Raw genomic sequence first — 104,908 nt, forward strand, 5'->3', positions numbered from 1 at the left:
AAATAAATAATTTTAATACGTATATAAACAATAAAATTTTGTTTAGTAATTTTGAAAATGCAAAGATTATAAGAAAATTAGAAAATTAACAATTTAAAAATAAAAAGATCATTTTAATATGTAAATTAAAAAAAAATAAAGAAGTTTTAAGAATGTGAAAAGATAACTATATGAAAATTATAAAATTTTAAAAAAATTTAAAATGTAAAAAAATAGTTCTAAGATGTATATAAACAAAAAAAATTGTCTTTATATGTTTTAAAAGTGTAAAGAATAATTTTAATAAGTATATTCAAGAAAATTAGAAATTGTAAAATTGGTTACTAATTATAATATGAAGTTACTAATTCTACATGAATACAATAATTTTTTCCTAAAAACATAAAAAGGATAGGAAATGATACAATTCATTCATATAAATATTAACTTAGAAAATTACACGACAAAATAGTAATCCTAAAAGGAAAGTTATAATAAGATATAATTCTCTCATATTTTCTCACCAAATAGTATATTGTCTTACAAAACTTCACAATTGCTTCAACTTGGTTATATTGGTAAAAAAATATTTTTAAGAAATTCTTGTCTTATTCTTATGAGAATGTTTTATGTTATAAAGTAAAACTACACGACAACTGTACAAGCAGTCTCTATTTTCAAAAAATTTATGAGACCAAGCTTTTCTAAAAAAATCACGTATAACTCAGAAGATATGAAAATGTATTATGCATATATCAACCTCATTTATTTTTAACATGAAATAAAATTATTACTTATGAGATAATGATATATATAAAATATATTAGCCAATGTTAGTTTTCCAAAAAACAAAAAAAAAACTTAGTGCTTTTTCATTTTGTTCGTCAATTTTTAATTCTAAATTAAAAAATAGTTTTGATATAAAGCATAGATTGTGTTTGATATCATTTTAACTATAACCCATATAAGATAAGTATGTAAAAATTAAACTATGGAAATGTATTATGCATATATAAACCTCATTTATTTTTAACATGAAATAAAATTATTACTTATGAGATAGTGATATATATAAAATATATTAGCCAATGTTAGTTTTCCAAAAAAAAAAAAACTTAGTGCTTTTTCATTTTGTTCGTCAATTTTTAATTCTAAATTAAAAAAATAGTTTTGATATGAAGCATAGATTGTGTTTGATATCATTTTAACTATAACCCATATAAGATAAGTATGTAAAAATTAAACTATGGTTTATAATGATGGTACAAATAGTTAAAATTTTATTTGAATGATACAATGAAAATAAAAACAAAAATAAACGACACATAATTAAATATTTGTTCATATATGCATTATAGGATAAAATTTGGTGATATATGTTTTATATTAATTAAAATTCTTTTATACCCTTAATCAAACTCCACCATATATGCATTTAAATATATGTATATATATTGGTGTAGTGGTTAATTTAGCATTTTTACCTACCGGCCTAGAAAGCCTGCCACTGCTAAACATGTCAAGCAAATTCATATATCAAATATAATTGATCCATTCAACTTGAGTTTTTGGGTTCTAGTGAGTAATCTACAAATATTTAGTAATATTATATAACATTTTTTATGTACAAAATTTTTTATATAACTTTAAATTATTTTTAATAGTAAAAATTTAATAAAAATAAAATTTATAATTTTGAAAGGAAACATAGAAAAAAATCATAGTTAATAAATTTTGATAGAAAATGTCTTATTTTAATTATAATTACTAAAATTTATAACTTATTTGAAAACAATTAGTCCGAATTTGCTTTCAATTAGTTCGTGAAGAATTTTCCAAAGAGACGGTGTGACGAAGACTTATCGGACGACGACATGTTAACTAACTTTCTCACAGTCGTATGATCAATGTTCTGTCACGTTGCTTGATATAAAACATGGTTTTCAAAATTAGTAATTTTCCAAAACTTGATCCCAACAATGTTAATTTTATCGATTAAATATATTTCCAAGAATAAAACAAGAAATTTACTCCTCACCAAAAAAAAAACAAGAAATTTACTTTTACTAGTTTTTTTTAAAAGTAAAAAGACAATTATAAGAAAATTATATTTCTCAACGATCTTTAAAAAATGTAAATAAATAATTTTAATACGTATATAAACAATAAAATTTTGTTTAGTAATTTTGAAAATGCAAAGATTATAAGCAAACTAGAAAATTAACAATTTTAAAAATAAAAAGATCATTTTAATATGTAAATTAAAAAAAAATAAAGAAGTTTTAAGAATGTGAAAAGATAACTATATGAAAATTATAAATTTTAAAAAAATTTAAAATGTAAAAAAATAGTTCTAAGATGTATATAAACAAAAAAAATTGTCTTTATATGTTTTAAAAGTGTAAAGAATAATTTTAATAAGTATATTCAAGAAAATTAGAAATTGTAAAATTGGTTACTAATTATAATATGAAGTCACTAATTCTACATGAATACAATACTTTTTTCCTAAAAACATAAAAAGGATAGGAAATGATACAATTCATTCATATAAATATTAACTTAGAAAATTACACGACAAAATAGTAATCCTAAAAGGAAAGTTATAATAAGATATAATTCTCTCATATTTTCTCACCAAATAGTACATTGTCTTACAAAACTTCACAATTACTTCAACTTGGTTATATTGGTAAAAAAATATTTTTAAGAAATTCTGGTCTTATTCTTATGAGAATGTTTTCTATTATAAAGTAAAACTACACGACAACTGTACAAGCAGTCTCATATTTTCAAAAAATTTATGAGACCGAGCTTTTCTAAAAAAATCACGTATAACTCAGAAGATATGAAAATGTATTATCATATATCAACCTCATTTATTTTTAACATGAAATAAAATTATTACTTATGAGATAGTGATATATATAAAATATATTAGCCAATGTTAGTTTTCCAAAAAAAAAAAAAACTTAGTGCTTTTTCATTTTGTTCGTCAATTTTTAATTCTAAATTAAAAAATAGTTTTGATATGAAGCATAGATTGTGTTTGATATCATTTTAACTATAACCCATATAAGATAAGTATGTAAAAATTAAACTATGGAGATGTATTATGCATATATAAACCTCATTTATTTTTAACATGAAATAAAATTATTACTTATGAGATAGTGATATATATATAAAATATATTAGCCAATGTTAGTTTTCCAAAAAAAAAAAAACTTAGTGCTTTTTCATTTTGTTCGTCAATTTTTAATTCTAAATTAAAAAAATAGTTTTGATATGAAGCATAGATTGTGTTTGATATCATTTTAACTATAACCCATATAAGATAAGTATGTAAAAATTAAACTATGGTTTATAATGATGGTACAAATAGTTAAAATTTTATTTGAATGATACAATGAAAATAAAAACAAAAATAAACGACACATAATTAAATATTTGTTCATATATGCATTATAGGATAAAATTTGGTGATATATGTTTTATATTAATTAAAATTCTTTTATACCCTTAATCAAACTCCACCATATATGCATTTAAATATATGTATATATATTGGTGTAGTGGTTAATTTAGCATTTTTACCTACCGGCCTAGAAAGCCTGCCACTGCTAAACATGTCAAGCAAATTCATATATCAAATATAATTGATCCATTCAACTTGAGTTTTTGGGTTCTAGTGAGTAATCTACAAATATTTAGTAATATTATATAACATTTTTTATGTACAAAATTTTTTATATAACTTTAAATTATTTTTAATAGTAAAAATTTAATAAAAATAAAATTTATAATTTTGAAAGGAAACATAGAAAAAAATCATAGTTAATAAATTTTGATAGAAAATGTCTTATTTTAATTATAATTACTAAAATTTATAACTTATTTGAAAACAATTAGTCCGAATTTGCTTTCAATTAGTTCGTGAAGAATTTTCCAAAGAGACGGTGTGACGAAGACTTATCGGACGACGACATGTTAACTAACTTTCTCACAGTCGTATGATCAATGTTCTGTCACGTTGCTTGATATAAAACATGGTTTTCAAAATTAGTAATTTTCCAAAACTTGATCCCAACAATGTTAATTTTATCGATTAAATATATTTCCAAGAATAAAACAAGAAATTTACTCCTCACCAAAAAAAAAAACAAGAAATTTACTTTTACTAGTTTTTTTTAAAAGTAAAAAGACAATTATAAGAAAATTATATTTCTCAACGATCTTTAAAAAATGTAAATAAATAATTTTAATACGTATATAAACAATAAAATTTTGTTTAGTAATTTTGAAAATGCAAAGATTATAAGCAAACTAGAAAATTAACAATTTTAAAAATAAAAAGATCATTTTAATATGTAAATTAAAAAAAAATAAAGAAGTTTTAAGAATGTGAAAAGATAACTATATGAAAATTATAAATTTTAAAAAATTTTAAAATGTAAAAAAATAGTTCTAAGATGTATATAAACAAAAAAAATTGTCTTTATATGTTTTAAAAGTGTAAAGAATAATTTTAATAAGTATATTCAAGAAAATTAGAAATTGTAAAATTGGTTACTAATTATAATATGAAGTCACTAATTCTACATGAATACAATACTTTTTTCCTAAAAACATAAAAAGGATAGGAAATGATACAATTCATTCATATAAATATTAACTTAGAAAATTACACGACAAAATAGTAATCCTAAAAGGAAAGTTATAATAAGATATAATTCTCTCATATTTTCTCACCAAATAGTATATTGTCTTACAAAACTTCACAACTGCTTCAACTTGGTTATATTGGTAAAAAAATATTTTTAAGAAATTCTTGTCTTATTCTTATGAGAATGTTTTCTATTATAAAGTAAAACTACACGACAACTGTACAAGCAGTCTCATATTTTCAAAAAATTTATGAGACCGAGCTTTTCTAAAAAAATCACGTATAACTCAGAAGATATGAAAATGTATTATCATATATCAACCTCATTTATTTTTAACATGAAATAAAATTATTACTTATGAGATAGTGATATATATAAAATATATTAGCCAATGTTAGTTTTCCAAAAAAAAAAAAAAAACTTAGTGCTTTTTCATTTTGTTCGTCAATTTTTAATTCTAAATTAAAAAATAGTTTTGATATGAAGCATAGATTGTGTTTGATATCATTTTAACTATAACCCATATAAGATAAGTATGTAAAAATTAAACTATGGAAATGTATTATGCATATATCAACCTCATTTATTTTTAACATGAAATAAAATTATTACTTATGAGATAGTGATATATATAAAATATATTAGCCAATGTTAGTTTTCCAAAAAAAAAAAAAAACTTAGTGCTTTTTCATTTTGTTCGTCAATTTTTAATTCTAAATTAAAAAATAGTTTTGATATGAAGCATAGATTGTGTTTGATATCATTTTAACTATAACCCATATAAGATAAGTATGTAAAAATTAAACTATGGTTTATAATGATGATACAAATAGTTAAAATTTTATTTGAATGATACAATGAAAATAAAAACAAAAATAAACGACACATAATTAAATATTTGTTCATATATGCATTATAGGATAAAATTTGGTGATATATGTTTTATATTAATTAAAATTCTTTTATACCCTTAATCAAGCTCCACCATATATGCATTTAAATATATGTATATATATTGGTGTAGTGGTTAATTTAGCATTTTTACCTACCGGCCTAGAAAGCCTGCCAGTGCTAAACATGTCAAGCAAATTCATATATCAAATATAATTGATCCATTCAACTTGAGTTTTTGGGTTCTAGTGAGTAACCTACAAATATTTAGTAATATTATATATCATTTTTTTATGTACAAAATTTTTTATATAATTTTAAATTATTTTTAATAGTAAAATTTTAATAAAAATAAAATTTATAATTTTGAAAGGAAACATAGAAAAAAATCATAGTTAATAAATTTTGATAGAAAATGTCTTATTTTTAATTTTAATTACTAAAATTTATAAATTATTAAAATTTATAACTTATTTGAAAACAATTAGTCCGATTTTGCTTTCAATTACAAAATTTATTAAAAATCATATAAATTATCGATATATTTAATGTTTTAAGTTGTGTATTTACGTGGATCTTATCTAGTTGTGCACTAAAATATAAACCCATAAAATTAATTATAAAGTTATATATACATATAACAAAAAATAAAAATCTAACCATTAAAAATTTGCATTTTTTACAATTTTTTTGTTTTTTAAATGTCAGTACGACGAAATTGACTTTTTTAAAATTTAATGAGAAATAAATAACACAAGACACCAACCAAAGAAGAAGATACTTAACCAGAATCCACTCATTTCCTCTCTCTCTCTCTCTCTCCCCTAGTGGCTAGTGTGATGACCAGTCAGCAAGAAATGTCTCTCGTCACGGCGGCTTCTCCTGTCAACGTCAATCAAATCTTCCCCGAGGTTGACATGTCCACCGCCGCCGACTCCTCCTCCCTCTTCGTACGAGCAACCGTCGTCCAAGCCTCCACCGTCTTCTACGATACTCCCGCCACACTAGGTTCTTCTTCTCTCCTTTTTTTTCTCATCGGAACCTTGAGAGTTTATTTTTTTTCTGGAGTTTTTGATTCGCTTTTGGTTAATTGATGCGATGAAATCATTATATCTTCCGTATTTTTTTTGCAGATAAGGCGGAGAGATTGCTTGCTGAGGCGGCGGACAATGGTTCTCAGCTCGTGGTGTTCCCGGAGGCTTTTATCGGCGGTTATCCTCGTGGCTCTAGCTTCGAATTGGCGATTGGTGCTCGAACTGCTAAAGGACGAGATGATTTTCGTAAATACCATGCTTCCGCCATTGATGTTCCTGGTATAGTCCTCCATCTCTACGATTAGCTTAATCGATTCGTCAATTAGTTCGATAATTTAACCTAGCTGCTGTGGTTTATGATATTGTATCGTCTTCTAGTGTTCCAGAACTCTGAATCATCAAGTGTGTGTAAACTGTTAAGATGCAATTAGTTATGCATCTGTGAATCTGTTTCTAGGTCCTGAAGTGGAACGATTGGGGGAAATGGCTAAGAAGTATAAAGTATTCTTGGTTATGGGTGTGATTGAGAGGGAAGGCTATACGCTTTACTGCACTGTTCTTTTCTTTGATTCACAAGGTGAGTTCTTGGGTAAGCATCGGAAACTCATGCCTACAGCTCTGGAGCGTTGCATCTGGGGGTTTGGAGATGGATCAACCATTCCTGTTTTCGATACTCCCATTGGGAAGATCGGTGCTGCTATTTGTTGGGAAAATAGGATGCCTTCTTTAAGAACTGCAATGTATGCCAAAGGTTAGAGCTTCCACTGAGGGACAATGTATTGTATTTTACAGACTAGTTTGTAAAGTATTCATGTGTGGGGTTTGTGATTTGATTTTTGTAGGTATTGAGATTTATTGTGCACCTACTGCTGATGCTAGAGAAACTTGGCAAGCATCGATGACTCACATTGCTCTTGAAGGTGGATGTTTTGTTTTGTCGGCTAATCAGTTTTGTCTCCGGAAAGATTATCCTCCTCCACCGGATTACTTGTTTTCCGGTTCTGAAGATAGCCTAACACCGGACTCTGTTGTCTGCGCTGGTGGAAGCTCCATCATTTCACCTTTGGGAATTGTTTTAGCTGGACCAAACTACGAAGGAGAGGCTCTTATCACAGCTGATCTAGGTGAATTACTAACACTTGTTTATCATTTACCTTTCTCATTCTTACTACATAAGAAAAAGAAGAAAAACCAATCATATCCTTAAAATCTCTGAACAGATCTTGGGGACATAGCAAGAGCCAAGTTTGATTTCGATGTGGTTGGGCATTACTCGAGGCCTGAAGTGTTTAGCTTGAACATAAGGGAGCATCCGAGAAAAGCTGTCAGCTTCTTGACGACGACTAAAAAGGTAACCAAAGATGAATCCGTCAATAAATAAACAGACATTTTGTAAGACCCAAGCTCTCTCTATAATTTGATGCAGTTTATGTGGTGTATAATAAATAAACATTTGTAAGACCCAAACAAACGTACATCAGACTTTTGATTGAAATCATTATCAAATCCAAAACGTGTTATATTGAGTTTTTTCTTCTTATCCTCGTTCAAATTGTGGTTCTGTTCGTTTCCATGTTCTTTACATGTGTACATACAAAACTAGTGATTCTTGTGTTAAGGATGAGTTCTTTTTAGAGAAGTGATATCAAATCAAATACCAACAAACCAAACCAAAACTGCATCAAGCCAAATTGAAACTAAACCAAAGAATGTTCTATTTGGTTTCAAACCAAATCTCTGAAAACTGAATGTCTGCCCATGTTTGAAAGTTGAAAATGATCTGTCCACTGACAGTTGCTAGTTGAAATGTCTACAAAACAGTGATTTGAAGGTTCAATGAATGTATCAAAGTTTTTATGCAAGAGACAAAGGAGACAAAGAGATAAACCACACACGAACTTGATAAGATCATGCTGACAAAATTATCTTACCTATAACCTATTAATCGAATGTTTTTAGCATTTGACCTTTCTCATAAAATAAATGGTTTCATGGGGAGAAATTATTTAGCCTTGTGGCACCAAATAATGCTCTCACTCGACTATTTTTTGCTAGGTTTCAATTTTGTTATACGAGTGAATAAATTCATCCCCCAAACTTCAACTATGTAAAAAAAAAGCTTAGTGAAGATAAACTTTTGGCACCCAAAAACCCTTGATTCGATTTGATTTGATAATGGTTCTAAGCTCAAATGTTATATTAAGTGAAGGAATTGTTATATATGCATTTATCTTCCACACGAATTGGCCTATTACAAGAGAGAAGAGCCATATTTTGGATTAACAAAAGGTCAAAAAGAGAGCCATTTTTTTTGTTTTTTTTTCGTCATCTTATTAATTTTGGTTTTGTAACTTTTTGGTTGAATTTTTTACGGAAAAAACGAATAGGATGAAACGTTAACGGATAGTTGTGAGACAAAATCACATGGGAAGATGGAACGATGCTGTCCGATGTCCACACAATAATTAATCGATAAAAATGTCGTGTTTCATTTTTTGATTAAACTCCTCTAAAATAAACTAATCCCTCATTGAGACGATTATATCACATTATTGTCTGTTGATTCGTCTACTAATTGTTGTAATTATTAACACTATGATTTAATTTACACCAAACCGACGTTTCCATGTGTATATCATCAATGCCAAAAAACAAAAACGAAATAAATTCTTTAATAAATTTCCTCCAATTCAAAGAAGTTGTATATACAATGTACCCAACTCAATCCGAGCATGATTTGATTGATATTCTCATGTTCCCCACATCTGAATTACGGTCTAAAATTGTAACCAGCATAAGAGCCTAGGAAGTACCGATCCGCACGTACGTGCGTGATTGATTTCAAAAACTATTTTTACTATAAGGTTTGTAACATATTATGTACAAATAGAATTACATTTATAGATATAATTATTTGTTATATCATTTACACTTCAAACTTATATTAGTTTGATTTCATTCAGTTTGTGATTTTTGAAACAATAAAGGTTTCAGCATAAAATTAAGATTCACAAAACAGCATATCCGAAAATCTAACGTTTACCGAATTAGTGATTAATCAGAATTGTATAAAACTTGTAAATTATGAAACGGATAAAACCATCAAAAAGATTAAAACTTCTCGAAACGAATGACCTAAATTCTTAAGCGGGTCAAACCCGTCCCGGTATCCATACTCCATAAGGGGTATAATATTTTTTATCTATAAAAACCGTCCTTCGAAATCTTTAAGAAATAATATTAAAATATACATCAGATTTTATATTTTTAATATGTTAATTTTGAAATTAAGGAATCTTTAATATATGTTAGTCTTATATATCAGAAATTTTCTATATGAAAAAAACTGAAAATTAGGATTTACATGAGTTTAAATATTTTATAGTTTAAAATAAATTTAAGATGCCGTCAAATTGTTTTTAAAGATTTTTCAATATCTATATTCAAAATTAATTTCAATTTTTTAAACAATAATAAGTAATATTATTTATATTTTTGAAAAATATGATTTAAATAAATATTTTTAACATCTCCTGTTATAATTTTTTATTATATTTTAATACATATATAGGTTTGAAAATAATTTTAAAAACATGTAGGGGATAATATTTATTAACATTTGAATAATATTTACCAATTTTAGCATTTATAGGAGTAAAATATTGTGTATATAAATAAATTGAATAACAATGGCAGTTTTATGTAATATTATAGAATATTAAGGGCAAATAATAAATTGAGCATAGAGCTCTCTAGCGCGCTAGACACATCAGCTTTTCTTCAAGAATGCTTCTTTTTTAATATATAGGGGATTCTTTAGTGAGATGTCCTCTTAAACAGGCACGTAATTAAGTTCCCTAATTGAATTTAACACCTCAACTAATAGAATTATAGAAATACAATAATTAAAAAATTAATTACACAAATAAAAATGTTATATTTCGATAAATTGATTTTGTTTTCCGAACTAAATCCAAAAATTAATATGACTGTATAAATTATAAACGGCAAAAAAAAAACGTGAATTGATTTTGTTTTTGAAATTAAATCCAAAAATTAAATCGAATATATTACAAATAAATCATTTTTGTATATATATAATTTTTTTTTTACTCGCCGGCAGTGTGATTACACAAACTCAGAGCTTGGTAGATTCCGATGACTCCACTGTTCCGACGATGAAGGACCGATACATCTTACATTCGAAACAATGTAATCTCTCAGAGTCTTCAATGATTCATCTCTCTCTCCATTCTCAACGATCAATGATCTCTTCTCCACAGGATCATCATCATCATAATCATCATCATCGCCGGAGCCACTTCCTCTCCGGCGATCAACGTAACCCCACTTACTTCCACTCTCCATATTCAACTCTATCGACTTAAGATCACTCTCCTCATCATCATCATCATCAGAACAGGAACCATCAGCTATCTCCAAAACCCGACGTATCTCCGACGACGACACTTTCCCTTCTTCACCATCAAAAACCCGCCGGAGCTCCTTCTTCATCCGCTCCACGGCGGCGTGTTTCTCCTCGAACTCATACCTCGCCTCCGTAAGCTTCATTTGAACTCTCTCTTCCCTTAAAACATCAGCTATATGCATCATCTCTCTCTCTTTCTCCATCTCCTTCTTATCATCTCCGATACCTTTCGCAAGCTCATCACAAACTTCTTCAAGAACGTCTTTAGCTCTCTTCTCTCTCTCCATCTCCTCTTTCATCTTCCTCTCTCTTTCTTTAGCCTCCGCGAGCTCTCTACCTAGTCTCCTGTTCAACTTCTCCGTTTGTCGCCGGAGCTTTCTCTCAACCGTCGCTTCTTCTTGTAGCCTCTCTATCAATCGACGCTTCTCCTCTTCCTCCGCGTCGAATTCACTCATCAGATGCTTTAGTGAAGATCTTGCTCTGTCTAGTTCGCATAACAGAGCAGAGTTTATGCGTTTGTTTGCTGTCTTGTGATCATCTCCGAGCTCACTGATCTGTTTTAAAACCTTTACGAGTTCTCTAGACGTTATTAAACCGTCGCTGACATTCTTGAAACGAGTTTTCACCTGTAATTTAAACTAATCAGAGCTTTCTTCTTTCACAAGAAATGTTTTTTTTGTTTTTTTTGGGTTAAAAAAGCAAATCATACCGTGTTTGTGCCGATGGTTTTGTATTCGATTAGTTCTAGCTTCTGAGGATTTGTTGATCTTTTAGGGACTATATCTTCTTCGCGGAGATCGATTCCCTGTGAGATTTTTGAATATCAGGAGATGGAATTTGAGAGAAAAGAAAAAAAAAAAAGAAAACAGAGGAAACTTGAGACTGAAGCAAACTCTAACCTCTGAGCTCAGTCGAGAAATCGGATCGGATGATTTTAGTGGGAAATCAATGGAAGAGAACTCTGTTGGTCTCTTCGCTCTGTTTCTTGACGGTTTCTTGCTTCCCAAGCAGTCTATATTGGAGTTTACAAGAGGAGCAGGGTCTGTGCCGTCGTTGATCTCCCACAGAGTCGCGGCTAGCTTTCTCGCGGAGACGCTGCTTTTCAGAAACTGATGTTCTGTAGGGAGTTCTTCCGGGGAGAAAGATAAGAGCACAGGAGTTTTAGCGGTGGTGATAGACTTGACAGGAGTTCCTGAGCCGCCATCGCCGCCACCGTCATCTTGAGCTGTTCTTTTCCCGGAGAAAATTGAGCGTTTCAAACGGTTTTGACGAGCAAGAGAAGAAGAAGAAGAGGAAGAACCACCTCTCTTCCTGATCTTACAACCTCTCTTCCGTTCCATAGTTGTTATAATATAAAACAAACAAAACTGTACCAAATCTTGCCCTAAATTATATATAAGAAGAAAAAGAATGAGAAAGAGGGTTAAAAATAAGAATTGATTGGTGCTTTTTAGGAGATATGGGTCTTGATGAGTAGGTTGATCATCTTTTTAAGATCAGAAGCAGTTTCTTGAAGATTTTGCTTTTTTTTTTGAATCTTTATAAAGTGAGTGAAAGAGAGAGAGAGAGATAATACAAAAAGAGAAAGTTAAGAGGATGATGTTTTCTTGCTTCTTTTGCTTTTTCTGTGTTAACAAATGAAAAAAAAGGGAAGAAGATCATAAGTAAGACTCAGATTCTTAATTCCGACGTTGAAAAAGAAGTTTGAATCTGGGAAATTGTGTTTTATTTCTTGGGACAAGAGCGAGAGAGATATGTGGAAGATGAGGAAAGAGAGATGGAGAGACAAGTGAGGTGTGTTTTTGTTTGTGTGCGTTGTCTAATTGGGGCATTGTAAAAAAAAAAATTGTTTTGGAGGGGTTCATGAACCGAAGTTTTCCAATTTCGTCAATTTTTTTTAAAATTAATCTATCACAAATAATATTTCCATAATCAAACAAGTACAAATCTTGTTGCCGCTAACTAATAAACGCAACAATGACTTGCAAAAAAAGGTATCATGGGATCCATCTTTTTCAAATTAGTCCTTTCTAAGAGTTAGACATCTTTTAGATCACAATATCGGATTAGACGGGATCCAATCCTACTCTTGATAGGCTTTTCTTTTGCGGGGGCAAATATATGAGTATCAAATAAAGACAACGTACTACATTATCAAAACTAGCATCAACCTCTATGCTATTAGGTCAATAAATTTAGAAGTTCATATTTTGTATATACCATTTAAGATGCTACTCAATTTTCAATGTTGGATATTGTATCTTTAATATGATAGCAGAGCTGTATTTAAAAAGTAAAATTTCCTCGAACTGAAGAAAAACTTCAAACTCCATAAAATATTTCCTCAGAGAAATTTTGCAAAAATTGTGCTCCAAAGCTGTCAGATGGTAGAGTTAGAAAACATGATGAAGCTGATTCTCTCCTACTACAAGAGATGATGTTTTATGGGTTTGATATACAGCCCCAAGCAATATGCTACCTATCACGGGGACCGTAATTTTGCCAGCACGATCGAAGGGTTGAAAGAGAGATAGTTTACTATGATGGTTGCTCATCCCAAAAAAATTCACTTAAGATCTTACTCAATTTTCAATGTGGGATATTGTATCCCTAATATATGCTACGTTAAAATCTAACAGTCTCTTCAACAAAACATGTATATAGTGGTTTATGCATAGACAAGATACATGTGCAAAAAATGTATATTGGCTAGAGATTGTAAAGTTCCAAATAAATGAAAATCCGTAATAGAAAATTATATTTATCAAAAATTCCAAATTTAGATAACATATTGTTAAATTTATCAGTAGTTCTAGCAAAACAAGTTAAATACATAATTATATAATTATTTTGATACAATGAAATGAATGATGAATAAATGAGGAGTTGAGATATAGCTATTTATGAGATATATTAGTTATACTTATAGGTATAAAAAATATGAAAAAGATTTTGATTAGTAAATCCTCAAATTTGAGATTATATTATTCACCCTAAAATAATAAAGATTTTAGGATTTGTTAAGAGTTAAAAGAAACCTCAAAATTAAAGGGCTATGTTAGAGATGTCCTTAGATTAGTTTTTCATTAAAAAATTGAAGCAAAAAAATATTAGTATTTTTAGATTGTTAATCAAAATTATTATTGTACTCAGCATGCTGAGTACATACACTTAAATAATTATAACCATCCAATCAAAAATTCACAACTCCAAGCTAATGCAAAGAAATGAAATTATTAGAAATGTGAGAATAGAAAATTCGTAGTTTTGTATACAGTATTTGGCATATGAAAGACAGGCACATGCTGAGTACAAATAATAATAAATACTTATGGAACATCCCAAGAGATGCCTTCTCTGTCAGTCAAATCAAATCCTTTTAGCTCTATACTATTTTATATATTATTGAATATAACGATTTAAGAATAGAATTATACGAGTAAATAATTCATATATATGTGAGGCTAAGAGGGCCCCTACGATGATACAAGAAAATAATACATAAGATGAACGGCTCTAATTAAAATAGGCCCTACTCTGTTTAGCTCTCTTTATCTTTTTTTGAGTCTTTGAATACTACTCGCAAATCACATGGAGAAATTGACAAAATGTCATACTACAACACTTTTGCAATTATTCGAAGTATTAACCACTCTTTATAGCAAACAATTCACAATATAAATTCATCCCTCTTACCGTATGGTCATTCATCAAAAATCTACATGTACCCTAGTTGTTTACCTATAACGTCGGATGGTTATGTACTTACGTTAGCATGATTTTTGCAAATCAAGCTGACCTTTGCTCTTTCCAATCTGTTGTTGTCCGGATTAAATAAAAGGAAAAAAGAGACTTCTTCTCTCATCATATATATAATAAATAAAGAAAAAGGTCAAAGTGGTCCCATGGTCTAGTGGTCAGGACATTGGACTCTGAATCCAGTAACCCGAGTTCAAGTCTCGGTGGGACCTCTTTCTCTTAATCTCTCTTTTTTTAAAAAGTTTTACAGTATTTTCTTTCAGCGAATGGGGCCATTTTGGATTCGGCAATTTCGTTTAGTCTCTTCTTTTGGTAACACTCTTCTTTTGGTAACAAATGGTTATCATTAACAGTTGTATCCAACAAATTTGATGGCTTAACCTCAATGACAAAGAGGTCCCATGGGAAGATCAATCAAGTGTAAATAGTTAAAACCAAGTGTATTTCACAAAACTGCAAAACCATTTTATAAAGGGGATCGAAATCACTAAACATTTGTTTCTTAACCATCAGATATATCATATCAGTGTACTTCAATCACCCTAGTCGTTGGATGTTTTAAGACATAACTTTCCCTGGTCTCTAAAGTGTTGCACGACCAGAGCTTCCGTTTATCCGGTATTATTCCCACTTTGACTCACCTCCCAACCCGATCTCAACTTCCATGGGAAGATCAATCACTACACTCTTCTTGCTTTGGTTCTTTTCTGTTTTCTTCTTATTCCTATTGTTGTTCTCTATCACTTTCACTAGACCTGTCTCTTGTCCGGTGCTTCTCTTCTTCTTCTCAATATTGTCTCCAGAAGAACCCTTTGACACATTGTCCCGGGAAAAGATTTCTGCGAAAGATGTTTCTGCATCATCGATAGCATCGAGTTCCTCCTTTGGAATAGCCTTTTTCTGTTTCTTCTCAGTAGCATCATCGTCTTTGTCACTTTGTGTATTCTTCTTTTTAGGTTCTTCTCTTCTCTCTGTTTCAACTTGATCTACATGTGGGTTGCTCTTAGACTTCTTCTTCTTGCTCTTGTGATCATCATTATTGGCTTCTTCTTCGTCTTCTGACTTGTTTCTCTTGGAGCTCTTCTTGCTTTTTCTATCTTCTTTGGATTGTTCTTCTTCTGTCGATTTGTTGTGATGAGCATCAAAGGTTTCATCATCGGTATCAAGCCGGATATGCTTTCCCTTGCTTGAGATTTTATCTAGTGGTTGAGCGTTGAATACATTCACTGAAGAGGGGAGCAACTTTATCACCTGTGTGACATTACAACATTTTCCCTCATTCTTATTCGAAAGCCCCATTCAGTAACACTAATCACAACCGAAAAAAAGAAGTGAAAAAAATGGTTTTACCTGCTTAACTGACTTATCGTTATCAGAGATCAGGTTTCCTCGAATATTCAAGTTTCGTAAGCAAGATAGTGTCCCCAAAACCTGACAATTTTGACAGTTTATTATTAGATCAATGCAAGAACTTGCCACAAGCTAGGGGATGTGCTTGAATTCCATTATACCTCTAAACCAGAGAGTTTTGTGATCATGTTGTTTCCGACATCCAAATTCAGTAGTCTTTTGTTGACAGCTAGTTCAGCCGGAAGAGCCTGAAGTGTTTAAGCGTATATGAAATAAGTACCATTCGCAACATAAACAAAAGATTGTGGGAAAAGGCTGGTGTTGTGTCCTGTAGATTGTATCAATGGAAGAAAAGATCACCTTAATCTCATTGTGGGCGAGTCGTAGCTCTTTCAAATCAGAGCATGACTTGAGAGAAGAGCCTATAGCTTTTATCCTGCAGTTAGACAAAGAAATCTGACACCAGGGATTGATTAGACCAAGGACCCGCTTAGTTATGATTTCGAAATAGGTGAAAACTCGAGCTTACTTTAGTGAGTTTTTTCGACTTTGAAAGCGAGTCACCAATTTCACTGATTGGATTCCTAGAAAGAACTGCATCCATAAACGAAACAACAAAACTTTAACTAGATGAAACATTGGGTAACATGTAAAGAAAAAAACATGTTGATCTGAATGTAAGAACATATACCGAGACTGTTTAAGTCTTTCAGTAGATCTAGCTTACAAATGGAGGAGATTTCATTGTCTGAAACAAGAAAAGAGTAATCTCATCAGTACTCAGTAGTAGTATAAATCGTGGATGCAAAATACAAAACCGTTTGTAGAACTCACCGTTTAAAATCAAGGCTCCCAAATTGACAAGAGAAGATACCTCATTCATGGATTTGAGCTTATTCTTTCCAGCATTTAGCACCTTATACAAAAGAGACACCACGCAAATCACTTCAGTTTAGATAGAGATAAAGGGAAGAGCATTGAGAACCAAAAAAAAGAATTGATTTTAGTGGAGCTTACTGTAAGCTTAGTTAGTGTTTCGATTCCACTTAAGCTTTGCAATTTATTTTCCACAACTGAAAGCCACTTCAAATTCACACACGACTTGAGTCCCTAAAACCAATGAAACATGAACACCATAAGCTACTAGCAAGTTGGTAAAAAAAAAAAAAAAAAACACAACTTTGCGTATCAATCAACCTGAAGATCCTTAAGGTTGTTGAAACGAAGGTCAAGCTTCTCCAAGTTTTTGAATTTGCTCAAACAAGACACCTAATTATATATACAATTACACCAATTAGGGTTTTCGTATCACATTTTCTCAGGAGAACAGAGTTTCGGAAAAAACAATACTAACATCGGTGAGAGCTTTGTGGCCAAGGTTAAGTTCCTTTACGGAATCTGGGTCATGGGTCTTCTTCTCTTTCAGGACTTGTTCAACTGTTAACGAATTCATCGCTGTCTTCGTCTTTCTTCCTTTCTCACAGACAAAACCCTAGTCTTTCTTGGTTCGAGCTGGTGGTGGTACCTTAGTGAAAAGATTGTCTCTGTTCCCGACGGTGCTAGGTGTTATTACAGAAAAGCCTAACAGTTTTATATTGTTTATAAATTTGGCCTTAATATTATTGTAGGAACTAGGGACACCCTCTTGATTCTTAGAGCAAGATTATCGGTAGGTTCATATTAGGAGGCTTTTAAACAGTGTTTGTTTTTTTATGAATTAATTATATATTGTTTAAATTCTAAGAACTCTTGATCTTTTAACTAAAATTGTATCCTCCAATGGTAGTATATAATTATGAGTCTCTTATTTTGAAAATATAGTTTTTTGAAATTTTAAAAGTTTAAATAGATTAGAAGTAGTATAAATAATTAAACTGTAATTACAAAAAGCTTGCATCCTGAAGAAAAAAGACACAAAAATCTGAGTAAATCTACAATTACAGAACTAAACTGGTAAGACAAGTGTTTGAAACTGTAACCTGAACTATAATGTCAAACAAAGCAGCAGATACAATCTCCTTGTATGGTTCTAGCTTCATATGCAAACCATTCACTTTCACAATGTTTCTTTCTTCTCTTCTAACCCTCACACACATTAATCTCGATGGTCTGCATCAAAGAAACAGAGATATGTAATGTCACTTATACAGAAAGAAAAAAACAAAATCGATTAAGAGAAAGCATAATTGTAAGCTCAAACGCTAGAAATATGTGCAGCATCCAATGCTAGCAGCTTGGGAAATGCTCATCAGAATCCAATGTTGCTGCTAGCAAGAGAGATGGATAAGCCGGCTCCACCTTACTCACAACATCAGACTCCCCTACACACTTCCCCCAAGGGTGACAAAAGCTCATTAACTCCTCCACACTTCGCCAAAGTCGCAACCTGAACAAAAAAACTACAAACAACAAACAGCTACACACAAGGCAACATAAACTGAGCCACCAACAGAGCCACATCAAAGCCTCAAACGGATCCGCTCTGAAACCTCCACAACACCACCGCTCTGAAACCTCCACAACACCACATCAAACCACAACTTTCTCAACAGCTTCACAGATTTTTTCAATTTGAGGCAGATACTGTTCTGCAAATGGTTTATTGAATTATAATGAATTGAAAGCTAAACTCACCAGACATGGTAAAGTACAAGAATAGAGGAATAAAGAAGATGTCCCACCGCATTGTTCAACCTCAGATCATTTGAGAAGCTACCATGTCCACTGCAATATGATCAACAACAAAAATTAATAATTTCGTTGACAATTCAAAAGGAGATTACACAGAGTTGCAATTACTAGCTGCACGATTACACAAACTTAATAAGTGTGTTCACTGCGATTACTCTCATTAGTAAAAGCAAGCCTGAGAGATAGAATCACATAGAAGATGTTTGATACTCAGGTTAAAGATATCGACTTGACCCATTAGTTTCCACAAAAGTATTCCACACATAAGGTATTTTACATTTGTAATAACAAGAAACCGATTACAAAAAACACAACTGCAATAATACTGAAACCGATTACAAAAACAAAAGAAAGCATTCATATCATAATTGAAACCGATTACAAAAACACAAGAAAGCATCCATATCATACAATCGAGTTAAACAGCAACATCATATCTGAAGACATTGCAATAATCCTAATTTTCTAACATAAATCAAAGAACCCTAATTTTAATTTTTAACATAAATCAAATTCGAGTCTACTATATAAGAGAACCCTTCGAATCCATACCCTTCCTCTGATTCCAGGTCCTTCGATTCAAAACCTTCAAGCTTCTGATTCCAAATTCATCAATCGTTTCGTCGATTCAATCGCAACCGAGAGAGAGAGAAAAAAAGAAAAAAATCGAGCAGGAAATGTTTTTTTTCCCTTTTGTATTATTCTTTCGACCAACAGAATGGCGACACGTATCGCCCCTTAAACCAAGTTTCGGTCTCTTATATAAAGGGAGATCTTACAATTTTTCTTCATTTCTGATTAATTCTTTTTCATCAAAAGACTAAGAGCTCTCTTATAAACCCCCGATAAAGAAGGTCTTAAACCCTATTCCCATAGTTTTATAATCTATGGCAGTAGTAGTAGGCTAGTTACTAGCCGCTAGTAGCCTTTACGAGTACAATTTGTTCGTTTTGAAGAAACCAATGTGATCGTTACATAAACCAAGAATTTAATCTCAAGACCGCCCCAAGAATTGTTGTCTCAGTATTCATTAGTTAGCAGCACAAACAAAAAAATTTATAAACTAAGAAACTTCATACTAGAAATAATGCACAAAAACATTACGAATTCAGAAAACCAGTTGTATCCCATTGGATTAGCTAGAGTTCTTCATGTCATAGCATTACAAAAAAAAGTTAAAACGAAGAACCCGCAGAAAATTTAGACAATGTTTTAATAAAATGTTCGATGATTAGTGTTTGTTCTCTCATGAGATGTATTTTTCTTGTTGCTCATGCAATAGCTTTGCTGAAGATTTGGCATCCAGGTAGAGTGATGTTACTTCCTCTATATCAGCCTGCCACAAATTAATAACAAGGGTATTAACAATATAATACTCTTATATTTTGTATTTGCTTTATTGTTCTAAGATTCACAAGTACCTTGCAAATATTGTCACGTCCATTCATTTTCGCTACGATGCTGGCAGGAGAGAGAAGCTGCACCGCGTGCCTGAAAGTGAAAGGTTTTTAGACTAAAGACAGAAAAAACTCTTGCATCAAAGAAGCAATGATGATTGTTTAGTCTCAAACCTTAGTGATGTTCTTTGCCCAATGTCGCCAAGTACAACCAAGCATTCTTCATCCACGGTTAATTCTTCCACTTGCGCACGAATAGCTATGATCTGGCCACATCAAAAATCTATTAGAATATTGTTTAATCAATTGAAATCCAAAGACTAAATGACAATTGATTAACCTGTATCATTTCAGAGGGATTATAGATTTGAGTCCGGATTATGACCAACCGATCCAACAGGTCAATAGGGACTCCATGGGGACTGGGCATATCAGTTCCTCTGTAAATAAAGTAAATTACAGTACTAAGTTAACTGAAACTCACAAGACTTCCAAAAAATGAATTTTTTTAACGAGGTTTAGCGCTTCTCCTCACCTTACGTTGCAGACACCTCTATTTGTTGCAAATATCACTATCGGAGATAATGAGCTCTCCAGAGCACGGTTTAAGTACGAAAAGCACTCCATATCAAGCATATGAACCTGAAGTTTTGAAATTTACGAATGTTATGCTTACTGCTCTTTGAGTCCCAAGCAAGATCAATATGGTGGAATGAGAAAAAACTTATTAAGGAAAATACCTCATCGATAAATAGCACACCCGGAACAAGCTCAGCCACGCCTTCATCTATATAACGGTTCACAACCTGCAATTAGCATAAAGATACCATATAATATTGTTAGACCTTACAAGGGAAAAGTAAGATTCAGACAAAAAGCAACCACCATGTTCTAGTGAAAAATTACCTTGTTAATTTCTTGCCGAAGCTTATCAGTGATCTCAGTCTTCCGGGGTTTCATCATTTGGCCCATCAAAGAAAGTATATCCTGACCACCTTGAGGTCGAGCATTTGCTGCATCCAGATCTTGGAGCGTGACATCCTATCCACAGTGAAGGAAAATTTAGAGTATACACTAAAAGAAATGTACAAGTTACAAGTTTACAGCCTAGTAGAGTAACAAGAAGTCATAATAAGCATAGGAACTAAGACTAAACCACACATACACATTAATCAAAGAAAGGTGGATATCAACAAAGAATGATAACTACTGCTACACAAAGAAAGGAGAATTCTTGAGATAAGCAGAAGTCATAGATGCTAAACCTGCACTATCTCTTTCTTTTTGTGAACCTCTCCTTTGGGAAGTGGAACATATTCTTCTGCTTCCAGATCAAATTCAGTGGCAAAAGCATCACTTCTACCTACCCGTTTGACAGCTCCACTGTTTGCTTCAACATATATAACATCACCAACAGCTACCTACAAGTCAAAATAATAACACGAAACCAATCAGTATGACAAGGTAATCAGCAACTTCACTAAACCACAATTGTCCAGACAGAATGACATAGTTAGAAAACCAAGCAGAATAAGAGAATACTAGGTTTTGAAACATGATTTTACAGAACTGACCTTTTCCTTAATCAAGGCATCATATATAGTGGGATCCAACTTCAGTTGTTTGGTTCCTTTGACTGTCTTGAGTGCAATGATAACATGGCTGATGCTTTTACCATAGCCTCCAGTGAGGCTTTCAGTTTCTTCTGGAGTTAGCTCTGTGACCTAGAACACAAAGAAAACATGTCAAAAATCTAACAGCTAGACATACTATTGGATAAAAACACAGCAAAAGAAAATCACAAATAGCAACACACCTCTCCTTCGTAGACTTCTTTGGTTTCCTTGATACGTAGACCAATGGCACGTCTAAAATTCTCCATGAGAACCTCTGTTTTCTTAACCTCTGATGAGTAAACCTCAGATCCAACCATTGGACAGAATGGAACCTGCAAGCAAGAAACAATCCAGATAACATAAGCTGAAAGTAAAAAATGAAAATGCTTCATATAGTGTAAACCGTATCTGATGAAGCCATGTGGAAACATAGAATAAAGCAGATGCAAAATAAATTCATCCAAGATTACCTTACTTCCCAGCTCTTGGGAAATCCCAAGAGCCAATGCTGTTTTGCCGGTTCCAGGAGGTCCAGCAAGCAAAAGAGCCTTGCCCGCCATTTTCTTCTGCTTAATCATGTCCACTACAAGACCAGCTGCCTCTCTAGCCTCAAGTTGACCAACAAATCCAGCCGCCAATGTTATAGGGATACCGGTTGGCTAGAAAAGGAGACACAATGTTAGCAACGAAAAAATGATGCTACTAGCTATAGAAAGAGATCACATTAATGCTTGAGAAAATACAGTCAATCAAGGAACCACAGATAGTCAATAAAATCACAATGCAGTGCCAAAGTAAAAGAGCAGCATCAAAGTAAGGTACGGGGCACAGAGCATCCTTCAGTACAATATTTCATAATAGATGAATTAAAATTGAATTGCTTGAACCGAAAAGAGTCTAGGAACAGACCAAACGAATCAATTAGCTTCAAAATCCTAAAAGGTTTAATACAACTTTGAACCCAAAACCCTGAACGACTTTGAACAATACAAGCATACCGCAATCTACAACAACACATCTAGATGCAAAAGTCGAGACTTTGCAAAAGTCGAGACTTTGCAAAAGTTGTGCTTGAACCGAAAAGAGTCACAGAGTACCAAACGAAAGCAACTAGCTTTAAAACCCTAAAAATGCATAGAACTTTAAAAACCCTAAAACCCTAACTAAGCCCTAAAACCAAGCAAACTTCGAGCAATACGAGCGCATACTACAAGAGCCAAAGAGAGAGAGAGAGAGAGAGAGAGAGAGAGGGAGAAGAGAAACCTCGAGGCCAAGGCCTTTGATATGGGTGTGAGTAGCAATACGCTGCTTCTTAGCGGTGGACTGAATCTCTTCAATCTTTACTTTATCCATCTCCGTCAACTGGTTAAACTCTGTGATCTTTTTAGGTCTTTTGCTGTATTCTCCGATGACGACGACGACGACGACGGCGGAGAAAGAGTTGAGCTTTCTCTTGAGTTTGCAATCGCCTCCTCCTCTACTCTTTTCTCTTTCTAACAAGTTTATAATGTTAAAAGCTTTGTTGCAATAATGGGCCTTATATCCTCTTCTATTTACGAAATCACCCCCATAAAAAAATGGAAAGAAAACAATTGGAGAAAAAGAAAATTTCTTTAACAGGTGTGAAACAAAACAAAAAGTTAAGGGGCGAAATAGAGAGGACTCAATATCGTAAATGTAAATTTAAGGGGTGAAACTAGAACATATGAATAATAAAAGGGTCTTCGTTTTGGTAACTTTTTTTTTTGTTTCTCCTCCATCATCAGTAAAAGGGGATAAGCTTTCTTCTTGTGGGAAAAAAAAAAACAGAGGCCGTCGCACTCTCGCCACATGGAGACTCTCTTGATTCCCGCTGCTTCTCGGTTTTCCGGCGGCACCTTTCCTCCGCCGTATCTTCTTCGGAAACCACCGAACAGAAATTTCGCACGTTTGTCCGCCATTAACGCCGCTTCTCGCTCAGGTGACAATCTCTTTCTCTCTTCCTCTACGTTTTATATCTAAAATGAAGCTTTTTTCTCAGATGTTCCTTCGCTTTTGTGGGAAATTTCATGTCTTTTTGGTGTTTTTTTTGTATCTTTAGTGAGTGAGCTAGTAGTGGAGGAGGATGTGTTGCAAATGTTCTTGAAAGACAGAGAAGAGAATGGAGATTTCATTTCTAAGGTTTCTGATAGGCTCTGGTTAAGGGAAATTCTCGAATCTATTGATCTTAGTTCTAATAGAGCTTCCTCTTCAACTCTTGGACTTGATACTCAGGTAAAATCAGATATGTGTTTCTTTCAAATGTTCATTAGTAATTCTAGCTAGCTTTTAAAATTAAATTGCCTTAACATGTATAGTTCGAGTGTTATATGATCCTGTTGCAGTTATGTACAATTTTGTGAGTCACTCTACACATTTATGAAATCTAGTGTTGGTTTGTGCTTTCATGGCGACAATCCTCTACTTGGAACTGTTACTTTTTATCAATGTCTACATATTCTATATGCAGGAGAGCTTGATTGATGGCGTAGATGAGGATGATGAAAGTGGTTTCTTGAAACTTAAACCAACCCAAGAATGGATTGGTTGGGAAAGTGATTACGCCCCTATAAACAAGAAAGCTCTAGCTAAGGTGGGTCATCTGTTTTTGAATGTTCTAGGTCTCATTTTAGTAATATTCTACTGCGTATAACCCTTTGGGTTTGATTGCAGGCACTACAGGATGACAGCGAGAGGAGGAAAAAATTTAACTTGCTGAAATATGAAGCTGTATGATTATTCCTTTCAGTATGTTTCTTAATTAGTCTGCCAGTCAAATCTTTATGATTCAACAAAACACTCTATTATGGAAAATGGTTGTTCAGTATGTGATGGCCGTAGTTGATTTGTATGGTTTAGTTATCGAACTTACTTTGGAATTTCGGGTGTTGCGTCTTTAATTTTGTAGCTGAAGCATGAGCTTATGTACTTGTCAATTGTAATTGGAACCGGGGGCAGCGGATACTGCTTACTAGCTTTATCAGCCCAGGTAAGCTCTCTAGTGGGTGTTCTTTTCTTTCTTTGCAAGGTCTATTATATGAATCAGTATACCTAAAAAGCATAGTATTTAACGGGGATATGGAGATGCAAAAGTGTTTGAGAGGCTCATTTTTGGCTTAACTCATAGTAAACCATAACAACTATCTTTGTCACTGTCACTCAGACCACATTTTCTGTCTCATTTTTATCACTTTGTTGCAATACAATACACTTTTTTCTGCTGCGTCTCTTTAAATGGACCATATAATCATATCTGTTTGTGTCATCTCTGTCAGGCTGCGGTCAGTTATGCAGTTGGAGTTCTTTTCAGGTTTGTTGTCTATTTTAGTTGGTAGACTCACATTGTATTATATAAGTTAAGCAACATGTTATCTCATGTATTCCTAACCAAATTTTATTCCAGTGCAGTTGTTTGTACCTTCAGCTTTTGTATGGATACGCTGATGGTGTTTCACGTGAAGCAGTTCCTGATATCTTCCGGAAGAGAAAGCCTAAAAAGTACAGACCTTGAGAACTCTGTAGTCTGGTCATGTTCTCCGTGGAGTAGTTCCTGTTACTCACATTGCTCTTGCTTTTGTATTGTCCGAACTCAGGATTGGAATTAGAAGTGAAGATCTTGAGGACTTTGTAGAGAGGACCATCAGGGGCAGCGGCATGGCTCTCTCTTCTCCACGCCTGGTGATTCCAGCTGCAATTTACGGTTTGTGGGTACTCTCACACAAGTATTTCCAGAATGACTTGTTCGACTTCCAGGTAGCTATTCTAAGCTAATTGCTTATCTACCTCAAATTCAGAAAATTAAAGATCTATAGTATGTCTTCTTACAAATTTCACCGTCCTTATCCACATAACATTAGAGATGAGGATCTTTTGTATATTCTTGTCGGTGTTTACCCAAACATTAGCGTCGGAGAGCTTAAGTCGAATTCTTTATCCAGCTTCTATATCTATATCCTTCAGGATCTCCAAGTTCTGTTTGCTAGGTTTTTCAACTTTCAGCTTTGTTTATTTGTTCCGATTTCTCTGCTAAACGCTTGCTTTTGACATGGTCTTTTGACAAGTTTGAACTTTTTTAATCTCCACAATGGTTGTGACTTGCAGATAGTTCCAGCCATGGTTGGTTTGTTTGTATACAAAGCCGCAGCTCTAGTTCAAGTGTACAGAGACAACCAAGATCTTCAGTTCATCTTCCCAGATGACTACTAACTACAAAGTTCACAAGCACAAACAGACTTCGGAGATAGACCGCAGGTTTGTGAATTGTTCAGTACATATTGTCAGAAGAGAACAGAAGCTGAACTCATCTATAAGACTGAGGATGTTTTGAGTTATATAAATCAAAACGGCGTTGTTTGGCTTTTCTTGAAAAACAACCTTGTATTTTTGTTTTCTCCTTAGTAAAAGATGTCTTATTTCTTTAATCTTTGTGGAAATTAGTTCCCTGATGTTCATTTTACTCATATATCAAATTAGTGGCGATTTGAGACAAAGGAGGTCATATGCCTGAAAGATTTTGCTTATTTTACACACTCAAACGGTCAAATCTCATCGACAAACGCAAACTAAAATGAAATGACCCTTTTAAATGGGCATCGACACCTTTTCTTTCTTTCTTTCTGCACAACATCTGATTCTCTTAGGCTTCTGTTTCTCCAGCTTTGGACAAAATGTGATTCCGCAAATAAATGTTACAGCAAAGAGAGTATAAAATTCAAGACCGTAAACTCCATCCGCGTGCAGCCAATTCACGCCGTACTCTTGTAGCTGCCTCTGCTGTGTCATTCAATGGCGGATAACTCCAACTTACCGACATCTATAAAATACCATTAAAACCAAATCAACTAAGACATAGAGAATATAACAAAACTCTTACCAGAGATCTCTCTAATATTAAACAGAATCCATTAGATGGAGAAAAAAGGGAGAAAAGATAGCTCTACAATGTAAAGATACTTACATCTTCGAAACCTGTAAATGGGCGGACAACTCCTCGATCCCTCAAAGAATTTTGGAAATCTGCAATCTTCCATTTACAGTGATCGGTTCCAACAACATACACTGGTTTTCTGCAGAAGAGAATGCATACTCAGATTGTAGTTTTAAGTTGTTGGAAAAAAGAAAGGATATATCTCAGCATATTACATACCCGGTGCTACAGGCTTCGCTGATCAGACTGACAGAATCTGCGGTCACCACAAACGCATCACCCCAAGCTAGATGTCCCATGTACGGATTTGGTTCTGAAATAGAATTTTAACAACCATAAGAAACTTTTGTCATTGCGTTGTACTTATGTACAAAGCTGAAGCAGTAGCTTGCTATGAATTGTCTGTACCTTGGCCATTCCATATGTAAACTTTTGGGTTATCTCCAAGTTCTTTGAAGATTACTCTTGAAACCTGCTTGCATAGTAAAGTACCAGGTGAGACTCAAGAAGAATATCAGCTATGACCGTGGGTAGAAAAAGAAAAAAAGTGTCAAGAGACCTTTGCAGGGGTTTTGTATGAAAGAGAAATTCTGACACTTCCACAGGTAGCAAGGACATCAAGAATGGAGTCTGTTAGCTGCTTTGCGATGTCTGCTCCATACCGACAGTTACCTGTTCAGAAAGACAAAACAAAACCATGGCAAAAAGGTTAAAGTTTCAGTATTCAAGAGATTTAAACGCTCGTGTGTTATAAGTTATATACTGGAAATATAAGAAATCCTTCTAGTAACTTAAAAGAGTAAACAGAACCTACTTCTAGGCCAGCCGATGTTGACCACAACTAACGGCTTTGGAAGAGCAGCAAATTCATCATGCCAGGCACTAGCTGCTTTACGGAGTAAGGCATAATCGATCTGGTGTAGAGCTCCTGTAGTCAAGACCTGAAAATAGGCGAGTTCATTCAAGGTAATTACAAATGAAATCTCCACAGAAAGATTAATCTACTGTATTTCTTCAACATTATGGAGAAAAGAATTGAGCATAAAGCATGGTATCTACTATTTAGTACTTACTACATGATCCTGAGGAGGTTCACGTGGAGTGATCCACCTCCGCATAAATTTAGGAACCTGCTCTTGTGCTTCAGGCGTTAGAGGGTAGTAGTCATGACGAGGCGTGATCACCATGTCAAACCTATTTAAATGTGATCTAGGATGTTGTATCTACAAAATGAAGACCAAACAGCACTATTTTAGAATTCACAGGACCAGGACACAAATCTCATTCTCTAGATTATCAGAGGATATAGGAACAAAATTCTTCCTATAGATACCATTAAATAAAAATATTATCTCGAATTGTATTTCTAAGTCCACTATGCCTTCATTAGTAACATAACAAACAGGTTAAAGCTTGTAATATACCTGAACAACGAAGACGTTTTCAGAAGCCAAACGCCTTATCGAGCTAGCAATAGAAATTGTATCTCTTCCACATGCAATCACTACCAACGGGCCTTCCCTGTGACAAGAAAATAAAATCACTTAGCCACATGTGCAATACGATTCCCAATCCATGGACAAACAGAAATTCGAGATAGAGGAAGGCAAGGCATACACTCAGGCTTGAATTCGCTTAAGTACTACTTGTAACTCATAAAAAGGCAATAGTGTCCAAATGAACAAGCACCACAAAGAAATTTCGGAAAGATTACATACTTTTCATAGGTTTGACGAGCCATATTTACAATGCTCTTCACATCAGCCTCAAGAATAGAGGCCAAACCTACACCACCACCATTCTCCGAGGGAACAGATGTGATGTATTTACTTTGTTTGGATCCAAGCATCAATCTGGAGTAGAGGTAAATATGCCTGAGGATAAAGTCCAACTTCTTGTGAAAACCAACTGGGAGCCAATGCAACCACTCATTTAGCCCTCCTTTAGGCCTAGTCACTCGCTTGAATCAAGAAAAAACAGATAATCTCATCGAATCAAAAATCATGTTTAAAAGTAAAATTACGTGAATGTCAACACTATTGATGATCAAAGAAACTAGAGACGCCAAAGACACATAAAAAACAGTCTTATATGCATGCATCAAAAAGTAAACTAAAGACTCCTACCACTACCAGTGTTCCTTCTAAACGAAATTCAGTAGTTGTACACGCCAACATCACGCTCCACCTAGGACTAATGCTACTGTGCATCAATTCCTAGTTTCCATAAAAATTTACATACAGTACATGCTAACGAAGTACTAAAAATTAAGAAATTCTCACTCCTATTGAAGACCTAACAAGCTAAGAACGTAGAATATAAAGAAGTCCTAAATCCGAAAACAATCATCAATCTCCCAACCAAAGCATACGAAGCCCTACTGATCAGTACATACATCGAATTATTTAGTTGGGAAGAGTTGAAGAAATGAAAGTAAGATGCTAAATTTCGAAACTCACGTAGAGTAGGTGATTTTCAGCCAAGCCGAGGGCACGAACGAGACCGATACACTGATTCTCGGAGCCAGGGAAACCGTTACCGATGACGACGGCGCGTCTGACGACGTTCTGGGGTCCGCCATGTTCGAAAATATCAAGTACGCCGGTTGATAGACTGGGTGGATCCGGCAATAGGATTGGCCTCATGCCGGTTCGATTTCGATTCCGATCAGGATCCAAAAACCCCTAAAGGTACCACATCGTCACGATTAGGTATTGATCTGTACGCGAAGAAGATGAGGGAGAGAGAGAGAGAGAGGTCGTGCTTTGCGAATTGCGTAAAGGTCGCAGAAAGAGATTTTTATTTAACTTCAAAAGCGTAAAATTAATTAAACTAATTTAAACTAATTCGTTAAAATTAATTAAACCAAATTTTTTAACTTAACAAAACATACAAGGGGTGGACTCAGGATCCGCTTTTTCAATTAGAGGGTTTCACCTTGCGTGACAAAAAAGATTAGTTTACCGGGAAAGTCTAATCTTATTTGGTTTTAGAATATAGAGACTTTCTCAGGTTTAGAAGATTGGCTTGCAGTTTTTTTACCTACCTAGTTCATTTTCTGCTGCTTGAGTGATAGAGTTAAGAACTATAAACTCTATCGATAACTCTCTATATTTTTTTATTGATTAACAATGGTGAATACAAGAACCCTAACTGATAAGAAGAGCGAGTTACAGTTCTCAAACTCTTATCCTCTCCAACAGAGCACGCATGCTCTGTTCCCTTTTCTCACGCAGGAGAAATTCACAATCTGATCACGCAGGATGAATCTTTACAAAAGACTCTACTAGCTATTTATACTACTATTTATTTCTTCTACTAACTTCTTCTTCTCTTCCTTTCTGCTGCCAGCTCATCATCAAGCTCCTTTCTCTCAATACTTATCATTGAGTCGCCTCCATCCAAAGTGGTTAACGTTTTGTGTAGTGGTGAAGATCTAGAGTTGAAGGTTACGTGTTTGAGGAGCTTTGTGATAGGTCCCTCTTCAAAGCTAAGAGTATTGCTCAAAGAACAACAAGATCGATATTTGTTTGGGTAGTTAAGACTACCTCTTTTTGGCTTTTCTCATTAGTTTAAATAGAGGAAATACAAATGCAAGTGTCGTGTGATCATCACGATCCTACAACTTAGGGAAACTGGGAAAGATGGTTGAGTGGCTCCTTATACAACGGAAGACCAACTCAACTTATTTGCAAAACAGAGAAAAACGAAATAACAAAATAACAGAGTCTCCACCAACGACTCAATCCTCGTACCGTTGGTTTGGTTTCCTCACACGAACCAGCCGGTTAGCTGTCCGCACACTTCTAGTCTCATCATTACTCCCCCCGTGAAAATGAACCTTGTCCGCAAGGTTCAAGGTAGGAAAGCTCAGTCCCAGCTGTTCAGTGTCTTCCCAAGTCGCTTCCTCAACAGGTAACCCCCGACACTGAACCAAAGACTCAGAAATCGTGGACTGACCTTGTTTTGTCGAGCGTCGGGCAAGAACAACTTCAGGTTGCAGGCGAAGTTCACCGTTGGAGCGCATAGGCGGCAAGAACCCCGTTGACGGTGTGTTCAGACCCAAACGCAGCTTCAACTTGGAGACATGGAACAGGGGATGGACCCGACTTCCCTCCGGCAACCGAAGGCGATAGGCCCTTGGTCCTACGCGCGCAGTGAAAGCTTCTGGGATGTGAAAGCTTCTGGGATGTGCGTTTTGAAAGCTTCTGGGATGTGCGTTTGAAGACCGACTGTTGACGGTAAGGCTGCAGGCGCAAATAAACCCAATCCCCCACGTCAAAATGCACATCACGACGCTTGGCATCTGTTGTCTGTTTCATGCGATTGTTAGCATTCTCCAAATGGTCTTTCAGCTCATGGAGAACCTCATCACGGGATTGCAGCTGCTCATCCAACTCATGTACAATTGTAGAACCTATCTCATATGCTGGCAAGGGTGGTGGCGGACGGCTGTACAGAGCCTGGAATGGTGACATTCCTGTAGATGCGTGATAAGTCATGTTGTACCAATACTCCGCCCATGGTACGAACCCGTTCCACTGTTTCGGGCGATGATGCACAAAACAACGGAGAAACTGTTCGATACAGCGGTTAACCACCTCGGTTTGACCGTCAGACTGTGGGTGATAAACCGATGTCATGCGCAGCTGAGTATCAGATTGTTTCCACAACTCCCTCCAAAATGAACTCACAAAAACAGGATCGCGGTCACTAAGAATGGAACGCGGTATACTGTGCAGTTTCACCACGTTGGCAATGAACTTGGCTGCTACTGTACTCGCGGAATATGGATGGGAAAGTGCGATGAGATGGGCTGCTTTACTGAGACGATCAACAACCACCATTATCGTAGTGAAGCTATCCGATTTAGGCAGACCATCGACAAAATCGAGGGAGACATCCTCCCAGAGATGCTCTGGAACCGGTAAGGGTTGCAATAGACCGGCGGGTGCCATAGTCTCCGACTTAGCTTTTTGGCATATGTCACAAGCTGCGATATACTCTTTTATAATTTTGTGCATAGAGGGCCAATAAAAATGTGGAGCTAACCGCTTGAAGGTGCACAAAACCCCAGAGTGACCGACCACCGGTGTATCGTGAAACTCGTGGAGCAGCTTGTTAATCCATGGCGAGTGTGGGGGAATAACGACACGGTTCTTGTAGTAGAGAAGACCGTCCTTGTGATGGTATGGTAGCCCTGGTGATTTATCCGCTTGCTGGCTTATTCTGAGCAGATATGGAACGAACGATGCCAGGTTCCTCAAGTCATCCCAAAGCTCAGACTGTTGCACAAAAATCGCATTCAAAACCGGACTATCCAACCGGCGAGAAAGAGAATCAGCAGCGGCATTCGCGGACCCCGGTTTGTAGACGATTACGTAATCATAACCGGCCAGCTTACTCATCCATTTATGTTGCTCTGGAGTAAGGATTCGCTGCCTAAGGACGAAACGCAAGCTTTGCTGGTCAGACTGTATCGTAAAACGACGGCCCAACAAGTACGGGCGCCACGTGCGAATAGCGATGACGATGGCCAACATCTGACGGGCATAGGTTAACCAATTGCGTTTTGCCACCCCAAGTGTTTGGCTCATGAACGCTATGGGTTGACCTTGCTGGGACAAAACGACAAGAATTCCCGTCACCAGATGCATCCGTCTAGATGACAAAGGTGTTCACAAAACCCGATAAGGCCAGCATTGGTGTCGTGGTCATGGCCGTTTTTAGAGTTGCGAAGGCTTGTTCTGCTTCGTTGGTCCATTCAAAATTCCCCTTCTTCAACAAATTTGTCAATGGACGGGCAATGAGACCGTAATCCTTCACGAACTTTCAGTAGTACTCGGTGAGACCCAGAAAACCCCGCAGCTCCGTTATGGTGGTAGGAGACGGCCAAGCTATCATAGCAGAAATCTTACTCTGGTCGACTTTAACCCCAGCACCAGAGATGATGTGCCCAAGATACTCCAACTCTGCACAACCGAATTCGCATTTCTTTCGCTTAACAAAAAGCTGTTGAGCTTGAAGTAAGTCGAAAACAATGCGGACATGAACCAAATGCTCTTCCCACGTCTTACTGTACACCAAACTGTCGTCAAAAAAGACTCGAAGAAATTTATGGAGGTGTTCACGAAATATCGAGTTCATCAACGATTGAAACGTCGACGGTGCATTGCAAAGGCCAAACGGCATGACGAGATATTCGTAATGGCCGTTGTGGGTGCGAAACGCCGTTTTGTGGATGTCCGAGGAGTGTACGCGCACCTGATGATAGCCGGTAGTGAGGTCGAGCTTGGTGAATACCTCCGCACCGTGGAGCTCATCAAGCATGTCATCAACGGTTGGTATCGGAAACCGGTCCTTCCGTCGCAGCATTGAGAGCTCTGTAGTTAGTGCAAAATCTCCACGACCCATCTTTCTTTTTCACCAGCAAGACCGACGACGAGAATGGAATAGAACTCGGTCGTATCAACCCAGCACGTAGCATCTCCGTAACTGTTGATGTCCAGATCGGTCCAATTAGAGTATTTTAGTTTGGTGTTTAGAGGGTCGAAGTTCTCTTTTATATATGAAAAAGTCAGCTACAATTGATAACGACGAGCTATAAAATGATGAAAAGGAAACAATTGACGAACTGTGAGCTCGTCAAATCGATACTTCGAGACCCGGTTCTCTTGTACAAATTTCCTCTCCCCTTTTCTCTTCTGGCATCGTACGCCGTACAATCATTATTTATAGATTACTGTATCGGTTTGTCATCCAAAAAGACCAAAATAACCTTTCTTGGCCTATTAATTCTTTTCGGCCTTCTCTGGGCTGGGCCTATTGTTGGGGTGAAATCCACCCCTAACAGTATTCCCCCCATCTTCAGTTCGTAGTTATGCGGAGAACTCTATGTCCTCTAGTGATCCCCTGGCTGCTGTATAAGCGTCGAGCCTTTGATTTTAACGACGAGCTGGATCCGAGGCGGGCAAACGACGGGCACTTGAAGGGTATGCGGACAAATATTAGGAAATTAGAAAGTCGCACGTGAGCTTTTCCCTTTTCCCGAAAAATGCGGTCACATCGTCACGTGTTTACCTTGATGCGCGTGACATCCGAAAGTTGTAACGTCGCTTCGATCCTTGAGTTGTAATGATGATTTCTTCGGGAATCTTCCTTTCAACCCTATAAATACTCATCCCTTCTTCATCTTGGCTTCATTTCTCTCCATCGATTGTTTCCTCAGCTCGTCGTCCCCGGTACTTTCTTCCCTCGTCTCCTAGCACGTCTATATATTTGTTTTCTGGAGATTTTCTATGGCCTCCCCCCGGTCCACTTCGTCTGATTCTTCGGCGGCGAATCATCTTCGTCAGAACACTTTGCCTGATTCCAGTGGTTCGACTAGATCGGATCGTCATATGGCAAGGTATCCGACGGGTAGTGATATTTCTTCGGGATCGTCGTCTAGTTCTGACGACACCAATTTGACAGAACTCCAGCGTCACATCTTCTCTGATGTGGCGGTTCCGAGTTCGGCAGCCCTTCCATGCCAGATCCCTTCTCTTATCGACGAGGACTTTGACGACATAATCGTTCCGGCGGATCGCATCATCAGGCATGGATCTCTCCCGTCGGTTGTCGGCCCTTCAAGAACCAGGGAGCATGCCCTTTCTTTCGTTCCCCGGTCTTCCTCTAAACGCGAATCAGCTCTCGTGGCGGTTCAGATCGGCGAGTTCCCGGCCGATCCCGTCATTATTATCCCCGAGCGCGATCAACGCCCTTTGGATGTTCCCGAAGGGTTCATTTGTCTCTCAGAGAAAATTTTCTCCGAATGTGGGGTTACTTTTCCCCTTCCCTCTTTTCTGATGTCGTATTTTGCTAAGCGAAAAATGGCGATTTCTCAGTTCGCTCCGGCTACGTTCCGGAACGCGGTTGGCATCTCGATTTTGGCGAAGAGAGCGGGGATTCGACTTTCGGTTGATCATTTCGAAGAGCTTACCCGTCTAACAGCGTCTGGCAGAAATAAGAAGCCCGGAGTTTACTATGTCAGTTTGCGACCCCGTCTGCTCGTCAAAGGGGCAAAAGGGAAGACCCACAATTTGGAAGGGTCCTATTTTTTCTTAAAAGTGGTTCCGGAGGTCGTCGAGGATCCTGCGATCCCTTTATTTTCTGGGTGGAACTTTTCACCTGGTAGTTCATCTTTCTTTGTAATTTGTTCACGTCCTTCATATATTTTTCGTTACTTACCCCATTCGCTTCTTTGCAGTTGTCATACCGCGGTGCCTTCTCCCTTATCCTCCTTCGTTTGGTGCTGATATTGACGCGATACGAGCAGTGGGTCCGTATGAGTAGCAAACTCAGTTTTTTTATGTAGGTGCGACACGTGATGGTCTGCTTACCAATGAATTTGCGAGTAGCGACCCGGCTTGAATTATACAGATGTGACACGCTGTGGTCGGCTTGTTTTCTTATTACGAGTAGCGAACTCGGTTTTTTATGTAGGTGCAACACGCGATGGTCGGCTTACTCATGAATTTGCGAAAAGCGACCCGGCTTGAATTATACAAATGCGACACGCTGTGGTCGACTTGTTTTCTTATTACGAGTAGCAAACTCGGTTTTATTATATAGGTGCGACACGCGATGGTCGGCTTACCCATGAATTTGCGAAAAGCGACCCGGCTTGAATTATACAGATGCGACACGCTGTGGTCGACTTGTTTTCTTATTATGAGTAGCAAACTCGGTTTTATTATATAGGTGCGACACGCGATGGTCGGCTTACCCATGAATTTGCGATGGTCGTTTTTTGTTTGAAATGCACTGGTCGTTTAATGGGTGCGTTTTCCGAGGCTTGATTTATTTCTCTCCTCGGTAACACGCACTTTGCAATCTATAAAATGCCCATCCTTCTTTCACTTTCCTCTGTTTGTTTCGAGAAAACACGTTGCGATGCCTGTAACAATGAGGTCGGCGTGGTTGAGGAGGGCGCGAGAACGGCTTGCTGTACGACCTGATGATGCGATGCCTGTAACAACGAGGTCGACGTGGTTGAGGAGTGTCGTTTCTGGCAGACGACCATCGGTGGCCTGGAATTTGACGAACCCTCGAACGCCGACCTGGGGATTGAGTAGCGGAGCCTTGTGCGGAATGCTTGATAGTAGCGATTCCAATCTCTTTTTACTCCTCCCTCGTACCTCTCGCAGTAACTTGCTTCTCGATCTCCTCCTTTTGGAAATAAGCATATCGGTAAGGTCTAACATTCACCGGATCCGACCCCTCTTTAAGAACGATGTGGTGCTCGATTGTACGGCTTGGCGGTAGCTCCACCAGTGTTTGGAAGATTCCGGCGAACTCCAGGACCAAGCGACGCATGTCGTCATTCATGGTGGAGGCGTCGCTGTCGCTATTCTTCTCTTCGTGAATCGATAAGGCAAATAGGGTTTGGCCCATTCTAACCTCCTTGGCCACTTCCTCTGTTTGGGCTTGTTGGATCCGTCCATTCGAAAGCCCATTAACGCTCCTTTGTTCGCCATCCCAATTAAACACAAGGGACTGAGCTCGCCAATCACATAATGTTGGGCCTAACATTTCAAGCCATTGCATACCCAACACAATGTCGAGGCCCGTTAATGGCAGTGAGAAGAGATCAACGGTGAACATAGCCCCACCAACCTCCATGGCTACTGTTCGATAAATCCCTTTACAGCTCAACGGATATCCATCTGCTACACGCACATTGAATGGTTTGGCCGCAGTGATCGTGAGGTTCAATTTGTTCACCGCCCTCTCGCTTACAAAGTTATGCGTTGAACCGCTGTCAATGAGAGCCACCACACGTTGTCGATTGATGATTGTCATGACTTGCATCGTCTTGGAAGCTGTTAAGGTCGAACCCTTAACCTGATTTGAAAAGAAGAAATAAGAGGGAGATAGAGATAATGCGCCTTGATGGCAGAGAGTAAGGTAAGAAGAGGATAGAAATTTTATGATTATTAATGTTATTCTCCACAAACCATAGACTTGTTCTTTAAATACAACTTCCCTTCTTAGGGCTCTTTTATGAAACGAGAACGCATTGGTACATACACACAATGCTTCTTTTATTCAACTCTCTAACCTTCTACTGGATTCCATGGTTTAGACCTCTTAGCCACTTTTGATCTTTCCCCACTGTCTTGCTCTTCTTCCTTTAGTTCTTAGCTTCCTCTTGACAAAAGCTATTGGCACTCTTAGCCTATCAATACTCCCCCGCAGAAGACTGATCTTGTCCTCAAGATCAAAGTGTGGAAACTGCTCCATCAAACTGGTGAGTGATTCCCAAGTCGATTCCGTAGAGGGCAATCCTTTCCACTGCACTAACACCTCCGTTGCTGTTCCCTGAACTGACCTGCGGATGTCAAGCAGAGTCTCCGGTGCTGTAGCCCACTCGAGGTCAGGGGTGAGTATCGGAGGTAATGCCTGAGCTTTATACGGAGCCGGTACTGCTAACTTGAGCTGGGACACGTGAAAAACCGGATGGATATTGCTATGAGCCGGAAGCTCGACTTTGTACGCTACTCTACCAATCTTTTGCAGAATCTGATAAGGTCCAAAAAATCTCTGGGCCAATTTCTCATTCTTCCTCTGCGCCACTGAGCTTTGTCTGTACGGTCTCAGCTTGAGATAAACCCATTCACCCACTGCCAGCTCCACGTGCCTCCGATGCTTATCGGCCTCCTTCTGCATTCGGTATTGAGCCAGTTCCATATTTTCCCGCAGTTCCACCAAAAGGCTATCCCGATCTGTCAATAACTCTTCTACCATTGCATTCGGTGTAGGAGTGTCACCATAACGCAACAGTTTTGGAGGATCATGACCATAAACTGCATAGAAGGGAGTGTTCTGTATTGCGGAGTGGAACGACGTGTTGTACCAGAACTCTGCCCATGGTAACCATTGCGCCCAACCATTAGGTCTTCTACTTGTGAAACAGCGAAGATAGGTCTCTAGGCATCTGTTTACCACTTGTGTTTGGCCATATGATTGAGGGTGATAAGCAGTACTGCGGTTCAGAGTTGCTCCCTGCAATTTGTACAGTTCTGTCCAGAAACTACTGAGAAAGATTTGATCTCTGTCTGATACCAACCGTTCAGGGAACCCATGGAGCTTGACCACCTCTCGAATGAATGCCTCGGCGACTATCTTTGCTGTGAAAGGATGTTTAAGGGCAATGAAATGGGCATACTTGCTCAATCTGTCAACCACCACCAATATTGAGTTGAATCCTTTTGACTTAGGTAATCCCTCTACAAAGTCTAAACTCACATCAGTCCAAACCTGTGTAGGAATGGGTAGAGATGAGAGCAACCCTGCTGGTGACAAGGTAGAATACTTGTTCTCCTGGCATACTTGACATTTTCGAATGAAATCCACCACGTCCCTTCTCATTCCTCTCCAAGTTACCTCTGCAGTCAGCCGCTTGAATGTTTTTAAAGCCCCTTCGTGTCCTCCTACTGCACTAGCATGAAACTGCTCCAGAAGCTTTGGAATGAAGGGAGATCCTGCTGGTAGGGCTAAGCAACCATTCTTGTACAGCAACCCTTTCTCCAGACTGTAATCTGGGAAATCACCCGAATTCTTTTCCAATGCGACCAGTATTTTTCCCAACTCTGTATCTGACCTCACCTCCTTTAACAGTGCTTCCTTATCCAGGTTCAGGGGAGCCGTTAGAGTGATATGATTCAATTCTGCAACCATTGGTTTCCTTGATAACGCATCTGCCACTTTGTTCTCTACGCCTGGCTTATACTCGATGCGATAATTGAGTCCAATCAACTTTGCTGCCCACCGTTGTTGAACTGAGGAAACTGATTTCTGTTCCAACAAGTGCCTAAGACTTCTTTGATCGGTTTTAATTACGAACTCTGGTCCAGTCAAGTAATGTTTCCACTTACACATGGCCATCACTATCGCCAGTAGCTCTCGTTCGTATACTGATTTCACCCTGCCCTTGGAGGAGAAAGCCTGACTGAGAAATGATATAGGCCTCTTGTTCTGAGACAACACCGCTCCAATGCCACTGCCAGATGCATCTGTTTCAATGGTGAATTCTTGATTGAAATCCGGTAGAGCCAAAACTGGTAAGCTTGTCACTGTCTTCTTCAGCAGGTGAAAGGCAGTGGTAGCGTCTGGTGTCCACTCAAACTTCCCTTTCTTGAGTAATTCTGTTAATGGTCTTGCCATTAGACCATAGTTTCTGACGAAGCGACGGTAGTAGCCTGTTAAACCCAGAAATCCTCTCAGCTCCATTATATTCTTTGGTGTGGGCCACTGAAGCATTGCTTCGACTTTGTCAGGATCCGCAACAACTCCTGATGCTGAGATTCGATGGCCTAAGTAGGACACTTCAGAGTTACCAAATGAACACTTCTTAGCATTGGCATAAAACTGATTTTGCTGCATCAATCCAAGTATCACCTTCAGATGCTTCAAGTGCTCTTGCAGGTTTGGACTATAAACCAGAATGTCATCAAAGAACACCAATACAAAACGCCTCAGGTATGGTCTGAAAAGGTCGTTCATGATGCTCTGGAATGTTGATGGGGCATTTGTCAAACCAAAAGGCATGACCAGGAACTCGTAATGACCTTGGTGCGTTTTGAAAGCCGTTTTCTCCACGTCGCTGCTCTTCATTCGAATTTGGTGGTATCCCAACTTCAAATCAGCTTAGAAAAGACTGTTGCACCTTGCAGCTCATCCAACAGCTCCTCAATGACAGGGATTGGATATCTATCCGGGATGGTAGCCTTGTTCAAGGCTCTGTAATCTACACAGAAACGCCATCCACCATCCTTCTTCTTCACTAACAAAACGGGGCTGGAGTAAGGACTGACACTAGGTCTGATAACCTGAGCATTCAACATTTCTTGCACCAGTTTCTCAATTTCATTCTTCTGAATAAATGAGCACCTGTAAGGGCGTAAGTTGATGGGAGCAGTACCAGATTGGAGGTTAATGGCGTGCTCTCTGTTACGTTGAGGAGGAAGACATTGAGGCATCGCAAAAACTGATTTGAATTTGTTCACCAACTCCTGAATTTCTGCAACCTCTGGAATTTTCTTGTCCTGTGGTACTTGTCCCTCAAACAGAGTCGTTAATTCTAGCAGATAGGTTTCCCCTTTGTGCTGTATAACTCTTTCCATGGACCTAAGGGATATTGGTTCCTTGCTTAATGAGGGATCGCCTACAATGGTCACCCAATGCGCACCAATCTTCCAGCTCAAAGTTCTTTTCAGCCAGTTTATCCTGGTGTCTCCCAAGGTAGCTAACCAGGAATACCCCAACACCACGTCTGTGCTACCAAGCTCAATCACCAACAATTCCTCCATGATTTCTACTCCTTGTATCCCCAGCAATGTACCCGATACTCTCCCTTTTCCTTTAAGTACTCTACCACCTCCCACTCGTACTCCAAAAGCTCGTGTGGTAGAAATGGTAAGTCCTAGTTCCTTCACCAACCCATAATCCACAAAACTTCTAGTGGCACCAGAGTCCACCAACACCACGACATCCTTGTCCACTAGTTTTCCCATCATACGCATGGATTTCTCATCTGTTAGTCCGGACATAGAACTCATAGAGAGAACTTCATACTCTTGTATCTCTTCCACATCAGCTTCCAGCACTTCTTGAGTGTGATGTTCTTCGACTGCATCACAGTATTGTTCTTCATCCTCTGCTACCTCCAGACATTTCAGCTTCTGTTGAGGCTTACAGCGGTGGCCAGGAAACCACCGGTCACCACAGTGTCTACAAGGGTTGGTGTTGCGAGACTCGGTACCCCCAGTGGCTCTTTTGAGATCCTTGTTGTTCTCCATGGGCCGTTTCCCTTGGGCATGGTCCACTGGTCGTGAAGAATTTGCTCCTTGGCCGTGTGTAGGAGAATAAAAAGACCTGACCACTGTCCTCGGTTGCAGGCTAGTATTCTCACTCTCTTGATGCTCTATCATCCTTGCATTGTCCACTATTTCTGCCAGATCGAAAGGCCTGCAACGCACCACTTGGTCTCTGATATTCTTGCGCAAACCCCTGAGGAAAGCTGACTCCAGTACATCATCAGAGACATGAGGAAGCTCCACTGCTATCTCCTCAAATTGTTCTCGGTATTCTTCCACACTACCCTTCTGGTGAATACTCAGGAGCTGATCTAACGCCGACAACCCTCTACTCGGCTTGAACCTCACTTTGAACTTATCCTTGAAGTCCTTCCAACTACCGATTCGTTGTCTCCCATAAGCCATTCTCCACCAAGTCACGGAGGAGCCGGTAAGACAAGATATCGCCAAATCTATCTTAGCATATTCCGGTGTTCCCCTATTCGCAAAACATTTCTCTAACCGAAAAAGCCAGTCTTCAGGACTCTTACCTTCGAACAAGGGTAACTCCATCTGACGGTTTGGGTATTCCGGTATGTAATCCTGCGACGCAGCCTGCTGCTCTGGTAGAGGAGCCGAAAACTGCAAAGGCGCCGGTTTGAGGTGAGATCCCTGTTCTGGGTTTGGAAGAATCCCCGCTGTAGGTTGACTGGTAGAACCAATCTGTGGTGTCGTCGTCTGTTGGTGTGGTGGAGTTCCTGAGAGTGGGCTGTGAAACCAGGTAGGAACGGAATCGGAGTTGGGAGCGACGCCAAGGGTTTGGTTGCGAAGGATCTTCTGGAGCATTTCCTTGATGAACGAGAGGTCAGAATCATGTCGGTCGATTCGCTGTTCCAACAAAGGAGATGTCGGAGCCGTCTGGGAGGACAACTCGAGCTCACTCGTTTCGGTTTGGATGTTTTTTCCGACAGCCGACTGTTGAGGAGCCATCAGAACCTCTCAATGAAAGCACCACTTGTTAAGGTCGAACCCTTAACCTGATTTGAAAAGAAGAAATAAGAGGGAGATAGAGATAATGCGCCTTGACGGCGGAGAGTAAGGTAAGAAGAGGATAGAAATTTTATGATTATTAATGTTATTCTCCACAAACCATAGGCTTGTTCTTTAAATACAACTTCCCTTCTTAGGGCTCTTTTATGAAACAACAACGCATTGGTACATACACACAATGCTTCTTTTATTCAACTCTCTAACCTTCTACTGGATTCCACGGTTTAGACCTCTTAGCCACTTTTGATCTTTCCCCACTGTCTTGCTCTTCTTCCTTTAGTTTTTAGCTTCCTCTTCACAAAAGCTATTGGCACTCTTAGCCTATCAGAAGCTCCCCACCCATTCAAAGCATGGATGGTAATCTCCGGCTCCTCCGCTTCAGTCTCCCTGACGACGCTCTCCTCCTCCTCGTCTTCGTCGCCTCCCTCCATGAGTAGTAGTTGGGGCTTCCGACACCGGTGTCCCAGCGCATACTTCTCATCACAACTGAAGCACAACCCCAAGCTCCTCTTACGCTTCAATTCTTCCCATGATAGCTTCTTGGGCATCTGATTTGAGTTGTTTGGATGCCGAATCTCCGCCAGAGGGGTTGGACCAGCATTGGAATTAGGAGATCTCGTGAGAGAGAATGGCCGACGGGACTCTCGCCTTTGTTTCTGTAATTGGCCGTCTTTTAATCGTGCGTAATTGATCACCTCACGTAACGACTTAGGCTAGAACATTCTGATCCCGTCTGAGATAGATTGGTGGAGGCCACCCATGAAGGCCCCGACTAATGCTTCCTGTGACCACCCCTGAATCATGCTCTGCAACTTCTCAAATTCCTTTTGATACTCACTCAACGACCCGGTTTGGCGAAGCTGCATAAGTGCCTCATGAAAATTCTCCCCTTCATGTGGCCCAAACCTTGCCCATAGCTCCCTTTCAAACACATCCCATGTGATTGGAATGCCATCATCACAGAGAGCTTTAGCAGTCGCTTGCCACCATCGGTTGGCCACACCGTCGAGATGAAACGATGTGAACCGTACCATTTGGTTCCTTGGAACCTCCTGGTACTCGAAATATTGATGCACTTTACTCACCCACTCTGTCGGATCACCTCCTTCAAAGCGTGGCAAATCAAGCTTCACATGTCGTGGTGGTGTGTGTTGTATGTCCAGGTTCGTAGCAAAAGGATTCTCGTGCTCTCCTTGATAACCAGATGCCTGTGTTTGGTTCCCCTCAGTTCGTCGGTTACTGCGAGACCCCGACGAACCACCCCCGTCACGATTACTCACCGCCTACAGTAGTCGCGACTATGATTCCTCAATTCTCTGGAGCTTATCCTCCATATCCCCCTTAAGATCCACGATTGCCACGTTCAACTTCTGCATCTCATCTTGCATCAATCCTTGGCATGTTTCCAACTCCTCCAATCGTTCCTTGTGGGTTGTCATCGGCTCAACGGAGGCCTCTGGAGACACGACCTGCTTCCCTTTGCGTTTAGAACGTCGGAGCGAAATGATTGCGAACAAAAAGAAAAAAGAATGCTCTGATACCACTGATAGGTCCCTCTTCAAAGCTAAGAGTATTGCTCAAAGAACAACAAGATCGATATTTGTTTGGGTAGTTAAGACTACCTCTTTTTGGCTTTTCTCATTAGTTTAAATAGAAGAAATACAAATGCAAGTGTCGTGTGATCATCACGATCCTACAACTTAGGGAAACTGGGAAAGATGGTTGAGTGGCTCCTTATACAACGGAAGACCAACTCAACTTATTTGCAAAACAGAGAAAAACGAAATAACAAAATAACAGAGTCTCCACCAACGACTCAATCCTCGTACCGTCGGTTTGGTTTCCCACACGAACCGGCCGGTTAGCTGTCCGCACACTTCTAGTCTCACTACTTTGTTGGGGAATGGAGTACGCTCTTGACAAGACGTTAAAGGAGATGTCGATTAATGATGATGATGATGACAAACCGAAGGATGACGCAGTCTTTTCACATATCTCTGATCTTCCAAGTGATATAGAGGAGGAGGTGCTCTCTATGCTTCCGGTGACATGTTTGGGAAAATTGCGATTGACCTGTAAAAACTGGAACACTTTAACGAAAGGTGAGAGCTTTCTAAAGAAGCAGAGGAAGGGAATCGAGATGGTGATGTTGTTGTTGGAATATAGAGTTTCCTTGATGAGTGTCGATCTCCTCTATCCATCTTCTATAGAGCGTATAGGTAATCTCGATGCAGATGGAGTTGACATATCTAAAGTCATTCACTGCGACGGTTTATTCTTATGCATCTCCAAAGGCCTACTCACCTGGGCGGCTTGTTGTTTGGAACCTTATTTGGGACAAACAAGGAGTACGCTCTTGGATACGACAAGGAGAAGAAGCATAAAGTTTTGAGATTTGTGAATCAGTTCGACCAGAGTGGCAACCGGATTTTTGAGTTTGAGATGTACAACTTAAACTCTAACTCATCATGGAAGGTCACCGATGATTTCGCTCCGGACTGGCGTATTCCGTGTAATCATCGTGGCTTGTCTCTTAAGGGCAACACTTACTGGTATGCCCAAGAGAAGGTCCCATTTTGTGGAAAAATTTCACTAAATCACCCTGATTTCCTACTCTCTTTTGATTTCACAAGGGAGAGATTTGGACCACGTTTGCCTCTACCTTTTCAGGCTCGCGTTATAGATACTGTGACTCTTTCTAGTGTTAGAGAAGAGCAGCTTGTGGTGTTATTTCAGCAATTACGTGCATCCGTCGTCAAGATATGGATTACTAATAAGATTGAGCCAAATGAAGTGTCGTGGAATAATTTGTTCTTAGCTGTTGATGTGAAACCAATCATTCGTTTTTGTATTACTGATCGTCCAATGAGTTTCTTTGTTGACGAGGAGAAAAAGGTTGCAGTGATTCTTGATAGAAACAGAGGTAAATCTTCCACCCGCAACAGTGCTTACATCACTGGAAATAATTTCTACAAAGAAGTGGTTCTTGACGAATCTACGGACAAGGGGTGTGTTACCCATTTATGGTCCCTTATGTTCCAAGCTTAGTGCAAATTTGTAACGCACCCTAAACTTTTTTTTTTTTTTTTTTAATCTTTTCGTTGTTCTGTGGTTTCTTCTTTCTTTATTTTTTTGTTATGTCCAACTCAGCGAAATAAAATATACTGTGTCTACATTATTTTCTTTGAAAGCTTTCTTATTACTAGCTTACATTTTTATTTTGTGTTTGGTTGGTGGTTATGCTGCTAAGAATTCTGTTTATGCCCAAGAGGAGCCAAAAAAGCAAGCAAAACGGCATTTAAGTTAAGGATACTTTTTAAATATTACCATTTCTGTTATCTGTGGAGTTTTGGAGATGATTTGTTAAAAAAAAGCTTAAGACTGTTAGAAGATAAAATGATTATCATATCAATCACTATATATATATATATATATATATATATATTGTTACAGTACTTATCTAGTTTTAAGTTAACTAATATATATGTTGTCAATCGTTGATGTAGATAGAAGAGAAGTGAAACAAAAATAAGTAACTTTCTCCTACTCTTTCGTCTCTCTCTTTATTCCTCCTCTTCTATAGTTTAATATTGCCTCGTATACACATTTATACTTACAAGTTACAGTATATGGTAGTTTCATAACATGTTATTACCACGAACGACTCCCAATCTATCATCAGTTAAGGTCATTTTAAAGTTATGTTTAATTTATTTGAATTTAATCTAAGTATATATATATATTATTATATGTACAGTATTAATATAGAATAATAGACTATGTTTGATATTTAATCATAATGGTAGGTTATGCCTCCTTCATTATATATATATATAGTTTGATTATAATGGTAGACTCTTTCTTCTTTTATCATATACTAAGACTAGATCCGTGCTATAGCGCGAGAGAATAGTTATATATAATAGATTAGAATATATCATTTTTTTTATTTTTTACGGTGAATCATATACTTTCTAGAGTTCCATTTTGGGCATTAAATGAAAAGAACTATGCCTACTCTTGGATGTTCAGAAAGATTCTCAAGCTTTGTCCCAAAGCTCTAAATTTTCTCAGCATCAATATAGGAAATAGAGACTCTACTTTTTTCTGGTGGGATCCTTGGACTCCCTATGGATCCCTTTACCACTTTCTTGGTACGGAAGGTCCCACTCGTTTAGGGATCCCTCTGTTCTCAGTGGTGGGTGACTTGTGGAACGGTGATGGTTGGTCTCTCCCTCATGCTAGAACGGATAAGCAAGTTCTCTTACTCTCTTTCATCTCTACAATTACTTTATCCAATTCCACCGACACTCCAGTGTGGAAAATTGAGGGGATGCCTTTCAGGTCGTTCTCTTCAAAAGCAGTTTGGAATTCAGTGAGAGTGAAGAACCTAGAAAAGGCTTGGGCTCCTCTTGTTTGGCACAAAGCAGCCATTCCTCGTCATGCTACCACTACATAGCTGTTTGTGCTTAATCGAAACCCTACACTTGATCGCATGTCTAAGTGGGGTTTGGATATAGAATTGGTCTGTCTCCTCTGTGGCTTGTCTCATGAATCTTGAAACCATATCTATTTTGAGTGTCCCTTCTCAGCTCAGGTTTGGATCTCGATAGTTCAGAGACTTAATATCTCTTCTCCTCCTCTCCAATGGGATCAAGTTCTTCTATGGCTCCCAAATGCAGTTGGGTCATCGCTTACCAAACTTGCTCTTCTACAAGGCTGGCAAGGCTCCATCTATGAAATATGGCGGGAGAGAAATAGACGTTTTCATGATGGTCTCACCCTTCCTCCGCTCAAAGTTGCAGAGTTTGTCCTCCCCACTATCATTTACAAGTGTAAAGCTCTCCACCAATTGGGTTGTAAACGTGGTAATCTCCTTCTTCAACGTTGGAACTCTTCCATGTAGGTATTGTTCATCAGATTCTTGGTATTGCTAATCTGTTCTTCCTGGTTTCCTCTTCTACCACTTGTTGGTTTACTATCTTGCTGTATCTGGTTCTACTTTGTTTCTCTGTAACATTTTCAATTTCTATTAATTCAATGAAAGCCCTTTAACAGAAAAAAAAAGCAAGTAAATGGTAATATAATGAGTTTAAATACAATAAAATATTGAAAACAGAGATTTTTTTTCAAATTGTTATGGATTTGGATAAAATAAAAGAAGACTAAAATAATAAGTAAATAATATTAATGTTTAAAAATAAATAAATGAAAATATGGTGTAAGTAATTAATTTTGAGAATTTTGTAAACAATAATCAATATAAGGTAATTAGTTGCCAAAATGAAAATATGTAATTGAAGAAATATTATTTGTAATTGTTTATACACTGTGAAATTATTGTGTGTAACATAGACAATATTTTTTAAAAAAATTTAAAATATTTCTGTATTGAAATTTTATTCAAAAAATATTTTTTTATAATTAATTAATCATAATTTCCAGTATGCATAAAGGTTATCAGCACATAATGTTGTTTTGTATAAATTTAGTGTTATTAAATTATTTTAACATGGTGCATAGTTCATTAATTTAAAAACAAAGATAATATTCATATAATTAAAAGAGAAGTACAAATTGGAGAATGTCCAAAATTCATAATCTAATTACTCAAATTGCCACTGAGTTATTAAGAAAGGAGACACTTTATTGAAATCAAAAAGGACAAAAATGACTAAAAAACTAAAGATTCTATTTTAGCTGTAGGGTCCGCGTGTTTATCCGATTACCCAATGGATAATCCGACAACCTATCCAGCTGCATGGATATTGATTTAAAATTCGGCTTTACTATTGTTAAAAATTTTTGTATGCGTGTTGGGCCTTGGGTATAGGATTAATCCTGCAAAACAGACAAAAATATAATAGTTGTTAGTTTATTACTAATCGAGGAATAAAGCCTAAAAATATCCATAAATGAACAGTAATAATGGCATATGTTTAAATGTTAATATCTGCCTAAATCACACAATGCAAATCACTGAAATTTTGACTAATAATTCTCCAGTCACCTTATAATTAACGTACAATTACCACATATGCTACACAATACACTTACCAAAAAAACAAAAAAAAAACATCTAACATAACTAATTTGATACCAAAAAATCAATGCTAATTATGCGAATAAACCTTTTGTTAAACGTATCAAAGATTTTTGTGCTTGCAACGAACAACATGTAAACCACCATGGAAACAATATGTTGCAGAGGAGTGGATGGCAAATAATATGAGAACTAGAAGAAGACGACATAGGCCATATCAACAGAAATGGGATTTAAGTACAATCAAGATCAATGACATCTCTTACTTTAAGAGAGTTTCGATCAATTTGAAGGTTATGCAATGTAACAGATGGGTCGCTACCTGCGACTTTCGAATGCGTTACCGATATTTCATCAATAAAAAGAAGATGAAACCCAAGTAAGATAGTCACACCAGATTGACGGAAATAACAAAGATGATTAAGTATTTGCTTTTTGTTTCTTTGTTACATAAACCATTGATTGTATTTGTAATCTCATTACTAATCTTGTATACTTCTGGTTCATATTAATGAAGTTTGTTAGATGTTAAAAAAAGTCGACTATTTTTAGAGAGAGTCCGCTATTTTTTTGGTAGGGTAGAGATAGTCGGCTATAAGTTTGGTTTTGAAAATATTCTCTAAAGATTACACACATTTGTTAAGATCACATTTGATTAGTATCTCTATGGTTTACATAGATAACTAGATTAAGACCCGTGCTAGAGCACGGGTTGAAATTTATTTTATTTACACTGTAATTTTCTTATAAAATATAATTTATGTGATAATTTTTAATAATTTTTTTGGATAAAATATTATGTAATAAAATCATATTTTAAATATGATGACTTGAAAAAGACACTTATTTTGTAAGTTTTATATTGTTAATGATTCTAGATAAGTACTCGTGCTATAACACTGGTTAAATTTAAGTTTATACAAAATTTTGTATATTTTCTATTTTAAAATAAAATTTTAATATGTTGTATTAGTTTATGTATGTGAAGTTATTTCAACAATGTATATTCTACCTCATGACTTGAATGTCATTATAAGACATAATTTTGTGAATTTGGTTTTAAAAAAATGAGTTATTATATTATGGGTAATTTAATATATTGCTATACTTTTTGTTTTAATATACTTAGTTTTTTTAAATTCTTTCATATTATAGTGACATATTATTGACATTGCTATAACAAACCAATTTAGAGTGTTTATAGTTTCTAACTTTAATATCAAGTTTCAATATTTTAAAAATATTTCAAAATAAATTATTTAAAGTTTATTATATTATATAAAATTATAAAATTCAACAAAAAAGTATGAAATTGAATTTAAATATTCAAATTTTGACCCATTACTCAGTAATTTTTTTAATTCAATAGATATTATTTTTAAAGAATAATATTAATCAAAATTGAATATTTTATAGATTGAATCATTTATATTTGTTTTTAAAAATTCTACTTATGGTATATCCGAAAATAAAACTATTTTTAGTTATAATACATAATATGAGAATTTATTTGTTTCACAAAATAGACTCATATATAAAATGAGAGATGAAGTATAATAATAATTAACTAATTAATATGTTAAGTTAGATATCAAAGGATTTTATTTGATGAATAATTTAATAAAGAAAATTAATATGATAAGTTAGATGATATCAAATGATTCTTTAGAATATTCTCTTTATGATTTTTGGAAACAATAAATCGAGACTATACAAATAATATAAAACTTAATCTATAACCTATTTGTAACCAACTTATTAAAATTATATAGTCTACAAAACAATGTTGTGTACTTCCGTTTTATTATATAGGGGATACACAAATTAAAATGCTTTAAAGTACAATATTCTAAATTGAAATAGTATAATAAATAGCAAAATAAAAAACATTCTCATAAATTTGTTTTTTTTTCATCTTTCAGTGCCAAAGGCTGATGGGTTGCCTAGCGAGATAGCGGTAGTGCTACAAGAGATGGTCGATTAACCTCATGTAAAAGTTACAGTTTACAAGAGATAACTAAGTAACACGATTTGATGTGGATATTTTTTTGGTGTCAGTTTTTTATAATTTTGATTGTGTTAAAGGAAGTGTAGATCATTTTGATAACATGTGTATTTTTTTTACTGTAAGTAGATGCTTAATTTGCGAAATGGACATTATTTTCCATAATATTTTGATGTAGATATTTAATTTACGAAATGAAGGGTATGATTTAGGTTTTTAGGTTTTAAAATTGTAATTTGTTACTATGAATGTAGGGATTAGGCTAATGGGCCGACCTGTTGTGGCCTAATAGTTGACAAAAAAAAAAATTGTAATTTGTTGGATTATCTTTTGTTATGGTGCTACCACTATGTTATTGATTAAAATGACAGATAAAAGTAAACAAAAAATCATATGATAAATTAGACTTATATATTATTTTATTTTTTTAAATTGTGCAACATACAGTCATAACGCCTTTGTCAGGAAAAAACCCAACCGTTACTGTTTTTACTTCTTGTGCCTCGTTCTGCTATCCCAAGCAGCAAGTTTCTTTGTCAATCATCATTAAATCACCTTAAGTTTTGCCAACGTTATGGCGAGAATCGCATTCCGATTCAATCAATAGATTACCTTGGTAGATTGCTTGCGGAGTGGAGGAAACATATTGTTGTGTAAATCTGTTGTCTAGTTCCATCCATATCTCATAAATTATCGCCTGATTGCACTTTTCTCTCCCTTACAACTCATATTTATTTTGTGCAGGTATAATTGAGGTTTTGTGAGCACATATATCTAAACTAAGTTGCACAGTTTGTCAAATTTAAAACTCATTTATTTGCTCATGGATTTATCAGTCAAAAGTTATTTATAAAAAAGCTAGAGATCGCAAGACTCGAGAATAAGGAATATGAAATTGCAGAAATGATTCAATATTTATAATTATATATCGTAGCTGTTAACACGTTAGATGTTGAATTTAGATTTTTTTTTTTTTTTTTGTTAGTATTATATTCATCGGTTGTTTACGATGATAAGATAATTTAATGTGCAGGTTGTATACAGTTAGGAATATGTAATAATTCAACTATATATTATAATATTTTAGTTGAATTCAAAAAACATATGATGGTAAGATGATAATCTCGTGGAACACACTAAAAGGGGAGATCCACAAACAAATCATCTTTAAGGTGTTCACATATGACATTTATATTGAGTATACCACCTTGAGATCTCTCCAAAAAAACATACAGCATTTGGATCACGATAGATCAAACCACAAAAATGGATCCATCACTCAAAATACTACCAACTCACAGATACCCTTTGACCATTTCGTCTCGTTTTGTTAATGATTCTTGTAAAGGCTGCAATGTAATAGGTCCCATCTATGGAGGCTACCGTTGCAACGAGCCTTCCTCAACTGGTTTGTTCTTTCACAAAGAGTGTGCCGAGGCTCCATCAGAGATCCTCAACCATCCTTCTCATCCTCAGCATCCTCTCAAACTCCACACTTCTCTACGAAAACCAAGTAAATGTTATCTATGTGGCAAGTCTCTTTTTGCTTTTGGTTACCATTGTTCATCAAAATGCGATTTCGCCGTGGATCTCACATGTGGGATAAATCCATTTCCGGTTACTATTGAACATCCGAAGTCTCATCATCATCCAGTTTTCTTCTTGAAAGAACCAGCAAAGCCAGGCTCGCGCCGATGTGGAATTTGCAAGGGCTATAATGGTGGATGTTCTTATGCATGTCTTGAATGTAAAGTCAACTTTCATGTCGAGTGTGTCAATCTTTTCCAAGAGGTAAATCATCCTTCTCATCCTCAACATCCTCTCGAGTTACTCTTATACGAATCACTAAATAGTGATGCCGAGAAGACATGTCTTCTATGTGGAGAACGACCAAACAAGGTGCTTTATCGTTGCTCGATATGCAACTTCAGCGTATGCCGGTTTTGTACAAAAGATCCACCACCTCTTGCTATCGAGCATCATAAGACGCATGAGCATCGACTTGTCCTCTTGTCAAGACAAATCTCATTTGAATGTAATGCTTGCGGGATGCAAGGTGATCGAAGTCCTTACATGTGTATTCAATGCGGGTTTGTTGTCCATCGGACTTGTATTGACTTACCACGTGTCATAAACATCAACCGTCACGATCATCGCATCTCTCTCACTCATCATCTCGGCGTTGGGTATTCGAAATGTGGGATTTGTCGCAAAGATATGAGTCAATACTATGGGGCTTATTCTTGCGCTATTTGCCCCAACTACGCTGCTCATTCACTATGTGCAACAAGAAACGACGTATGGGATGGAGTAGAACTCGAAGGGACACCTGAGGATAACGAAGATATTGCACCTTTCAAAGTGGTGGGTGATAACTTGATCAAGCATTTCAGTCATGAAGAGCACAATCTAAGACTCAACAAGGACAATATCAATCGTGACGAAGGCTCACGTTGTGAAGCATGCGTCCTTCCTGTGTATTCCGATCCGGTCTACAACTGTGAGGAATGTCGTTTCATTCTCCATGAGAAATGTGCTAATCTTCCAAAAAAGAAACGACTTGTATTCAACACAAAACCATTCACACTATGGTCCAGACCACCACGTACATTTCATAGCAAAGATTTTAGATTCCACGATGTTTTCCACTGTAAGGCTTGTAGAGTGAAGTCTACTGGTTTCAGGTATGTTTCGGACTGGTGGGTTTTAGATGTCCGCTGTGGTTCACGTTCTGAACCGGTCATTCATGATGGTCACAAACATCCTTTATATTACGAAAGGAAGAATAATCACTGTTGCGATGCATGTTATACAGAGATAGATGGTTATCTACTTTGCTGTGATACTTGTGACTTTGATCTGGATTTACACTGCACTGATTTACCAAAAGTGGTAAAACATAGCTGCGACGATCATCCACTTTCCCTATGCTATGGCGAAAATGCAAACGGAAAATATTGGTGCGATATTTGTGAGGCGGAAACATATCCAAGTAAGTGGTTCTATACTTGCTCTGATTGCGGGGTTACTGCACATACCACATGTGTACTTGGAGATTTTTCACGTCTCATGCCAGGACACATCATCAACTACAATAAAGTTAGAGTTGAAGTGGTTCCTAACGACCATAGTTCTCGCCCGTTCTGTGCAAGTTGTCACTCAAGATGTAGAGCGCCTATCATTTTAAAGCTTTGTGATCCATACAGTGGATACATTTGTTCCGATGCATGTGCAATGTCTATCAGTACAGCTATGAGAACAACTATATAGCTGATTATTTCATTCAATCGTTTCTCTTGATTTTTTTGGATGTAAGAGTTTCTTTCCAACTACCACCATGTGATAAGAGATATATACATAAAAGTGCTTACAATTTCTTGTGCTGAAACTATTTTGGTTAAAGCTTTCCTATAGTTTAGTTATATACAGTTTAGTCTTCATCGATGGAGGAAGGATTAAATTGAATCTAACGCTTTGATTGGATTCGACTGTTTAAAGCTATAGTGGTGAATCATAATTATAAAGATCATTTCCAATGGTTTCTACAAGGTTATTGCAAAACTTGCAACATGTTTTCGACATAATTGTGACAACATTTGTAAATTTTTAATTTCCTAAGATCCTAATAAGAACAAAAATTTGTGACGACATATATAAAGTTATGACAAATTTGCTAAAAGGAGAGTGGCAACTAATATGGTTTTAATTAATGGAAACAGAGACAGGGGGGACAAGGGAGCAAATCTTTGTAAATCAGTAACGTAAACCAAGATGAAAACTCAAAGTCATTTTAACAACAAAAATAACGAATATGTGATTTTCATTGCAAATGCAATATTCTGAAAGACACAACGCAGATGGTTTTAGAAATACAGATAACAAACTCACTCAAGTGACTAAATCTACAAGACAAGAAAAGTGTTCAATAAACCTCTGTATCAATTTGAAATTTACAAGAGTTACATAAGCGAGGAGGACCATCTATGACATGTAACCTCAAACTCACTCTCATTTTCATGCAAAAACCAAGACTGGAAACTGAAAGGATGCGACTGAGTTGATTTACAAAAACAGTGGTCTGTTTCCGGTTACCTTTAGATATAGCCTCCAGAGATTAAGATCTGCACGACGGTAAAGTGATGCCTCCACAGAAAGATGCGATTATTATGTACAGTACAAGAACTATCAAGCACGTCAGCAGTACCCTGTTGAACACAAACAAGGATAGTTAAAACCGAATGATTATTATAATTATCTGGATCACGTTGAATATGCATCAAAACAAAACAACTATTAAACTTCTCTACACAGAGCTGGAACTAAGGGAGTATAGCTTCTATTCTATCAGCCAATATATAAACTCTTTTCCAAATACTTTGATTTTTTCTGGAGGAGAAAGTTCCCAAACTTAGAACTAATGTATCTCTAGTTTAAGAAATAAATTAGTAAACTATGCTGCAAAAAGGGCGAGTTAAAACTTAAAACACATAGAATGTAGACAGAGGTGTATCTCGTTCTCGTAATTACCAAAACCAAATAAAATCTAGAAGTGACAGAGATCCTTACAAGAGCTTAGCGTTTTTCATCCAAAGAGCTCGGCGAAGGCGCTTAGATTGTTTCCTGAAGTGAAATGCACTATCTTGCATTGTTGCTGTCTTATCAACAAGAAGCTCAATTCTATCCCCTCTCTCCATTATTTTCTCAATGTTCTCAACCATGACTGATCGAATCTGTAAAACCCCAAAACACAACAATGAGAAAACTAACCTTTTCCACCAAAGACAGAGATATAAAGAAGCATGTGAGCTAAAGAAGACTTATTATACCTCACTGACTTCTCCTCTAACACGATTGAGAGTATCAACACTAGGATTACTAGAGAAGAACTCCATCTGCTGATGCAAAACCCTTGCGAATTCATCATTCATCGCATAAGCTGGAGCCTGATGCGCCACTTTTCTATAGTTTTTCATAAACCTCATATGAACATCTTCCAAATACGAAAATGGAATCCTCCCTACCAAATCCAATCACCAAAAACACAAGTTACACAGAGAAGACGACCTTAAAACTACGGAATCATATACAACAAACACTTCGAATCCATGGCAAATTTCGTCAATAACCAAATAAATCTCAAAACATATCCAACGATTGGGAGAACAAAAATCTTACTTCCGAAGGTATCATTGGCCATACAGAGAAAGGTAAGACCATCGGATCTAAGAATATGGAAGATGTAACGGTCTTGTGAGAAACAAAGTCTTTCATCGGCGGTCTCCGGTGAAAGCTTCTCGAGGATCCGTCGTACCACGGCGCCTGTGTTTCCCGTAACGGCGCTGAATTCCGCTAATACCACCGTACCTCTCGCCACAGCCGCGTATATAATCGCCATCGGAGAATCTTAAATCGGATATCGTCAGAGAGTGTGGATCACGCGCTCCGGCGGTGAGAAAGTTCAACGTCGGCTTTGCTGTGATCTAAAGCAGAGTAGTTTAAAATAGGTTAAGAGCAAACGTTTCGTATATAACCCCTTTTTTATTGTTACGTTTTTAATTGTCACCTGCATATAATATTTTCTAACATTTTAACCCCCTAGGCAAATTATCCGAACCGAACCGGTCAAAATTACGTTTTTCGGTTCGGATTCGGGTACACCAACTAAACCCGATCGGTTCCTTCTTTTTAATTATGATTTTTCCGGTTCGGTTCGAGTATAACCATTAAAAGCCCCACCACGTTTAAACATACCGATTGCGAGTCTCTCTCCACTGTTGACGAACTTAACTTCGACGAGTCTCCGGCGAAACAGGCGACTGAGGTGAGTCTCTTCTATCTCCGACTAAATTACACAGGCGAGCTTCTCTCTTTTTCTCTTCTGTATACGGTTGAGTCTAAGATGATGGTTATGTTATTGAATCAAAGCTCTCTGCTTCTCTTTCTCCAGTGAAGTGTTTGTTGCGTAGTAAACTAGGGTTAGGAATTGGGTTAATATTATAATGGTGGGATTTTGTCTTCTCTGTTTCCGACTGAACATATGACCTGTCCGATTTCTATTTTGTATTGCCTGCTACGAGCTCAGTGATTAGACTATTAAGGACAGACCCTTGTTTTGAAGGGTGTTGTTGTTCCCTACAGAGTATTATTCATTGTGCTTTGAAAGTAATGTTTTCTGGTTGGTTCTGATCAGATTGGTGTCATTCTTCTTCTTCCAAAACCATGGTGTTTGGACAAGTAGTAATAGGTCCTCCTGGATCAGGAAAGACCACTTACTGCAATGGCATGTCTCAGTTCCTCCCTCTTATCGGCAGGTTTCATATTCTTTCCTTTTTTCTCTTTTTGGATCAAAGAAAGAAGCTTACTTTTGTAGCTGTATCGTATTAGTTGTTTTCTCTGTCTCTAGCTCTGTGAAATTTACAAAGTTCCAAACTTTAATTTACAAGAGTGATACGATTTGCTTATAGAAATGGATTTGATAGATTATATAACTGGAATTACAAAAGGAACTGAGGATTTTATTAATGGAGCTCCTCCCACTCCCCCTAAAAGACCTCACCAAATACTCGATAACCCTCTCTCACTCTCTCAGACCTTATATATAGACATAGACTTAAGAAAATAACCTAAACCAACCATGGTTAACTCTCACAACAAACCCTGGTTAAGTTAAACTTAAGTAAATATTATTATGCATTTTCACTGCTTTTATCAAAGAGTTGTTAAATTCCAGAGATTTTGGCTTAGTCATGTTTACTTGGTTGTGAAATGTTGTTGCCCCATCTTTGTCTTGCAAGAGAGATTTTCCAGATTCGTGAGGACTTTTCCGGAAGTATGTTCTCTTAACGTTGAGTTATGTTGTTTTCGGCAGGAAGGTTGCTATTGTTAATTTGGATCCTGCAAACGATGCATTACCGTATCCTTTTTAATACCAAATTATTAAAAAAAATGGTTGAAATTGGCGTATAGCCATGAAATTTTTTCCAGGTGTGTGAGTTGTTTCTTGACATTGATCTTAGTTATGAGTGTGCTGTGAATATCGAAGACCTGATTAAGTTAGAAGATGTTATACTGGAACACTCGCTTGGTCCTAATGGAGGTGAATTTTGCCATCTTGATTCTTCTTTTCGTCTTAATATTTTTTATTTATCTTTGGTCAAGTCAATAACAAAATTTTTAATGACACAGGTCTTGTATATTGTATGGAGTACTTGGAGAAAAACATTGACTGGCTGGAATCGAAATTAAAGCCTCTTCTGAAGGGTTAGCAACACAATAAGTCTCTCCTTTTTTTTTGTTTTTAATGTAATGTCACTTCGTTAAAGTAAAAAAGTTTTTAAACATTTGCAGATCATTACATTCTCTTTGATTTTCCTGGCCAAGTGGAGTTGTTCTTCATTCATAACAGTACCAAGAATGTTCTCACGAAGCTGATAAAATCATTGAACCTCAGAGTATGAGCTGTTCTATTCTTATTACCTACATGCTAAATGAACCTTACTTAAGAGTCTACATATATCTGATGAAGTTTTTTTTGTTCTGCAGTTAACTGCTGTGCAACTAATTGATGCCCATCTATGTAGTGATCCCGGGAACTATGTAAGCGCATTGCTTCTCTCCTTATCCACAATGCTTCATATGGAACTCCCACATGTCAATGTCTTGTCTAAAATCGATCTGATTGGCAGCTACGGGAAGCTAGGTATCTTTTTGCTCTCGTAACATTGATTTTGCAAAAGTATAACATGGACTCACTAACTACCATTTCTGGTGTCATGTAGCTTTTAATTTAGATTTCTATACCGATGTTCAAGACTTGTCATACTTGGAGCACCATCTTGGTCGAGATCCTCGCTCTGCTAAGTACAGGTTTGATCTAAAACATCATCTCAATATACATGGAACGGTTAATCAACTCCCGCTTATATGCACTCTCGATATCTGATTAGTTCGATGGTCTTATTTGCAGAAAACTAACAAAAGAGCTATGTAGTGTCATTGAAGATTACAGTCTTGTAAACTTTACAACCTTGGATATTCAGGTTTAAGATCTCCCTGTGCACCACTCTCTCTCTCTCTCTCTCTCTCTCTCTCTCTCTCTCTCTCTCTCTCTCTCGCTCGCTCTCTCTGCAAGCATCTTATCACTATTTTGTTTTTGTTTTCAGGATAAAGAAAGTGTTGGGGATCTGGTAAAGCTCATTGACAAGAGCAATGGATACATATTTTCCGGGATTGATGCAAGTGTGGTTGAATACAGCAAGATTGCAGTTGGTCAAACTGATTGGGATTATAACAGATATCCTTTTTTATATAAGAATTTTGATTTCTTAACCATTGCTTCTCTTATCAGTAGCTGTGAGTTTAGTTTTAGTTTTAACAAAAGAGTTGTTTCTTTAACGATATAGTCTTCACAGTTGCGGCTGTGCAAGAGAAATACATGAACGACGAGGACACACAAGACTGAGGAAACGAGACAGAGCTTGAAACTTCCAAAGAAGATGAAGAACCTGGTTTAAATCTCTCTGAACCAAACCATGTAACGGTTTGTATGAGCCTTTTTTTGTATTGTTGGGTTCGGTTTTAAGTCTAAACAATCACACAACTTACTGGTTTTGGTTCTATGAATATGCTAATTTTGAGATGAGTAAACTAATCAGAATTAATCACCTTGCTTGCACCTTTTATATCTTCTGCCTATCAAAATTTAGTACTAAGTTACATAATTAGTAGGAGTACTATTTTTTGCTAAATTTTGTCTCACTATTTTTTCCACTTCGTTGATTATTCCGTCTTGGTTAGCTATAAAAATGTCAAGGTGTTGGACTTTTTGAGTTTCTGAATTACAAATCACACGTGCCCATGGCTCCCACATTCTCTAGGAAAACATCTCAAATGTCACTTTTTGGGTCATTTATTCTTGCTCAAAGTATGACGTTATTACAAGGTAAAAGAAAGAGAAAATAATCTTTCAGGTCACAGAATTCAAACTAACAATAAGCAATTCAAACATTGCTTGATTACAAATGCCAATCTATATAAGCTTCAAGGCCAACTCAGCTGTTCCCATTCCCAAATTGGTTCCGTTAATCCTTCAACCAAATCTACATTCATAAAGAGATCAACATTTTGTTCTCCACCTGAAATCGAAGTTTCCGGTGAGCTTTCGGCACGAAACGATGATGTCCCAGCTACTGCAACCTCATTCGTAAGCATTCTCTCTGGCTGCAAAACTCCCACAGGAGGACGTCTATCAAAAGCTCTTGAGCTTCCTGTTGTTACGTAGACACGACATAAACTGAACTCGTGTCTCACCTACAAATATTTCAAGAAATCCAAAAAACAAAAAAGTTAATTAAAAACTTAAATCAAGAATCTTTTCAGTGGAAACTTTTATATATATGCAAGTAAAAGTACCTGAGGAGCTGTGGAAGCGTTGACTGTTTCCTCAACGGCTTTGTACTCGTTCATCTTCCATTTTGTTTTTCTTCCGGTTGGTGCTTTTCCAGTGTAGAAAACCATAGTTTTCTTGACTCCAATCATTCGGTTGTCTTTGGAAAAGACTGGACCAGGTGATCCAGTTGCTTTCCAGTATCCTGAACCAGTGGTTCTACTCGGTCTACCTCCTCTAGCTTCGCGTTCTTGTCTTGGCACGAAGAAGAACCATTGCTCAACGTCTCCTCGACATCTCTCTCCCGACATATCTGCAAGACAGTGTAAGTATATATAATAAACCAACACTACGTACCATATATAGTCATGTGTTCAATCTGAATAATTCTAACTGATATATTTGATCAAACCAAACCCGAACCAATTCAAAACCGACTAAACCGATCGAGAAACGGTTAACTATTTTCTAAAACAAGAAAACCGAACATCAAAATGGAGAAGTTTACGTGCTAGAAAACCTAACTTTTATTATGCCCTAATGACTCTACTTTCATAATGATGAATTCTGATGCAGTAGTTTATAGCGACGACATTAATCTGAGAGAGGTTAACGTAAAACGTACTCGGAAGATGACTAGGCTCGACCTCAAAGACATCAAGAACGGGAATGACTCGGTGTACTGATACATCACTCCTTCCTTCGAGCTGGTTCCGTAGGTAGAACGCAACCAGTTCTTCTTCCGTGGGATAGAAGCGAAACCCAGTTGTAACCTCGTCTGCCATTTCTGTATGATATAGCGAACACATTAATTGCAGCTAGCTGTATTAATTATTAACTTAAATGTCATGGACTCATCGACATTAAATAAGTTGTCGAAGTAGAGATTGGTTTCTCCGAGTGAAAGGAGAAAAGTTCTCTACGCGTTTTTCTATTTTTCTATTTTTTAACTCACTGTACGAGAGATTGGGAACGACAACGATGTTCTTTTTTGTGTGTGTGGGTTTAATTACTTTCGTTATTGTGTTTACTGTTTAGTAAACTTTTTACGAGCCACGTACGTCGACGTACGTGTATTGAACAAGTCAAGCCTTCGTCTTGACGTCAAGTTTCGGTCTCTTTTCCTTAGTTTCTATCTTTTTTTGGGCTCGTAAAAAGTATTTTTTTTCTTTTCTTTAATTTGGGCTTACCAATTTTAGAAAATAGTATTTTTTTTAAGCAAACTCAGATTAGTCATACTTTCTAGGGTTAGAGAAGATATATTTCTACGTAATATTATAAAAGTATGATTGTTAAAGAAGAACCTATATTTGACCTAACAAAAAAAAACGAACTATTTTGGGAGGTATGTAGTTGTAAAATTGAAGTACATGTAACAATTCTCTTTAGAAATTTCATATAACACTTAATTTATTTACATATACAGACTTAAATATATATATATATATATATATATATATATATAACATGTTCAAAGAGATGAAGAAGACTTGGCTGTGGGGTATTTTCGTTAATTCATGACATAAGTTCGGCCATTTGCAAGTTAGTTATCTTGGTATTATCTTATAGTTGCAAATTACTTTCCATAATTTAATCATCGAGTATGATTACACTACATGACCTTTTACATACCGTGATACTTTGTACCACAGATCCCAAAATCAAATGAAGTGTACATTTTGGAGATATTTGAATGTAACTGTATTGATATTTTAGCTTTTTTTTTTTTCCTTCGTGCACAACTCACCCATGTATATACTACTAGATTGTGACACCGATATAATCATTAGACTATATGCCCCATGTTTCAAGAGATTCGGAAAATTTCCACGTCACATATTTCACAGTTAATTACAAGATGATGATAAATTTGTGTATAACTTTTTTAGTTTAAGAGTAGGAGCTTCCCATATCAACTAGCTTTGTGGTACTCCAAGTAAACTGATATTTCAATTTTTTTTAAAAAACCATATAACGAATTAAGTGTTCGGAATTCTAGATATGGAACCCATGTACCAGTTCGGAGAATAAAGGACACGAAGGTGAGGTTCGTCTCCATGACTAAGGGGGACACCAAGGTCAGGTGAGCATCACTAGTATTGAATTTAATAGGGAACATAGTAATATATAGTTTAGGGCCTTAGGGGTCATCTAACCTGTCACTAGGGGTCTCTCTTAAATTACTAATATAAACCAATATACAGTAGTTAGATAATCGCCGTCATGGGTTGTTAGGTGCACGGGGTCCCCATCAAATAATTCGCTTTTAAGTGTTGTTGCGACCTTGATTAATCCCAACTTATACTTAAGAAACGAGTCAACTCGAGACTTTTCCTAAATGAGGTTGCTTCTATTAATATAGAATTGTCAAAATGCAATTAAAAACAAGTTAATTTGGCAGACTACCACTTTTGTCATTTAATTTTGTTTGGTTCGGGAAAAGGTGCAGGTGCTCGCTCGATCAGTAGGTAGACAGAAGCACCGACTCATGGGTTAAAATGCTACGCACGAGCCACTTACGAGTTACGACAAGTACCACAAATTAATATACATTCACGGATATAAAGAATCAATAAAGAAGAACCCAAAACCAAAAGATTTATCAACATACAAAACTTGGTGAATGTATATTAATCATTTATGACTGTTTCGGTTTTTGTAGATCAATATTGTATTTGCTAAGTGAACACCTTGCAACGACGAGTATAAGTTTTAGTTTATCTTTAGTGTTTTACTTAGAAAATTTATTATTTTTAGTTTTATATAGTTAATTTGTAAGTTTTGTATATCAAAACTAGAATTATAAAATATGGTGGAAGTTTTGACAACCCGTAGACTTTTTTTATTTTTTCGTCAACCCGTAGACTTCTTTAGTTTTTTTCTTAAGGAAAAGTCTAAGGAAGAAAGAAAACAAATCGATCGATGGAGCCATCAGCCACAGATAATTACAAGAAAGAATTAAATCTCCGCTTTTATTTCTTAATGACGACAGAATTGTCATCGTACTAATAATTTTTGAGGTGTCTTTTCTTGTGGCTAACGTAGATTTGAGACTTGGTCCGTTCTACCCTAATACGAATTAGCTACGTAACGATTTACTGTTTCTAGAGCTTTTGTGTCTCATTTATAACACGTGTGATTATTAATAAAAATATTGGTGTGTGTGTCCTATTAACGTGTGATATTAGTTATACTGTACATTATAATCATGTTTTCTGCAAATTGTCTGATTTTCTTCGATCATAAAATATTTATTTTTGTGAAATTGTGACCGACTTATCACATTCACCATATATATATTTTAATCCATTTCACGAATAGTTTTTTCTTACACAATCACATAGTTATGAATATTTTTTCGTATACCAGTATTAATACTCTTTATCAAAATATATCTTAGAACTTCAATAACATCCTCAAAATTTTGAAATTTGTGTATATTAATTAGCACGGATCATTACTTAGTTCAGATTAATAATGTTTTTGTTTGTAAATTTTTTCCCTACTAATTCGTTAATATTATTTTGATATGATATTTTCTTTGAGAGAAGAAAAAACTAAAGTAAAAAAAATAATATAAGTCAAACACATACTATCAAAAATAAATATAAAAGGATTTAAATATATTTCTTACTTTATATAAAAACTGTCTACATGAGGAGTTTTCTATAATAAATTGAGTGAGCGTGGGTTTTTTTTGCCAATAACGAATTTTCATTAAAAGTGTGAGCCGTAGGTAACTACAAAAAATGATAGTAACAGTTTAGCAAAAATAAAAACAAAAATCAAACATTTTTTTAACACAGAATATAAAAAAGGACAATAAACAATCATTTTTTGGTATATGTTTTATCTTTTTCTTGTTATATGAGAAAATGTCAAACAGGATTAAAATAACAATTAGCTTATCGCAAGACCTGTATATGTGTTACAGTTTCTGCCTTTATATGTTTCATCTTTTGGCGACAAGTAATCATCATTTCTAGGAAATATGTTTATCTTACTCCAGACGACCTGAGGACACAAAAGAAGACTATCATCTATTGACTTGATAAATTTTAAACACACTTTATAAAAATAAACAAATTGGTAACATTCAAATGCATCATTCAGCATTTGGGCTTTTAAATACAACATCAACCTCATCTCTGGGCCTCTGTTACGATCATTTTTCATTTAGACTCCTACAAAAAACAAAAACAAAAACTTCATTCTGGTACACAGTTACACACGTTTACATTTGGTTATCATGAATCGACAGCCAAAAAACCTTTTCACTACACGTTCTGCGGTGACTCTGAAAATAATATTTGTGTTACAAAAACTGATTATTTTACTTTTTTTAATTTGTACAAATACAAAAATTTAGTTAATTATTCACAATATTATCAAAAAAAAAACATAGTTTAATATGACGACATTCCCTATATATTAATATTTAAACATTTTTAAAAAAATGTTGATGTGTCGTCGTCAAAGAGCTCAAAGCATATTTTAACAAATAATTCTCACTAATTATACTAATTACATCTATGCCACTAGATGTAAATCAAAATTCATTACATAAATTAAAACTATTTGTAGCCATTTAATTTGGTCCATACAAATTTCTCTACCACATTAGAATTCTTTTCTACATTCAAATATTCCACGTGTGAATTTACACTAAATAATCACAATTTGAATAATAATAAAAAATTAGATACATATTTTGTTTTATACAAACAAATCTCAGATCTCAAATAATAATTTTACTCATAATAATTTTATTTGAATCGATTTATCTGCACTGTGTGCATGTTGTTTACCTAGTTATATTTTTTGAGGTTTGGCTTTAATATACTAACTTCTTTTTATGTGGCCAAGAACAAAATTTGAATGTATCTTATTTCCATATTTTGTTATTACTTCAAAATTATTCTTCATGGATCATAAAACTATATCTAACTTCTTCATCATGATGATAAAAATTTCTTGCCATTGGTAGAACTAGATTGTAGAAGGGTTAGAGTAGTTGTAAATAAAAACTCGGCCAAATGATTGAGCAACGAAAGCATGATTTTAACTACAAAACCGCATAAAGAAGCTTTTACATTTTGATCTTGCGGAATAAAGGGATAAAATCCTGTGAGAAATCGCAAAAATTATTGCTCTTCTTCATGCTTATCTTTTTCAGTTTCTTCCTCTAATTCGTCATGGTCGTCGTCCTCAGGTTGAACCAACTTCAACTTGAGTCGACCATCTTCACGGCTGGCTCGTAGAAACTCTCTCCTTGGAATCCTAACTTCTTCCAACACAAGCCTCCCTTCTTTTCTATACGTCTTGAAGCTCATCCTCGTCATCGCCGGAGGATACTCTCTCCGTTCCTTCCCTCGTGGTTCCCACTCTTCTCCATAGCTGCTTCCCTCATCTTTACCCTTCACTTGAATCATCTCGCCATCAACTTCTTCTTCTCCTTTACCGTTGACTTTTTCGTCTTCCAAGCCGTAATAGCTCTCTGACCCTAGACCTTCAGTACACAGCTGTAGACTGCTGTTCTCGGTTGAGGTTTTCTCGTAAGAAGAATGGGATGTTTCCCTGAAATGAAGCTCACCGAATATCTCTGTATACGGCGGTGGCGTTTCGTCGTGGTGGTGGGTAGTGACGTGGAGCCCTTTGCTTGGGTTCCAAGGTGAAGTAGAGGAGAGAGTATCAAGAAGCGACTTTGTAGAGTTGTTTTGTCTTGGGTTCTCGAATATTCGGTGAAAGCTTCCATAGGCAGCCATTGTTATGGAGACAGGAAGAAGAGACTTAAGAATTTGCTCTCCTCTATGTTTTTCTTTTTGTTGGTTTGAGGTTGTGAGAAAGAGAGAGAGAGAGAGAGAGAGAGAGAGAGAAAGAAAAGAGGACACGAGGTGAGCATGAAGGAGAAGATGGTATTGTCAAATATATATTCTTTAGGGGGCAAATTAATTACTCGAATAAATTGATAAATGTTTTGTTATATCCAAATATTCAAATGGTTACTCGAATGATGGTTAAACATGCATATATTAATTTGTTGACAATATATATATTTTTCAATTTGACGATGGTGATGAATGATGACAATGTTCTAGTTGATTCTGTGACTTTGATAATAATAGTATTTAGGTTTAGTTGCTGCCTACCAACAAAAGCAACTTCAAAGTAAAGGAATTAATATTACTCGTCCTAATTAGTCATCTAGACCGAGTACTTTATTATATATGTTTTTACCTATTATTAATATCATATGACATGCATGTTCCATTTTATTATGCATGCATTACACATTTACATTAGGAAGTATCTTAAAATTAATCATGTAAATAATTCAACATCCATTAATTTATCTCAGGTTAACTCATATATATATATATATATTGACATTTAGAATGTAAATGATATAGCATGACAGACGATGTATGCATTTATAATTTCATAGGTTGGTTCGGTAAATTATTAAATACACATAAATCACATTTCCATTCCTCTGTTACACTGTAACTGTAAATGCTACTTATTAATTATTATACTTCAATAAATCAAGATTTCTTTTAGTGAAAGAATGAGGAGAATGGAATAAAGAGGAGCGACCAAGTGGTGCCAATTTTGGTGGCTATAATTTATTTGGGCACGGCGAAATAATTTTATACGGACAACTTATATATTCTTTATATTATGGAATCATACCACTATTCATTTCTCTTTTCAAATTTTGTTGGATTTGATTTTTCCTTAAAACATTGCATATTTTAAAAATATATACAAATAGCTGAAACTATTATCTTTAAACTGAGGATCTTTTATATTTCTTTTTTTTTAAAGAATGTAAAATTGTATTCAACCAAAAAAACGTTTTTACAATAAATGCTATAATTAAAATATCCTATAATTTATCATAACTTAAGTGGGAATGGAGGATCGAGCGTAAGCTCTTGTGGAGAACCAGAGTTGCAGGCCTTCATCGTAGCGGTGATTGTGTAATCCAAAGATTGAGCTGAGACGATTACGTACGATTTTGTCAAGGAGCTTGATAAGTCGAGCTTGCGGGGAAGGATCCTCACCATGTCGCCTAGCATTCTTCTCCCGCCACATATGATAAACAGTTGCCTGGAAGACATACTTGAGGATGAAACGTGGAAGAGAGGGTAGAACTGAGGAGGTAAGCAGTGGGAGCAAAGAACTCCAATCCGTTGAGTAGTGAATCAATAACAGAGATTGTGTGAGGTCTTGCCAAATAGCCGCAGAGTAAGGGCAAGAGAAAAAAAGATGATCCCTTGTCTCTTCTGCGCCAGAACAGAGGACACATGTTGTATGTTGCCCCGAGGACCAGTGTTTTATGCGATCGCCAGTATCTAACCGGTTATGAATTGCAAGCCAGAGCGTAACTGAATACTTGGGGGTGGAATATGAATACCAAACTCCTTTGTACCAGTCAGCCCTGACGTGTGATCCGCGAACATTATGCCAAGTGTGTCTAGAGGAGAAGGTCTTGGAGAACCGATCTCCTTGAGATCGCCATAATGGGGTATCTGCAGTATTTTGTTGTCGCGTTGGGCGGCGATGAAGAGCCTGAAGGGAATTTTCGATGTCATTTAAGACAGGAAGCCGATGGTGTCGAGATCTACGTGTGCTCATGGCCTCCTGAACTGTTGCCTCTTGCATAATCCCCAGGTCTACAAACCCTCTCGAGCCCAATATGTCAAATAAACAGCCCATTGGTGACCAGACATCATACCAGAAGGATGTTGAAGCTCCATTATTAACCTACACCTTATACAAAGTTTTGCCACTTCCCGGTATTTGAGAAGTTTCTTCCACATCCAGGATCCGACCGTTGAACCAACATTTACCAACCAGAAAGATTCCTTTGGTATGAGATATGTCCAAATCCATTTCACCCAGAGAGTGTCTTGTTTTGAGAGAATCCTCCAGATTAACTTTAAGCAACTGACCTTATTAGCATCAACTAGGGATTTCAGACCCAAACCTCCCTCTTGCTTCGGTTTGCAAATATCTGTCCAAGCTATCTTTGCCTTCTTGGGATTGAGATTCGGTCCTGACCACAAGAACGCTGCACATAATTTCTCAATTTCTCGGAGACACCTTGCTGGTAAGCGATAAGCTGATAACCAAAAGTTTGTTACACTCATAAGAACAGAGGAAATGAGAGTGAGACAACCAGCATAGGAGAGTGATCAAGCAGTCCATGAACTAATTTTTTTTCCGAACTTTGTCCAAGAGTGGAGCATAGTCAGTTGCAGTCATTCGCTTGGTAAGTAGCGGGAGGCCTAAATATCGGACAGGTAAGTTCCCTGTTGCAAACGGAAAACTTGCAGAGATTTGATCACGTTGTTGGTTCGTCATTCCAGCTAGGTAGAGGGTGGACTTTTCCAAACTAATGCGTAGCCCCGACTGACCCGCAAACTCCTGAAAGATCTCTATGATCCCCTCAACCGACCGCTGTTGACCATCCACAAAAACCATCAAGTCATCCAAAAAACAGAGGTGGGTGAGACCTATGTTCTTTCACTTATGATGATAGCCAATACGCTCACTCACTGCGGCTTTATCAATCAGGTGGGATAAGACGTTCATACAGATAACGAACAGGTATGGAGAGAGGGCACAACCTTGCCGCAGTCCACGAGAACTATTGAAAAAACCTGCCAATTCACCATTCACTTGAACAGAGAAGGTAGCTGTCGAAATGCAGAGCCGAATCCAGTGAATAAACTGATCTGGAAAGTGCAGAGCCTCTAGAGTGTTCAACAAGAAACCCCATTGGACCGAATCAAAAGCCTTTGAAATATCTATTTTCATCGCGCAGCGAGATGATATAGAGTCCTTATTATAGTCCTTAATAACCTTTGTTGCCAACAATACATTCTCCATCAGCAAACGCTCTTTGACAAATGCAGATTGATTCTGTGAAATAACCCGCGGGAGCAGACTCTTAAGACGGTTGGCCAATAACTTAGAGATCATCTTATACAACACATTGCAGCAAGAAATTGGTCTGTTGTCTCTCATTTCGGTAGCATCGTCTTTCTTTGGTATAAGTGCAAGAATAGTAGTGTTTACACCCTTAGGGAGGAAACCTTTAAGAAAGAAAGACTGCACCGCTGCAATCACATCAGAGCCAATGATCGACCAAGAAGCTTTGAAGAACTCACTAGTATATCCATTGGGCCCCGGTGATTTATAATTTGGCATCGCAAAAACAATCTGTTGGATCTCATCAGCAGTAGCCGGCTTGGTAAGCATCACTCGATCCTCCTCTTAGCACCGGAAGGGTAAGAGGTTCTGTAGCTCCTCCACTGACAGTCCCACAAAGTCAGTAGGTTGTTGATTAAGAAAATCTTTGAAGAATCGCTCTGCTTCACCCTTTATCTCGGCACTAGTTTGCAGTATTTCCCCATTTGGACCACACAGCTCACGAATAGAGTTCTGCATTTTACGGATACTTACCATTTTATGAAAATAGACATTGTTCATATCACCCACAGTCAGCCAATGAAGCTTAGCTTTCTGTTTTAGATAATCTTCCTCGAGCTCAGCAAGGTGACTTCACAGAGAATACGCATTTGTCTCCTCTTCAACCGCTTGTGGAGTCGGACTAGCCAGAGTTGCAATTTGCTTTTGACAAAGAGTCTCATGAGCCTCACGTGTCCGTTTTGATAGATCACCAAACTTCTCTTTACCCAAAGAACGCAAGCTTGGTTTTAAGTCTTTTAGCTTCTTAGAGAGGCGATGCATAACAGACGTAGAAGGGAATAGTGGGACCATGCCATGCCAATGGTTGGCAATAACCTCATGAAATTGTGGAAGTTTAGCCATAGCATTAACGAATTTGAAAGGTCTGCGACCACCCGTTGCAACTGCCTCCAGGACAATGCGACCTCTGGCATGATCAGAACAACCGCCAGCCTCAAAAACACTATAAGAATGTGGAAAGCAATCTCCCCAATGCTCATTAATTAAAACACGATCCAACTTCTTACAAATCAGACCCTCATCTCTCTTGTTGCACCAAGTATATAGTGGACCATGATGTCCTAAATCCGTGAGTGAACAATGTCGCACCACGTCTTGAAAATCACGCATCCCCAACGTATTAAACTGCAGGTGACCATGGTTAGAGTGTTCTCCACTCTCCAATATCTCATTAAAATCACCACAAAGCATCCAAGGTTTATTTCAAAACAATGGAGAGTCATGATGACATCGTATCTCATCCCAGAGAATCCTCCTCTCCTCTGAAGAATTTAACGCATAGACAAAGGAGCAAAAGAACTCCTCTGTTCTACCCTCCAACTGAACCGAACATGTAATCACTTGACCACTCTTGAAAACAGGAGTAAGCCTCACAGTATCTCGCCAAACCACCCATATACGACCCAAAGGATGCGACTCATAATTACACAAAGAAGACCAACCTTTAAAAACAGAGGAAACTATCCTGGCTGCACGACTTTCCTTGACTCGCGTCTCGAGTAGGCAACCAAACTGCAGAGAACTACTATTTACCCAACTACTAATTATGGAATGTTTAGAAGTTTTGTTTTGACCACGAACATTCCAGAAGAAACTTGACATATTAAAGGTTGCGATTGGGACCCTTCTTTGTCATAGCAGACGGGATCCGTGAGGTAAGATTCTTAGGGTCTGGGATGACCTTATGCTGAGTCTTTGAGGCACGTGGAAGGGATTGACGTATACTTTGAGAGTCCGCAGTCACCACCGTATCAGAAACTGCAGACTTATCCAAATCCTTGGGCACAATTTCACCTGCTTCCTCTCCCTCCTCGACTTCCCCGGTTTCTTCCTCCATTAGAACCAAAAAACGAGAAGGAGAGACAAGACTATCAGTCTCCTCCTGTGCAAGCACACGCGAACGACTTGTGTTAGCTGGAGAGACTTCTTGCCAACCAGCCTCTGTGAATACTTGATCCTGTGACATAGAGACCACAGCAGCAGGGTTCTGTATCTGCAAGAGTGGATCAGGGACAACCCGTGATTCTTCTGTAGCAACCTGTTTTTCAACTCGTGGAACAACCCTTGCGGGAACGAAATCTGAACTAAGAACTGGCGGCATTGAAGAAGAATTCTCTGCTGCAGCTTTCTGTTGTAAGCAAACGTCAGCCAAATGACCCCATTTAGAACAGGTTGCACATCGAGGTGGCAACCATGGATATTTGTATTCGACCACTGCATCTAAACCTTTAGCTGATTTAAACCGGAACGACGTAGGCAGATCCTTTGTCAAATCAACCTCCACAAACACCTTAACTACTTCAAAACTTTTACATAACTCTGTTTCCAGATGTAAACGCTTAGGCACCCCCACCGGACTTGAGAGAAAACTAAGACCCTCCCATGAAAACATCTTGTGCGGGACATTTTTCAAAGTCACCTACATAGGCAAAGTCTTAATTTCAGGTTGAGCATCCTCAATTACCGGAGACCATTTAGAGACTAGCATAGGCATATTAACAATGTTCCACATCCCACGACGAAGAACCCGAGAACGTACCGTGCTATCCCTAATTCTGAACTTGATCGTATTGGCGTTAACCTCATAGGCATCAATCTTGACTGTTTTATCTCCTAGGGGCCAAATTTTATTCACAATGACGTGAACTTTGGCAACGTGAGGAGCTGTAGAGGGAAATCTACCAATAATCAGATCGTCCCACAGAGGGATAGAGACATCAAGAATCGCATTAGGAACTTGGACAACATGGTCCCCATCAACAACAGAAACACTGAAATCATGCTGGTGCAAACTTGGTCGATTAGTAATGATGGCAGAGTACGAAGGCTTTGGAGAAGATGGTGAAGAGGTCTGAGAAGGAGGAAGAATCAGCTCCTCCAGAGCCGACATCACAAAAGGAACGGCGGCCGGAGCCACCGAAAACGTTTGAGTAGGGCTTACGCAAGGAAACCCTGAATCGCTTTTGGAATTGCCTGTCCACGTCAGCTTCGAGATCTTGAGGACCACTTATGTTTCAGTGCTTTTATTATTAAGGTGTTGATGGGAATTAAAAATAAAATAAAAAATAGAGGGAAAGAATCAAAGAATAGGTGAAGTGTATATTTAGGCTATACGTGGAAGTTTTCTACAGAACAACATTTTATTTTTCTGGACAAAATAAATATTGAATGTCCAGTGGTGGCAAACCACGACAGATTCGATATATATATATAGTTGAGTCGATGTGATTGGTTAGGCCGTGGGAGCCTCGTGATCCTCAACCACATAATCTAATATCACGATATTCTCATATAACCAGGTGTTATGGCCGGAGACTAGCTAAACACATACTGTAGATCACAAATATACAACATAACCGTCTTGAATGAATGAATATCAATAAATGTATCGGTCACTTTACTATAGATTATTTCAAGATATTTAAATTGTACACGAGTTTAAATTCATACACTATCACGACAATAAATAAAACATTATAGCGGACTTGGTGTAGTTGTGCTAATAGGTCGTGATGTCTGTTAATGTGGAATGGTCGGTCGTCTCCTTAAACCCGTTTCAGCATGGGCTGGATATTCATCGTTACACCACGATAAAATATGTAACCAGGTATATATGCGCACATAGTGGAAGTTTGATTGGAGAATTTCAAATATACTATTTTTAATATTTACTTTCAAATGTTGTTCATTTTCAGTTATATTGTTTTTAATAGAGTTTTATAAAAAAAATTGAAAGGATTTACAAAAATGATTATAAAATCTAGTTCTTAATTATTATTTTACAAGGTTTTAAGAGATTTTTTTTTTTTAAATGATTTGGAGGTCCAACCACCGTACTTGTTGGCTTATTGCCATGATTCAACGATAGATATTTTTTTTAAATATTTTTGGTAGATGATTTGTTTTTGAAATAGGTTACTGTAAAGATATTTTTCAATTTATCTTCACATATCGAGATTTTGTTACTTATATATTTACACATATATTGGTTTAATAATAAAATGATAAGTTCTTTTCATGTATTTCTTTAGGGGAAAAACAAAAACAACGGGACATGAATTTGTGATGTGTGACGAACGTCTCCATAACAGTGGTCCGTGGAGCCCTGTCCGAATCTATCCACCAAACAGATATCACTCACAACTTCACCTTTTCCACTTGGTCAATGACCAACGACATCTTCTTCGTCCTTACCTCATTTATCTATATCTTTATCATATATACTCCCAAACACACGTAGACAATATAAAGTTTTTTCCTTTTTTTTTGCGAATAATTATTCTATACGAATTATATTATCAACGTCCACAAAAAATATGGTTTAATCGTCAGCGACTGATGGGATACCCAATCGATAGAATGGAGCCTTGATGTCTCCTAGTACGTATTGGAGCATTTTGCTCCTCGTAAGATTTATTATAGCCATTAAGAATATCACTTGAAGACCAAAAGAATCTTACTCGTGAACGTTTCGGAAAGTTGATTTAACGTTTGGTAAACTTTTTTTTAATATAGCTTAAGCTTTATAAATATTTTTTAATAATTAACTTTCGTTGATCATCTATTATTCTTATTCTTCATATCTCTCGTCAGAAACAATTCAATAAAATTAGAATGTGATTTTTAATTTACAAAAGTAAACACATTAAAAGTTATTTCTTATTGGTGCGAATGGACAACACTGTAGTTTTTCAAAATAACAGTACATGTTATATGGTCAAGTTATATGGTCAAGTCATTATCAGCATTATAGCCAAGATCTTTCATGCAAAAAAAAGCTAATACAATAAACAGAAATTAGTTGGAAGAAATAATTAAAATACAAATAACCCACGTGAGAAATTCCAAGTGCCAACAAACAAAGTATGATCATCAAGAATAAAAGATAATAAATCATGGTGTCAAGATATTATTCCAATATAGTGCATGATAATTTGTAAAGAGATTTTTTTAAATATATTTATCAGAAAATACGATCTCGTGGAGAAGTGTCTTTCATGCAATTGACAACCAAAAATACAGTATCAAAGAACTTTTAACTTTAGAATCGATAGATTGATTTTTATGTTGTAGTATTGTGTGCTAACTGTTTGTATAGTAATTTTTTAAAAAAATCTTTTTTGACAAATATTGGTATATTATCAACGATTGAAATGTTACATTTTATTTCTTAAAACAGGGGATTTCGTTAATTTTTTTAAAATACTATCAGTTCTCCTTTTTTCAAAATACCTTTTTAATACTCTACCTAAGTCACACAGTATACTACAAATACTCCATTTTAATATTCTGATTTTGTTTTTTGGCCATTTTTTCTCCTTCAAAAGTAATGTTCAATAAAATCAATATTCGGGAAAAGGCGTATCCAAATACGTGAATAAAGTATGCAAATGACGTGCAACCTTTTTTTGACCCACTAGAAAAAAGTTACATGACTATACAAATATGTTGAATTCAACTATCCTCTTAATGATATTCCCCTCTGCAATATGCTTTTGTCAATGCACTTTTTGATGGGGGTTTGTTTCAAATGGTCCATTGGTCCATTGAAGAACCAATTTTTAAATCCATCTCTCCCATCATCTCAACTCTTATTTTCTACTCTACTCGTATCAATATTTCAATTTCCATAGATGCAATTAATTTGTAGCTTTTACAAACAATACCAAAGGCGGATAGGGAGAACATGCTTTCACAATTTCGTTGCCGAAGCATGAGAGAGACACCGGTTTACAAATTTGGTTAAGTATTGGTATGGACGGATTATCACAAAGAAGGCAATTGAGAACATTGACCAAAAAATATAGAACAATGTCACCAACAGAACCACATTAACACATACAGAACAAATCATACAACATTTGATTTTGAAGAACAGCTCACAGTCTCCTCAATCATTTTTGTTTAAATATGACTCACACTAAGGTAAAACTTCATAATTAAACCTTGTTGCAGACATACCTGTGTCATATTAGGTGCGAACACCATGGCGATGTTGCGTGAATTCATCTTCTTAAGATGTTCATATTGAACAACATCAGCCATTAGATTGATGGCCCAGTCAAGCAGAGCAGCTTCTGTAGGTGGAAGAAGCCTAACAAGCTCGACATATTCCTCTTCTGTTTGGCACTACATCACCTGTTCAGGCGACAACGAATCAAGAACGTTTGTAGGGTGTTCTCTAAACCATGCCTGATACAGAAAATTAGACAAAAAAAAAAGAGAAACCAAAATTAATATTACAAGTTTTGTGAATGAAATTTGTGTTTCTGCATACATTACATACCTTGATAAGCCCTGCCAAACAGTGAACATCAATTCGTTCAGGTATAAATCCTCGGTTTAGTTGCTCCCTAACCGCCTCTTCCTCACTATTCTCAGTAGTGAGTCTAAAAATGCCCTCTGCAACATATAAACAGTTTTGCATCAACAAAAGAATGGTTGGTACACAATTGCCTCTTGAATCATATGATAATTGCAACGTTTCGGTTGATACCCCAAAGACTGTTGCACTAAAATGATGAGATAGCAAAAGAGGTAAGAGATGAGATAAGCAAGCAAGAGCCAAGAGCAAGGTTAAAATTGCATAGACACAGTTTTCCCCGTTTTAAACATTGATCTCATAAATTAATCATGTAGATTAGTTGGATGAACAATGTAACAACCTTCTCATAATCTAACTTCAGCTAAGAGATAGTATCCAAGATGCATTCATATAGGTCAATAGCCCAATCTTGAAACGGTTTATACAAAGAATGAGCTAATCTAAGTTGCAGCAGAAACATAAAGCTCTAAGCTTCTAATTAGGCTTCCAGAAGTAGAGAGGTTAAACAAACAAGGAAGCCTAACCAGAAGCATTCTGTATCCATCTACAACCGATGCTTACCGTAAAATGCAAGATAAGAATGGATCTTAATCGCATTGATGATCAAATTACGAGCCTAACTGATAAGCTTTGGAGCTTATCAGAATAGAAATGTAACCAGAAATAATGAGAGAGAGAGGGGTATTGCGCCTTTAATGGCGGAGAGGAAGATATAGAGGAGAGATTAAGAATTGTTTTATTGATTATTCATTTGATAGATTGTTTTTACAAGACCCGAGAGAACCTAAATACATAAACCAAGAGAAGAATGGCATAAACGGTAATTAAGCTGAAATAAGAAGACTTGAGCTTCTAATATTCTTCTCCATTTGTCAGGCCCAGTAAGGACCCAATCACAACTCGTATCACTAACCATCAAGTTCTTGAAATGTAGTATCCATCTACCACAATACATAAACCTATGAATCTCTTACAAGAGAGCTAAGACACCCTTAAATTCTTGAAAATCCTAGTTGAAGGAAACTCAGCTGGACAATGTACCTGGCGCTTGGAGCCCTTCTGGGAACTTCAGGCTCAAACTCAACAGGCAAATCCAAGAAGCCATTGAAACGATCGAAGGTGACGTGAGCCACGTGGCGGACATTGGTGGGCCATCCCGATCTCCATACTACAGAGCTCCCTCCGATTACTCTTGTAAGAAATCAAAGATCTCCTGAAAATGGCGAACAAGAAGAGCCAACAACGAAATCTGATCTTCCCCACCATCGTCTTCGCTGCTCCGTCTTGTCAAATCTTGTTCTTCGATTGCAAAGTCAACATTTTGCGCGAATCTAGAAACTGGGTTGTTGTTGTTGTTCCTGCTCCGGAGAGCCGCATTGGAGGAGCGAGACGCATAGGATAAGGAAAGAGAAGGTGAAGGAGAAGCGGTTGGAGATGAAGGAAAGTGAAGGACTTCAGTCATGGCGCTTCACACAAAACAAAAAGGAAACAACTTTGATGAGTTTCAAATGTGGGGATGTTTGATTGAAGACGAGAGAAGCTACATAGCTCCAAGATTGAGGATGATTGATTAGTTGGGTTTTGATTTGGGTGGGTATTAACTGGAACCTATTACATTCAAATCCTAATTTTAATTTGATTAACCAATCACAAATCGGTAACTAAATATGTGACACAAATAAAAATAAATTTTAACGAAATATAGTGGTAAACAATATCAAAACAAGTATATAATAAAAATGAGATAAATATTAATATAATAATAGTATAAAATATATGAAAAAAATAATTTTATTTTTGTAAAGAAATAAAATATTTAGAAATACAATTAAAGATTATAGATCTATATGCAAATGGTCATATGACAAAAATAAAATAAAAATGAAAGTATAATTAGGAGAAACACAATTTTCAGTCCACTAATTCGACGTAAGCAACAAAGCAAATGAGGTGGGGTCAAATAATATGATTAATCGATAGTATAATTTTGTATGATTTAACTCTAAATCTATTATTACATTATTCATACATCTTTGAAAAGAACAAATCTTGATATACATTTTTTTTTTGCCATTCTTGATATACATTATTAACGTTTAAAAATCCTTGTCACTGTGGATTTCGTTTGGGCAAAATCACTAAATCAGTACTCTTTAAATGATTTTTTTTTCTACGTCTTTGGAAAATACCCGACCATGTTCTATGCGTAGGTTAGTAGTATCCACGTATCCATGATATATACCATTCAAAAATTTGACCCATGATTAAAGAAACACTTCTTTCTTTTTTTTTTTTTAATTTATTGAGAAATTTTAAAGAAAACAGTTTTTGAATTTGGTTTAACAAATAACATGAGAGATTTGATTGTGTGTTTAAGAGATAAAAGCCGACTTTAGAAAATCATAATGTGATCCATATGATATGAGTGAACTAGAATCAAATATTATATCCATGAAGGCACGTTGGAGAATCGTGCTTGTCACATATGTTATGTATATTAAACTTAGAACACTATAAAAGTTTATAACATTATTCTAAGAGTTGCCCATATACATATTAGGGAATTCATATTAAAAGTTTCAACCAAGAATGGCCGTGAAGATCTCGACCACTTCAGTATTGATCCTTTCTCTTGCTCTGCTTAGCTTCAGCCATTGTTGTTATGGCCAGCTTCGAGTCGGATTCTACAATAAAGATTGCCGAAACGTCGAAAACATCGTATCTAGAGTTGTTGGAGAGGCATTCTTCAAGGATCCATCCCTTGCACCCGCAATGATCCGCCTTTATTTTCACGATTGCTTTAGCAACGTAAGTTAGTTCATAATACTAGTACTTATACTTAACATTTTCTAGAACTTTCTAATAAGTCTTAAAAGAAATAAGTATCGATCTTTGATGTATTGATATAATGATATTTTATGTAGGGATGTGATGCATCGCTTCTTCTAGATGGTACAAGCAGTGAGAAAAAGGCGTCCCCAAATCTAAGCGTACGAGGATACGAGTTGATTGATGACATTAAAACTGCGGTCGAACAAGAATGCAGTGGGATTATTTCTTGTGCTGATATCATAGCTCTGGCGACTAGAGATCTTGTTACTCTTGTAAACACATTCATCTCAGTTCTTTTTACTACGTCTTATATATAGTTTATATGTTATGTTTTCCTTATCGACTGCCAAATTTTTTTTTTTGATTTAATCAGGCAAGCGGAAGAAAAACATGGTATGCGATACCAACAGGACGATTTGACGGTACGGTGTCTTTGGCTTCGTCTGTGGATTTGCCATCTCCTCGGTTGACAGTCTCGCAAACAGCTGATAAATTTTTTGACAGGAAGCTAAGCCTTACCGATATGGTTCTACTTCTTGGTATGAAAAGTGAACATACTACAACTTCAGATCATATTTTTGTTGTCATTTACAAGTTAAACATGCATTCTACCAAATTCAAATTCACTTTATGATTCGGTCGTTATATTGTTAGAAACCACTAGGCTATGTGTTATAGTCTTAAATAATACTATCAAATTTATAATGACATCTTTATGAGTTATATTTGATATATTTATAGGTGGACATACGATTGGAGTGACACATTGTTCGTTCATCATGGATCGATTATATAACTTTCAGAATACGAAACTCCCTGATCCATCCATGGATTCTAAATTGGTCCAAGAACTAAAATTCAAATGTCCTCAGGGTTCGTCAAGTGATGGCATCATTAATCTGGATCAAAATTTTACGAGTTCCAATACTATGGATGTATCTTTCTACAAACAGATAAATTCTCGCAGAGGAATCCTCCATATCGATCAGCAACTTGCCATCGACGGAATGACAAGTAAGATAGTGACGGATATAGCCAACGGTAACGATTTCTTGTTTAGGTTTGGTCAGGCAATGGTGAATTTGGGATGGGTGGGAGTTAAAACTAAGGCCAACGGTGGGGAGATAAGAAAATCGTGTCGGTCTTGCAAGGATCCATTGTTTTGCGCAACTAGTTGAATAAAAGCTAGACGCCAATTGTGTTTTAACATTTTTGTTGTTGTATTCATCTGTCCTTGTTATTTTTAATTTGGTCAACCCGTCAAACTCCCACATGATTATTAATTAAGTCTGTTACTTGTGAGACATACTATCGTGATTTGGTATTTATACACATTCCAACTCATTTTATGAAAAGTTTTTATTATGTTGATTAAAATAGTGCTGCGTGTAGAGAGGTAGATATGCTTTCAGAGTAGCTCTTCAAAGCTCGATACTACTAGTACTAGAGAACAGGAGACAGATTAAATTTAAGAAGGTACATAATTTTATTACTCAACAAATCTAAACTATTCGATTTGCTCTTTCGAGTTTTCTCCTGTTAACTTCCCAAAGAGTCTCAAACTGTTGCAAGTAATAATAATTGTGTACGTGGTTTGCCTCTCACGGAGTGACTCAGTCGAATTAATCAATCTCTATCTAGACCAAAGAAGTAAGTTAATATCACCCAAACCTAACTCTCGAGTGTGTCCTAAATCGTCGACTGGGGCAAACAAAAAAACCTAGCTCGTGTGAAGAACTCTTGGTTCGGTTTAATTTAGTAAAAGAATAATTTGTAGAATCCAGAATATAATCAAAATCGTTATCCCCTTGATATCATAAATTAACGTTTAATAAGGGATTCGAAGTCGAACGAACATCAGGTAGCAAATTTAGTTAATTTTATAATATGAGTCGTAATCAAATCTATTACCTTCTTGATCTATAATAATGTCCGGGGGTTCAAGAAGATATTAATTTAATATCAACTGTTACTATCTTAAAAAAAAAATCAACTGTTATACTTGTGAGACAATTATATTTTCATGAGTACTGTAATATCTTGAAATTTCTAATAAAAGTAAAATTTTCTGTAGGCAAACCGGCGAGCACATCTGCAAACATTGGTTTTTATGATTTTATCAGTAGGACAGTATTTGGGTAGGGTTGGAGTAATTGATTGGGTCACGGTTAGTTGTTGATATTTTAAAGTTGTAGTCCATGAGAAAATTGAGCGATTTAATATTACTTGATCCATTGAGAAATCAGAACCATATCTAAATCAGATAAGAGCTAGTTCTACACAAATACAGCTTTCGCAGGCCTCGATCGAGGGTAGATATTTACTTCCATATGAGTTACATACATCAATCTTAGCATTAAATAATATATATATATAAACATACAATTTTTTTTTTGGTCAAACTAATAATTTTCATTGAAATTAAGTCTCAAACTCACTCAGAAGAGGAGGAATTACAACCCAAATAAAAGAGAAATACAAGGAAACAGGGCAAAAGGTGCCTACAAAAACTCCAAAAGAAAAGAAACCAGGGATAAATGCAAGATACAGTTTTACAAAGGAAGATACGTGAGATCGAAACATAACAATCCCAACGACTCCATGAGAGACTGTATCCAGTGCAACCCAAAGGGTTACAAGCTCCACAACTAAGGCAAAGGAAGCTAACAACCGGGAGGAAGATCCTTGCAAAACCGGTGAAGCTTGATCATCCAAACCACTCACAAGAGGGACATTTGGGAAGAGAAAGAGGCTGTTGGTGCCAAGATGAGGAAGCATAGCTCTAAGCAGAGACTGATCTTCCCAAATTACATCGACATAAACAAAGATGCCGATGCTAAAGATCGGGACAAAGCCCTTAGTAACAAACAATACTAGAACAAATCTAATAGAGACCTCAATACAAGGTAAAACGGAGTCACCATTGACGTGATCCAAGAGAGTCAAATTGCAGTCCAAGAACAAACCAAACTCAATGACTACTTTCCAACAAGGGTCACAGGGCTCACCATCCCATTCAACACAACTAGTTAAGTCTTTCTCTATCTCAGATTTAGAAAGCCAACTAAGTTTAGTAAATGGAAGGCATAAGAGCAAGAAGTCAGAAGCAAACCTTGATGAGACGCGCTCACTTCGGAACTGACAACATGAACTGCACACGGCAGTAAGCCATCGTAAGGCAACGCCAAGAGAGCCACTGGCCGTTGATACAAAGGATGGGAGATGAGGATAAGACACAAGCACTACCAAAGGTTTCAGAACAAAAATCTGAGGAAGTAGCGGTGCAGAGAGGAGAAGCGGCGATGACGAGAGGAAGAGCGACGGTGTGGAGAGGAAGAGCGATGGTGTGGAGAGTTGCCAGAGCAAACAGGGGAAAGGTTTAGACGAAAAGGAGGCTAGCGACGACGTCTGAGAGAGAGATTTGTCGGAGAGCAAGCAAACGTGAGAAGGAGGGTCTGGTGGATCCGGTGGTTCTGGTGGGGTTGGCGGAGACGGAGCCTCCGGTGGCGGGGCTGCAGGAGGCCTCAGATTGAGGAAAGGAACCGAACACATCGGAAGAGTAAGAGAGGAGGTCGAAATCAACAAAGGGGAGAAGGTCATCTCAGGGAAAAGCTCGCCGGAACAGAAACGTCACCGGAGGAAGGAGTCCTGAGAGATCTCGCCTAGTAACCAACCACTATTCAGGATTAAGGGTTGCCGGAAGAGCAACGCCGGTGGGAAGAGCTCATTTCGTCAAAGGCTTGCAGCTCCTTGGGAGATGTGCCTGGGAGAGAATTTTTAGGGCGAACAGTTCAAACAACAGACATCTTGATTTATATTTTGAATTCATATAAACATACAATTTTTCTTTTCTTTTTGTTAGTCGGCAACCATCTAGTGATCTAGATAGAATCACAGGATTTAGGTCCACTACAGATTCTAAGAAACGTTGCATGTGTTAAATATGCTGAATGCCATCAATGATACGTTCTACAATTAATCAATAAACTTGCATGTTGATCAATGATCACAAATTCACAACATCAATATATCTGAAATTTTAAATTTATTAATCAATAATTACGTACATAAGTGAAATGTGAAAGGAAAAACCGGAGTTTAAACCAACGATTGCTCTCGAGCACCAAACTACTGTTGTAATAGCAATCAGAGCCGTGGAAAGTCATGTTATCAAAGCGAAATCTGACGACTCCGTACCGATTTTGCAATGGTACAAGTGAGATAGCTGGTCAGATGTTGAGGAAAACACACAATTATTAAAGTCACTTTAATTAGTAACATTTTAAACCGCAATGATCCGCTAATTAACTCCCACACGACATACCTCACTCACACCCACTATAAATACACATGTCTCATAGTGCAATGATCGAACATCCTCAACAAACAAACAAACAAACACTTCACTTATTATACATTCTTCATATTAGTTTTTTGAGTTTCAACAATGGAAGCAAACTGTCTTCAGTTTCTTGAGAACAAGACAATTCTCGTCACCGGTGCTTCAGGCTTCCTTGCTAAAGGTACGTATAATTCTACATACTCTCCTGTACCACGAAATATCAACTGAATATATACATATATATATATATATATATATATATGAGCATCTTCTTTTTAACCATTAATTAGTGTCATTATTGTTCATTAACAATTTTTATATTTAAACATATAGTTCTCGTGGAGCGGATTCTGAGATTGCAACCAAACGTGAAGAAGCTTTACCTCCTCGTAAGAGCATCCGACAAGAAGTCTGCGGAACGACGGTTACACTGTGAGGTATATTTTGTCATAAATATGTGTGTAAGTGTATGACTAATTTTTTTTCTTCTCTAGATTATTTATACGAAAATGAATCTTTGTAACAGGTTTTCAAGAAAGAATTGTTTAGGGTACTAAGAAAGAATCTTGGTGATGAAGGTCTAAACGCCTTAATCTCGGAAAAAGTTGTTCCAGTTCCGGGTGACATATCACTGAAGGATATTGGAGTGCATGACACTAATCTCTTACAAGACATGATGCAAGATATCGATATTATCATAAATTCTGCTGCCACCACTAGATTCGATGAAAGGTTGCACAAGTGAATTGCACCCGCTTATTTTTTAGGACAAACAATAATACCTCCTTATTCACGACCTAACTAGCTTATAATTTGGTTTTATATATGTCAAAAAAGATACGATGTTGCACTTGGGATCAACACGTTTGGAGCAATCAATGTCCTTAACTTTGCTAAGAAGTGTGTGAAACCAAAATTGCTTCTCCATGTGTCAACTGGTAAATCCTTTTAACCTTTAAAAACCGATTTGATCGATATACATATATATATATATATATCGATGTACATTTATTATAATTATCTTTTTAAATAAAAATATTTTTGTTTTCTTTTATAGCTTATGTTTGTGGGGAAAGATCGGGACACATATTAGAGAAACCTTTTGCTATGGGAGAGACCCTTAAAGGTAAAAACAAAGTAGACATCAATACCGAAATGCGACTGGCAGAACAGAAATTAAAACGACTCATAGAACAAGGTTGTTCTAAGGAACAAACTGAACAAGCCATGAAAGACTTCGCATTAAAAAGGTTTTGCTTACATTTTCAAATAATTAATATAGAAAATTGATGGTATATATGATGTAACTAATTTATCACATGCGTTGCTCATGTATAATGTTAAACAGGGCAAAGCTTTATGGATGGCCAAACACATATGTCTTCACCAAAGCAATGGGAGAAATGCTTCTTGGACACTATAGAGGAAGTATGCCTATTGTAATTATACGTCCCACAATAATCACAAGCACTATCTCGAACCCTTTTCCCGGTTGGATTGAAGGTTTAAAGTAAGCTATCACCACAAGTCCATTGGCCTAATTTATCATATTCGTCGTTTTGATAGTTACTTTCTATGATTTATCCAAGTACTTGACTCAAATTCTTTTTGTGGTTATTGTATATATGAAGAACCGTAGACAGTGTGATTATATCCTACGGAAAGGGAATGCTAAGGTGTTTTCTCGTCGATCAAAAGACAGTATGTGATATAGTAAGTTCACTAGCCACATTGCCAGTGAATTTGAAAAATGTCAATTAAAATTATATTTTCACTATCTTGATGCTAACACAGAAATGTATCTATATATATAACAAGATACCGGCCGATATGGTGGTAAATGCAATGATCGCAGCAGCAGCTGAACATTTCCGTGATTCAGGAAGTCATACCATTTACCATGTTGGCTCATCTAACCAAAATCCGGTGATATATAAGAAAATTTATGAAATGATGATTCGTTATTTCGTGGAAAGCCCTCTGGTCGGACGAAATGGTATGCTTATAGTCCCAAACCTTACAACAAAATCCACAATGGCTAGGTTCCGTGTATACACGAACCTGCGCTATAAATTACCCATACAGGTAAAAATTTGCATAAATTGCACGTGCAATACATTTTTTTTGTTGGAGTACGTATTCTTAACTATAGAAAGAGCCATAATATTAATTGCATCCTCTCATATTTGTTCCATATTTTTTTGTTTTACTTTTTTAGATATTGGGATTACTAAGTACAATTTTGCCATCGCAAAGAGATACATATGAGCATCACAACCGTAAATTCAAGATGGCCATGAGAATGGTGAAGCTCTACAAGCCTTATGTTATCTTCAAGGGCATGTATGTCTAACTCTCATGGCATTAACCAAACAAAAAAGTAATATGTAAATTCATTTAAAGTAATATATAACAATTTATTGTACCAAATGCAGATTCGATGATAAAAACCTCGAAACATTGCGTATCAAGAATGAAGCTAAAGAGACGGAGAAATTATTCGGAACCAACCCAAAATGTATTGATTGGGAAGACTATTTTATGAATACACATATCCATGGCCTCATGACACACGTGTTCAAGAAATAAACTTCAAATTGAAGTATCATACGGAATCAAGTCAGAAGATGTTTGTATTGCATGTGTGAAGTCTACTTACTATATGTAATTATAATTATACAGATAAACCGGTCGATGAAATAACGATATACAGTGGACCGTTGCTTAATAATATATCATCTATATTTGTAATTTGTCTATTTAAAATCCTTCGGCTTGTCGATCTATGTATATACTCCATATTTCTTTCTAAATTACATCCATATTTGAAAAATTAACAAAAACAATACATATACCGTTGCTTAATAATTTATCATCCATAATTGTAATTTGCTTTTCTTTCTTTTATGTAAATTTTATTTTGTTTCAACAACAGAATGTACAAAGGCCACACTGATAGACCTTGGCACGATACTGAGTTATGCTTAAGAAATTGGATATAAATATGTGTTCTAAAACTATATATAAACGCCACAAAAAAAACAAACAAACAAACATATACAGAAATAGCAAAAGAAACATTAAACAATACTTATATAGTTGTATATTTATATATATAAGACCATTTTTACAACTGACTTGCGCTGTTAATCACATAGTGCAGGTAAAAAAAATGACACATATTTGATGGATATAAATGATATGCAACCACTGACCACTGACACTGTTAGTTACTGTTGAGCAAACCTTCACGGCACATTAAAAGTTTTAAAAAGGACAGTAGCAAAAATATGTTTCCCCACTAGGCTTTCTATTGTTTTTAAACTCTAGCAAGTGAAGATGGTTAAAGTATAGTCAATGCTAATACCGCATAAATAAAGTTGCTACGATTGGTATAGTCAGTGCCGTGCCCAGATTTACAGGGGCTTAAGGCGAAATTGAAATTGAAAGTTTTTTTTTAAAAAAAATATAAATAAAATAAATGTAAAAATCATTTTAAAACATAGAAATTATTGAAAACAAAACAATAATCTTTAAAAACTAAGATATAGTCTTTTTCCTTGTATTTAAATAATGTTTTCACCAAATTCTCATAATCTAAGTTTTTACTTAGTTCTTTTCTTAAATATTTGATAGCAAACTGATTATGATTTCACAAACACAAAAAATATATGAAAGAATGGTGGGGGCTTGAGGCAAATGCCTTTTTTATTGCCCATAGGCACGGCTCTGGGTATAGTAAGTGTGGTTCAACGAATGTGGTTTAAATGGTTCACTGATAATTAAAACTGTAGAATCTTCTAATGAATAATATAATAAGTTTATGGATTTTATTCAAAAAAAAAAAAAGTTTATGGATGAATAGACCCGCAATAAATTGTTTAAACATGACAGAAATGTTTTTTTTTTTGGTGGTCACTAAATGATTGATCAATACTCTCTTTGTTTGCATGAATAAAATGTTCGAGAGAGTACATGATCCAGTCCAGGTTATCTAAGATACGATATAATTCAGAAAAGCTTGCATATATAATTAATATTTGATAAATGTTCTTTATTTCTATTTGGTTTCGAGGTTTTGCTCTAAGTAAACTCCTACTTGAGAAGAGATTTAGAATCTAAACTCTTGAATGATATATGGAGGAATAAGACCTGTATAAGACTATGTATTAAGAAAAAACAAAACTAAAATCCTTACTGACATTTGGAAGGAACTTTAATGATTCATCTATATTGAAGAAACTTAAATGTGACACTTAAACGTACAAAATTAATGGTGTTTTGTGTAACAAGATATACTAGTGTCTCTCCGTGACTCAGTTGTACTAGACATGTGGTGTTCGTATATAAATTATTTATATCTAACGAAATGTTAGGTTGAATAAAAATTTGCAGGTGCAATATATGAAGAGGTGGATGAATTTAAGAGCCGCTAATATAGAAGATGTGCAATAGTACGTTATCTATTTGTGTAAAGGCCAACCACCAAATATCAACGCAATTTGGTTCCTTTAATAAGTATTTCTTTTATATAAAAGTTACATACGTTCCCCATATTCTCATTCAAGATATCTAAAGCCATCAAATCCATAAGCTATTTGTTGTAATTTAAGGTTCATCGAAATGGCGAATCAAGCAACTTTTGCAGCATTCTTCCTTTTTACTTTAGCTGTCTTCTCCAACATGGAGCTCTCGGCTTCTTCACTTGTCAGCGGCAAGGTCTCTTGCCTTGACTGTCACCACGATTTCGACTTCTCAGGTCTACTCTTTCAACTAGTTGAATGACTTGGATTTTTGTGTGTGTGTCATCCAAGTTTCCAACTTATGCAAATCACTTACACCACTCATCACATTCTTACGTAACTTTTAGTCAAAAGGGGTGACGAAAGTTGATATCTACACTATAAGTTTCTTGATATCTAGACCATTTGTATTGTATTTGATTATATTCAGGTATTAGGGTTCTAGTAAAGTGCGATGGAGAGAAGAAACAGATAACCGCAATGGCAGCTTCAGACGGATCTTTCCTGACAGTGCTTCCCGCGGCCTACAAAAAGGGCTCTATGAATTGTCTTGCAAAGCTCTTGGGAGGTCCTGAGCAACTCTATGCTCACAAACACAACTTGGTCTCTGAACTGGTCATGTCTAAACACGATTCCAAAGTTTTAACTACCTCAAACCCACTTCCCTTCTCTCTCTCATGCCCCAAACCAACCGAAGATAATGTTGGAAATATGATCGGAGATTCGAAGACTGTTAATTTCCCAGGGGCAGGAGGTTTCGGATTTCCACCAGCCAGCTTCTTTCCCTTCTTACCAATCATTGGTATCCCATGATTTTAATCAAGTGTTACATTTAAGTACTCTAAAAGACATATTTATAGCTATGTTTTGTTGTTTACGTGAATCTCTGTTACAAATTAAAGCCAGCAAAGACAAAAGGTTTCAAATTAAATGATTTTAGTGAAGATATAAAGTATGTTTTATGCATTAAGAAAATGTTGCCTCTTGTAGTTTTAATCAGTTGCCTTTGTAACGAGTTTGTAATAAGAAGGTTGGGTTACTCCAACGATATAATACGTTTTATGGTGATATTCGATGCTTTTACGTAGTGGTAATTGTGCAACTAAAATGAAAAGAGAAAAATAACCAAAATTTTTTTTAGGAAAAAAAGATAGTCACCTACCTCAAGTATAGCGGAATGCATGAACACACATGCGAACTACGGTAAAAGACATCCAGCTACACGACTTATATGTAATACATGGCCATATGTCTGAAGTTTAAGGTGTTATGTGCGGAACACCATACACATCAAATCTCGATAAACCGGACGATTTGTGACGGTGTTGACTCATCGTTGACTCATCGGACCCGAATTAAAATCCTATCGGATTTACTAATCAGAACCCGAGAACCTGACCCGGTTGAATTTTAGGGTAATTATTGGACCGTTTAGTGGGCCTAGAGATTAAACAAAAAAAAATTCAGGCCCAATAACTTATTACCTCCTAACATCGATTTTTTTCTTCTTCGACATACCCGAAACACATTCTTAAAACGATTGCACTCCATTATTAGGGTTCTTAGTGTTCATCTTTTCCAAGCTTTGAGTCGACAATTAGGGTTTTTAGGGTTCATCGTTTCGAAGATGGAATTAAGCTCGGGATCCTCCAGTAGTAGCAAATATGGAGGGCGCAAAGTCTGTGATTGTGGATTACCGGCAAAGATTTTCAAATCTAAAACGGCGAGGAATCCACATCGAAAGTTCTTTAGGTGTGAGTTGTACAAGGTATGTTTCGTAAGTGTTATTAACAGTGTTGAAGTGGTGAGATTTGTTGATTAGTTCAGTCTCTTATTGATGTGAATTTAGGAAGGTGGTAACGCACACTGCAAATTCTTTAGGTGGGTTGATGAAGAAGAGGTGAAAGGCTGGCCCCGACAAGCGTTGGTAGAAGCTCAAGTTGAAATTAACGAGAAGAATAGGATGATAAGTCAATTAAAATCGACAATCATGGAGCTTCGTGATGATTTGGAGAAGCATCAATTGGAGATGTCATCAAAGAACGTTGAGATGGAAACAACTGTGTATCGTCAACGCATTGTCATCACTGGATTGACAGGATTACTGGTATGTGCAATTGGAGCCATTGTCTTTGGTTGACTTATTGGATAGCTTTGTTGTTGTTTGAATGCTTTTGGTTAATGATTGACTTTTTAATGAATTTGTAATGACTTTGTAATGACTTTGGTTAGCAGAACAAAAGATTTGGGACTAAGTGTGTTTAAAGTCACCAAATAGATGACCAAAAGTATGAGACCAAAACAAACAATACCCGATTAAGTGTGTGTTTCAATTCACCAAATACATGACCAAAATAATACCCGATTAGGTGTTTTAACCCACCAAATACATGACCATATTGTACCAAAAGGAGTCAATAACAACTCAAATACATGACCAAAATAATACCCGATTAGGTGTTTTAAGTCACCAAATACATTACCATATTGTACCAAAAGGAGTCAATAACAACCAACCCGACATGTCAATATTGGACCAAAAGAGTCAAAAACTGACCAACCCGACATGTCCAAAAAATGAGTCAGCTACCTTAGCGGAATAGCATCCTCTCGACAAAACTTCTTCTTTGTGGTGCGGATGAGGAAAAATCTTGCACTTCAGGTTCCACTTGAGGTTCAGGTTCATGGTCAGGAGCTTCCATTGCTGCAAAAGCTGCTTCCATTTCAGCTTGATCTTGAGCTTCCAATTGTGGTGCCACATTTAGTTTTCTTCTCTTGGCCCTGTTCTCAGAGGACTACCAAAAGAATAGTCAGAACAATAGAACCAAATAAAAAGAGAAAGAACAATAGTGTGAAGACATACCTCATTCGGACAACGTCTTGAATTATGACCCGCTTGACCACAAAGACCATAGTGGACCACTCTTCCTTGGCGACCAACTTTCTTGTCAGATTTCTTTTTGCTTGGTGATTCATTGAGACCCTTGATTCTTGCCTTGCCTTTGGGTCTCCTTGCAGGACGTTTGTAAGGCGGTGCAACAATCCGTGGTCTTCCAGAGTCCTTCCAAAATTTGGATCCATTAACAGGCCTCAGACCTCTCCTACAGGTCCCTTGCCATTTTTCAGTCAAGTAGTAATGTGACATATAGTCTTCCACTTCGTAATTCATTTCTCTGATTGCACAAACAGCATGACGACATGGGATACCAGTCAAATCCTATTTCATGCAGGCACAAGTACGCGCAGACAAATTCACAAAATATCCAGTCCCAAACTCAACAATCTCGTACTCACCACCAGTGCTTGTGATCATTGCACAATATTGAGTTTCGTCACATGATTTCTCTAGCTCTTTTCTTGCCTTTTTTGTGTACTTAGCAGTTTCTTTCCCAGCAATAGTGGACCTGATGGCAACCCGTTGCATAGCATCCCTCCTTATCAGCTCTAACATCTGGACAAATGGCTTCCTCCTTGCAATCTTTAAGGTTCTGTTATACGACTCAGTATGGTTGTTATGAGTATCAGCACAACAACAACCAACTCTAAAGAATGCCCTGCACCATGTAGTTCGATCCTTTTGAAGTAGAGTTGCACAAGCTTGGGGATCAAACTCTTTGAAAATCGCCAAATTCGCATTGTAATCAGCTTCATTGTAGCTGCTTGCCACTCTCCAGAACAGTGGCTTCAACATGTCTGCCTTGTTTGATTTCTTCAAGTTGGAGTAGATATGTCTAGCACAAGCTCGATGTTCCGCCATTGGTAACACAGTTGAGACACCATGAATCAATCCTTTATGCATGTCTGATATCAGAGTGATGTTCTTACCTAGCCCCAAGTCCAGATCTTTTTTCAGCTTTCGAACAAACCATTCCCAGTTGGGATTGTTCTCATAATCCACTACGGCCCATGCCACTGGAAATATCTGGTTATTAGGATCTCTTCCTACGACAGTAAGCATCATCCCATTGGTAGAGTTTTTCAAAAAAGTACCATCCAAACCAATGATTAGGCGACAGTTCTGCTTCCAAGCAATCCTCAACGGCTCAAAGCAGATGTAGATTTGTTGAAATGCCTCACGACCATCAGCCCTTACAGTTGTATTAACCTCAATTGTAGTATGCAGATTGGACCTACAATAAATCACAAAGATGTTAAGACAAATACGAATATTAAATAGAACAAAGTGATAATACAAATACAAAAATGAAATTGTTGACTTACGTTATTAGGTGAAGCTCATAGTCTCTTAATCTTGCAAACTGCTCATCACATTCAGCTTGCAGCTTATCAAATACACGTCTTCTAGCAACTTTTGCTTGGTTTGGGGAGATTATTATGTTATACCTCCTCTTCATCTCATCTTTTATCTCTAGACCGCTCATCTCCGGATCTCTTCTGATATCTTCAAGGAATAAATCAGCAATGACAGGAGTTTTAATGATCTCACACCTTCCGGTTGGATGGCATTGATGGTCATAGTCATAAGTCTTCACCATCCACTTTCCTCCAATTGGTATCTCCACAGCACAATAGATTTTCCACCCACAACCTTTTGCTTTGCATCTAGCACCCAACCTCTCCTTTTCCCACCTGTCGTACACAACATTCCGCCTTGTCTTTAAGACATACTTGAACACATTCCTCTTAAAATCAATCCCACTGCTGAAAACCTGCCTTAAACTGAACACACCATCCACAACACCTCTTCTAACTAACTTCTCTGTTTGTGCTTCCTCATCCCCTGATTCATCATCAGTTGCAGGATATACATCATCTTCATCTGGTATTTGTTCATCGTAATTTTCATGGTTGAAAACTTGTATATCCTCTTCTTCAATCTTGGTCTCTTCGTCACCAATGTCACCATCAACCTCTGATTCTGATGATTCAGATAAAGCTGCCTCTGAACTCTGACCTTCGTCATCATCACAAACATTCTCCTTGAGAATAAGTGCACCATCACACGCATTCTCCTTTCCAACTGCTATTGTGTCTACAGCTTCAACACATTCTTCTCCTTCCTTCTCAAAGTAAATGTCAACTTCTTTCATCCATCGTCCTTTTGAGACCAACTTCTTCTTGTTTGCATCAACATTCTCCCACAAAGGCTTCCTATCCGATACATCTTCAAATGGTAGCTTGTACCACATCTTCCCAATATGCTTAATTCGCTTCTCCAGCATATATATAAGTACATCTTCGAAGATAGTGATAGAATCCACTTCTATTTCCTCAACAACTCCACCGACGTAGTCTAAAACCCCTCCGAGTAACTTGAATTCGCCAGAATGATGGCATTTCACCTTAACAGAAATTTTCTCACTAAAAAAAAAAACAATTTTCGGTCACTTACGAAGACAAATAGTTGTCTGTGTCTCTATTTTTAACTGTATAGGATAAAGTAACAATATTTCCCACCACCCCGACAAGTCACTCACTGACAATGGAATCAAATCACATGAAAAAAGAATCAAACAAAAGCAATCGAGACTATGAAAACCCGAAACCAACCCCGTAAAGTATCCGACAACATCCTCACATCCCCACATCCCCACTAGTTCACACTTAAACCACTACTAAAAATGTTATAACATGAAAGCAAAATTGAAAAATTTACCTCATTTGTGAGAGATTCAGACCCGAACACCAAGTTAGTTCCGATTAAAACCAACGATTACAGCAGATTACTTTACAAATGATGATTTCTTCTCCTTCTTCGAGTTAACCCTAGGTGAAAAGTAGATCGAATTCTTACACACTGAATCGGAAAATCGAAAAGTTTATTTTTTTTTACGATGAAATCTATGTTAGGAAGTAATAAGTTAATGGGCCTGAATTTTTTTTTGTTTAATCTCTAGGCCCATTAAACGGTCCAATAATTACCCTAAAACTCAACCGGGTCAGGTTCTCGGGTTCTGATTAGTAAGTCCGATCGGATTTTAATTCGGGTCCGATGAGTCAACGATGAGTTAACACCATCGCAAATCGTCCGGTTTGTCGAGATTTAATGTGTATGGTGTTCCGCACATAACACCTTAACCTTCAGACATGTGACCATGTATTATATATAGGTCGTGTAGTTGGATGTCCTTTACCTTAGTTCGTATGTGTGGCCATGTATGTGTGGCCATGCATTCGGCCATACTTGAGGTAGCTAACAAAACCAAGAAATTGCTAATCGTGTTCTAACACAAAAGCAAGAATTCGAAATACCAAAGTAGACTTGGATTTAATTTGGCTGCACTAGCACGTATAGAATGGAGTCGAGTAATGTTTACATAGAATCACAATTAGTTTGAACTGAGAAACTTGGAAATGACTAAATGCCTAAAAGAGAGACCTAAACAACATTGATAAACAAAGATCGCTCAAAACGTAAGAGTACTTAAATGGAGTCCACTAATAATAAGCAACAAGAAATACAAAATTGTCTTTAAACAAAATCTTGATCCTACAAAGTCAGGATTCTGAAATTTAAACCCAAGACGAACAAGGTTCATGACAGAAAAAGAAAATCAAATTTCCTCAAAGTGTGATGATGATACCTTAGAGAAACTTTATAATAATAAAAAAAAAACTTAGAAAACCCTGTTTGGTGGACTCATTGTACTCTTCAAGTACAAGCACCTCACCTGCAGACAAACATTCAACAAACATTTCAGGTTTAGAAACGGACAAGTGAATCGAGAATGATCGAGAAGAAGTGTGTAAAGAGGTTGTTGTTACTAACGTTTTGCCAGTTTTTCTTCAAGAGAGAAACAAGGAAGTTAACACTCATCTGAACATTCTGAAAGATCTGCTTCTCTTCCATGGAAAGATTACCGACAGCAACTCCCATACAAAGAACCTTCTTGAGCTGGAACTTCACTGTTGCCTTAGTCTCATTCACTTTGCCTTCCAAAGACTCTTGGTGGCTAACAAGAGTTGGGAACTTTCCTGTTTCGTTGTTCAAAGGAGTCAGCATTAAATCTGAAGATCAAAACATATAAAATGAAGATGACGCAAGAAATGGAAGGTTGGTTAGAGACATGCCTGCCTTGTTGAGACCAGGACCAAGAAGACGAGGAATCTGCTTAATGACAGATTCAGAAGCAAGGAAAGCATGGTACTTCTTAGCAAGCTTCTTAACAAGTTTCTTGTTCTTGTTCAACTTCTTAAGAGCTTCAACATCCATAGAATCCAACCCAATCTTCTCAGCCTACATAAAAACCCCAACCCTAAATTATACTACCAACCATAACATTTCCAAAGAAGACAAACATGTATTAGAAGATAAAGACAGCAACTTTTTGTTTACCTCTTCGACGTGCTGAGCATCTCCGAGCATACAAATCTTCATCTTTGGCCTAGGAATGTGAGGCAACTTGACAGATCCGCTAAACCTCTTGTCCTTTTGAGGGTCATAGTTCTTAAGACCAATCTGGAGTTCAATAGTCTCAGTGAACTTTCGTGGCTTAGTCTCCTTACAGTGAGTGATAATAGCAGATATCGCCTCTCTCACCGCTTCACTCTGAAGCTTACTACACCACCATTCACAAACATAACAAAAAAAAATCAAATCTTTAACCTTCCATAAAACCCAAAATGACAAGATAAGTTTCATATGATTCAACACCCTAACACTTCTAAAGATTCAATCTTTTTTCACCTCTAAGCCTATCTATATGATAACACCAATTTGTTTACAATCTAAATCAGCAAACCCAATTAATCATTTGATAACATATGAATGATTATAACTAGAAGAAACACATAACGTTGATTTGAGCATACGAACCTCATTTTGACACTTCGTTAAACAAATCTGCTTCCTGAAAATCAGAAAACAAAAAGAAAAGTTAAGAGTGTTGTCGAGAAAACGTACAAAGAAGTCTCAGAACAATTGAAGAAGATGATGAACCAACCTGTGTGGGAAGATCGGAAACAGAGAAAGAAAGAACGGCGAGTGAGGCAATCCTCTGTAACTTATACGAAACCAGGGAGGAGATCATCTCTAGCCCTAGTTATTTCTGCTCATTCAAGCCCAGTTTCTTCAAATTCTAGCCCATTTGATGAGGCCCATTTAGGGAGATTATGTTCGTTCTAAAAATAAGATGGTCTAATCAATCTATCTACAAACAAGACTAACAAGTCAAAACCACTGAAGGATCTCCCAAAAAGAACAGCATCACACTGGACCGCACCACATTTTGCAATTAGATTTCAGAAGCCACTGGCTCACTTCACATGACAATTTTGTGAGTGTTTTCAGTGATATGTTTATTCCAGGGCAAGGGCAACAAAGTATGAACACTTTGAAGATGAAAATACATATATTATATATAATTTTAAATCATTTTTTAAACAATACTCAGCCTCAAGGGCAGACAATAATAAAACAAATCTTTATATACAAAAAATTAGAAACATAAATCATAAGAAATGAATACTTTTGGGTGTATGGGTCAGACCAATCTCTTCTGTCAAATGTGTTTCTTTTTCTCCTTTCCCTCATCCAAACATAAATGAGAGATCATCCATAGGAACCTCATCAAGTCCTGCTGTATCAATATCCTGAAGACCCTCAAACCAGCTTCCAATATCTGCCTGGTCGTCTATTTCTTCCAGATCATTGAACGCTAATTTTGAGAAATCGATGGGAGCTTCTTCATCAACTGCACCGTCTCCAGAGGTACCTCCTCGGTTCGAGGTGCCTCTGTTTGCTGGACCTGTTGGGTGACTTGATGTTGTTGTCGATCTTGATTGGTTTTCATTGTTGTTGTTGTTGTTGTTGTTGTTCTTTTCTTTGGGTTTCGGTTTGTTCTTGTTCCTGAAACCATCTTCTCTCTTACCTTGAGCCCCTCCTCCTCCACTAAGAACCGCGCTGTCTATGCTCGTTGTGACTTTAGATGAAGCGCATCCGATTACATCATCTATCAATGCTTCCCTCCTCTTAGTACTAGACACTGCACCTACAAAAATCCAAATACCTCATCAGATTTTCCAACAGGTTTAAAAGTGTAACCACTGTCTAACTATTTCATCAAGCGACTTGACCTTTAGTATCTAATAACATACATTTGAATGTGCTTTCGCATCTATCTGAAAAAAATCCTATCCAAGTTGTCATACATGCCATAGCAGAATGAACTATTGAAAAATCAACTACGGAACCAACATCTAAAGTTCAGAATTTTGAGCACCTGAACCCTTGGCCTCAGCCTGATGATTAGAAGGTTCATTGAGCGTGTTACTGGCTGTTCCAGAGCCACCATTTTCTGCTGATTTTGCATCGTTGCTGGGAGAACTAAACAAGATGTCTTGAAGTGCAGGATCAGCAAAACAGCTAAGCCCAGTTTCTTCGAACTTACGACACCTAGCAACTGTCCGCCTGATGAATGACAGTGCTACTTGCCTTGAGACCTTGTTGACTTTCGCCGCTTTACTTCCACGGCATGCCTGTTTCCAGAGTAACATCAATAATTAAGAACCCCATATATATATATATATATATATATCATTCATCCAAATTAATGATGGTTTCTTACCATTCTTTTCTTGTGCGCTGTTTCCACCAGATGGTCCATAGCAAGATGCTCAATTTTCCTGCACGTAATCCTTAAATCTTAATAAAGATAACTTTTTAACTTGAAAGATAATGCATCTGAAAAAGCCAAATCCAACCTTTTCTCAACATCTTTCCCCTTCTGGATGGTAAAATTTAGCTTCTCCAGCTTTTTCTTCTTGTTTCGGATCTAGTTTTGGTAAAAAAAAACGGAATATGAGAACGGTTACTATGCGTCAAGGACGAAATTTTTATGAAGATCAGACAAAAACTCTTGCTAGTAACGAATGAGATATTTGTTTTGCGTTTACCTGCTGGTAAATGCCTTCCTTTAACTCCATAACATCAGTGCTCATAGTTTCTTCAGCCAGATCAGGCTGTGATAAAAGAAAAATGGAAATAAGTAAACAATAAGAGTAACACGTTTTTTTCTTTAGCTCAAGTTCTTGACAGTTTAATTGACTGGAGAAAAAACTTACCATTGCCTCAGGAAACACACCAATGCTCTGTAGTTCCAGAAGAAGTCGCTCATCCAAAGACATAAGTTGATACTGGGTGTCAGATACTGGGAAGTTGGGAATGTTCACTTCCCTAGCTTGCAATTGGCCCAGATTATTTGAATATGTCTCATTGCCAAGAGCGGCGTCTGAATGTGAAAGATCATCGTCCCCAATCCACTGTTCATTGCTATGGACCGATATAGACATGCTACCATTTCTGAAAGGATTAGAGACAACACTCCTCTCACTGGAAAATCTGTCAAACAAACAACTCTTAGGGGTCTGAAAATCCCCACTTGACTCTACTTCAAATTCCATTCTGTCTCTCTCTCTGAACTCGGTATCGATATAGGTACATGAACCACAGTGAGAATCATCACTAGCGTAATGAAGAGACAGGTTCTTCCCTCCATTGAATTGTACAACTTCTTCTCCATCATCTTCCTCAATTAAGGCAGAAAGTACCCTCTTATACAACGGAGTGCTCTCGTTCACTTTTCTCATGTCCAATCTCTCAAATGAAAGACCAGATACACATGATGAGGTTGGACTTGAATAGTCAACAATTCCCTCACCAGGGCGATGCAGTACTTTGGGCAATTTAACACCCTGAAAAAAAAATTATCTTTCATTCATGCCATATTCAGATTATATAATGAGACTATAAAACGAGACATTGCTGCAGAAGTTTGCAACTTACCAAGATGTTATAACCTTCTAGGATTGCCTCTGACAGAGACTCATCGAGTTCAACCGCAAAATTCAGCTGATTTTTGGATAATTAAAAGTTAATAAGAGATTGCATTCTAGAGAGAAGTCAAATATGATATACTATATATCGATTATTACCTGATCCTTCATGTTTTGCATGTCGTCTGCATTGACGGCAGCAAAGATGTGGTCCATCTTCTTCCAAAACTTACCGGAACAAGCAAGATCTACGAAAATATAAGTCTAGTTAGAAGGAAATTTGTGGCAATAAAACTTAAAAGACATGACATATGGACGGATGAATACTTGCTGCCTTCCGTGCCGAATTGGCTGCTGCAAAAATATCTTCACGATCATCATCAGATTCACCTGAAAAGCCAAAAAATTACTTGAATACATGCTTAGGAACTGACACCATCAGAAGAACGAGATGCTCTTTAGGTAATTATACAGCTAACATGAAGAGATTACATCTAACTACCACCACAAAACAAAATAACTGAGCAAGAACTAAAAGTTACCAAACCTCAAAATATTCAAGGTAAGTCGCGTTTAGGATATAAGTAGAACCAGAACATAGTTTATTACCAAACACTATCCAATAACGTGATAAACATTGGAACTCGAAATGCAAAAATAAAATAACTACCTGTAATATCTGAAGGAGTATTGGCATTTGAGGCAAGCCGAGTAGAAGGTTTACGATCTTTAACCTTTTTCGCAGGTGGACGCCCATATTTGCTGTCCAGAGAGAGAAAGAAGGTTAGAACAATTGGTCTTCCGAATTTAAGAGTTATATACAATACAATATTTTGAAAGTAGAAGGGTAAGGAAAAGAACTGAATTAGGTATAAATCACCTTCTATTCTTATCTGAAGCATTCTTGATGTTGTGAAGAGGCTTCTCTACTGGTAAATTCTCCGACTTAACCATGATAGGATGAAAGCCAGGAGTTATCAACGAGGAAACAATTTCGCTCTTTCCTTGCTTCCATGTACCACCTCCTTTATGACTGCTTTGAACCTTATTCTTCCTTATCGGAAGTAATAGCGACCCTGATTTAGGAGTTGTGAACAAGTCACCACTCGCAAAAGCACGCTCTCTGGTTTTGTTGTCTCCAGCTCCTGAGTCCTCACTTTCAGATAACCCATATGGCGATGAAGCATTCCTCAAATCCCTTTTCATTTTTAAAGGGCTACTATCAACAACTGAGAGTGACGGGGTGGTTCCAGGGGATGCTCTATGACTAAAATCAGATGTTGCAAAACCTTGAGCTGAGATCTTGTTTTCAGCATGCTTTATTACAGGTGAAATAACATTTGTTCTCCTTGTTCGAGAATTCTTATGCGGTCTCTGGCCAACCCATTGAGCCATTGCATGTGTAGATGAACCTGCTGGAAATGGAAGCGTTAGCTTATTCCCATAAACATTACAGCTACTGTATTTAGACAACACTAACCTTGTAACACACCGGATGGGGAATCAGCTTTAGATGAAGAATCAACACCAATAACGGCTGCTGTTCTTGGAGCCCTAGAAACCTTTGCTTTCAATATTGCAGTAGAGCTGTTTGTGGGGCTATCATCCAGTAAGTTTCTCCTGGATATGCACAATTATGCATTTATAAGTCACGAGAACAATTTGCTATCATATAGAAGCAAAATCTAGAACATAAAGCTTGAGGTATCTACTCACTTATTGTTTCCTTTGGCTAGCCTCTGCTCAGCAAGTACTGAACGATCCCTTGCAATGGAAACAGTTTCCAACTCATTCCTGGATAATGCAACCATACCTGGACTGTCTGGCTCAAATGAAGTATCAAGTCTGTTAATCCCACTCACCCCGGGTGAAGATTTCGATCTGCAACAAATTGACCACATTATGTTTTCTATAAGAAACATTATGCTAAAGTAAGATCTACCGAAGCAAATTCAAGATGAAATCCAGTTTAAATGAAAAACTTGAAATCTCCGACAGTAACTTAAATAGCTCATGGACAATAGAAACATGTAGAATATCATAGCTCAGTTAAAAAACAGATTAGTATCCCCACTAGAACATCATAAATCCTGCAACAACAACCAGTAAACAAACGAAACATCCTTTTCTTTTAGCTCCACTTATGGCCCTTGGACTATCAAATAAGTACTAACATCCTCACACGATGTTCAGTGTTATATGTCCAAATCCCTTTATGTTGTACTTTAGCTAACCAACAGGGAACTACCAGGTTTTACTAATCATTAATGCACACCTGAAATTCTGGGTGTCACAAGAACGCAACTTAGAGTCAGTTGTTGGCTTTGGCTGCATGACACGTTGATCAGGATTCATAACTCTGTTTCCTAGAGTAGCAACAGACCGTTTCCTTTTCATTCTTGTCTCCCATCCTTCACCACCAACAGGTAATCTGCGTATCTTCTCTTCTATTCGCACTGGTTCTCCAGACAAACTTGGAGGTGAATCAGATCCCTTTTCAATAACCTGCTGCCTTGCAAGGGAAGACATTCTACTATCCCCCTGAAAGCAATAACAGGCAGACACCATTAAACAAACAGTGACGTGAGAGAAATGCTTGTGGAACACACTAATCGATTATATAGTAAAAACTAATAAGCACCCTATAGATCTAAAGTAAGGTTTAGATACAAACCCGCAAATCAGCGACGGTGGTACGAGGACGCTTGTTTAATCCAAGCATCTTTTTCCTTTCCTCGGATCTTTGAGCCACCATACTGTCTTGTGTTCTTGGAACCTGGTTCCTGACCTTATCAAAGTTTGCTGCGTCCATTCTCTCACCAGGTGGTATATCATTCCGCCGTCGTTTCTTTGAACTTAATGTCTCTGCGTATTTGTCCAACTTGAATATGGATTCACTTAGTTTCTTCGCTAGATCCCTACAAGAAAACACAAGGTTTTAAGAGAAGCAATAAGTCCTAAGCTAAACTCTATCCAACTATATATGATTAATCAATGGCCACAACAAATAAATGTTTACACAGTACATACCCAGCTTCTCTGGAAGTATCAAGCACACTATCTTTAAAATGCTTGAGCTCCTCAGTTGCTACAGGCGGAGAAGGTCTGGGATGAGACATCCCAAAAGAAGTATCCTCTGATGAAGCCCTACTAGGAACACCAAGAACCCTTCTAAGCTCACCTGAACGAGTATAGCTTTGATTCCCTAATCTAATCGGTTCCAATGCCAAGACTTGAGACAAATTCGGGGTATCAGATGACAATCCTATGGTACCCCTGCTCAAATTGTTACCAGAACCTAGCATTATTAGCCCCCCTTTGGTATACTTCCTTGCTTCACACACAGTAACAAGCAACTCAAAACCTGATACCAGAAAAAATAGAGTTATTCTTCAATCCTCAACTTAAAACTATCTTAATGTGAAGAAAACCCAATTCTGAAGAATACGTGAAAAATTCTTACCTTTGTATCTAAGCCCAAGGCATAAATCAATACTAACAGCCTCGAAAACCCTAAAATTCTACAACACCGCCGTCGAATTCGATTTCCCCGGCGAGGAATTGCAAAACCCTAGAATCGCGGAGAAGAAGAACCAAAATTAAAAAAAAAAAAAAAAAAAAAAGACACGGGGGAACTTGAGAGCTATATCGAAGCTCCGAGAATCCCGAAGCGTAATTTTTCGGACAAAAAAAAAAAGACCAAAGCTATGTAAGAGTTTCAACGAAGTCAAGCTTTGCTTTGTTGTTGTTGTTGTTGTTGTTGTGGAAGATCAGAGTCAGAGGAGAGGGAAAAAGAAAAAGAAGAGAAAGAAAAAAAAAAACCCTTTTGGTCAGCTCTCTTTGCTTATTGGCCATTAATAACATTTATGTACAAAGATCGATGACGTCATCACCACTCTCTCTCTCTCTCTCGTCTCAGTTTCACACGGCTTTGACCAGTCCAGTAGTGTCATTTTATGATGTTTCTAGTTTCTACTGTGTTGTTGTCTAACTCTTTTTATTAAAAAGGAATATAAAAGTTTTACATATGGTTTGTGATATTTTTTATGGAGGTAGATTTGTGATTTCTTTTGTATATAGGAGATTCACTTCTGATTGTTTAGACATGGAGTTCAGATTGATAAGATTGTATAAACAAAACGATCAAATTTTTTAACGGTTACTGAAAAAACGGTTAAAAAGAAATTCGTTAGAAATTGTGGAAAAAAATAGATGAATTCGAAAAGAACGGTCAAATAATAGTTCTGATTAATAACAAACGGTTAAATAATATAAATAACAACTTAAAATTTAAATTTAAATTTTGTAAAACACATTTAAAAAAAATAAATAATCAAAAAAATTATTAAAATATACTATTAAACAATTATAAATTTTCAACCAAACAGTTGTAAATACACATTTTTGAGCGGTTATAACCGTTTCAACTGAAGATCTAACAATTTTATTCCAACCACTTATTTTATTCGTATTCTTTTTAACTGTTCATCCGACTGATAACCAAACAAGCGGTTGATTTCAACGCCTTCTTAATTATGTTACCGATAAAAGGTACGACTAAAAGTTTGATTTAGTTTTCAAGTTTACATTCTTATAATTATTTATACGAAAAAATTCGACAACTATATTCTTGGTAATTTTAGGGTGAAAGAAATCAACTCAGTACAAGGATTTACTCAAATTCAGTTTGGTACATGTAGACTTTAGACTTTGATTAAAGCTGATGAAGTGTTAAACACGAACTAACTATATTGTGTATAGTATGCAATGAATCACTGATTATGAAGAACCTATAAAATAAATCTGTCGAGTTTGTATTAATATTTTACCAAGAAACTATAAAAACGCTTAGCTCAAAGTTATTAGCAATGTTGATATCTGAGTATATTCTATTTGAGGAAGATAAAGGAGTAAATAGATTGTTAAGACTTAATAATATTACCTTAAAGTATTGACTTTCAATAGGTTTTTCATTTCAGTTACAAACTTATATAATATGATAGTCCATCAAATAAACCTCTCAAATAAGTCAAGTTTTTATTAGCTAGCATCTATATTAGTGTATGATGTTACGATATCTTTGTGTAGAGATATAGATGCTCATCAGTCAACAAGAAGCGCCTTTATAATGTCTACGCATTTCTCCTCCTCGGCTGTTAGAAGATGTCCATAACCTAAGACCTCGTGGTACTTAATCCATGGAAGCTTTTGTGATATATATTCATTGATTTCGTATGGAATGATTCTGTCTTCCATCGCTTGCCACACGTGGACCGATCCTTCGCCTTCTGGAAACGGGTTTTCCAATTCAGTCGGGTCGAATTCCCATGTAGCAAATCCAGCCATCATGTCCCGGTGAAGACACTCGTGGTCTCCTTGTTGTCGGACCTTTTTCTGGGGTTTGAACCGATCATTAAACAAAATGTAGGGTCAAACTGTGAAAAAATCTTCAGACACATGACACTGGCTGACAGAAACCTATGGATCTAAAACCTTACTTGTTATTTCCAATTTGGCCATAAACTTCTATAAAGTTATATTTAACCCCTATAATTTAGGTCAGAACCAGCCCATCAGGAATAAATTTTCCAATATGGCCATGAACTTTTTATCTATTTTAATTTGGTCCATGAACTATTTTCAAATGTACAGTTTGACCCTGAATGTATCCCAAACTTCAATTTGACCCATGTTAATTAGAAACTAAGCCGGTCACACTTTCCAAATTAGCTCTATTATTGTCATAAAATGGAAAGAAAAAATTAACTTATTACCATGGCAGGGTTTGGATGCTCCATTTTCTTCTTTATGACGACCAAATCTTTATCGCTGCATATCGCATTGTTCCCCGTGATCATACTCGAAGACGGAAACAGTTTTTGGGTCAACCACCAATATAACAACCACGGAACATAATGAGCCACTCTAAAGGTCCACTGGTCTTTCGTTGGCATTAGCTTCAACGCTTTACTCAATTTGTCTTGAGGCACTTTAGTCCACCAATAGTTCACAAATGGAACCACTAACACTGCTCCAGCTAGTCTATTGAACCCCACCAAAAAATAAAACGGAACATTAAATAATGAGGCAGTAGAAAAGTGTAAAAAACAGAACACAACATCAAATCTTTATTACGTGTGGGGAATGTATTTGAGGCAACTGTAAATCGAGTAAGCACCAAGTGATATACCAAGAACGTAGAACTTTGGTCCGATCTTGAGTTTATCGGCGAGTTCTTGAATGTCGTATGCTTCACTCTTAACTGTGCGTGATGGGTGTGGATCACTTTCTCCATATCCTGCTCTATCGTAGAACAAAAAGTATATCCCAAATACCTCAATCATATCCTGAAAAAAAATGTACGAAGAAACTAATTTTCATTGCAATTTTTTTAAGGTTGTGGTTGCTTCAAAACTCAATTTTTTTAATGAAAAATTTATTGAATTTTTTTGCTTTTGCGTCTACATGTGAACTGTGAAGTGATTTTCTATTAAGACAAAAAGTATTTCAAAACTCTCATACGGCGTTTAGTTATTTCTTTGTTTGCATTTAATTAGCGTTAGAAAAATCGTCTAATGTAACCAAAGATAATAAATTCTCATTCGGAAAAAGTTACCAAAAACCAAAAATAAAGAGGAAAACAAAACATATCCTCACATGTGAAAGCAAAAAAAAAACAATCTTTGAATATATAACTAAAATGGTGAAAATGGGCATGTGACAAGTGCGAGAGTTAAGTAGAAAATGAGATTTTAAGTAAGTACCTTAGGGATGGGAAAATCAATGTCTTTGGAGCTGTTGAAGCCATGCGCGACAATAATCTTGTAGTTAGCACTGGCTCTATCAACTCCAGATTCTCTATAGGCAAGATATCGTCCATCACCGAGCTTGACTCTGGGAGAAGTAACCTGAGGACCGTGTGGAACGCCGCAGATTCGCGGTGGTGGAGGCTTTAATGATCGGTAAATGTAGCCTATAAGGCAGACGAGGATCGCAGCCATCACCGAAAGCATCATTATTAATTGTTATGTATCTAACCTGAAAATAATTTCCAAGATTGGTGATATATACTTAACAAGAAATCCAAATTTAGATCTGATAAGAAAGAAAGAGATCAAGAGAGGAAACCTTTGGAGAAAAAAAAAAAAAAGAGTGAATAATTAAGACTACTTGAGGTGGAGATATGCTTTGTAGGATGGTTAACCACCTAATGATCTCATATTTATACTAGAGAAACCCATCTTTGGGAATATTTTACAAAGTAGTCTTGAATAAATGTATTGAAAATCCAAGAAATTATCAGGGTATCATGGAAATAGTAAAAGAGAGAGATGAGTGAGAGAGAATGAGAAAGAGACACAATCACCGTCAGAGTGGAATCCACTTGTTGACGTTGCAAGACAGTAGGGAAGGATGGTTGTGTGTCGTACGCATTATTGTGACGTTGACATGCGTAATTTGCTGTCTTATGATCCCAATCTTTTTGAATTTTGACTATGACTCTTATGGCCGTGGACGTATTATTGTTGCATCGTCATCATGTGTTTAAATACATAGTTAGTTACATACAATGCATCTTGTTAACACTACAAACAAAGTACTAATAATAATTTGTTCTGTTCTTATTTTTTTTTGGTAGAAATAATTTGTTATTTTCTCGTGAATGTGTATGGATTATTCTTACATATGTATATTGTTTAATTGAAACTTTTAATACATCCATCATATAATAGTGAAATGTTTAATATTAATTAGATTATAACAGTTGTAAGAACTCATACCAAAAAATAAAATATAATATATAACATTTGTAGCTATAAATAGATAAGGAAACTAACAAAAGAATTTGTAATATATGTATATATAATATACTAAGACAACTATTTTAAAAGTTTCCAACTACAAATTTGACCATGTCTGAAACAAATCTCATATCTTAATAAAAAAAAATTAAAAGAGAAGCAAAATCCTATAATGTGTTCTTTTTTAAAAAAGAAAGAGATACGAAAGAAGCTGGAAATTGAATAATAGTAAAGTTATGTGTGTTAGTGTGTATATGGATGTTTTCTCTGC

At 36.7% G+C, this 104,908-nt stretch overlaps 20 protein-coding genes, 1 non-coding gene and 4 pseudogenes across 40 annotated transcripts; 10 read left to right on the plus strand and 15 right to left on the minus strand.

Moving 5' to 3' along the window:
- The first annotated feature begins 6,273 nt into the window (after window positions 1-6,273).
- On the plus strand, window positions 6,274-8,097 carry LOC104706517 (bifunctional nitrilase/nitrile hydratase NIT4). 2 transcript variants are annotated; one of them, XM_010422714.3, is made up of 5 exons: window positions 6,274-6,545; window positions 6,671-6,850; window positions 7,029-7,322; window positions 7,414-7,695; window positions 7,792-8,097. In XM_010422714.3, exons 1-5 carry the CDS (start codon window positions 6,377-6,379, stop codon window positions 7,950-7,952), a joined length of 1,086 nt encoding a protein of 361 aa, XP_010421016.1. In that variant the 5' UTR covers window positions 6,274-6,376; the 3' UTR covers window positions 7,953-8,097. The 2 variants fall into 2 exon arrangements, with proteins under 2 accessions (XP_010421016.1, XP_087319213.1); XM_087463087.1 differs by having other exon boundaries at window positions 6,298-6,545; window positions 6,993-7,322.
- A 2,446-nt stretch (window positions 8,098-10,543) lies between these two features.
- Window positions 10,544-12,913, minus strand: LOC104706518 (uncharacterized). The gene is made up of 3 exons (XM_010422715.2): window positions 11,900-12,913; window positions 11,710-11,805; window positions 10,544-11,626 (listed from the first exon to the last, which is right to left on the minus strand). The coding sequence occupies exons 1-3, from the start codon at window positions 12,338-12,340 to the stop codon at window positions 10,700-10,702; spliced, it is 1,464 nt and encodes a 487-aa protein (XP_010421017.1). The 5' UTR covers window positions 12,341-12,913; the 3' UTR covers window positions 10,544-10,699.
- A 1,986-nt stretch (window positions 12,914-14,899) lies between these two features.
- Window positions 14,900-14,971, plus strand: TRNAQ-CUG (transfer RNA glutamine (anticodon CUG)). The gene has a single exon. It is a non-coding gene; the product is annotated as a tRNA-Gln (tRNA).
- A 231-nt stretch (window positions 14,972-15,202) lies between these two features.
- LOC104706519 (uncharacterized) lies at window positions 15,203-19,600 on the minus strand. Of its 8 annotated transcripts, none has more exons than XM_087462570.1 (13): window positions 19,353-19,530; window positions 18,791-18,833; window positions 18,089-18,697; window positions 17,464-18,007; window positions 17,307-17,378; window positions 17,127-17,219; window positions 16,944-17,025; window positions 16,801-16,857; window positions 16,639-16,703; window positions 16,470-16,565; window positions 16,271-16,357; window positions 16,110-16,190; window positions 15,203-16,010 (listed from the first exon to the last, which is right to left on the minus strand). In XM_087462570.1, exons 4-13 carry the CDS (start codon window positions 17,560-17,562, stop codon window positions 15,381-15,383), a joined length of 1,362 nt encoding a protein of 453 aa, XP_087318696.1. In that variant the 5' UTR covers window positions 17,563-18,007; window positions 18,089-18,697; window positions 18,791-18,833; window positions 19,353-19,530; the 3' UTR covers window positions 15,203-15,380. The 8 variants fall into 8 exon arrangements, with proteins under 8 accessions (XP_087318696.1, XP_010421019.1, XP_087318700.1 ...); XM_010422717.3 differs by having other exon boundaries at window positions 17,464-17,653; window positions 19,353-19,512; XM_087462574.1 differs by having other exon boundaries at window positions 17,464-17,653; window positions 18,089-18,692; window positions 19,353-19,492.
- A 255-nt stretch (window positions 19,601-19,855) lies between these two features.
- On the minus strand, window positions 19,856-23,334 carry LOC104709276 (ruvB-like protein 1). Its single transcript, XM_087463089.1, has 12 exons — window positions 23,077-23,334; window positions 22,284-22,472; window positions 22,014-22,145; window positions 21,772-21,921; window positions 21,463-21,618; window positions 21,104-21,238; window positions 20,938-21,003; window positions 20,733-20,839; window positions 20,538-20,637; window positions 20,372-20,463; window positions 20,222-20,291; window positions 19,856-20,136 (listed from the first exon to the last, which is right to left on the minus strand). Exons 1-12 carry the CDS (start codon window positions 23,164-23,166, stop codon window positions 20,047-20,049), a joined length of 1,377 nt encoding a protein of 458 aa, XP_087319215.1. The 5' UTR covers window positions 23,167-23,334; the 3' UTR covers window positions 19,856-20,046.
- A 208-nt stretch (window positions 23,335-23,542) lies between these two features.
- LOC104706520 (uncharacterized) lies at window positions 23,543-26,321 on the plus strand. Of its 4 annotated transcripts, none has more exons than XR_015564499.1 (9): window positions 23,543-23,773; window positions 23,894-24,066; window positions 24,302-24,424; window positions 24,505-24,579; window positions 24,740-24,820; window positions 25,107-25,141; window positions 25,235-25,329; window positions 25,425-25,584; window positions 25,933-26,321. XR_015564499.1 is itself a non-coding variant. In XM_087463090.1 (9 exons), the coding sequence occupies exons 1-9, from the start codon at window positions 23,644-23,646 to the stop codon at window positions 26,035-26,037; spliced, it is 954 nt and encodes a 317-aa protein (XP_087319216.1). In that variant the 5' UTR covers window positions 23,543-23,643; the 3' UTR covers window positions 26,038-26,321. The 4 variants fall into 4 exon arrangements, 1 of the variants encoding a protein (XP_087319216.1); XR_015564498.1 differs by having other exon boundaries at window positions 25,240-25,329; XR_015564497.1 differs by having other exon boundaries at window positions 24,505-24,561.
- A 10-nt stretch (window positions 26,322-26,331) lies between these two features.
- On the minus strand, window positions 26,332-29,592 carry LOC104706521 (mitochondrial fission protein ELM1). The gene is made up of 10 exons (XM_010422720.3): window positions 29,218-29,592; window positions 28,477-28,718; window positions 28,183-28,279; window positions 27,832-27,981; window positions 27,573-27,699; window positions 27,318-27,430; window positions 27,167-27,230; window positions 26,978-27,071; window positions 26,789-26,897; window positions 26,332-26,644 (listed from the first exon to the last, which is right to left on the minus strand). The coding sequence occupies exons 1-10, from the start codon at window positions 29,401-29,403 to the stop codon at window positions 26,543-26,545; spliced, it is 1,284 nt and encodes a 427-aa protein (XP_010421022.2). The 5' UTR covers window positions 29,404-29,592; the 3' UTR covers window positions 26,332-26,542.
- Window positions 29,593-35,920: 6,328 nt separating this feature from the next.
- Window positions 35,921-36,610, minus strand: LOC147939746 (uncharacterized). Its single transcript, XM_087461014.1, has one exon. The coding sequence runs from the start codon at window positions 36,608-36,610 to the stop codon at window positions 35,921-35,923; it is 690 nt and encodes a 229-aa protein (XP_087317140.1).
- Window positions 36,611-39,438: 2,828 nt separating this feature from the next.
- Window positions 39,439-41,586, minus strand: LOC104709277 (uncharacterized). Its single transcript, XM_010425919.2, has one exon. It carries the CDS (start codon window positions 41,584-41,586, stop codon window positions 39,439-39,441), a length of 2,148 nt encoding a protein of 715 aa, XP_010424221.1.
- A 1,963-nt stretch (window positions 41,587-43,549) lies between these two features.
- On the plus strand, window positions 43,550-44,717 carry LOC147939747 (F-box/kelch-repeat protein At3g16740 pseudogene; annotated as a pseudogene).
- A 6,126-nt stretch (window positions 44,718-50,843) lies between these two features.
- Window positions 50,844-53,082, plus strand: LOC104706522 (uncharacterized). The gene has a single exon (XM_010422721.2). It carries the CDS (start codon window positions 50,961-50,963, stop codon window positions 52,962-52,964), a length of 2,004 nt encoding a protein of 667 aa, XP_010421023.1. The 5' UTR covers window positions 50,844-50,960; the 3' UTR covers window positions 52,965-53,082.
- Window positions 53,083-53,497: 415 nt separating this feature from the next.
- On the minus strand, window positions 53,498-55,262 carry LOC104706523 (vesicle-associated membrane protein 714-like). The gene is made up of 4 exons (XM_010422722.3): window positions 54,870-55,262; window positions 54,521-54,711; window positions 54,261-54,424; window positions 53,498-53,899 (listed from the first exon to the last, which is right to left on the minus strand). The coding sequence occupies exons 1-4, from the start codon at window positions 55,087-55,089 to the stop codon at window positions 53,809-53,811; spliced, it is 666 nt and encodes a 221-aa protein (XP_010421024.1). The 5' UTR covers window positions 55,090-55,262; the 3' UTR covers window positions 53,498-53,808.
- A 125-nt stretch (window positions 55,263-55,387) lies between these two features.
- Window positions 55,388-58,375, plus strand: LOC104706524 (GPN-loop GTPase QQT1). Of its 2 annotated transcripts, none has more exons than XM_010422723.3 (11): window positions 55,388-55,515; window positions 55,885-56,005; window positions 56,563-56,607; window positions 56,711-56,790; window positions 56,880-56,954; window positions 57,042-57,145; window positions 57,237-57,393; window positions 57,473-57,560; window positions 57,661-57,733; window positions 57,857-57,987; window positions 58,104-58,375. In XM_010422723.3, exons 2-11 carry the CDS (start codon window positions 55,914-55,916, stop codon window positions 58,153-58,155), a joined length of 897 nt encoding a protein of 298 aa, XP_010421025.1. In that variant the 5' UTR covers window positions 55,388-55,515; window positions 55,885-55,913; the 3' UTR covers window positions 58,156-58,375. The 2 variants fall into 2 exon arrangements, with proteins under 2 accessions (XP_010421025.1, XP_010421026.1); XM_010422724.3 differs by having other exon boundaries at window positions 55,441-55,549.
- A 204-nt stretch (window positions 58,376-58,579) lies between these two features.
- On the minus strand, window positions 58,580-59,896 carry LOC104706526 (NAC domain-containing protein 90-like). The gene is made up of 3 exons (XM_010422725.2): window positions 59,705-59,896; window positions 59,106-59,392; window positions 58,580-59,003 (listed from the first exon to the last, which is right to left on the minus strand). The coding sequence occupies exons 1-3, from the start codon at window positions 59,886-59,888 to the stop codon at window positions 58,734-58,736; spliced, it is 741 nt and encodes a 246-aa protein (XP_010421027.1). The 5' UTR covers window positions 59,889-59,896; the 3' UTR covers window positions 58,580-58,733.
- Window positions 59,897-64,119: 4,223 nt separating this feature from the next.
- On the minus strand, window positions 64,120-64,984 carry LOC104706527 (uncharacterized). The gene has a single exon (XM_010422726.3). It carries the CDS (start codon window positions 64,842-64,844, stop codon window positions 64,224-64,226), a length of 621 nt encoding a protein of 206 aa, XP_010421028.2. The 5' UTR covers window positions 64,845-64,984; the 3' UTR covers window positions 64,120-64,223.
- A 990-nt stretch (window positions 64,985-65,974) lies between these two features.
- On the minus strand, window positions 65,975-71,053 carry LOC147939748 (uncharacterized; annotated as a pseudogene).
- A 2,789-nt stretch (window positions 71,054-73,842) lies between these two features.
- On the minus strand, window positions 73,843-75,866 carry LOC104706528 (rho GTPase-activating protein 1-like; annotated as a pseudogene). The gene is made up of 5 exons (XR_015563649.1): window positions 75,595-75,866; window positions 75,249-75,345; window positions 74,966-75,020; window positions 74,366-74,481; window positions 73,843-74,271 (listed from the first exon to the last, which is right to left on the minus strand). The product of XR_015563649.1 is annotated as a rho GTPase-activating protein 1-like (transcript).
- Window positions 75,867-76,936: 1,070 nt separating this feature from the next.
- Window positions 76,937-78,542, plus strand: LOC104706529 (peroxidase 60-like). The gene is made up of 4 exons (XM_010422728.2): window positions 76,937-77,212; window positions 77,329-77,508; window positions 77,610-77,775; window positions 77,978-78,542. The coding sequence occupies exons 1-4, from the start codon at window positions 76,994-76,996 to the stop codon at window positions 78,412-78,414; spliced, it is 1,002 nt and encodes a 333-aa protein (XP_010421030.1). The 5' UTR covers window positions 76,937-76,993; the 3' UTR covers window positions 78,415-78,542.
- Window positions 78,543-81,683: 3,141 nt separating this feature from the next.
- On the plus strand, window positions 81,684-84,206 carry LOC104706530 (putative fatty acyl-CoA reductase 7). Of its 3 annotated transcripts, none has more exons than XM_087463091.1 (10): window positions 81,684-81,762; window positions 81,894-82,015; window positions 82,105-82,310; window positions 82,416-82,516; window positions 82,636-82,828; window positions 82,927-83,088; window positions 83,210-83,291; window positions 83,397-83,663; window positions 83,797-83,921; window positions 84,014-84,206. In XM_087463091.1, exons 1-10 carry the CDS (start codon window positions 81,684-81,686, stop codon window positions 84,165-84,167), a joined length of 1,491 nt encoding a protein of 496 aa, XP_087319217.1. In that variant the 3' UTR covers window positions 84,168-84,206. The 3 variants fall into 3 exon arrangements, with proteins under 3 accessions (XP_087319217.1, XP_087319218.1, XP_010421031.2); XM_087463092.1 differs by having other exon boundaries at window positions 81,684-81,759; window positions 81,912-82,015; window positions 82,105-82,319; XM_010422729.3 differs by having other exon boundaries at window positions 81,684-81,759; window positions 81,912-82,015.
- Window positions 84,207-86,013: 1,807 nt separating this feature from the next.
- On the plus strand, window positions 86,014-87,171 carry LOC104706531 (uncharacterized). Its single transcript, XM_010422730.3, has 2 exons — window positions 86,014-86,337; window positions 86,532-87,171. Exons 1-2 carry the CDS (start codon window positions 86,202-86,204, stop codon window positions 86,912-86,914), a joined length of 519 nt encoding a protein of 172 aa, XP_010421032.1. The 5' UTR covers window positions 86,014-86,201; the 3' UTR covers window positions 86,915-87,171.
- Window positions 87,172-87,728: 557 nt separating this feature from the next.
- LOC104709281 (uncharacterized protein At1g43920, Chloroplastic-like) lies at window positions 87,729-88,241 on the plus strand. Its single transcript, XM_010425921.1, has 2 exons — window positions 87,729-87,869; window positions 87,951-88,241. The coding sequence occupies exons 1-2, from the start codon at window positions 87,729-87,731 to the stop codon at window positions 88,239-88,241; spliced, it is 432 nt and encodes a 143-aa protein (XP_010424223.1).
- A 392-nt stretch (window positions 88,242-88,633) lies between these two features.
- LOC147939749 (uncharacterized) lies at window positions 88,634-91,723 on the minus strand (annotated as a pseudogene).
- Window positions 91,724-92,483: 760 nt separating this feature from the next.
- LOC104706532 (large ribosomal subunit protein uL1x) lies at window positions 92,484-94,125 on the minus strand. The gene is made up of 6 exons (XM_010422731.3): window positions 94,006-94,125; window positions 93,879-93,912; window positions 93,399-93,621; window positions 93,134-93,299; window positions 92,832-93,037; window positions 92,484-92,733 (listed from the first exon to the last, which is right to left on the minus strand). Exons 2-6 carry the CDS (start codon window positions 93,881-93,883, stop codon window positions 92,680-92,682), a joined length of 654 nt encoding a protein of 217 aa, XP_010421033.1. The 5' UTR covers window positions 93,884-93,912; window positions 94,006-94,125; the 3' UTR covers window positions 92,484-92,679.
- Window positions 94,126-94,400: 275 nt separating this feature from the next.
- Window positions 94,401-100,762, minus strand: LOC104706533 (uncharacterized). Of its 4 annotated transcripts, none has more exons than XM_010422733.3 (17): window positions 100,299-100,762; window positions 99,866-100,199; window positions 99,510-99,753; window positions 99,111-99,376; window positions 98,552-98,716; window positions 98,316-98,455; window positions 97,716-98,247; window positions 97,506-97,597; window positions 97,163-97,225; window positions 96,995-97,083; window positions 96,846-96,911; window positions 96,125-96,754; window positions 95,957-96,022; window positions 95,765-95,835; window positions 95,629-95,686; window positions 95,284-95,539; window positions 94,401-95,052 (listed from the first exon to the last, which is right to left on the minus strand). In XM_010422733.3, exons 2-17 carry the CDS (start codon window positions 100,138-100,140, stop codon window positions 94,592-94,594), a joined length of 3,474 nt encoding a protein of 1,157 aa, XP_010421035.2. In that variant the 5' UTR covers window positions 100,141-100,199; window positions 100,299-100,762; the 3' UTR covers window positions 94,401-94,591. The 4 variants fall into 4 exon arrangements, with proteins under 4 accessions (XP_010421035.2, XP_010421034.2, XP_087317761.1 ...); XM_010422732.3 differs by having other exon boundaries at window positions 97,716-98,250; XM_087461635.1 differs by having other exon boundaries at window positions 94,401-95,046; window positions 100,299-100,674.
- A 990-nt stretch (window positions 100,763-101,752) lies between these two features.
- Window positions 101,753-104,354, minus strand: LOC104706535 (uncharacterized). Of its 2 annotated transcripts, none has more exons than XM_087462084.1 (5): window positions 104,202-104,354; window positions 103,600-103,873; window positions 102,971-103,182; window positions 102,610-102,877; window positions 101,753-102,229 (listed from the first exon to the last, which is right to left on the minus strand). In XM_087462084.1, exons 2-5 carry the CDS (start codon window positions 103,849-103,851, stop codon window positions 101,939-101,941), a joined length of 1,023 nt encoding a protein of 340 aa, XP_087318210.1. In that variant the 5' UTR covers window positions 103,852-103,873; window positions 104,202-104,354; the 3' UTR covers window positions 101,753-101,938. The 2 variants fall into 2 exon arrangements, with proteins under 2 accessions (XP_087318210.1, XP_010421037.2); XM_010422735.3 differs by having other exon boundaries at window positions 103,964-104,275.
- Window positions 104,355-104,908: the final 554 nt, after the last annotated feature.

This window comes from Camelina sativa, chromosome 8 (assembly GCF_030686135.1).
Source record: "Camelina sativa cultivar CO46 ecotype springtype chromosome 8, ASM3068613v1".
NCBI classification, from domain to species: Eukaryota; Viridiplantae; Streptophyta; class Magnoliopsida; order Brassicales; family Brassicaceae; genus Camelina; species Camelina sativa.

Coding starts and splice junctions, on each gene's coding strand:
- LOC104706517 (XM_087463087.1), top strand. CDS start 6,377: ATGACCAGTCAGCAAGAAATGTCTCTCGTCACGGCGGCTTCTCCTGTC. Junction 6,546..6,670: donor CGATACTCCCGCCACACTAG/GTTCTTCTTCTC, acceptor TTTTTTTTGCAG/ATAAGGCGGAGAGATTGCTT. Junction 6,851..6,992: donor TTCCGCCATTGATGTTCCTG/GTATAGTCCTCC, acceptor TAAACTGTTAAG/ATGCAATTAGTTATGCATCT.
- LOC104706518 (XM_010422715.2), bottom strand. CDS start 12,340: ATGGAACGGAAGAGAGGTTGTAAGATCAGGAAGAGAGGTGGTTCTTCC. Junction 11,806..11,899: donor TTTCTCGACTGAGCTCAGAG/GTTAGAGTTTGC, acceptor AAAATCTCACAG/GGAATCGATCTCCGCGAAGA. Junction 11,627..11,709: donor AAACCATCGGCACAAACACG/GTATGATTTGCT, acceptor TTTAAATTACAG/GTGAAAACTCGTTTCAAGAA.
- LOC104706519 (XM_087462569.1), bottom strand. CDS start 17,562: ATGAATTCGTTAACAGTTGAACAAGTCCTGAAAGAGAAGAAGACCCAT. Junction 17,379..17,463: donor GCCACAAAGCTCTCACCGAT/GTTAGTATTGTT, acceptor ATATATAATTAG/GTGTCTTGTTTGAGCAAATT. Junction 16,011..16,109: donor ACGATAAGTCAGTTAAGCAG/GTAAAACCATTT, acceptor AATGTCACACAG/GTGATAAAGTTGCTCCCCTC.
- LOC104709276 (XM_087463089.1), bottom strand. CDS start 23,166: ATGGATAAAGTAAAGATTGAAGAGATTCAGTCCACCGCTAAGAAGCAG. Junction 21,922..22,013: donor AAGAAGTCTACGAAGGAGAG/GTGTGTTGCTAT, acceptor TTTGTGTTCTAG/GTCACAGAGCTAACTCCAGA. Junction 21,619..21,771: donor ATGCCTTGATTAAGGAAAAG/GTCAGTTCTGTA, acceptor TTTGACTTGTAG/GTAGCTGTTGGTGATGTTAT.
- LOC104706520 (XM_087463090.1), top strand. CDS start 23,644: ATGGAGACTCTCTTGATTCCCGCTGCTTCTCGGTTTTCCGGCGGCACC. Junction 24,425..24,504: donor ACAAGAAAGCTCTAGCTAAG/GTGGGTCATCTG, acceptor GTTTGATTGCAG/GCACTACAGGATGACAGCGA. Junction 24,821..25,106: donor TACTAGCTTTATCAGCCCAG/GTAAGCTCTCTA, acceptor CATCTCTGTCAG/GCTGCGGTCAGTTATGCAGT.
- LOC104706521 (XM_010422720.3), bottom strand. CDS start 29,403: ATGAGGCCAATCCTATTGCCGGATCCACCCAGTCTATCAACCGGCGTA. Junction 27,982..28,182: donor AAAACGTCTTCGTTGTTCAG/GTATATTACAAG, acceptor TTCATTTTGTAG/ATACAACATCCTAGATCACA. Junction 27,431..27,572: donor CAACATCGGCTGGCCTAGAA/GTAGGTTCTGTT, acceptor CTTTCTGAACAG/GTAACTGTCGGTATGGAGCA.
- LOC147939746 (XM_087461014.1), bottom strand. CDS start 36,610: ATGCAAGTCATGACAATCATCAATCGACAACGTGTGGTGGCTCTCATT.
- LOC104709277 (XM_010425919.2), bottom strand. CDS start 41,586: ATGGCTCCTCAACAGTCGGCTGTCGGAAAAAACATCCAAACCGAAACG.
- LOC104706522 (XM_010422721.2), top strand. CDS start 50,961: ATGGATCCATCACTCAAAATACTACCAACTCACAGATACCCTTTGACC.
- LOC104706523 (XM_010422722.3), bottom strand. CDS start 55,089: ATGGCGATTATATACGCGGCTGTGGCGAGAGGTACGGTGGTATTAGCG. Junction 54,425..54,520: donor TTAGAGGAGAAGTCAGTGAG/GTATAATAAGTC, acceptor GGGGTTTTACAG/ATTCGATCAGTCATGGTTGA. Junction 53,900..54,260: donor ATGAAAAACGCTAAGCTCTT/GTAAGGATCTCT, acceptor TGTGTTCAACAG/GGTACTGCTGACGTGCTTGA.
- LOC104706524 (XM_010422723.3), top strand. CDS start 55,914: ATGGTGTTTGGACAAGTAGTAATAGGTCCTCCTGGATCAGGAAAGACC. Junction 56,791..56,879: donor CTCGCTTGGTCCTAATGGAG/GTGAATTTTGCC, acceptor TTAATGACACAG/GTCTTGTATATTGTATGGAG. Junction 57,394..57,472: donor TGGCAGCTACGGGAAGCTAG/GTATCTTTTTGC, acceptor GGTGTCATGTAG/CTTTTAATTTAGATTTCTAT.
- LOC104706526 (XM_010422725.2), bottom strand. CDS start 59,888: ATGTGTTCGCTATATCATACAGAAATGGCAGACGAGGTTACAACTGGG. Junction 59,393..59,704: donor CGAGCCTAGTCATCTTCCGA/GTACGTTTTACG, acceptor ACTGTCTTGCAG/ATATGTCGGGAGAGAGATGT. Junction 59,004..59,105: donor ACGCTTCCACAGCTCCTCAG/GTACTTTTACTT, acceptor AAATATTTGTAG/GTGAGACACGAGTTCAGTTT.
- LOC104706527 (XM_010422726.3), bottom strand. CDS start 64,844: ATGGCTGCCTATGGAAGCTTTCACCGAATATTCGAGAACCCAAGACAA.
- LOC104706529 (XM_010422728.2), top strand. CDS start 76,994: ATGGCCGTGAAGATCTCGACCACTTCAGTATTGATCCTTTCTCTTGCT. Junction 77,213..77,328: donor TTCACGATTGCTTTAGCAAC/GTAAGTTAGTTC, acceptor TATTTTATGTAG/GGATGTGATGCATCGCTTCT. Junction 77,776..77,977: donor CGATATGGTTCTACTTCTTG/GTATGAAAAGTG, acceptor ATATATTTATAG/GTGGACATACGATTGGAGTG.
- LOC104706530 (XM_087463091.1), top strand. CDS start 81,684: ATGGAAGCAAACTGTCTTCAGTTTCTTGAGAACAAGACAATTCTCGTC. Junction 81,763..81,893: donor AGGCTTCCTTGCTAAAGGTA/CGTATAATTCTA, acceptor CATTAACAATTT/TTATATTTAAACATATAGTT. Junction 83,664..83,796: donor GCTATAAATTACCCATACAG/GTAAAAATTTGC, acceptor TTACTTTTTTAG/ATATTGGGATTACTAAGTAC.
- LOC104706531 (XM_010422730.3), top strand. CDS start 86,202: ATGGCGAATCAAGCAACTTTTGCAGCATTCTTCCTTTTTACTTTAGCT. Junction 86,338..86,531: donor CCACGATTTCGACTTCTCAG/GTCTACTCTTTC, acceptor GATTATATTCAG/GTATTAGGGTTCTAGTAAAG.
- LOC104709281 (XM_010425921.1), top strand. CDS start 87,729: ATGGAATTAAGCTCGGGATCCTCCAGTAGTAGCAAATATGGAGGGCGC. Junction 87,870..87,950: donor TTAGGTGTGAGTTGTACAAG/GTATGTTTCGTA, acceptor ATGTGAATTTAG/GAAGGTGGTAACGCACACTG.
- LOC104706532 (XM_010422731.3), bottom strand. Junction 93,038..93,133: donor TCCTGGTCTCAACAAGGCAG/GCATGTCTCTAA, acceptor ACAACGAAACAG/GAAAGTTCCCAACTCTTGTT. Junction 92,734..92,831: donor TGAAGAAAAACTGGCAAAAC/GTTAGTAACAAC, acceptor GTTTGTCTGCAG/GTGAGGTGCTTGTACTTGAA.
- LOC104706533 (XM_010422732.3), bottom strand. CDS start 100,140: ATGCTAGGTTCTGGTAACAATTTGAGCAGGGGTACCATAGGATTGTCA. Junction 98,251..98,315: donor CCCATCCGGTGTGTTACAAG/GTTAGTGTTGTC, acceptor TTCCATTTCCAG/CAGGTTCATCTACACATGCA. Junction 97,084..97,162: donor TTCGGCACGGAAGGCAGCAA/GTATTCATCCGT, acceptor ATATTTTCGTAG/ATCTTGCTTGTTCCGGTAAG.
- LOC104706535 (XM_087462084.1), bottom strand. CDS start 103,851: ATGATGCTTTCGGTGATGGCTGCGATCCTCGTCTGCCTTATAGGCTAC. Junction 103,183..103,599: donor TTGATTTTCCCATCCCTAAG/GTACTTACTTAA, acceptor ATTTTTTTTCAG/GATATGATTGAGGTATTTGG. Junction 102,878..102,970: donor CTCAAATACATTCCCCACAC/GTAATAAAGATT, acceptor GGGGTTCAATAG/ACTAGCTGGAGCAGTGTTAG.